The 109,582-nt window shown below is 38.4% G+C and overlaps 2 protein-coding genes and 1 long non-coding RNA gene across 4 annotated transcripts; all 3 read left to right on the top strand.

The window, feature by feature from the left end:
- Positions 1–15,459: 15,459 nt before the first annotated feature.
- LOC128741119 (kinesin-like protein KIF21A) lies at positions 15,460–75,871 on the top strand. Of its 2 annotated transcripts, XM_053836698.1 has the most exons (15): positions 15,460–15,645; positions 57,819–57,957; positions 62,535–62,618; positions 62,766–63,002; positions 63,066–63,531; positions 63,615–63,817; positions 64,052–65,985; positions 67,872–67,998; positions 68,065–68,237; positions 69,690–69,827; positions 70,602–70,746; positions 70,807–70,912; positions 70,985–71,168; positions 71,237–71,878; positions 74,772–75,871. In XM_053836698.1, the coding sequence occupies exons 1-15, from the start codon at positions 15,602–15,604 to the stop codon at positions 74,836–74,838; spliced, it is 4,689 nt and encodes a 1,562-aa protein (XP_053692673.1). In that variant the 5' UTR covers positions 15,460–15,601; the 3' UTR covers positions 74,839–75,871. The 2 variants fall into 2 exon arrangements, with proteins under 2 accessions (XP_053692673.1, XP_053692671.1); XM_053836696.1 differs by having other exon boundaries at positions 67,872–68,237.
- A 7,491-nt stretch (positions 75,872–83,362) lies between these two features.
- LOC128743195 (uncharacterized) lies at positions 83,363–85,572 on the top strand. Its single transcript, XM_053839723.1, has 3 exons — positions 83,363–83,576; positions 83,630–83,924; positions 84,007–85,572. The coding sequence occupies exons 1-3, from the start codon at positions 83,384–83,386 to the stop codon at positions 85,469–85,471; spliced, it is 1,953 nt and encodes a 650-aa protein (XP_053695698.1). The 5' UTR covers positions 83,363–83,383; the 3' UTR covers positions 85,472–85,572.
- A 10,925-nt stretch (positions 85,573–96,497) lies between these two features.
- LOC128744223 (uncharacterized) lies at positions 96,498–96,894 on the top strand. The gene is made up of 2 exons (XR_008412369.1): positions 96,498–96,687; positions 96,767–96,894. It is a non-coding gene; the product is annotated as an uncharacterized LOC128744223 (long non-coding RNA).
- The last annotated feature ends 12,688 nt before the right edge of the window (positions 96,895–109,582 follow it).

The following is a 109,582-nucleotide window of genomic DNA, read 5'->3' as shown; positions in this document are numbered from 1 at the left end:
AGAAGTAATTATCTATGATATTGTAAATGAAGTATAGTTTTATCGTTTGTATTTACGGCACTATGGGGCTACCGCATTGCTAGCAAAAAGAGAGCTCATTTAGCTCCATCCACCATAATATAAATATTTTTATTAGTGCTCGCAAATTTAAATTACATACCTATACCAAAAATTGCGGGGATCTATATTTTTGTGTTTCGCTGAATTATTTTAAAACAGTGTTTAACCCTCTAACGGGCAACACCGTAAAAACGATGCGATCAAGCTAATGACTATTTTATCATGAAAGTACACACGAAAAAACCTCAAGTTCTGATTTTCATGCAAAAATAATTATCTGGAGGAGCGCCAGGTAAGAAAAAGTCCAATTTCTCTTTTTCCTTTTCCATGTCTAACGCTCTGCCCAGATATTTTTTTAATTCAGATATATTACAAAATTAAAATAATGCATGAAATTTACTCATAGAAAAACTTTTTAGGTCAATCATTTTGTTCTAGATGTCCTTTTTCTACAAAAGTAAAAAAGGGAAAATTCGCGCAGTAATTATTTTCGAAATTTTTCGGAATTTTTGTTTTTGAAAGATGATAACTTTTGAATGCATGGTCAGAATGTTATGATATTAGTATCAAAATGTCAAGAAATCTGTACAGAACATATTTTCGATATTGCCAATTAAAAACAAATTTCGTATGCGGCTCTGGAGCTCCAAAAGCGAAGGCTGTCTACAGACGGTCTTACCCGTTAGAGGGTTAAGTCTATTTCATCTTCAGTCCTTGTGGTCACGGATTTTAGTTATCCAGTATCGTTAGTCTTGTTTAGCCATTTAGCGTGTTTCTTCAATCACCTTAAACACCAGCTTATCGTGCGTCTTACTCTACGGCGCGCACCAACCGATTCGGCACCTATCTTGATGTACCTCCTCTTGGGTCTCTACTCCACTGAAGGTAGTTTTGACAGCTTCTGCGTAAGGCCATCTGGCCAAGTTTTCAGCCTACTCTAGTCTGCCACGTTGTTTTGCCCTCACGGCCTCATCGTATCTATATATCTGACAGAGTTAGTAAATTATGCAAGATTTTCACATCTTCATCCGTAATACGCTCTAAAACTCGGAGCACTTGTTAGAGAACAAGTGAAATTGTGAACAATTTCGTTGAAAAACTATATTCAAGCATTATCTGTAACTGCAATAACTAGTTTCGTTTAACTGAACCGTACACCGACTTAAAATTCGCAATCAGACAATCAGTGTCCAGATTATACTTCCGAAAATTTCGAACTTCACGTTTAAATTTAAAAATCAGGGTTTTGTGTGTAGTAATCTGTTTTAAGTGCCACATGTTTCGCAACCCTTGCCTTTTTCATTTGCGTGGCCTAACCTTCGATATGGAGACTAGTTGGCTGGGAGCTCTCGGTGAGGTTATCTAGCTGGCTCTGCATGTCTAGTTGGCGTTGGGCGGACAAGATCAAGGTTATTTAACTGTTCCATCGTTAGAGGATTCCAGAGCAATCCTTGATTTGGTCCACAATAGCGATGATGACATGCAGCCCTGTCACACACCAACGCTAACTTTGCCCGAAAACGCCTATTACTGAGCCTCGATAAGATGGACTTACTCCTCTTCAGTGGAGTTGTTCGGTAGATAAAAGTAGCTTCATTGATAAACAGAAATTCTGTATTTTCTACATAGCGCTATTATGAACGCTAGTGCATCGCCCCAGGGATGGTTCGTTCACTTTGACTCAATTTTGATTCATTTGACAGTACTGTCTCAGTCGAGCAAAATTTGACAAAGTTACATAAAGGACATTTGTGGAACTAGTTATTATCTACAATTTTGCTGTATCTTTTGCGGTTACGGAGCTACAATGCTAGTACCTCATTATTAACTAAGTGAACGTTCATTTAGTTACTAAAGAGATACTAGAATTGTAGCTCCGTAACTACAAAAGATACAGCAAAACGTGATTCAGCCAAATTGTAGATTATAACCAGTTCTAAAAATGCCCCGTACATAACGTCGTCAAATTTTGCTCCGCTGAGACGGTACTATGAAATGAATCAAAATTGAATCAAAGTGATCGGACCATCCCTGCATCGCCCTAAAGAACGCTCGATTAGATTCAATCTAATAAGGGACATCGAAATCTTCCAGAATCAACTATACTAAATGGTTGAAGTGGAGACATGTTAAAACCGCAGACATGGTTCCACAATTTTTATGAGTGACTTTTTGTTATTTGAGGTTCTTTATGTGGAATTGCTTTTTGTTGTATTTTTATTTTTATTTTGCATCTGAAAAAAATCGGGAAATTATAATTGGTTATCTCATATACGTTGCAAGGATGCCGGACTTACTTATGTGTCCATGTCCGCCGGTCCGGCAGAACAAAGCCTCGTCTACGCTGTCCTTGTAAACTCCAGTCGAGTGCTTCTCTGTAAATCTCGTTCGCTTCTTTCCTCAAGGTGTGTCCGATCCACTTCCACCTACGTTTACGAATTTCTGTGGCTATCGGCCGTTGATGACACCGACGATGGAGTTCCTCATTGGATATCCAATTATCAGGCCACAAGGCACGAATGATGTATCGCAGGCACCGGTTAATGAATACCTGCAGTTTTTGCGTTGTCTCCGCTGAGACGCACCACGTTTCGCAGGCATACAACACTACGGATTTAACGTTTGTATGAAAGATTCGGGTTTTCGTACGTAGAGTGATCTGGTTTGAGTGCCAAATGTTTCGCAGACCTGAAAAGGCACCCCTGGCCTTCGTGATCCATGTGGCTATATCAGTCTTGGTACCACCATCGGACGTTGTCTGGCCACCAAGATATTGAAAGGCGTCTACCTGCTCAATTTGTTGTCCCGCTACTGTGAAGTTGGTGAAATTGTCAGTGTTCACTACCATAGACTTAGTTTTCGCTACATTGACTGTGAGACCTGCTGCCTGGGAGCTCTCGGAGAGGTCATCTAACTTGCCCTGCATATCGTTTCGGCGTTGTGCGAGCAAGACAATGTCTCCGGCTCCATCGTTAGAGGATTCCAAGGCAATCCTTGATTTGGTCTACTGTCAATTGCTCCAACTAATATCTCATCCATAACGACGAGAAACAGTCGCGGTGATAGAATGCAGCCCTGTCTCACGCCAGCCGTAAACCTATGGGGTCAGACAAGACGCCGTCGTGCAAAACCTTGCACGAGAACGCCTCGTACTGAGCCTCGATGAGATGGACTAGCTTATCTGGAACTCCTCTACGCCTAAGTGCACCCCAGATGTTTTCGTGGTTGACTCGGTCGAACGTCTTTTCGAAGTCAACGAACACCAGCAGAAGAGAGTCCTGGAATTCGTTGATCTGCTCCAATATAATGCAGAGCGTTGTGATATGGTCTACACATGACCGGCCAGCACGGAATCCAGCTTGCTGCCGCCGGAGAGTAGCGTCGATCTTCTCCTGGATCCGGTTGAGGATTACCTCACAGAGTACTTTGAGAGTAATACAGAGCAACGTGATGCCACACCAGATACCGCATTCAGTTAAGTCTCCTTTCTTAAGGACTTTGACCACTATGCCAAGGATGCCGGACGCAGGGCTGTAAAATCTGTTATCTTCAATAACCAGACAGGAATTAGAAATAGGAGGGCCTGCTTCAAAGAAATACCGATTAATTTATTTTGTTGTTTGCCAAAGAATGGCTAACATTTTTGAGATACCGCCAAGATGAAAACATCGCTGCGAATAGTTCTGTTGACACTGCATGACATTACCAAATTAGTATTATATTGATGGTTAATTTGCTCGAGTGGGAGGAGGAATCCGGATTCCATTCCGATTGTTATGAATTGAACCCAACCATACGATCACCCATGCCAGTGCCGATAGTTGTTCTTCTTCCCATTTGTCCACGGATTTGGTCACATCCGTTCGTGTGTTTATTGATGTTACGTTCTGACTATGTTTGGTCAGTGCATTAATTCACTCGACAGCGCATATCAGTTCTACATGATAGAATATTGATTTAATGAGAAATTAGTGATCATCTTTTAATAATCATTACGATGATTGCTCTGTTACTAATACATAGTAAATCGATCTTCATAGCGCTTTAACAGCGACCTTTGACAGTAACCACAGCTCATTTAACTGGTTGAACTATCAACTATTAACTATTCATTCAATTTACTGATTGAATATTTCAAATTTATACTTCGTGAAAAATAACTTTAATCTGCACGTCTAAAATTTATTTGGATTCATTGCTGTTTTCTGCGCAGATTGAATTGACGAAGAAAGGGCAACTGCTGCAGGGTCGTTCCGATTTTCTCAAAATCATTGATTCACGATTTTTCAAAGCAAATGGATTTGATTGGATCGGTTGGTTTCATCTTTTCTATTCACCGGGAAGTGTAACAACCACGCTATTACACAACAACAATGATGGTGGATAATCTTTACGGCAAGCAGGCGCTATAGTGAAATCGCTTGCTGATGGAGGTAGGTAGAAAAATCAAGGTTGAATTCGCTTGTTCGGAGTAGCAGAGGGGAACGAGTTCGGCCGGATGGCTAACGGCCGCGGTTCGTGGGATTGAGTCCACCCCAGCATTTTTCTCTACTGGCACTGGCCCGGTATGAGTGAATGGAGCGAGAATCTATATTTTTGCCAGCTTGCAGTTAAACTTAAAGCCTTAGCTATTGCCACATAACGGGGAGTGATTCTCGGTCGTACGTACCGTGACCCTTCCTTGCGTTGATGGGTGGTATACGTTCATTCATCCCGGTTTGGACTTTGCAGGTTGAATTCGCGCAACGAAAACGCACGCACACACGTGCGCAGTTTACCATTCGGTATCATCTGGAGGCGACAGTTTGGTATTTATGAGTCTGGTGGTCCAGTGCTGGTTCTTGTTTACTGTTGGGCGGAGTGACATTGAAAATAAAGTCGATTTCTGTTGTCTGACGCTCTAGGCATCATTTATTGATTTTTACAAGCATTCGTTTGATTGGTAGTGTTTCACGCTGCGTATTTGGGTGTAGCTTAGTATAAAAATATGAGTTGAAAAATTAGTATCAAAAGGTTCACAGAATAAATCAAAACTAATTTGAAATGAAGTAGTAATCTATATCTATAAAAATGGATTTCTGTTTGTCTGTCTGTCTGTCCGTATGTTCCTTATAGGATCGAAAACTACTGAGGCTGTAAACCATTCGCGAAATTTTTCACTTTTTAGTTAAAATTTGACAGTTCATTGGTTATTTCTCCTGGAGTGGTTAAAATCAGTTCAGAATGTGAACCATTTCATATTTGACAGATTGATAGTTGTTTTACTAAATGAGAGCATATATAAGGTGAGGATGAAGATATGTTTCTATAACAGCGAATTTATTTATTCAGTCCAGGTTGGAATTAGATGAATTTTTGGTGTTCATTTGCTCCTATTTGATAGATAAAATTTATCTCACTTCATTTCGGGTTGAATAAACAAATTTGTTATATGGGAAACATCCATACATTGGTGAAAAAATTCAAGGAAAAGTCAGTGAAACACATCGAAGCCCTTTCCTCACCCGTGGCATACCTCATTGGCTCTCAGAAGCGAACCATCGGACTGTCGAAACTAACCATGCTCCCGAGCAGGGTTATTTTCGAAAAACCATCGAACTGTCAAATTTTAACCAAAAAGTTAAAAATTTCGCGAATGGTTCACAGCCTGAACCGATCTGCGTGAAAATTTGCATGTTGGGGTTTTTGGGGCCGAGAAAGGTTCTTTTGATGGTATGAGACCCCTCCTCGCACTAAGAGGGGGGGGGGGATTTCTACATAATTCTACATTTCAGTAAAAGTAACAGTGAACTCCAGATAGGTTTCTGGATGTCTTTGCCTTGTCTAAGCTCCCGTTATAGAGACGGAAAAACAACATTAGAACCAACTTTGTTGCAAATTTAATTCAAATTATTACTGAGCATGAATATCCATGGAATGTTTTTTTTCGTTATCGATCAAAAATAAGGTAACAACACTGTTTTTTCACTAATTTAAAAAAACCTTAGCTTGAATATAACGAAGAGAATCTGCTGATTGCTCGGAATATGTACTTGAAGTTTTGAGCTATAATTGCGCTGTTGCCAGACATAGCGCGTTTGCGGAACACCAATTCTCGGTTGACCATAACGCGCAATATAGAGTTTCGCAGAATACCATTTCGCGAAAAACCGTACGCGGGATGTACCATTTCACAGAAAATCTTTTCGTAGAAAGTACCATTTCGCAGGGGTGACCCAACTGAAGGAAAGTAATAGAGGTTTAGATCTAGGAAAATAAATAAACCTAAATAGAGGTGATCTCTACGGGGGGCTGCATTGATGGATGTGCATATGGTTCCATTTGATTAATTAGTTCTCGAGTTATGAGAAAATTTGTATTTCATTTGTATAGGAGCCCCCCCTCCTAAAGCGGGGAGAGGTTTCAACTCACCATAGAAAACATTCTTGTCTCCAAAAACACCCACATGTCAAATTTGGTTTCATTTGCTTGATTAGTTCTCCAGTTATGAGGAAATTTGTATTTCATTTGTGTGGGAGCACCACCTCCTAAAAAGGTAAGGGGTCCTAATTCATCATAGAAAAACTTCATGTCTCCAGAAACACCCACATGCCAAATATGGTTCCATTTGATTAATTAGTTCTCGAGTTATGAGGAAATTTGAATTTCATTTGTATAGGAGCCCCCCTCCTAAAGTGGGAAGGGGTCTCAGTTCACCATAGGAAAAAATCTTGTCTCCAAAAACACCCACATGTCAAATTTTGTTCCATTTGCTTGATTGGTTCTCGAGTTATGAGGAAATTTGTATTTCATTTGTACGGAAGCCCCCCCTCTTAAAAGGGAGAGGGGTCATAAATCCCCTCCTAAAGAGGGGAGGGGTCTCAATTCACCATAGAAAAAAATTTGCCTGCAAACACCCACTTGCTAAATTTGGTTCCATTTGATTAATTAGTTCTGGAGTTATGAGGAAATTTGTATTTCATTTGAATGGGAGCCCTCCTCCTAAAGTGGGGAGGGGTCTCATTTCACCATAGAAAAAATTCTTGTCTCCAAAAACACCCACATGTAAAATTTTGTTCCATTTGCTTGATTAGTTCTCGAGTTATGCAGAAATTTGTGTTTCATTTGTTTGGGAGCCCCCCCTCTTAGTGGGAGGAGGGATCTCTAACCACCATAAGAACCTTCCCTGGCCCCAAAAACCCCTACATGCGAATTTTCACTCCGATCGGTTCAGTAGTTTTCGATTCTTTAAGGAAGATTCGGGCAGACAGACAGAAATCCATTTTTACAGGTATAGATTTGTATGGGAGCCCCCCCTCTTAGTGGGGGAAGGGGTCTTTTGCCATCGAGAGAACCTTCCCTAGCCCCAAAAACCCCTACATGCAAATTTTCGCCCCGATCGGTTCAGTAGTTTTCGATTCTATAAGGAACATACGGACAGACAGACAGAAATCCATTTTTGTAGGTATAGATTTGTAACCAATTAAATTATAAATAAACTGTTAATTATTTAAATCTGTGTTTCTACCAGTAATTTTGTAGCGTCATCATGCATAACTGGCCCATAATACTGGGATGACTGTACATAGATTTTTGTAAACAATAGGCGAATATTAAGACTATCGCTGTGGCTTTTTAATTTAATGCTGTCCAGACATTCCAAAAGATAGGCAATAGAAAATCATTTTTATGGCGAAGGGGTCTGTAACCCTATTACGTATATTTGGATTTGCTCGACAAAATGCTGAACCTGCACATATCGTTTGTAGTCGGAGAACTTTTACCCTTTCAACTTATTCTGTTGTTTTTGCAAAAGATTTTGTTATGTAAACATGAACAGCTGTGAGTTTGAGAACAAAGCGATCGAAAGTAAACATGCGGAAACACGTTCCACCAGCTTTATGTAAACATAACCACCTGGAAGTGTAAAAAGAGGAGTCAAGTAATCATCAGAATGCATCGATTCAAAAACAAGAAACTCAATCATCGATAGCAGAAACTCAATCATTAACGGAAGGAAAACGATAATTTCAGCGGATTTAGCAACCGTCAGTTCTTTTTCATCTACTACTGTTGCTACTGGTGCTGTAGGTTTGGTTTGATAGAAAATTAGCTTGAACTCATTATACGATCGACCCAACTGGTCGTTGTGCGTTTTGGTATTAGATGATAAAGCGGGGTACGCTGCTGAAAAGAAAACAGCTCAAGAAAAAATCTTGTTATTTACCGAAGAAATTTTGACAACTCCAATGCAAGCAACCACCTGTCATTTTTTCTTGTGGTAATAATTGCGCCGGATATTATTCCGTACGGAAAAGTGACGTTTTATTTCACTTGCGTGTAAACCAACGTCATCTGGACGTGAAATAATATTTCTTATGAGGTGCGTACTGCTTAAGAAATCGTAAAAGAAATCGATTTCTTGAGCATTTCTTGTCCTATCTTTTTACCCATTACTTTTCAGCAGCGTACCCCGCTTAAACTGAGTGCCATGGTATGACAATGAGGTATATATAGGTATGGCAATGGCAGTAAAGTGGTGTTAGTGCAATAAAAAAAATTTCATCATAATGTTGATAAAATCTAAAATCAAATCAAATCAAATGTCTTCTTTCACACCTCTATATACCTCATTGATGGTATGGGGAGACTATCATTATTATCATTTTTATAATATACTAGTCGAGTGCCTGATCTTGTCTAAGGCTACACCTCCCTTTTTGTCTCCCAACAACTTCAAAAATAGACACTGATGAAGCCTGCAAGTCATGGGCGAAATACGTATCTGTCACGAATAAATATAAATTTAATTGGAAAGGGTTTCTTTTTTATTTAATTTCAGTATTCTACTGCGCGCTCCAAAAACTTCAGTTGTACATTTGTTTCCGTTCCGGAAGTTTCCATAGAGCAAGAAACAAAGCCATTTTTCTTACTTGAGCCTCCCCCTTGTTAGAGACCTTTTTTCGTTTTGTCATTTACTATATTTGGTGTCCTCTGTGTCCTAAGTTGGATTAAGAACTGTCCAGTCGTTCCGAACTTCTTACGATGCATATAAACATATAATAACTTTTATATAGATAGAGTATAAGTCAACTCTACAACCAACCTCCTTACCCGATATGAGCTGTTGTTTGTATATTTCTCAACAGCAGCTTTTACAATTTTTATCATGTTTTATGCATTTCCGCTTGACCTAAAATTTTAAATTATGTGAATGACTGACTACTATGAATACTATAAAACAGTATTTTATGCAGCCTTCTGAATTGACCACTTCCAAAAAGCCTATTAGAAAATTATCCGATGTATGTAATAATTTCCTTATTTTGCACTCGCAAAAATTGACAAAAATAAATCACAAATGTAATGAAATTCGATTAATTTCAATTAATAGTAATGAGAGTGCCAAAAGTAGTCACTGTTATGGATGTCTGACGACGTAGTAATTGATTTGTAAAGGTAATTCTCAACGATTAATCGGTAACCTAATAATTTTTAGTTTTGGACATCACTAACTCCAGCTATCCCACATAATCTGTTCTGATTTTTTATATTTTAATTGATTATTTATAGTATCTTTAACAGCTTGGGCCATTCGTAACTTTTGCGAGGCCGTTTGAGCCCGTGTCGTCGGCGTGACAGGTGTGAATGCTAAGCACTACATCGGGATTGACTGTTATGATTCCTATGAATTATTTAAAATACTTTCTAAAGTTTAGTACATTCAGTCAGTCTAACAGATGAGCTACGAAACCGCGTTAGAAGAATTACTCGGGCTAGACATGAAAAATAGGGTCTGTTAAAAAGCCTATTTAATCAAGTAATGGTAAATTAAAAACAGAAAGTCAATAATTTGAAAACAAACCTTGCAAAACCCTATGAAGCTATGAAGCTATGACATGTTTACGCGTGGCCATGTAATGTATTCTTCGTTGTTTATTCATATGTTTACTCACACATGTTTGTCCGCAATTTGTTGTCTTCCGAAATGCGCAGCTTCGTATACCTCAGTAGTCGATGACCTAAGCGTCTGCCTAAGGTAATTTGCGGATAAACCAACTTTGAAAAAGTTCACTCTACCGTTGCAGACCAATTATCCTCTCATTCGTTTCGATAACCTATTGCATCCACATTTTGAATTCAGCGAGTGACCGTAGTTATACCTACGCGGAAGCTCTCTACAAACTACGCCGCGGTCATTTTGATTTCTATCGATATGATTAAGTTCGAGCACTGATTTCATGGTTTATTGAGTTCCTGAAGAATTGGGCTCATTTTCCTAGTTCGTGTTGTCAATCGTATCGGGGTTTCGCAACTTTCGTTCCATTATTCAATAACTTTATGGTTTACCTGGCGAAAGTCCGTGCTGAACAGATTGCATAGATGATAACCCAAATTGCTGGAATTATTAATATATATTATGTGATGAATGGAAGCAAATTTTGCTTATCGTCGGTCAACAGTTTCTGCATTCATTCGATCCGGCTGTTTATCTGCTATGCAGCGTGAAATGCAACGTTGAATAATAGGCAATTTTGGTTTTCTCTAAATGCTCAAATATCTATCAGTGTTTCGGTTATTTTCGCAATACATATTTTTCTATCACGCAGTAACAACAAATTCAGCTAAAAAGGAAACAACGAGAAACTGACCAAATGTGCCGTCTGGTAAGAGTATTTTATAGCAAGGTTTTATAGTCGCTCTATTTCAAAACGTTTCAAGTTGTATACATATATCCAAAAACGCAGGACGCAGATCTATTTGTCTCTTAACGAACATTTACGATTAGTTCCCAAATGTCAGTTATTGTCAGAGTAGGATTTGTCTATTTACGCGAAAAATCTCACAGTAATATTTGTTGAGCCAACATTTGTTTACGTTTTCGCCGTCCGATTTGATCATTCGTTGTGGATAACTTTACAAACATTAACCTGTTGTGCAGGGCGTGACCAACGGTCAGCGGTTTGTATCCCGTGGCTTGCAGGAAAGTATAGAGAGTTTGTTTTGACGAATTACGTCAACGCCATTGAAGTCAAACCGTAGATAGTCACGGTAGTTTATACACTGTAGGAGAGTTCGGAGGCAATTTGACCCCGGGCGAACGGCGTATAGGAAAGAGCTTGTTATTGAGTTTGTATTTCCTCGATTTTCCCTAGGCCTATTTTTCAGACTCGTTATCTTTGAAAGGGCCTACGCACTTAAGTATTTGATTTGTGGAGAAGGAAGGATGGAGTATCAATCGTGTGACGAAACGGCGTGGGCCGTCGGCACATGGAGAAAAATAATTTTGTGAACTACTGACAGGTTTGGCTGGCGAACTTGGTTACAAATGCTCATTGGTACCAAGACGAATATTTGCGATAATCAAAAGTTGTTAGAATTTTCGTTTTACTCCAATCGTCCTAACCAGTAGCATGCGGAGAGAACGTTAGGCGCAACTCCTTCTATGATTACCATTGGTGCAATAGGTGTATCGGACAGCTATATAAAAATATCTGCGGTTTCCTGCTGTGATCGGAAACATACAACTTGTTGACTGATCTGCGGGGGTGGGGATAATAAACTTACAAAAATGTTGTTAATTTCGTCGAATGAAACGATATAACTTGAATACCAAGTTCACGCAGATGGATAGCTTGTGCAACAAGATCTTGAATTAGGCGTGAATGAAAATGATTGCGATGAACTATATCATTTTATAATGTGCGGTTATTAGTGTGTACTGAAATGCGATTAGCTAACAATAGGTAATAATTAGAGATTTAATGTTTCACCTTTGTGCTCTATTTCATTCGAACAGTAATTAACCGTCAATTCAGCATAGCATGGTCTGTAAACTTTCAATCATGATTCCATGCAGAATAAAAACTGCTGCATTAGCTAATGACAAATTCACGTAGCCTCTAGTACAATAAGCTATCTAACTATAAAGACATCAAATGAGCATCGGTAAACACGATCAACTGCGTGATTGTACGCGTGGCTAATCTGGCTGACATTAATCACGAGTTTATTGGCCCATTTACAAGCTGTAGGTGCCAGCGCGTGATTGGCGTTTCCAAAACGAAATATCTTCTAATATTTTCCGTTTGCGAGTTTGTAGGTGGGCTGCTGAAGCCTGTCCGGTCGTTGTCGAATAATAGTGCTCTGCGGTCAAATTGGCCATCTTCTACGAAAATTCAACGCACGATCAGTTGTTAATCGATTTGCTATGCTAGCGATGTGCATAGCAATGGCAGCTTTGTGAAAAGGCGCCTATTGTTTCATCATTCATTACTTTGGGACAGCAGAGATATTTGTACGTGTTTTTCTGCATTTATTTTACATTCGAGTGTACTTGACTGCATCGGAATACAGTGTCGCGTTCGCCTTGAAAGGTTTCCATTCGTATGCTGATGTATAAAATTATAGTATTATGTCACATAAAATATTAAATATGCAGGGAATTTCCTCACAAAATAAAAGCCAAACTCAAAAATTAATTTTTTTATTTTTTTATTGTTAAATTGTAGCACCAGGATAAATAAAGTTGTGTGAGAGAATAACAAGGTACCGTAAAACAGAATAGCATTGATCAATTAGGCGAAGGGGGACATTCAGATCTTCAACGCGAAGATCGGCTCAAACAATGCGGACCCTGAGCGCGCCAGGGACTCCATGGCCTAGGAGAGATGAGCGAAAACGGAGAGCTGTTTACAATATTTTGTGATAATAACAACATGGTCATTGGGGGATCGCTCTTTCCCTAGAGACCAGCACATAAGGTCACGTGCATTTCCCACGACGGCCGAGCAGAAAGCCAAATTGATTACATCTGCATCACTCGAAAGTGGAGAAGAAACCTTCTCGATGTACGCAACAAGCGCAATGCCGATATGGCATCCGGCCATAATCTTGCTATCACTGAGATACGCTTCGTCACGACACGACCAGTGACGAAACCCTTGGCAAAGGGCCCATCGGGTTAGTACTTACTTTACCAGCCGAGAGCCGTGCTGGCTCTTACCGTATCAAGAATTCCTCCCAGCGGGTGGAAGGATTAGCAGTGCCCAGCGGGTGAATGGACAGAATTTCGGATGAAACTTGGAGGATGATCAACGAGCAACGAAAGCCGGCATTGAGCGAGCGCGAACTAGAGCGGCTAAGACAGGAAGTCGTCAACGATCCGCCGAACTGAAGATGGCTGTTGAACAAGCTTGTCTTACTAGGACTAACTCCCTAGCCGAATAAGGAGAAATCACTGCCACCGCCAATGGTGATATCCGTTTGTTGGACAATATTTCACCGCCTTGGTGGTGAAGTAGCTAAATGCCCTCGACCTAGCTAACGACATTGTCTTACCCGCACAACGTCGGTTCGATCTGTAGAGCAGGGCAGACGACCTTTCCGAGAGATTTCAGACAGCAGATCTCACAGTCAATGTAGCAAAGACGAAGTCTATGGCAGTGAACACTGACAGTCTCACCATCTTCACATTAGCGGGACAACAGGTTGAGCAGATGGACGCCTTTTAATATTTTATTAGTCAGACAACGACCGATGGTGATGGTGATACCAAAACTGATATAGCCACATGCATTCGGAAGGCCAGGGGTGCCTTTACTGGTAACATCTGGGGTTCAAACTAGATCACTCTACTTACCGCACTCTACTAGCAAATCTGAATTTTCAACACTAACGTTAAATCCGTATTGCTGTACACCTGCGAAACGTCGTGCGTCTCGGTGGAAACAAATGCAGGTATTTATTAATCGGTGCCTGCGATATATCATTCGTGCCTGGTGAACCGAAAATTGGGTAGCTTCCAACAAGGAACTCCATCATCAATGTCATCTACGGCCGGTAGCAACAGAAATTTGAGAACGTAGATGAAACTGGATCGGACACACCTTCAGGAGAGGAGAGCACGAGAAACGAGAAACAACGAAGAAGGGGCAGATCCAGACGCTCATGGCAATACAGCTTAGCCAACGACAACCGGGCTGTTGACGAGAACCTATCCTGGCGACATGTGGAAACCAGACGAGTAACGGTCGGCAGTGAAGATCTTTGACTTCATCCCACTGGCAACGCGCAAAACGCGCAAAAGTTGTCAAGCAACTGTCACCAACATAATGAGACGTTCAGAGAAGGTTTGTCGACAACCAGGAGGCTTGGATCGAGGAGAAATCGAAAGCAGCAAACGACAATAACCACAAAAATAGTTGGCAGCGCTTTCAAGCGGATTCTCAAACTTGAAATAGGCCAAAATACGATACCGGGAGCTATACACGACGATACTGATGCACTTCGATTGCGAGTATTATACGGCCACCGGAAGGAAAAGGGGTTTCAAACATTGTTAAGCCTATGAAATTGTCGAATTGTCGCTAATAAATATCTAGTTTGGTAAGCTATCTGTATATCCAGCTTGAAAAGCAACATTTTATTTGTAACCGGAACCATTAACCAGAAAATTTACGTGGACGAGTGTACTTTCCTGAAGTACCGGTGGTGCCCAAGGGTCCACTCGAGAAATATTGGATCATCGTCCCCGACCCCGAAGAAGACAAAAAACAGTTGGAAGTGAAAAGCAGCAAAAGCATAGCAAAATAGGTTGTTCATATTGTCCCGTGAGGATCGCGGCGTAGTGGTTAGCATTTACACCTCCCGGGTTCAAATCCCAGCCCCACAGAAGTCACGAATGACTCAAGTTGTTAAAGTCACTAAATTTAATTTAGAATACGTATTCTTGAGTGACCAAATTTTGATCGTAGCACGCTTTATTAAACTTATCATCGCCAAAAATTTATCGTATATATATCTAATCACATTCTGTGACGTCAGTTTGATTTCGTATTTATCAATCATTGACTAAGCATAGTCAAATTAACCGCGTAATACCGTTAGTTTGATATGAATCATTCTTGCATACAGGGCCGACCAGCTGCATTTTTTCGTAGATTTGTAAAATCAAATCGCATCATCATTACCCATGAACATACACACCTCTGATAGCAAAGTTCGGCCTTATTGGTTGGTGGTTCGTACATTTTGCGGAATTTGACCTGCTTTTTTTCGTTGGACTTTGCGCATTCAACCGCTGGTATACAGAATAATTGCGGGGCTATTGCCACGATACTATTCACCCTAACATTCTCTTCCAAGATTTGATTCCGTATTTTAGTAGTGGTTAAATATTTTGACTTAATATAGAATAATAAAAAATATATTTGGTTTTTTTTTTCAAAAATAATTAGTGTCTGCGGGTAACTTGTATAAAGTACACTCGGGTGCTTCACAACGAACGTATAACAATTTTGTTGAGCTAATCAGAGAGAAGATACTTTGAGCACTGTTTCTTTATGTTCCCCGCATAAAATTTCCAAATTAACTCATCTTCTTTTTAATATCTTTTCAGGATCTACGTGTTTTCCGAGAAAGGATATCCAGCTCAAAGTTACCATTACCCCCGTACTATTTGCCGCATCCGTTGAAACACGTCGAATGAATAAATATTTGTCTCTAACCACCCGCAATTCTACAGAATAACCACGAAGCAATCACAAATAGAAGTGAAAAGATGTCAGACGACGATAAGGAATCCTCTGTACGAGTTGCAGTCAGGTAATAATCACGACGAATTATTAAATCTTTATATCTGCTGTTTAAATGTGATGACATAGACTGCTCCAGCCGCTGAGGGCTCGGTATATTTATTCTAACTTCAACTATTTCGAAACAGACTGAAATTAGTATTCAAGGTAAACCTCTTCTGTGTCTAATTAAACATTTTTTTTATTATTTTATTAGGGAAGGTAACATTTAATGAGTGAAACCTTACTCTGACAAATTTCTAGCGATTCCCTCACAAATGCATAGCCTTTTCCGGAACACGTACATACCGGTTTGCTGTCCACCGCTCGACGCCAGGTAGCGAGTGAATGACGAAATTTAATTTCTTAGGGGCCCAGCATTCTAGACGTGCTCTCACGTTCATGCATCGTATCTAAGCATGTTGTTTGTTGACATTCACGCGCTGCTAGTTTGGGTCTGTCTGCTTTGGGACAGTAAATAAAAATAGAAGCTTACCGAAGTTAACGTTGAACACATTTTGGTTACGTTCACCCAGCGTTGTTGATATTTTTACTAGATAATTTTTATATGGCTTTGTTCCGGTGCGAAGGATTTTTGTGTCATACGAATAGTGATTTCGATCATTGTCCAAACAATTGAATTTATGACGTTTTTGTAGAAAAGATGAACGGGGATCAGAGCATGTGATGTGATTTTTTCTTTTTCCATATTGGTCAAACTACGCAACTGCTACAGACGAACGCTGAGTTGGGCTAGATGCCCAGCAGTAAAAAGTCAGAACTGTCAATCATGATGCTTGACAAATGTCGCATAACGAAAAACATTCATTCGCCTATAGTGTACAATTGTACAGAAACATCATCGTCATAGATTCGACCTGATGTTGCAGAATGTCTATAAATAAAAGATTTATATTCACGCAAGATGTGAAAGTTATTTGCATTTGATGGTCGTTTACACGAGTTTCTTTTTACACTCGTGTCGTTTTAGATGGTTTTATTTATTAGTCGTGAAACAAAAGTAGACCATATACTAACTAACAAGCGCTCTTTTGTTCAAGGTTACATCAATAGTTTCGCAATATAAGTTGTAGCAGGACACCATTCTATTTAAACGACCAGTTTTGGCATACTTTGTTCTTCGATTATTGTTATAAAATAAATTTCTATTTCTGAGTGAACGGGTGGCAGCATAAAAATTTAGATTACACAATATTTCTGCGTCGTTCTCTCTAGATTAATCAATCAACATCGTGCTTCTGCGACCGTTGCTCTTTTAAAGATGTCCAACCAAGCTTTCGCAGAGCAAATAATAAATATTGTTTTTGAACCCAAAAGGGTAGGGAGTCGAAATTATGCTATATTATTGCAGATGAGGTCTAACATATGCTTCGTATAATGTTTTGATTGTATATAGGATCATTGAAATGTAAACTAAATCTTTTGATAAATCCGAGCATGTTGTTTGCTTTATATATGATGTTATAGTGATCAGCAAAGGTTAATTTTGAGTCAATAACCAATAACGGCTAAGTCGCTAACTTGATTGCGTCTTGCAACTACTTTATGATCTATAGTTATTTATAGCTTTCTTGTGAATGAGATAGAATTGCATTTCTTCACATTGAGTTTCAACCAACTTTTTACACCAGATGTGAAAACAGTTAACAGGTTTCTGCTTGATGTTACCTATAATTATTTTTTTTAAATTATGCGTTTTCTATATGGTCTTTTTATGCGCCACCCATCTGATGTGTGAAAAAGGCTTGAGTTTGTTTTAACCTAAAGCACAGCACCGTGAGGTTGCTTGGTTTTCAACATGTATCCGTTCAGTCAATTTGTGTACCAACTTCTCTATTAGGGGCATTAGGGGCATAATGAGCACCCTAACTTGTTTGCTGATTTAAGCACCCAAAATGACAGAATTTTTAAAGTGTCCTCATTGCAAAACATACATTCACTATCGATAATTAAAGGCATACTGTTAACAAATTGAAAAATAATTGATATGATGGCGAAAATTGCAATTTAAACTTGTGCTTCAAAAACTAAAAATCGGTCAGTGTGTGGGGCAAAATGAGCATCCCCTGGGGCATAATGAGCACCCTTATAAACACATGCTTGAAGGGTGTATATACGAACAACAACCACACACACATACACACACACTCACACACATGCATATACACATACATAAACACATACATACACATATACACCAACACATACACATCCATACATACAAAAACATAAAACGTGTCAAAACGCCGATAAAACTATTGACCGCAAGCCGCTTAAAGGCAATTAAGCCGCGGAGGTTGCCTCTGGAACACACAAGGAATTTTCGGATGACGCTTAATGATGCTGTGTTTTAGTGTTGAAGACATATGCTTTTCCGTTTCCCTCTACCAGCTGGTATACGAGGGTTCTGATTTCACGGGTAGTAATACCGTAGCATCGAATCTCCATATATAAAATATGGACCAACAGCTCTTGTTCTTCAGCGGGAGCGAAAACAGTTTTGAAGGAATCAATTTGGTCCACCTACTTCCCCGAGATTGCCCTTTCGTATGGCCTCACATACCAAGCTAACGTCTGCCGCAGAATGCTGTGGTACTTGGCGACTTATTTTGTGAGTATTCAGTCTCGTCTTAGAGTGGTCAAGGCCACTTGCAAGGCCTTTTTTGACCAATTATGTCTTTCGGATTCTCTTGGCATATTTATACCATCACTGTAAACAAGCATTGACGCGATAAACAAAGAAACTGACAGGTTAGTTAATGTGACATAGTGCTCATTTCACCCCACCTAAGGGTGCCCATTTCGCCCCCAGTCAAGTAGTTAAAGTAAAAATGGGTTTTTACACTAATTATAGTATAAAATCAAAACTTCAATGAAGGTGAAATTTGAGATACAATGTATACATCATGTTGCAGTGTGCACTTGATAGTTTAAGATATTTAAATGATCGTGAAAGCTTATTTGGTAGTGCACCAAAATTATAATTTTTTCAGCGTCTGAGAACCAAGTTGAGTTTTTTAATATAACTCCGTGTTTTAAAAGTAGAGATCACTCATTTTTTGATAAATAGATACTGTAGTACCTACAGCAATGTTTCGCATGCCATATGATGTTACAAAATGCGTACTTTCGTAGAAAAGAGGGGTGCCCATTTCGCCCCGTGTGCTCATTATGCCCCTAATCCCCCTATTTTCTGTTGCATCCGGCTGCATCGGCAATAGTTATTAGACCAAGTGCAAAGTCCAACTGCAAAGAGCAGTGTTTATTACCATATAATTTTTTCTACGAAAGGTTCGGTACAAAGTTACTTCTGTTATATTGCTGAGTGCAATTGCAAATTCAACGCTAAAGATTTATTCAACGATTACAAGAAGGTCGGTAACTCTTGTCATTCATAGCAATGTCAACCTTGATTGACATCAAAAAGGGACGGAGGTAAAATAATTATTTTGTTGATAAATTTCGTTAGCACATGTCTCTGAAATTGTGCAACTCGATGTTATTTCGCAGCGCAAAAAGTTTACCAGTTTAATCTAAATATTGATTGTATTCGACAGAAAACGTAAACAAACAAAACGCATCAATTCGTTTTCAAATTCCGACCGTGAATGGAACTGCTACGTGTGCAGTTAATTTGCACCGACTATCCTCCTTCGTTTTCGCACGGCCTTACCATCACCTCGAGCAATGTTTAGTTGAAATATTTACACTTGAAGTGATTCCGAAGTCAATAGTAGCACTGTTTACAACAGCACCATCTGCTACCTGCACAACTACTACAAAAAGCACTGTATAAAAATACAGAGTGTTGAGTGGAAACGATTTTGATGAATTTACAAGACGTTGTGAATTATTGCTTGATTGAATTTTGGAAAAAGAAATACACAAAGCTTACGGATTTCAAAAAAATACACAAACAACTTCATATTTTGCATTTTTCAATTTACTGCACTTTTTCTATCTCTATTGATATCTTTTGTAGGTAGGACTAACAGATGGTAGTACCACAAGCACACCACAATCCACCCATATTTTTTTGTATGCCAGAAGGGCACTGGGTTCAAAAATGCCGCTGTGACAGTCACGAAGATTGTCTTCTGTAGCTGGTCCCGATTGCTGTACACAGTTTATTGATTGCTCATACCTATTGATGGAGTTGAGCTAGGTTATAACACTGTGCCCCAATTTGGTAGTACATAGTCAATAAAACCAATAACCTCCTTGGGATGGAGTTTCCATACAGAGTATGGAGTTAATAACTAGCTTCCGAAGAACCTGAACCTGGAAGTCGCAAGATCTCCACAGGAGCAGAGAAAGTGCGCTGAACTTTCTAGTTCTAAATTGCAAAAGTGGCCCCCTCAAGAGAAAAAAAATATTTTTTTAAGCTTTTTAAGCACTTTTAAGCTTAAAATTTCACAGCCAGCTGAGAGCTCAGGAAAATTTACGGGGCTGGTAGTATGATCCTTGTCGTCGTCGTCAGCAGCTTAGAGCCGGGGTGGTTCGCATTGTATTAAGCTCCGTTCAACTCGATCTTGGGTTACTCGTCGCTTATTTCCCAGATTTCTCTGAAGCAGCTTTTTTTTTATTTAACCATTTTCTGCCAAGCGATCAAGACATTAACTTGGACCCTAAGAAACAAACAAAGATAGGAAAGAAATCTAATCGACCTGTTATTGCCCAAAGCTTAGATGTTACATACAGTAAAGATTTGTATAACGCGGTGGGTGGTGGTTACGCCCAGCGCGATATCTCAGCTGTCCATTAACCAATAAAGTTGATTTTTGGTAGTTGAGTAGGTTATACCACATGCTAACAATGTACCAAAAATCAACTTTATTGGTTAATGAACAACTGAGATATCGCAATGGGCGTACAGCACCACCCACCGCGTTATGCAAATCTTTACTGTATAACAAAATTCCAGCCGTGTAAACATAACGTGCCTTGCTAATTCAGCGAAGGCAAAATCGCTGTACGCGAGACCGTCAATGACAATATTTTTGGATTCGAATCTAATGTTCTGACCTCTCCGGAACGACAAATCTATGTAAAAATTGCATACCACCCCCTACTCTATGTAAGCCTCTGCGTTTGAATTTTTTCAGCATACCGTTGCGGGACATAGGGATTAAAAAAATGGAATACATCTCTGCGGTTTATTCTTAGTTGATCTAAAACAAAACTTTCTTGCAAGTTTCAGTTTTTTATCTCTGCTGGAAAAAGTGAGGAGCTTAATGGCGGCTTAAAAATAAAAAAAAATGCTTGAGACTTGGTCAAGCCATTTCGCTCGTTGAACCCCTCTATTTTGTTTACCCGCGGAGTTGTTGAATAGAACTGAAAACGGTTCTGCGACGTGTTCAATTCACCGTAGCTAACCGGGTTTTTTATACTGTCAGCTTCGTACGACAGTTTATGCCGCTTGACCGGTGCGTTTTGGGATGTGTAAAAGAATCCTGCTCGATGTCCTGCTTGAATATACCGCTGGATCCGCTGAATTTGTATTGTTGTCCACGGCCTCCAGCGATTCTACATACACGAACTCATCTACCACTTCTGGTTCATCGTCGTCAACAATTCTCGTCCACCATTCATGTATTCGGTCTTCGACGCGTTTATTTTAAGTCCAATCTTTCTAGCCTCCGCTTTCAGTCTAGCGTAAATGGCTTCCACCGTGGCAAAGTTTCTGGCTTTAATATCAAAGTCACCTGTACAGCTAAGAAGTTTGCTATCTTTACTGGAAATTAAACCTTTCGTTTCGATCACCCCCTCAAGAGCGATGTTGAAAAGCAAGCTGGCAGCTTGTCTCGACCCTCGCCGCATCTAAAGAAACTCGATCCCATGGACTCTAACAGCCTCTTCCAGCCGAATTTCGAACATACGGCTCACCTCGCTGCCAACAGGGAGGCAAAATTTTAACATTTGCCTTCTCTTATTTTATTCCGATTTCTTTTGTCAAATGAAGAACACTCAATCAACATAAACAGCTTTAAACTGAAGATAACTCCCCATTTCCTGAATAAACTCCTTAAGGTTTGACTTTGATTTTTTTTATAACCCCTCCCCTCACAGGAAAGATTTCTGACTACGCCCCTGGTATGGTTATTTGTGACAATTCGATAGTTATTCTAGTAAATGAGAGTAGGGAACGGGAGTGTATTTTCAGCAGGTTTCTAAATTCAGCCTATTTGCCTCTTCCTTTGCCAATAAAAATACTTGCCGACATACAATTTTAATATGTTATAACTATTTTCTTAAGACTGTAAGTATTCTACTATTTTTTATTCAAAGAACGTCAAAACCACCTGTTCTTCCATTAGAACTAGAACTAGAACTCCCGTGCCCTATATGTTCTTTACTAATGTTAGTAGAAAACATTAGTAGCCACAACATAATCTTCTTCCTCACTTTGGTATTACCTTTCTTCGAGCGTCAAATAATTATTCATCCTTCAGAGTACGAAGTGGATGGCAATCTGTAATGAATTCAACTATTTGAAGGGAAATAACTACCAAACTGAACTACCATTTTTAATGCAGCAGGCACACATTGTAGAAACATGGTGCCGAAAATCTGAACTTTTAGTAAATCCAAGCAAAACATTTCTCGTTTTATTTTCAAAAAGTAGAAACACCATAGAAGTCAGACGTAGATAGAGTCGGACTGGAATGATCGAAATTAGATGTGAGATTAACTAATATAGGGTGTCGTGTACTGATAGTTAAATTATCAAAACATTTGGGCGCAAACCGGAAGAGTGTGGGTTAGAGTCCGACTCAGTGATTGAACTACGCCATGGGCGTAGCGACGGGGGGGGTTTTGGGGGTTCAAACCCCCCCCAGGAGAAAATTTGTTATACACTTTCAAGCTTGAAATTTCACAGCCAGCTGTTGTTTAAAGCAGAGGAAAATGTACGGGGCTTATTGTACGATCCCCGTCGGCGTCGTGAACTGGGAACTCGATGGTTCGTGCTGTTTTAAGCCCTATTTAATTCGATCTTGGGTTACTCGTCGCCCATTTTTCAGGCATTTCTGAAGTCGCAGTTTTTTACTTAAAAAATAAAAAATGTCGCTATAGACCTGGACGAGCCATCTCGCACGTTGAGTCTCTCTGTGCCGGTGTCGGTGGGGTTGTTGTATAGAACCGTTTTCCTTACGACGTGACTGGTTCACTGTAGTTTACCGACTTTCGCCAAATGTACGTTGGCAATCTTCCCAAGCAGGGAAGGTTGTCCTTGATTCATGTACCTCCGCTGCTTTTCGCTTTCAGCTTGTACTTCGTCAAATGTCATCCGTAAAGGCGCGTAAGTCCTCCGTGAGCATGGCCCATCGGTCTAATAGGGGGTTTGTACGTTGTCAGGTTCCTAAGGTGGCTTATGCCTCTTAATCGCAGCGTTTAGCGAAGCTCAAAGTAGGCCCGTTGCACCTGCTTTGCAGTAGTAGTGCGCTTTACATGAGCAGAGCTAAATTTTTTGACAAGACATGCTTATCTCCTAGTGAAATTTAGTCTGCTAATCCCGGGAAGGTTATCGGTTTCATAAACCATATTATACCTGACTGGGAATGTGCAGGAGCAAATGGCTAGTTGTCTATAAATGGTAATTGGCTTGCATGGCACGTAGGGTAAACAGGTATATACTACAAAAGTTCAAATTAATGGACAAAGTAGTCAAATCCCCTTAAAAAAGGCCCGTTACGCTTGAATATGCCGCTGGATGTCCTTATTTGTGTTGTTGTCCGCGGCTAACAGCTATCCTACATACACGAGCTCATCTACCACTTCTGGTTCGTCGCCGTCAACGATTACCGTCCGCGAAAAAAGCACGTTCGTCATTTGGTCCGCGTTAAATCAGACCAGACCGAATCGCAAAATTTAAAAGAATGAGTTAATGACAGCAAACGATCAAGAATTTTCTAATAATCTAATAATTTTCTATAATTACTCTAATAAGACTACATAAATGTTGCAAACAGCCAGTGTTATGAGATAATTTCGAACAATTAATAGCTACAAACCATTCAGAGCAGTAAATTTTGAACGCGTTTTTCTCGAAATAAGATTTTTTTTACTCGGCTCGGTCTGATTTAACGACGACCAATTATTGAGTTATTATCATTCATGTATTTGGTCTTGATTTAAAGCCCCATCCTGCTAGCCTTCAGTCTAGCATAGATGGCCTTCGTCGTGGCAAAGTTTCTGTCACCGGATTAGCCACCTGGCAAAGTCATCTGCTTAGCCAAGAAGTTTGCTACATTTACTGAGAATCAAACCTCTCTTTTCGAAATTTGATCGTCGGATCACCTTAAGAGCGATGTTGAGAATCATATAGGATAAGTTGTTCTTAAGCACCCTCGCTGCGTCTCACAGTGGGGCAGATTGAGCCGGCGCTCGGACAAAACCTCATAACTTCTTTCATATGCTTTGTAGAGCTTTATTGTCTTCAGCAACATTGTTTGTTATAAAATTTCGCATCTTTTTGTAAATTTTAAATAGTTGTATTTTTATTCCTATAGATGGCGTTGAAGTCTAACTTTTTAAATAATGACTTTTGAAATATTGTGCCTTCACAAAAGTTGTTTATCCTGTAAAGTTACGTAAAGTTACTGAACATACCAAAATTGTAGGACTTACGGGAATCAAGTTATAAATGTTTTAATTACCCAGACACCTTTTTTTCAGTGTGCAGTCAAAATTGGTAGTCGCACGACTTCCTATACAAATTATCACAATCTGTATATCAAGAGTAATTTGGTAATATTAATCTGGTATAGGGTATATCAACCATTTGTGGACCTCTATAAATTATTTATTAATATTAATTTTTTATTTAACTAGTTTGGCCATACGCAGCCAAAGCCTGGCTGAAGGCACAAAAAATAACGAGTAACTGACAGAGTAGCAATCTGTTTATCCTGCAAACACGTATCAACATATTCGACTCATAATAAACAAAATGGACGCTAGTTCAATCGAGTTGAAAGTCTATCCGAACATATTCTACTGCCAATTTGACTTGAAATAGAGCTAATTGGAATAAAGCAGTTAAGTGGTCGCCTTTACAATGTCCTAAATTCCCCTTATCGACTCCAATGTATCTCATAACGATAATAATGTTGTGTCTTACATACACAAGCATGACTATTCAACGTACAGCAGAAATAAACTTCACACTGGCGCGCGCATTTACTAATTTGTAGCCGAAAATGCCGAAAAACATGTATTCGCAAAACTTGAATATCTCCGAACATCGCAACTAGTAGCAGCTAATTTTTTGCTTATTACTAGTTAACACCTTGAATGTTGATTTGAAGGTAGTGTCAGAGCGGAAATCTTTTTCTACACACTATTGAAAATTGACAAAAATAACAAATTTTTTGTTCTAAAACATTTTCTCAGAACAAAACCTACTAGTAAAAAATCTGTCTTAATATCACTTAAACTATTAGTTTATAATCCCTTTAATGTGAACTGTCTTTTAAAAGTATAGAATTTTAAGCAGCATGGTAGCTAGATGCTAAAAGATTAAACGATATTTATTTTTGCATTTTCCAAATTTTTTTTAAACTGTGTTTCACCTTCTTTAATGCCTATTGAAAAAACACTTATTAAAACAATTTATGCATATTTCTTATAGGTTATATGTCTACTATACGTAGAATATTAGGTTTGACAGAATATCTCGAATAAAAATTTTGAGGTTTTGTCCGAGCTTTTTCGGGTTCTGCCCCATAGTGCGTCTCGAAGAGACTCAGTTCTATGAACTTTAACAGCCTCTCCCAGCCGAGATTCAAGCATACAACGTACCTCAATGCCTGCTGGGAAGCCATAACTGTAACTCTGTTATTTAAACTTGATATTTTTTGTTTGATGAGCAAAGCAAAGCCGTGGGATTAAACGTCCTTCTAAGACTTGACCCTTCTTCAGCGACAGACTTCGCAGTCGGCTACTAGAGTACAGGACAGTTACGACGGGGCTAGTGTAAAAATCCTACTGACTTTATCTTGCAGCATCGTCTAGCCGAGATTCGAACATGCGACGACTGGCTTGTTAGACCAGCATCGTACCTCGAAACCAACTAAGCGGCATTTGTCTGAAGAAGAACACTCAATTTCAACCAAAATAGTTTCTAACTGAAAATAATTCTCCATTTCCTGAATAAACTGCTTACGGTTAGGCTATGTCAGATTTGTTCTTGTAAAACCCCCCCCAAGCAACTTTTCTGGCTACGCCCATGAACTACGCAATATATATTTGGCCTCACGTCGAAGTTTCGCAATATCATCCAGTCTACCATCCTTCCTCACCAAACGCTCCTCCATCTTTAATAAAAATTTTTATTAATACCAAAATGTATTTAGATATTCAGTAAATGTTAGCAAACAAATTAACCGCTTAGATGGTTTCGAAGTATGATGCTGGTCTAACAAGTCAGTCGTCGTATGTTCGAATCTCGAATCTATAGAAATGTAGGATTGTTGCACTAAACCTCTAATAGCCGGCTGTGAAATCTGACGATAAAAAGGGTCAAGTCTTAGAAAGACGTTTAACCCTCTAACGGGTAAGACCGTCTGTAGACGGCCTTCGCCTTTGGAGCTCCAGAGCCGCATACGAAATTTGTTTTTATTTGGCAACATGCAAAATGTGTTCAGAACAAATTTCTTGACATTTTGATACTAATATCATAACATTCTGACCATGCATTCAAAAGTTATCATCTTTCAAAAACAAAAATTCCGAAAAATTCCGAAAATAATTAATGCGCGAATATTCCCTTTTTTACTTTTGAAGGAAAAGGACATCTAGAACAAAATGATTGACCTAAAAAATGTTTCTATGAGTAAATTTCATGCATTATTTTAATTTTGTAATATATCTGAATTGAAAAAATATCTGGGCAGAGCGCTAGGCATGAAAAAAGAAAAAGAGAAATTGGACTTTTTCTTGCCTGGCGCTCCTCCAGATAATTATTTTTGCATGAAAATCAGAACTTAAGGTTTTTTTGTGGGTACTTTCATGATAAAATAGTCATTAGCTTGATCGCATCGTTTTTACGGTGTTGCCCGTTAGAGGGTTAAGCCTATGGTTTTTTTTAGCAAATAAATTCTTGGTATGAAAAGCTAGTATCGAATAAATAGAGTTTGTGCTAATGTAAATGCTAATAACCTTATTTTCTAAGCAATGAAGTCGAGATTTTTCAGAAAAATTTTCTTATTTTTAGACATTTGCAACGATGTTTGTAAATTTCCAAAATTCCTTTTGAAATGGAAGCTAATGGCGAAAGCCAAAGGTGGCCCAGCCACGACGACATTCCCCTAATGAAGTAGTGACCAATGAACAGTAACATGAAACATGATTAGCAAACAAAGAAATTTAACGTTTGTCACTACTATTACATCATTTGTCGACCAACATTAGAAAAGGGCGAATAAGCCAAACGTCAAACAGCGAGGCGCAGCATAGGAAAATAAAGTTTCACTCGTTCTGTTTGACATTTGGTTTATACGCCCTTTTATACTGTTGGTCGATCTTTGACGGCGTTTATATTAGTGATATGGTGTTGCCAGGGTGAAACACGAAACTTTTTATTGATAAGAAAAAAAATAATTCTGTTCCCTAGGTTAAAGAAAGATTGAATTCCGCAATTTGGCGACAGTTGCTTATTTGCTTGAAAAATCTAAGCGTCAAAAATGAACGATGTCGCAATCTTTCTTTAAAATAAATAAACAACAGAGATTAGCTGTTTTAAAAAATAAACATTTTGCGAACAAGATAGAGCATTCAAAAGCCTTTTGGAAACAGTCCCCTGATAATTAAAATCTCATATAATCAATTTAACTAGTTGAATCTAATTTGAATGAGGCTCGTTTAATTTAAAAGAAAATTAAATATATGAAATCACCTTTTGATGATGGCATGGCATTCTGATTAACTAATCTCTCTGAAATCACTAATTGCTAAGTGTTAAACATTTTATTTTTATTAAAATATTCACTGTTAGCATATTTTCAATGCCAGTGGCACCAAATTAAACATAGGCGTGATGCGGTCTAAATAAGGTTGTTTCATCGAAGCCGTGGGCCGCAAACGCAATAGTTTTTGCCAATTACTGTTCGTAATAAAATATAAAATATAAGATTTCATGATCATGATTACTTTCTATGACAGCATTCAGTTAGAAAGCATTTTGTTTTATAATATGCATGAGGTGTAGGTATCGTTAATAAAATAAAAAAAAAACGTTTTCAGTCAAAGCGATCTCATAATTTTGAAAATATAAAAACAATGCACCCATCGAGTTGTCAATCGTAACATTTTACTGCACAGCAAAATGGAAAGTTGAATTAAGTTGGCAATTAGTATGATATAATTTCAAATGTTTCCAATTTCTGGCTAGCAGTGGCCGTGGCTAACAATCACCCGCATCGTACCTCCTGCCATCAAATACTGCACAGCGCGAGCGTTTGGAAATAGCACCACGAAAAAAGGCAATTACCGGTATTTCTCATCCAAAAGTGAACAAACTATGCATGTTCAACGGACGGCGCAGTTCGAAAAAGGCAATCACTTTTCATCCTTCCCCGATCGACAACAATCCCCTTCGGAAGGCGTGTTAGCAAAAGCTAGCTGGCCGAAAGCCATTTGCGGCTCAATCGAATCTTACTAATTACGGAACGCCGACCGAAACTTGTACATATATACATCACATCGTCATTATAGACTTAGTAGCATTATCCCGAACGTTAGTTGGTGCTGAGTTTACGTACGGGGTATGAATATTCAATTAGGCATGAAATTTTGTTTGGCATGCCAATAATTCTTACCGCCACGGAAGCGGCTGCAGTACAAATCGCGGCGTACTGAAAAGCGCCAATCGCTTTAGAGAGGTATTAGCTCATCATCGGCGCGAGTACTCGTACATCATCCCATCCTTCTCCGTAGTAGCATTTCCGTCGATGATTCCACGCTTCTGGAAATTTGGATAGTGGAATATGGTAGCACAAAATATATGTTTTCAAATTCAATCAAATTTTACACGTCCCCGTTAATTTTTGTTTCAAATCATCTAGATTTGACGAAATGACAATAAATTCAAAAATATCGAATATGTACCACTATGCGTGCTTGGGTCATGCGTTTATTCATCATATCAATTTAATTGCGGCGAGTTGCGAGTAAACAGTCGAAAGCCGAGGAATTTTAATTCATGCAAATTCGATAAATGAACGAACAACAGCAACTTGAACGAGTGAGGTGATTGCCATGGCGTATCTCTGAGACTGGCTTACATGCGCTTATTTCTTTATTCATTGGTTTTTATCCTATCTTGAACGGTGGCTGTAACTGCATCTAGCAGCTTGACGCTTAGCAATTGGTGCCGCCTTGCAGCTTGAAAATCGTTACTGCAGCTAATTTTATCTCGTTTATTGTACAATAATTTCAATTGCGTGTGTATAAGCTGTGTAATGCGTTATTTGTGGCATGACTGGTATATTTCTATAAAAAGTCGTATCTATAGAAATGTTCGAATTACCAGCACAGTTAAGTGACCATTCAATCAAGGCACGGGAAGTGCAAATGTATTGTTGTTGACAAATGTACTTCGAGTGTGCCTTCTCTTAGTCGACCGAAGGGCATCCGAAGAACATAGCTATAATTGTAGCTATTCATAGTAATAACAATTATTGCGCTACCGGGTATTTTTCACTTGCTGTCTTTACATCCTAATAATGATGGCTAAGACTATTATGCTACTCTAAGACTTAGAAGTTTGGTTCATTTTCTTGAGGACAACTGAATTGATTAATGGGAAGTCTTAAAATTTCTACTTTATAGGTAATAAGGTAATGGGTGGAACGTAGACATGAAATATTGGTGTCCCTTATTATGATAACCATGGATCAAAAATAGGTATCAAAACAGATGGTGGGGTTTATCTTCCCTGAAAAAAATGCTGTTGTTGAAAAGTTTTTTCCTAAGTGAACTACGTATGTATAGTTTACAATACAAATATGACCAACATTTCATGTTTCAGTCTAACTTCTCACTTTTCTTTACTCAATTCCCAATTCTCACTTCTCCCTTCTTATTACACACCCTTCAATATTCACTTTTCACTACTCACTTCTCATTTCTAACTACTCACCTTTCTGCGTTGAGGTGAAAAGCATACTATCTGATCAAGCAATACCGAACCAATTAGACAGGTTTACGTCATCCGTGTCAGTTTCGTATGATTGCAGCTGGTAACGATGCACCTTTATTCTTGTACAGTATGCCTTCGATAATCCGATACTCGACAATCCAACGACTCGTTTATTCGGATCTAATCTGACATCAAAATTATTAAAATCGGTCCAGTGATTGAAAAGCTATGGACTAAAATAATGTCTCTTGGCGTAGATTATGATTTTTAGCACTACCCTAAGTCAGTAGGGTGCACCCGAAAACTCAAATAAAAATTTACGGGTCTAAAATTTTCAGAAAAGCAACCAATAGGGGAGACCAGGTAGACTTGATCCCTTGGGACACTTGATCCATTCATTGTTTCTCAGTAAATACAATGTTGTTTTTATCCAGAAAAAAACAAAGTTGTACATTTCATTCAAGTAACAAAATTGCAAAACAAAAATGTAATAAATTTTTACATTGCAAAGAAAATATAAAATAATAAGATTTGCAACGGAATAAAACTCTATACTTCTTTTTTTAGTGAAGTCCAACTTTTTGGCTACGGAAAACTGCCTTGAAATTTTTGAATTACTTTTCAAACAAAAAATTAGCTAAATATGTTTATTCATTGATGCTGTATACATTTTACAATAAAACTTGTATATATTTTACAAAATTAATTTTCAGTAAAACTTACTACGACAGGTACACTTGATCCACATAATTTCAGTGACACTTGATCCTTTTGTTAGGAAATGAAGAGCTTGGAGGCCGTTATGTCGTAAATAATAAAATGAACCATTCTCCATTTCGTAAACATTCGTTATGTAAAAATCACGAATAGTTTGGAAATCCGGTCAGAACGACCGCAAAAATGTTCAATTTGAATGTAATGACACTTAAGCGATATGTGAGAGAGCGAAAAAATGCTTCTGAAAAGTTCATCTACCAACCGGACTACGGAGGAGCAACCTGTGCATTTTCCAAGGATGAAGAAAGACTGCTCGGACAAAGAATTCATCTGAACAAAACAACTCATCTTCTTTGAAGAATTCTATTAATCAGGTACCAAAATCGATGATTCCGTACAATACAATTATCAAAACACCTGTAAATATAAAACCATTTCCAAAGGCATCACCACGTAAAAATATGCGAAGAGTAAGAAAACGAGGAGATACACATCCTTACAGATGCACCAACGAAATTGAAGCTGGAGGCCGCTCTGATTATTAAACAGGAAAAATATAATGGTTCAAAAATTAAAACCCAACGAAAAAGTTCTCGTCGCAAATTATAAAAGATGTCCAAAGCTATACTTTTACAGATCGATGCACTTAACGATTTCTAAATACTTTTTATACTTTTGAATTAAACTGTTGTACACTAAATAATGACACTATATGAACTAGGCCTATTTTAATAAAACTTTCAAATGAAAGTTGAGCTTTAAAAATATATATTTGCAAATGGATCAATTGTGCCTAGACGGGGGATCAAGTCTCCCGCATATTTTGGATATGTACAATTTTCTGTACTTTCCAAAATATCTCATACCTTTTGTTAAGCGCTACGTATCACTAATTGATAAATTGTAGGTAGTAAGCTGTATTGTAAACTGCCGAAAAATTGAAAACCCAGGTTTTTTTCTAGTAGACTTTTGAGAAATATACATAAAACAAAATGGGGATCAAGTCTCCCTTGTTTCCCCTACACAGAGTTTGAATAAATGTGGAGCACTTGTTATGAAGGAAGTACTAAGTGAGTACACCTGTTCATCAGATTGCGCTGAGGCTTTGGTAGATAAAAAAAGCAAAGCTGTGGGCCTAAAGGTCTTTCTAAGACTTGACCGGCTTATCTTTCTAAGACTTGACCCTGGGGGCTCTGCAGCTGCAAGGTTAGCGAGTCTGCTTTGACAAACTCTGCTTTGATCAGAGCATTGATGTCAAAGTGACTTTAGCATGGGTTTATTCTCAGGCCCCTTATCACCCTTCCCTCATGCTGAATTCTATGTTACCCCGATAAAGGCTATTGCAAGTGCAAAAATGTCCCTCTCTTATAGTTAAATGCACTGGTAGCTTACCAGGTAGCGCCAGGGATGGTTATAATTGGGGGACAGCACTGTTATGTGGAACGAGGTGGGTAAAGTAAAGTAAGCATTGAAGGAAGGGTAAACCCCAATACACACAAGCACGCATAAAAATTTATAAGCTTATCGTTCACTCAATAGTAGCAAAAAACATGTGCGGTGCAGGTTACAGCAAACACCCGGGCAATGTTACAATAGTTCTACAGATTAGTCGCAGTAATGAGTCCACACAACAAAAAAAAAGACTTGACCTTTCTTTATCGACAGACTTCGGGGCCTAGCCGCGAAGTATAGGACAGTATAGGACAGTTACGGGGCTAGTGCAAAAATCCTACTGACTTTTTATTAATTGAGAGTAAAACTTAATTTTTAGCAAAAGTCTCTGATATTACAGGGTTATAATCTTGAATTTCAAATTATTTACCATAAAAAATTGTTCCCGATTTTGTGTGTTTGCCGCTTTTGTCAGCCATAAATTCAACATGGGGCTGACAAAAAGGAGTCATTACTGTATTACTGAATTTAATACGCAGTGAATTTTATCCTAGCTCGATGTGATTCGTCGGCTTATGCGTAACCGAAATTAGAAGTCTCCTTTTATGTCAATCCGCTCAAAATATTTTCTCACACTTGAAGCGTGAGAAGTTTTTGCGTTATATAGTACGGAAACTTGTCTTAATTTGCTCAATATCAATAAACCTCTTTCCATTTCGCTATCCAGTACTACTCTTATAACTTATTCTAGCAAGATGCTTCATCGTTGGTAATGCGATGCAGTTCGAGGGAAGATTGAGGAGGGGCCTGAGAATGAATTCATGCTTAAGTCACTTAACATATCAGCAATAAGGTGGGTGAGATATGATTTCCCAAGTAAGCTTCATTTCTAAATAGTCTTTAGCGAGTTTTCAATTTGTGAGGTGGAGCGTTGTCATGCTGTAGAATCTATTACTTTCGTGTTTTTGCACGTATTGTAGCCTTTTTTCGCGCAGTGCTCGGTTCAAGCGCTTCAGTTGAATTTGATACTGTTTCTCAGTGACGGTTTCGTTCAGATGTCACAACTCATAAAAAATAACACCGACCTGATCCCACCTAATAATATGCCGCATAATCTCCGCAGCGCATCGCATCTTTGTCACGATGCGACAACAAAATGACATCCGTTGTCTTCAACCTAAGCTCCTAGCCTATATCGCATACAATCAAATGGAAATTGGAAATTGTCATATGTCCTGATCAAGCAATGTCTCGAAATTCATCGTCTTCGAAAATTTGAAAACATGGACGGTCATCAACATCGAAATGACCGCCTTTAAAGCAATGAGACGAATCACAGCACGTTATTTCACTTAGGGCTGCATCTTCTTGAACTCGGATTCTCGATGCTTTTGCTGTTTTCTTTAAATGAAAGAATAACATTATAACTTCCCTTAAATGACGCCTAATTGCCATAAACTCAGACGCAAAAAACTATTACGCACAATCGATACGTCACTTTGCTCGAAACAATGTTCATCAAATGTGAAATTCTGCCTGCTTTTTAATCCAAACAATACAACAGGTTTGAGCCACTTGATCGTCTTACTTTTGGGGTTCCACAACACACTGCTCTCTTTTCGAATATTGCTTGATGAACAGGTTTGAAATGACCGTTTGATACGATAATTGCCAAAAACTAGTTCAACCACTAGTTCACAAAAAAAAGCTTCTGCTCAATTCGCCTGCAATTAAAATCTTGTTTTATAGGCCTAAGTGCATTCTCACTGTGCAGATTCTATCTTATTTATATGTTGGCTCAGCTGTTACACAAATCTGTGCGATTATCTCACAGTACCAGTTGTTTGCTTCTTAAAATTAGCCACATCTTGAACAAATAAAAGTTCGACTCTATAACCAGTTTCTCAATCATCTCTTTTCTGGTAATCATCATCAGCGTGAACTCGCTGTTAAAACAAACACTCCACCGCGAACAGCGCAGGTTTTGAACGGTGATATAGATAAGCGTCAATGAAGAAGCCTCACAATAAAATGACTGTTCAGTTCATTGTATACATGCAATACACACCCATACAGCAAAGATAGAACGGTGACAACATAAAATAAGCAGAGGAAACTGAAGAAGTAGATCACCTCTGCTAAAATTTAAGATTAGAAAAATAATCGTTCTGCTTCAAGAGCTACTTGACGAAGCTGTAAAAAAATGATATTTGATAAACTAACATATAAATATAATTGATTTTTTATATTGGTTGCTTTAAATGCTGTTTACTAATTTAGCAGAAAACTAACGTTACGACTTGCGACATTGATTTCATACTTTTTTTTTTTAGTTTGTACTTGTCTCCGACTGTACGCAGTCGAACGTGCTCCTCAACAAATGAGTTTCATAACAAAGTGCTATAAAGTTAGCCTATCCTTGGATTATGTTTATCTCCCAAATAGCAAATATGTTTCTTGAGTTTGAGATCAAATTCTTATCTCAAAAGCGGCTAAATTTTTTATAATGGCATGTTATGCTCGGTATTATTCTTGTCATTCTCTTCAGCTCAGTCCATCGAGAGCGCCACAGTTCGTAAAAATAGATTCAATGTTTGTTAAAGCATGGTAGGAAACACGGATGGACCGACAGTAAACATTCGAAACATTACGCATTTCCCGCCACTCAACTCGAGCTAACGAAAAGTCGAACGGATATTTCGGATACGTTGAATTCTTTTTATCTGGTCTACAAGCACATCTTGTACGAGCACTCTACACGCGAAGGTGACATAACTTCGAGCAAAGGCAACGGGCCAACAAATTGTGTCACGGATCTCATTTGAATGAGCAGTAAATTGCTCTCTTCATTACCTAGAGATGGCACTTCTAATTCATGCTGTTGAAGGTCATTAACACCAGGCTTGTTGCTCATGCGCTTTAAAAAATAACTAAAAATAATCACACAATTGAGTAGGCTTTCGAGATATCGGGGCGGTTGTGGGCAGGTAGTTGGAGAGTAATGAACTATTCCATGTTGAAATCCATCCGATCCGAACACAATGCTCTTCTAGACAACAAGCAATTGTTCGCTCTTTCTGAAAGCGGGCGGCGTCCTAATTTTGAGTACTATTTAGATAAAAATAGGTAATTAATGTCTTTCGAAGATTAATCATGAAAATGTAGAAATAATTTGTATAAGCTCTATGGACGATGTTTGAAGTTTCAACCAGAAATTGAGGAGAATAGTTAAACAGGATAAATAATGCAAAATAGTCGTACATTTGCGCCTAGTGAAACTAATAACAGTGGGAAAACGCAAAAATCTTCGCTTCCTTTGCACCCTTTCGCCGGGCTGCTGATTCGCAACTTACGAGACCCGCAACAAGTCTAAATAAAATGACAGATCTCTCGTGGGAGCTGCAGCGTTTCAGTATTGCATACAGTAGTGCATACTTTCCCTAAAGCAAGCAATCGGACCGGAATGACTATTGACTTTCACCTGTCACGAAACAATGCTGTACGTACGGAATAAGGCTTAATTGGACAATTAGCCACCGTGATTGCGATGTTGTTTCTTTTCTGAGAAACCCAAAATTATCTTGGTTGGTTCACACTTGCGATCATCGATCGTCAAACATTGAATGACAGAACTGTTCAAATAAACGATTCGGTGAGAATTTTGACGCTTACAAGAATGTGCAAACAAATTTATAAGTGTTGAGCAAATTAACATTGTTTCAGTGGAATGATCGCGGAACGTAAATTATGTGCGGTCAACGTTTCAAGGATTAGACACGACGATAGAAGCAAAATGTGTTTCTACTAGTACCACCACTTGATATAATATATTCCGAACCTTGTTCGAAGCTGGCGTTTCCAATATTTGAAAGAGTACAAGTTTTTTTTGTGCAATATTGAATTGAATTTTTGTTTTGCAAACTTTTAATAAAAACATATATGTAGTGTAATTTTCGACGCAGTTTAATTTTTTTTAAATTCACAAGTCTACATTAACAAAATGCACATGATTTTTTTAATGATTCCTGGAAACTTTTATCCATGGAATTTGGAAAAAATAAAAAGAAAAATGTAGTTATATAAATATTACCAGCGACGGTAAAAAATCAAAATCTCAAACTCATTTAGAATCAAAATCAACTGTGAATGTAAACTTGATCCTATGCAGAAAAACTCACGCGTGAGTTTGTCTGTTTTCATAGCAAGAAGCACAAAACTCACATATATTTCTTCCCGCTCGATCACATTCTGCTTTGCTTCAACTGCTATCCGGAGCTATGCACATATACATACAAATTCGATGTTGAACAGCATTGGCATTCTCTCGTGCGATACGTAGCTGTGAGTGAACGTGAGAGAATGAATCTCTAAATAAATCGCAAAGTTAAACTAAAACACACATTTAAATTACAAGTTTATCTAATTCTTATTGGGCTTTTTACTTTCTAGTTAAGAAAATGACGATTCCCGCGAAGGAAAAATGTATATTCCGCCAATATGTTTACCATCTTAATTCATGAATGTGTGCGGCATTTTTCGCTGCTAATGTTTTCTCTGACGGTAGATTCTCTTTCGCTCTATGATTCGTTGGCAGCTGTGGAAGAATGAATGAATGCTCACAGCTGAATTTGGTTCACATCGCATAGCAACAGAGACATCGCGTATAATAGCGAGAGAAATTCATATGTGAGCTTGGCGCTTGTGATCAAGGTTGAAATTTCATGTGCTTGAAACCTCATTGAGTTTTTTGCTTAGTCCATTCTGATAAAAACGGCTTTTTAAATTAAATTAAATATAACTTTGCTTATATGTCAATGCCAGACGGCGGATACGTTCATGTTGATTGTAATTTGTTAAATAAACGTTTAACCGTAGAAAACGTTGATGGCACTGCGGGCGCAGAGGACAATGAATTTGTAACATAGCGAGAATATTAGGACAATAGTACCTACCGGTTAAGATTTTGTGGACCATTTGAGATATCCTTTTGCCGCTGTTCGAGGGATTTTATTCCAATCAACAAGCAGAGGTTAATATGACCAATATGATGGGCATTGTATGGCAAAAAAGCCATGGGTTTATACCGTCTTTAGACATTACCCTCCTTTATCGGCAGACTTTGCAGCCAGCTGTTAGAGTACAGGAAAATTACGGGGCCAGTGCAACGATCCTACTGACTCTAGCAAGCACCGCCTAGCCGAGATTCGAACATGCGACGACTGGCTTGTTAGACCAGCATCGTACCTCGAAGCTAACTGGGCGGTTATGGGCAGATCGAAGCAAACTGGGCGGGCATTGTATGGCACATATGTCGAATGAAATATTTTTGTACACGGTCAATACGTTTCACATAGATGTTATAGTATGGGTACCATACAACACAGGCAAACTCTAGGATTGAGCGTACCAGCGAGCAATAGAGGGCCCGCAAAGTACCGTGATCATCAAACTCCTTACCGATTCTTATGTGCCATGAGGTATATGAGGCTTGGTATATATACCATTGATAAAAACGAAAATAGTAGGGTCCCAAAATACTACCTTGGGGAACCTAGTAATTTTTACTAAATCAGCTAGATCGTGGCGTACCCAATTTCACAGCAATTTTACGATTCCGCAGATATGATTCTAAACATGGTACCATCGCGACAGATACTCCGATTTTGTTAACTTAACACGTAAAGAAAAAAATTACTGCAATGGCTTTTTGTCTCCGGATTACTGAGCGGAGATATCGATTGCAACTCTCTCTCTTAAGCCAGCCAGCCTGAGAAAGCACAATACTGACGAAGTACGCATTTTGCTAAATAAATAACGAATATAGGACTTACAGGCGCTTCTGTATTCATGTTATGTGAAGCGAAAACAAGACGACCTCAAAAGAAATTCGAAACAGTTCTGGTTCTTTGTTAACGAGAAGCGTTCAAGCAAAATGGCTTTCCTTCCAGCATGTTTCTCGATGATTCAACGTGTGACAATATCCAAACTACTTGCAACATGTTTGCTAGACAGCACTCTAATGTGTATAATTCCACCTTAGCCTCATCCTCTTAAATCGATGATGCGATGCGCAACGTCCCTGGAACCATTTTGGATCTTAGTATTTTCCTGTTTTCTCTGATATTGAAACTGGCCTTTCGAAGTTAAAAATGTGGGTCACGATGGAATGGATGTGCTGGAGCGTTGCGTAAATCGTTGCAAAACACTTGTATATGGCACATATGGCACCAGAACAGAAAACGTTTCCGGAGTGTTTTAAAAGATCCTGTGGCATTCAAATTTATAAGAAATAGGATAAACATGGCATAGAAAACTACCCAGGTATCATCTCTTTATATGCCGGGTCGAAACTGTTAGAAATTTTTGTTGTCTGCAAAATAAAACCTTATATCTCCATAGAACAACATGGCTTTTTCCCCAAAGGTTCAACCAACACAGACCTTTCACAGTTCTGTGCATTGTCTGCGTCAGATTGAAAACGCTGCTCAAGTTGATACCATTTACACGGATCATAAAGCTGCTTTTGGCCGTAATGACCACAAAATTTTGCTTCGAAAACTGAATCACCTAGGTGCTTCCGATGACTTTGTCTGCTGGCTTAAGAGTTGGGCAACAAATTGAAAACTTTCAGTAAAGTTAGGCTCTACTGAATCGTACAGTTTTTGCGGTCCATGGGAGTTTCATAGGGAAGTAACTTAGGACCGTTACTATTCATTATATTTGTTTTGTGATACCTTCTGTCTATCGACCTGAATGATCAAAAGGTTAAAGGGTCATAAATAAAAATAAACAAACAAACAAACCTCCTGGCTACCACGTGTTGTATGCGTATGATTTAAAAAATTAGTATTAAAAACTTTAATACTAACATTGAAGTCAAATTCGTCATACACTTGATTAAATTGGTTTGTTCTGTGCGTACTCTGTTCTACAGAAGTGTGGTCTAAAGACTCGCCGAAGCCGAAGATTTCTTGGAGCCATGTTCACATCGATTTGACTCAAAATTTGATCAGCATCTATTTCGCCAATAAGTATTTTTCCAACGAAAACAGCTCTGACAATGTCGCGCCTTTTCGCCAGTATGTTCATACCAAGTAGTGCGCATCGGCTAACGTAAGGCGGCAGGTCGTTTGGGTTGTTCCAAGGCAGAAACCTCAAAGCGTAGTGAATGAATTTCTTTTGATCCTCACATCATGGTATGGACTCCAAACCACGGCTGCTGTTTCAAGCGTTGACCGCACAAGAGAGTAATACAATGCCCTCAGATCACTGCGGATCACTGAATTTATTGGAAATCCGGAAAACGAATCCAAGATCACGATTAGCCTTTGATATGATGTACGAGTAGTGCTCCCTAAATGACAGTTGTGTATCAAGCAAAACTCAGAGGTCCTTGTTGAGTTGAGACTCTTTCGAATACTTGATCGTCAATCTTGTACTGCCAATGTAATGGATGGTTTTTTCGAGTGAAAGAAATTACAGCACGTTCACAGAGCACCAACTTGCAAACAAGTCTACCATCCATTGTAGCTGCCTAAAATCCTCAATGGGCCTCACCCGCAACAAAAATTTGCAGGTCATCTGCCAATAATAGTCGGCATCCGTCGAGTATTATGAAGCAAATGTCATTGATAAATATGGAGAACAGTAACGGTCCTAGATTACTCCCTTGTGGCACAGCAGATGGGTTTCCAAAAGCATCCGATTCGTGAGAGCCAAGTTTTACACGCAGTCGAAGATTGGCGAGATATGACGTTATCCACTTTGCAAAGCCAGTTGGCGCACCCAAGCGATCAATTTTAGCGATTAAAATTTTGTGATTGACTCTGTCAAACGCCGATTTCAAATCCGTGTAGATGGCATCAACTTGTACACCTTCGGTTCTGCTATAGTGTGACGTAAACTGTGGTATGTTTGTAGAAATAGATCTCCTAGAAAAGGAACCGTGCTGATCGGTTGAGATATAAGATTTGATTCCTTGCATCAGTTGGCAACTAACTAGCGTTTCTAGCAGTTTGGATCCAGCACTTAACGAAGTTATGCCACGGTAATTGGCAAAATTTCTCTTTTCTCCTTTTTTGAACACTGGGAACATGAAGGAGCTCTTCCAGCGGTCTGGAAACGTAGATTGGCTTAGTGAAGTATTGCATATGAAACGTAATGGTTCACATAGAGTTCTTGCACACCGCTTCAACACAAGCGTAGGAATTCCGTCTGGCCCTGCTACAGCCAATGATTTAATTCCTCTGATAGCGGCCTCAACATTCATAGTGGTGAGTTGGCCTACACGGAAGTCCAGCACATCAGTGGGCAAGTTATTAACAAACCAGTCGTTGTATGTTCAAATCTCAACTTGGAGAGATTGTTAGAGTTAGGATCGTTGCGCTAGCCTCGCAATTGTCCTGTACTGTAACAGCTGGCTGCGAAAAAAAACATCATGTTTCGAAAACAGAATGTAGCACCTAGGCTTTGTTTTGCTTTAACAACGAAGCAAACTTAATTTATCGACCACTTCTTGAATAACTGGGTACTCACCACCATATTAAACTTTTTTTTCTCACGAATGTATTCTAGCGATTGCAATTGCTACAAAGCATTGGCTTATTTCTGTTTATATGAATCCATGAAATCACCTCATGCTAAATATCTTGGCATTATGAGGCTAATTTGAATAACCAGTCTTTTCACTACGAACTCACCCACTCGACGATTTCTTCCAATGAAATTCTAATCAATTATTTAGTATACTGTTCAAATTATTAGACAGCAGTACTATACCTATTTTCTTTTCCGAGGCGATATAATACCTGTAATCAATAAAAACTCGCATGGGTAAAATTATGTCAATCGTCTACTACGGGGCGTGTACGTGAGACACGAACATGTTTTAATTTGTTATGTTTAGGAAAAGGTCGTTTACACTAAAAAGTTTTTTCCAGCTCCACTGAAATGAAAATTATTTTTGTTTATTAGATATTGTTCACAAAAAATCAACCGATGGAAAGCATTCGGTGCCAAGCAGTAAACCTGCGTCACTGGGAGGAGTAACCCGTTGTTGGCTGTTTGATAAATGTACATAGGAACTAACCGACAGAAATAGCCGCCCTTAAATGGATCCGAAACTGTGCCATATGGTCCCGTTCACAGTAATGTCTGTTATATAAACACACCCACGATCGAACACCGTGTTTTTTTTCTTCCATGGCGGCCAACGCAGACGCTCTGTACGGCGCACTTGAACTGGTTTCCCAAGTCAAACTATCATCAACCTGCTCCCCGAATGTCAAGGTCACCGCAATTTCCATGAGCAAACATGGGAAGCACAAGGTGTGTGTGCGGCGAAGACATGGTAATTGTCTGCATAAATACATATAATCGTATTGCGAAGTGCAGATAACGTTCTGCGTATGACTAGCAGAAAAAAAGAAGATTCTTCAGCAGCTGTTTATTGCTTGTTGCATCTTTGCCGTGTTCTACGCCTAGCGTTACCGCTAAAGCGTTGAAACTGACGCGACCTGTTGTTGGAATGCTGGCGTTGCCTTATTCAGCTGCACGCGGACTACAGCCTTTGTGTGCAGTCATAAGTCGAGAACAAGTTTTTTTTGCAGCCAAGAAGCAGAGCAGCACAGTTAAATGCAAACCGACAAACGGGATTCATTATGCTTTCATAGGAGAAACGCTGGAGGCTACATTGGGGTTATAATTGCAACGTGCGTCATAATATGCGAAACAGCTTTAAATAGGCTTTTCTCGCGGGTATTATCTTATAGGATAGGATACATTTGCATAATTTCTAAAGCGGGTTTGATGCCTTGCACACTGCACAGTAACTAGCGTGGAAAAACTCATGAAAACTAGACTCAATTATTCTAATTATTCATCTTTGAGCGAGAAAAGTAAGGTGTTGATGTTCGCCAACGATGAATAATCGAATGTTTTCTTTTTTGCTCAAATTATTGAAGTTTTGTAATTGAAAATTAGCTCATTTATTACGCATGGCGCCGCTGAATCTGAACAGTTTCTCCTATATGGGGCGCCTAGCTCAATTGACGATCCCCTGTCTAATTTGCAATTCATTTGCTCGCTCTCTTTCCCAGCCGCCTCCAGTTAAATTAGATTATGCGTTGCATGGCGGCTACACTGGAACATCTCCCCGCTATCATAACAGCCATAGAGATGACTATCTTTACTCCTACTTACGAAAAAGTACAATGATGATGTACCGCCGTTCCGGTGACCAGTTTCCCGCATTTATTAGTGACCCAGGGCAGTGGGTTTCCAAAAACTATCTGCCCCACTGGACCGCTCAAAACAACTCAGGGAGGTTTGCAGATCGGAGGATAGCCGAATCGGAACCATTAACCTACTGGTTCAGATTCGGGTTCCCGTGGACTGCAAAACACAGCAGAGACTTTCACTAAGGCCTTTTAAATATGTATAAATTGTCGGTGGAAATAATACCAAATCGACAATTTCGCTTCTGGAATTGAATTCATAATCGGAACGAAAATTAAGTTTTTAAAATATATGTGAATGTTGAAGCACAAGCACGTGCATGAATATCATCGTTCGAACGGCCAAATTTTTACTACCATCTGGTGATTTTGACAGTTAACAGAAAATTATTTTAAATGAGTCACACTTCAGTCTAGTCAACAGTGGGTATTGTATCTTAAGATTTCGTCTCGCCAAATTGGTAAAACACACAAATTTATGGTCTTGAACAGGAACTGGTTAGTGGTCTGACAAGGTCAGGTTGTCGCTGTCAGGAAGGATGCAAAAACCTATTACGATGCTATTTTAGCAATGAGGTTTAATTGCCGGAATCGTATTTGATATTGATGTTTTAAGAGCATCTGCTCTTCCATGTACGGTCAAAGGAGTGCAACTAATTAGTTTAACTCAACACAATCAGCACGTCGTTATTTCCATTTTGTACTTCAGTACATTTCTGTTTATGCAAGTTGAACGACAGTGAGTTTATCGCGTAAAAATAAAAATGTACGTAATGAAACATTAAAAGTGATGTGAATTAAAGGGACGATGCCCTAAGAGTTATTTTCCCTCATTAATTAAAATTGTTAAGCCTTTCTAATATAAATGTTTCTATAAATAATTTCTACGTTCCTGATATGGTGTTCACCTGAGACGGGCGTTGCTGTGTTGTGAAAAAGCCACACGCTACCTCTTAGATGCCAAAGCAAATCCAGTACCCAGTGAGAGTAAAGAAGAAGAAACTTTAAATATAACTTCTGATGGAAGAAATATATGTTTACATGAAGGGCGCAAAATTGAACGGTCTTTGTCAAATTTTCCAGTTCATTTAATTTTTCGTTCTAGACGGTAACATTTACTCCTCCCATAAGAAACTAAAAATAGCTTGAATTGCTTATAGTCTTGAAAAGAAAAATGTGTAAATATGCCCTTGTTTGAAGTACAACCCTCTCTAAAATCAATCTTCGAAGCTATATTTTTTTTTATTTAATTACGTCATATTAACACAAAACTTCCAATGTAACTGGTGATGAAACATCAAGTTGAATCGAGCTATCTTTTATTTTTAATTTAGACGGATGATAAAAAGATGCGTATTAAAATTATGCTCCGCTACTTGTTTCACAACATTTTGAGGACACTACTCCAATAAAAATTTGACCTTCTGACCGCAAACCTTTCACAGGACTATTTTTGCACCTCTTTTTACAGACAGAGTTAAGTACTTCTCAACAGTTGCGTGACCCATCGTTGCAAACCAGTTGTAATAGAAAGGCTTGTAATCCAAGCCTGGTAATTATGCCGCGTGCAGTACATCTTTCCAGCTGAGTGCTTTCAACCTGTCGCAACTCGCAAATGGCTCAGAGCTGTACATTCAAATCCATTTTCACTTATTTACTTGTAGCATCTCAGGGAAGCAACGACTGAGAAAAAATATTGTAAGTAACACTTGTAGAGCTCAATATCAACTGCAGTATTACTGAATTAGATGATGCTGTAAATTTAGTAAGATGAGTGCTCATTTACGTAGCAACGAAGCGACTATAAGGTCGCGCACTGAATACAAGAGCTGAATGGGGATCTTTCAAACTTATCGTGAAAACCTGGCTTGGCATGATCTTTTTGTTTGCTCTTTTGACTAAGCAAAGTCTTGGGTTTTATACCATCTTTAGACATTACCCTTCTTTATCGACAGACTTCACAGCTGGTTGTTAGAGTACAGGAAAATTACGGAGCCAGCGCAACGATCCTACTGACTCTATCTAGCAAGCACCGCCTAGCCGGGATTCGAAGCTCTTTTGAGTACAGCACTTCAATCGAACAGAGTACGAAAATGTGAAGTATGGGGCAATCGTAGAATTAATTATTATCTACAATTTTGCATATAGATTTACATATACAATATAGAAAGTACAGTTTTATCGATTGCGCTAACGGGGTTGTAGCGTCATAGCACCTTAAATGCAAAAGATAAAACCATACTTTCTTCAGCAATATTGTAGACAACAGTTAACTCTACTATTGCCCTATATATCATTTTTTCGTTTCGTTCGTGTTTGGTTAAGGTGCTGTAGAGCTGCCGGAACTTGACGTAAGTCTCATCATCCATGATGAGACAATGAGGCTTCGTCAGCATTTGGGTGTACTGTTTCCGGGCCCGTGACTTTCCCACCGTATTTTCCCGTTTGTCGCGATTTAGAGCATTCTGCATTTTGTACGTATTCATATGCAGTCCCTCCCGGTCCTTGGCTCTCTGAACGAAAGACTTGGACAGATTTACCTTTTTTAATCACATCCCAAACACAAACAAAATGAGTTTTATTACTCTTATGGTGGTCTTCAAGACCAATTTTGGTTTTAAATGCCATCATAGAAGTGCAATAAAACCAAAATTGTTACCTGGGATCCCTGACCAAAGCATTGAGATTCCCCTTAATTCCTTGTGATGGCCCTTGACTTCTTGGTCCTGCTTCCACTCTATACGCCTCTTTGGAGTGGAAGGGACGATTTATCTCTTGGATATTTTGAAATTCCGTTTCTTTATCATTTGCGCTCAAATTCTCATCTCATGCACTTTTGTTTCTAATCGGTCTGACTTGTTGCGTCGCTCTCCTGCATACGTCCATCACACTTCCACGACACGTTTGTGATCCTGGTCACTAATAGAACATCCATTCTGACCGCATTTCTCCTTCTGTTCGACGCTTAGAGTTTCGAAGTAACGTTTAATCACACGACTCACCGTTGACTGCATTCATTCCGAGTTCGAGTTGTTTTCCGATGTCCCGATGAGAGAGTTGATATGCTTACGCAAAATCAATTCGCGTTGTTGCTTTTTGGGTGACGTCATTTTTCCAATTTACGAAAAACTGACAGCGATATAAATACAGTGTAAACAATACACTCTAAACTACTTCTAGCCAAATTTTCAAGAGAAAATACCCAATAGGTAATTTTCTACAGCGTTTTTTCCGTGATGGAATTTGATGTAGAACATCCTTTAGTGCCTGCAATTCGTGGTACATACGCCTTTGTAATTCTCCACAATACGCCGTTAAATCTCCTTACTAGTATTATTGTCGGCGGTGACCAGAGATCTCAAATATACGAACTCATCGACCACTTCCAGTTCATCGCCGTCAACAGTCACACTCTGTGGGAGGCAAACGTTGTTTGCGCTAGAGTCTCTTCCTTCCATATTGATTTGTAACCCAATCCTCCTAGCCTTCGGTTTTAGTATGGCGTAGATTGCCTCCGCCGTCCGTAGTAACTATGTCGAGGTCGTCTGCGAAAGTTAGGAAATGGCTACTCTTGCTGAGGATCGTTCCTCTTGTTTTGATGCCTGCCGGATCTCATCTTCAATAGCGATATTGAATAACATACAGGACAGTCCATCCCCTCGTCGCAACCCTCTGCGCGATTCGACAGGACTCGGGGTGCCTCCGAAACGTGCACGTAGCACATTACTCGCTCCAGAGTAGCTTTGATCAACCTTGTCAGTTTGTCTGGAAAACCGTTCTCGTGCATTATTTGCCATAGCTGTTCGCGTTCAACTGTATCGTATGCTGCCCTGAAGTCCACGAAAAAAAGATGCGTGGGCACGTTGTACTCTTGACATTTCTCGAGGATTTGTCGGAGGGTAAAAATTTGATCTGTAGTAGCACGGGCCCCCATAAAGCTGCCCTGATACTACTCTACGAATTCTCTTGTTATTATAATCTGGGAGAGCACCTTGTAGGCGGTGTTGACCAGCGTAATTCCATGGTAATTACAGTATTCTAGCCGATCGCCCTTTTTGTAGATGAAACAAACCACTCCTATCCACTCCTCCGAGAGTTTCTGCTCCTCCCAAATCCTTGGAATTATCCAGTGAAATGCTGTTGCTAAATAAGGTACTGGAGGGTATTTTCGGCCTGTTTCTAAATTCAACCTATTTTCCTTTTCTCTCGCTAGTAAAAATACATACAACTTTACTATGTTACAACTATTTTCTCAAGACTGTAAGTAATCTACTGTTTTTATTAAAAGAACGTCAAAATCACCTGATCTTCAACTAGAACTAGGCCATTGGCCGAAAAAATATATGCAGTCGCTTGATGGGCCAAAAATACCTTCCCGTGCCTTAGCGATGAAACGTGTGGAAACGTTTCTGGAATCTGCGTTTTACGGAACACTGTTCTATCATAGGAAATCGTCAATAAAAGGCATCTACTCTACATTTTTGCTCCTCTGTTTTTCGTTTAGTTCTTAGCTACTTAGCTAAAGTATCTCCTACTTTTTTCCATTTCACGCTCTATATTCAAAAAACTAATAATCTTTTTTTTTGGAAAACTATCCCCAGGTAATATTTTTCATAGATTACTGTGAAAATTTCCTTATAATTTTATTGAAATTTTTTTTACGATATTTGGTTCTTGGTATATGAGTTTAAACTGGTCTTTTTCGTAGAAATGAATTCTTTTCGGTCATAACTCAGGAACGAAAAAAACTTATGATGAGAGTTCACAAACATAAAAATATTTTTAAAATATTCATAGACATTGTTTCTTCAATTTTTCTTTTGAGTTTTCTACGTCTGTGAAAAAATTTCTGAAAGAGTATTTTTCTGTAAAATTTGCCCACATTTTTAAGGAAAGGATTGTTCTATGCAGTTTGATTGATTCAATGGTTATGAATTTGTCGATTAGCGATAGTGAAATTAACTATTAGTTTAAATCACTGGCTTTCAAGCCGTCGATTCCGTTGGGTTGTTCGACAGAATTCACTCTTTCTGTAGTAACAACATAGACCAGTCGAGCAAAGTTACGCTCAACTCGACTAATAATTCAATTGAATGTATGAACTGAATCTCTTGTTTGATGAGTGCGTGCAAGCTTGCGTCTTATCGTGTGAGTTTTTTTGTTGTTAATCAGTGAATATTGCAAAGTATAGACAAAAAATATTGCATTACAATTAAAACAAAAAGTGAACTAATCTACTTTCCGGCAATTTGCGATTTCACAACCAAATTCACTTTCATCGTGGCGCAGCGATCGCAGCGATCGCAGCAATGTATGAATTAATTAAACGCTAATTGGCAACAGGCAACACGAACAAACACAAATTGGAAAAACCGAACCCCGGTAGCACTGAAAGGCAACAGTCAACCGGCCACAAGTGTGTATTAGCCATGGCAAATACTTTCCTTTCTTTCCTCCTTTCATCTGATCGCTTGGAAAAGCGCGTAAAGCCCCGTGTGGTGTGGATATCATGTTACGCGCGTTTGTGACTGTGGGGACTGTGATTTTTTTGTGCAACTTTGTATAGGAGGAACCACAAACCTAAACCTCACACGCAATGTAATGTAGTATACTGCAGGTCTTTACCGGCGCATTCATCGAGTGCACACTTCAAATTAGTTTATTAGCATGTAGCTATTAGCCTGTGTACCTTCTTACCAGGGTTTCTACTTTGTAATAATGCCTTCCCTTGGTACATACTTCGTTGTGGTTATTGATAAGTTTGTTAATGGGTGAATGGTCGTTAACGACGATCAACTAACAGTAACTATATTAATTTTGTTTGATACCTCTACGAAGTTATTATTGAATTTTAGAAATAGAAATTTTGAGTTTTCGAAAAAGGTTGACAGTTATTCCCCTACGTTTTGGTTGACTCGTCGGTTTCGCGAAACATTGCTGTTATCATTATCTGGTTTGAATTCAACTCGAATCTGATAACCGGAACATATTCGTTCTCATGCCTTACAAACGTTTATCAGTTCGAAAAAGTACAGTGTAGATTTCCGATTACTAATTATTGTAACAGGAATTACGCTCCATTACCAACGTTTTTAATTACTGGTTTCCAACCAGCTCAGTAATCAATTCTAGCGGATAATAATCCTAGCGCGTTCCTAAACAGATTTAAAACAATCGTAGCGAAAATTATAGGCATTAAACATAGCAAAAGCAAACAGAATACTATCAAACATACATCGCAAGCCTAGCAAAGCAAAACTGGGCGTCCTTGACCAATTATACTGCACGTGACGACAGCCCGTCGTACGGTGTGGCGCTGTAAAAGATAAAATGTTGCTTCTTTGCTTTCGTTTTTTATTACAGTTGAAACGTGAGTGGGCTTGCTAGTGCCACAGTACGGGATGATCCCGGTTTAATACGGCGCCCTCATCTGGCCGTATACGTGCAAAAGCAGTACCATGACAATCAATCGAATATTTTATTGTATTGGGCATGCGGTCGTTTTAAGTAGAATTCTAAACATGGTTGTCAACACCGGCTCCTGGCGCACTATGGGTTGTTGTTTTCAAAATTTGGATATATCAAGCATCATTGGTAATGTGGAAAAATAAAGGTTTTAAATATGGTATTCCCGTTTTTTAGCAGAATGTCAAAAAGAAATGTTTAAAATAAAAATTTAAAACAAAAAAAACTTACTTTTTAACAACAAAAAAAGAAAATTTTCCAAGGAAACTTTAGACACATTCCTTTACAACATGGAATAATGATGAGACAGTTAGAGCGACATTTCTACGGAAATCCGAGTGTTATTTATTATCCGAAGCTAGAACGGAGGATGCAATCTATTCTGTTCGTCCAAATGGTATTATATTTTTTCATGCTTTGTTCGACAGCATTTATTATATTGAAATATATTATATTTACATTTTTCATTCATACTCGGTTTCCGAAATAGAATTATTATTTTTATTGTACTATAATAGTTGATTGGGAATTTTATAGAACTTCTTATCAATGAAACATTTACCTAACAATAGTAATATTCCGAGACATATAAACTTGCGAATTAAAAACATAGCATTTGAAAAAAGCCGATTTTTTTTAGATTAGATTGTTTCTAATTTTTGAAAATACCCAATATGTCATTTAAATGAATGCAACGTGTTGGTCTGCTTTTTTAATCTCGGTATGTTTTTTAAAAGTGCGTGTGCTATGTAAAAATTTAATCAAAACTACGATTTGGAAAACGCGTAACTTGTCTATTGCGGATTTTCCGCCATTATTCATCTCCACTCAAGTTTTGTGTTAATAATTCAGCACGAAATTAAAAAGCTTAGCAGTAAATCAAGAATTGTTCAAAAAGTAAAACCGTACCTATCAATATTACCCACAGTGATGTCTTTGCTGGAAGCCTTCGTCAATAAATTGAATTACTTGTGCCCCTTGAATATGTAGTATGTAAGCCCAACAGCACCCAATAAACGTGGGTTGCACCGTCTTGCGACAAGCAATTCCTGACGTCTAAAATCGTTACCGAATAGCTGCAGCTCATAAATTATAGAAATTCGTTCGCTCTGTCTGCTCTGTCGACTTGCGCGTGGGATGAATAAACGGCTCAAGGAAAATCAATGGACGTGGTTTACACTTCGGTAAAGTATCCAGCGTCATTCACAACTTTTTGCATTCCAGTCGGGACCATGCGAATATTCTTTCTGCACTGTTGAAATAAAAGACTGCCAAAAAATGGTACATGATTGAGTTCCCAAGACGGTGGTGTACGACTGAAAAAAATTTCAATTTCAAATTAGCATTGTAAGAAGCACCCAACTAGCAGTTATTGCAGTATTTAAGAAAATAGAAATTACCTAGGGAACGATTTCTAAGTGTAGCAAATGGTTCAATCGAAATGCAATTGATTTTGTATTGGCAAATAAAATTGGCATAACAGCAATGCATCTCTACCAGCATCGATTACATGTAATTATCTGAAAAGAGAAAATTGATATTGTCGTGCTGGCATAATCAAAGACCTGACCCGCATTGAATTCGCATCCGCTAGTTAGACGATATTTAGTAGAAACGAACGCCGCGCGCCGGGTACAATCGATTCGATATTTTTCCTCCCAAGCAGTCGGCGCAAAAATGACAGCTACCAATCATGTCAATTGTTTGTGCTCTAGGTCCAAAGGAAATTTAATTCGAATGCGGCATGTACTTTATTTAGAGAGAAGCGAACAATTCAATTGTCGGCAATTGCGGAGAATAGACGAAATCGATTCGAATTTTGCTGCACCTAGTGGAAATAAATAATATTAGACCGGAAAGAACTTTGGCCGTTGAGGTTGTTTCTATGTCACGATTGATAAAATATGTAATATACAATAAAATGATTAAAACGTTAGCTGCGCATCGTAGGGAATTTTTAAGGGGTTACATTTGAGAACGATCCCATACAAATTATCCTACAGACTTGGCAGCCGTACGATGATGCCATTAAAGTGTTTTTTAATAGCGAGAAAAACGCTTGTGAAACGTGATACTCAAGTAACTACGTGTGATGGGGACGAACGAAGATATTTTTCAGAATCAGTACTGTGGCTCGAGTGTTATTTAGGAACGACATTAGTTAGACTGCATGTGCTGCGAAGTCTCTACAATTACGGGTGTGAGCAGATTTATATTTGTCTAACATTCATTATGTGAACTCAACTACCGTACCGTAATGAAATCCTGCAGAGGAACTATACTGGGAAAGCTTTTTATGCGAGTAATATACGTCGCGTAAAAGTCGCATATATATCATAATCGGCGTAAACTTGCATGAAATAGGGATCCTTCCATCACCTTCTAAATTTTATGTTGCATTCTTTGGCTTTTAAATAGTGAGCTTTTTTAAATTGGGATAAGGAAGGTAACAAAATATCAAGACAAAACTGACATAATCATCCAACCAAGATTTATATGAGAGAAAATGTGAAAATTTAAATGCAATACCTAATGTAAATGAGGTTAAGAACATAGCATTTGAGCAGTAACTTGACAAACAGACGTTGCAATACTGACCCATGTTAAAAAAATGCAATGAAAATTTAAAATGATAACGAAATTGGTAAAAAAAAGTAAGATGAAATTAGCTGCGCAGTGTTAGAGAAAATTAAGTTACAATATACACAATATACGTTAGGGTATGGCAGCGGATAATATTTCGACGTTTGACAGACAATATTTCGAACGGCATTATTGTTTGTTTTGCTGATGTATCTGTATCCAGATATTTATGTTGTAACAGAGTGACGAACGTGAAGACAAATCCCGGAAAAATACTCTTAGTATCGTGTTAATATTGTGCATTTGATGATGTCTGTGCATTATTCTATGGAAATTAAACTGTCATTGAAAGATGACATCGTTGTTTTTTCTCAATTGTTTGGGGTGTTTCATTTGCCAAGCAACACAATTTTAGTTGTACACTTATTTATAACCAAAATTAATCAGACAAATATTTGCCAAAACAATTTTGTAACAACTGTGTTAGTAAGGGCGCTGCCTTACTATGACTGTGACGCTTAATCCGTGACCAATGCCACGACGGCGCTCCTCTATCAAATAATAGCTTTCGAAAGTAGCCGCTCATTCCGGTTCAGACGCAGTTTTGCGTACGACCGGGGCTGGTACCCGATTTTCCCTAAAATTATTTATACTCTGTCTTATTCTCATCAACTCATATTCTTTTGAAAAATATCATTACCCAGTTTCTCGATCTTACTTCTTACTTCCAGCAGGATAGAGCCGCTATAAAGAATTTCTTTCCACTGTATTCGGTCCTAGGCTTACTTACTTACTTACTTATGTGTCCATGTCCGCCGGTCCGGCAGAACAAACGGATGAAATCAGAGATCTCCACTGCCGACGGTTACCCGACATGGCTTTTATCTGTCGCCAGGATAGATTCTCGTCTACAGCCCGGAGGTCGTTGGCTAAGCTGCGTCGCCACGAGCCTCTGGGCCTGCCTCTTCTACGCTGTCCTTGTGGATTCCAGTCGAGTGTTTCTCTGTAGACCTCGTACGCTCCTTTCCTCAAGGTGTGTCCGATCCACTTACGTTCACGAATTTCCGTGGCTATCGGCCATTGATGACACCGATGATGGAGCTTCTCATTGGATATCCAGTTGTCAGGCCACCAGGTACCATGAATTATATATCGCAGGCACTGGTTAATGAATATCTGCAGTTTTTGCGTTGTCTCCGCTGAGACGCACCACGTTTCGTAGTCATACAGCAGTACGGATTTAACGTTTGAATTAAAGATTCGGGTTTTCGTACGTAGAGTGAAGAACTTGTGCGTTGCGGAATAGTTGTTAATCTCTGCTCTCCTGGCGTTTTTTCCTCCACAGAATCATGGTCAACTCATTCCGTGTTCGTCTATACAATGCTTCCTCGTGTCAATGATTTGATAGTTTTTCTTTTTTTCCTCCCCGTTGCTTTTTGACATTCCTCGTCAAACCAATCATTTCGTGCAGTCGAAGTTTCTTCAGCTAGCACCGCTGCTGCGGCTTCATTGACAGCCAAGCGTATCCTGCTTCATTCGTCTTCGAAGTCGAAGCACCTAGCTCCATAGTGGAAGGTAAAGCGTCATTCAGTAAACTTGTGTAGTCCTCGGCAACTCGCAGGTTGCTTAATTGCCGAATGTTTAACCGAGGAGAGTGGCTTTGTTGCGAAGTATAAACCGTCGGTAGTTTTGAGCGCACATGTACATGTAAGGCTTGTTCGTGACAAAATTTGGACACCCCTGAACACACACAGCTTTGGAAATACATTAACAATGAGTGAAATATTTTGCAGAGTGGTAGACGTATGTCTGTTCTTTCTGAAAATATAACACTTGTTTATATTAGAAGCGCTCAGCGTAAAATGGCGTCCAAGGAAGAGCAGGTGCGAAAAGCAATTGTGTGCGGTCGCAATGAAAATCCGGATCTCTCGTTAAGAAAACTTGCCAAAAAGCTTGGATTTCCTCCAAGTACTGTTCACATTGTTTTAAAATCGTGCAATACTCGCTTGACAACAGCTAGGAACAAGCGAAGTGGAACAAAAACGGATCTGAGGAACCATCACAAGGATGCGAAGGTAAAACAAATATTACGAAGGAGACCAGATCTTTCTGCACGTACCTGCTCGTAAAATAAAAATATCGCCAACATTCGTACACACTTCTAAGCAACGACGAGGCATGAAGTCTTTCAAGGTGAGGACTGTGCCAAATCGTAATGATAAGCAAAACACGACGGCCAAGATACGCGCTCGTAAGCTTTATCGCGAATATTTAACCACAGAGAACAGACATTCATCTTGGCCTCGCAACGTGTGTAAAAGCTCAGCCACCATTTTGAATGTATGTGGTAATGCCTCCGCTACGTGGCGCTCACATCACTAATAGAAAGAGCTTTGGTTGTTAATATGTGTCAATACACATCAAAGCTATCGTCATATTTTCACCAAAGCATTTAACTTGTATTTAACAGTTGCTACAGCAACTAACGTATTGTTTACCCAAACTATCGAACTTGAAATAAAGGTAAACATTTAGCAACAATAGTAACTATTGTAGAATTCCTGTTTAATTTTTCGGAGAAACTGTGTTTCTGTATCGGTCACCAGCTATTGGCAATTTTGGCAAACAGGCTGAGAATAAGCCGCGATTTTATCAGCCACCACCTTCGAGAGCAATGAATCGCAGCTAAACCGGCGCACCGGCGGATATCGTTGATGTGGTGCAGGTCTTCCGGTGTTTGAAGATGAAAATTTCACTGTTAGTACCACCGCGACGGGGTCATGCTGCGTGTAACGACGCAATGTTGAAAAACTCACAATACAGCCAAAATAACTATAAATATTGAAAATATTGAATTGCGCTTTTCAATTCGCTTTTTTCAATGTTTAGCAGTATTCAACAAATAACATAAACAAAATCGATCCGTTGCTACAACCGTTGCTATAGGTTGCTACAGTAACTAACATTAGAGTTGCCAGTATTTCGAATATGTAGATTATGACAAGAATATATAATAAATTTGGCAATGCGGATATTGGGCAACTGGCGCACACTAAGAGAGATTTCGCTAGTGTCTTGCTTAAAAGCTTACACACCATTTGCGAAATATTTTATATGAACATAATTGTCTGTTCTGTGTGATTTAACGAAGTTTCCATGCGTTATAATGGACGATGAAACGTATGTCCTAGAAGACTTTAAACAGCTTCCTGGTATGTATTTTTACACTGCCATGAAACGGAATGGCGTTGCAGAGCATTTTAGGACAAAGAAGTAGGCCAAGTTCCTAAAGTTCCTAAAGGATATTTAGTATGGGAGGCCATATGCAGCTGTGGACGAGCAAGCAAAAGTTGAATCACTACGGGAACGGTTAACAAGGAAATATACCGTGAAGAATGCACGCAGAAACGATTGTTACCGTTCCTACACAGCCATGATGTACCCTCGCTGTTTTGCCTGATTTGGCCTCCTGTCACTGCGCCAAAGATGTTTTGGAATGGTATGATGCTAATGGAGTCCATATTGTACCGAAGGAGGCGAATCCACCTAACTGTCCAGAGTTACGCCCCATCGAGCGGTATTGGGTTTTGGTGAAGAGAGAGCTGTCCCAGCACAAACAACAAGCAACAACTACAGATAAGTTTCGAAAATCTTAGAAAAACGCTGTTAAATTGGTTGCCAACAAGTTTGCACTGACCCTCATGGCAAAGGTAAACTCCAAAGTTCGCCAATTTTTCCTGCAGACCAAATAATTAATGTTAATTTGTTTGATAATTTTTAACGATATCACATAAATTATATAAAATTGTTTCACGGATTAAACTTCTAGCAAATTTGTTTTATTGCAAAATTGAGGTGTCCAGATTTTGTCGCGAACAAGCCTTACTGAGAAAACTATTCATATAGGTATAATTTTTATGTGTATTTCTGGGCGGATTGTGTTTATATGTGGCACATGACAATCATACGGAATTTCATATGGAAATTTACCATTAGTAATGTGCAGAATATTTTGAGTGTAGGTAATGATTCGAGTTGATATCTGCACTTCGTAGGGAGCATATGTTGGTGATGTTTGGAAAAAACCTGTCATCGATGAGAATATGGTCGATTTGGCTCAATGTTCGTTGATCAGAAGATCTTGAGTTGGCTTTGTGGATATCTTTGCGCTGAAAGAAAGTGCGTCTGATCCTCAGGCCTCGGGAAGTAGCAAAGTTGATACGTTGCTAGCCATATTGTTCGTGTCGCTGTGCAGGTTATAGAGCTCGATCTCCGGTCTATACATCGCTCCTCTACCAAGCTGGGCGTTCATATCCCCGATGACGATCTTGATGTCCCTTGGTGAACTGCTGTCGTACGTTACCTCCAGCTGCGCATAGAACGCTTCCTTCTCGTCGTCGGTTCTAGCTTCGTGTGGACAGTGCACGTAATGGTGTAGTTGAAGAAACAGCCTTTTATCCTTAACATACACATCTTCTTGTTGATAGCCTTCCAGTCCAGCACACGATCCTGCATTCTGCCCATCACTATAAAACCCGATCCCAGCTCATTGGTCGCTTCACTGCTCTGATAAATACCTTCTCACCTTTGCAACAGATCTCCTGCAGTGCAACCATGGCAAACTTTCGGTGTTCTAACTGATCGAGCAGCACCCTTTCGTCATCTGTAAAATTCAGTGATCTTCAGCTCCAGGTACCAAGCATCCATTCCACGTACTTATTTTGTCGCCTTTCTGCATGCTGAATGTTTCGAGTCGAATTTTCAAGATTTTTCGTAGTTTGTTTGGTACGATTAGATTGCCTTACACGATACCATGTCTCGTTTCTCGAACTCGATCAGACGTTTTATTTAAAAGTTATAAGTAATCATATTAAAACAACGTGACATGATTTTCTCTGGAACCGCTTAACCGATTTCAATATCTTTAGTAAGAAAAGTAATAAGTAAGACAAACCAGAAACATTCATTTCCTTGTCAGAAATATCTAAGTTTTGAAAATCTTTTTTTTGCCGTTTTGGCAATCATGTAAGTTATTTTGTAGAATAAAATTTGGTTAAATTATTGTGTATTGAATATCTTTATCGACAAACTTCGCACCCGGCTATCAGAGTAGCTGACAAATACGGGGTTAGTGTCACGATCCTACTAACTGACATCACCGGCCAGCCGAAATTCGAACATATGACGACTAGTTTGTTAGACCAGCGTCGTACCTCGAAGCTAAATGGGAGGTACTTGTGGGGTATACCAACAATTTATAGCCTTAAATCTACAATTTGGTAACAAGAATTTCTATAAACCGTACATAAACCAACCTGCAGCTGAATTAATTACTGCAAAAATAATATTAGCATTCATACCTACCACTCAAATATTAAAGTGCAGTTAACAAAGAGATAGGAGGCGATACGATATTGTTCAACGGAAAGCGAAAATAAAAACAGCAAAATGAATAAATCTTAGGCGTAGCGTCGGTTGAATAATTATTAACGTCTAGTCTCAGCCCGTATATGGGAAACAATGCAAACTTGCCTAAAGCTGTAACACTTTCGATGATATTTGAATCTGATTAAAACTCGTCTATATTTTGGAAACTTTTCACTAATGCTAGTTTGAGAGTCACAGAGAATGCATTTGTTTCGTAATTATTCACGGATGAATAATTGACTTTTTTTTACTTAAATAATGACATATTTAGGTTGGTTTCTTCGTGCCAACTATCAAAATAAAATTCTCCGAAACCTAAATGCGTTTAGAAGTATTCAACGGTGAAGCTATTACTACGTCATCGGGGTAGGGGTGCGCCGAAGTGGCGTCAACCTAAGCGACCAGTTCGGCACCCTTCGTTATCTTCCAGTTTGGCACAGTAGTAACTTTCCTGTAGCGAGTCACATCGATTTACTGCCAAATGTGATGATGGATTGAAGTGAGCTCCGAATTCAGCAGCCCTGACGCTGTTCACATAAACCGTAACAACCTACGGCTTACCAATTACTGTTTATATCAATGAAATTGAAAAAGGTACGGCGGTTAAATTAATTCAAATTTGCCCGTTTCATTACATGTAAACAGGTATGTACTCATTAAACCAATAGGGTAATTTGCCTCTTTCACGAGCAAAAAACAAGAAAAGTGATTTAATCTGAACGTTTGGCCAATCACGCCATCAAAAACCGAATGTTTTCCGTTCCTTTTACAATTCCATTGAATTTTTATGTGCACTTTGGGGAAACTTTAAGATAATGGTTAGATAGGTAATGTCAATTGTTCAATTAAATGCACTTTGTGCCAATTGTTATTACTTATTGGCTTTCAAAAAAGCATGCTGCGATAAAAGAGACGGTTAGGTTCACCGGAGTTCCGTAGCCGCAAGGTTACAATATCCATATAGGAAAAAATATACAAATGAAAAAAGTACCTAAAATAGTTGTAGTGACAGGTACCTAACTAGTTGTTTTTTTATTGGGACAGTAAATGTGGTTATGAAAATTGCACCTGCATTTGCACTCACATCGCGCGTGCAGTTTTTGTCAATGGGAATGGGAAAACGTCAAATCTTAATTAATGATGCAATCGTGGCCACCAAATATTATCTCAGCCTATTTTCAACTGCTCGATGATCTCACGCTTTTATGTTATTTTTTGTTTCAGAATTCGCCCACAAATACCACGCGAGCTGATAGATATGTGCCGGGTGTGCACACAGGTCACACCCGGTGAACCTCAGGTATATCTCGGTTCAGACAAGGCATTCACATTCGACTATGTCTTCGACACAACTGCGACACAGGTAAACATCGTTTTCTTACATAAATATATTTGTATTATAAATTTTATTAACCATTTATTTGATTTGATTTTTTATAAAATGAATTGGGAAAAAACATCCAGTTATCCAAATCCACCTTGATGTATTCAAATCTTCACTGTGTCTGCGTTTTCGACCCCAGCTTCTCCACCGGTGAGCGTGGATCCGCCGGATTTACTCTTTTCACCGCCACTAGAACCGCTAGCTTTACTATCACGTTTCTCTTCATCCAATGCGCTGCCCTGCACGGATGGTATGGCCATACTTGCTCTTGGAACGTCCTTTTCATGCTGAAACATCAGTAGATAATCTTCACCGACAAACTTGGAAATAGGCATGTTCGTATCAATTTGACCATCCTGCTCCTGGTTCATTAAATATTTTATGAAAGGGCACGGGCTATTTTCTGTCCCAACAAAGTATTCTTTTCCTTCATTCAGCGTGTACCGATGGGCCATTTTTTGTTCCAGTTTGAGATTACTGATCTTAGTTTTGATTTCTCGTAATGCTTGTTTCACTGGCTGCAGTCGATCTTGATGAAGCATTAATGCTCTAGCTACTGGATCTTTGGGGTATAAATCCGACAGAGGTATTTGGTGCAAAACAGGCTCATCATCAGTTTGGGTTTCAATTTCGTTGAGCTGTGCTTTCGGAGCCTTCTTGTAGCGCAAGGTCGTTTTTACCAATTTCCGTTCGTTTCCAACGTTGATAGGAATATTGAAAGTCGACACCATCGTTTGCAGATTGGGATCCTCATAGCGGGGCTGATGATGCAGTTCATCCCGTGGATGGATTTTCGGTATAATCGGCAGACTCATTTGGGCTGCCTGTGGAGCAGGAAGTATTGAGGACGATACTGCCTGCGGTGAAGACGGAACAATTTTGCGAAGTTTGACAAGCGCTTGCAGTGGAATTTTGATTTCGTTGATATCGCGATCAATTTCGAATACGGACCGTTTCAGGTCAACCTGGCAGTTTCGATCCGTGCCGACAATTTTAGCGAACGCTTTCAGTTGAATTTCGATGGTGGCCATGTTTTTCTTCGAATCTAATAGTAATGTTTCAGTATTGAAAAATGTGTCACAATGCTACAATCAAGGCTTACTGTATGGTTTTCAAGAATGTCTGGGCGCTGGATGACGAGCTTTGGAAAGCTTTCAAAATTATCAAGACAAGTTAGGTATATTACCAAGCATGTAAAAATATAAAACTTACTTTGCTTCCTCGTCCTCTTCTGTTGGGTACTCTTACCTCTTCGTCCAGTATTTTGAACAATTGTGGTATTATTTCTTTTACTGTACACTTCATGCTTACCTATCATTTATTGAGGAAGTGAAAGGATGGTAGCTAGAGTGAGAGAGGTGCCAATCAGAGATGACTTGGTTTATGAACCTTATTACCCTGATCGGTGACGCAAATCTATTTGTGCTCCACAAATGCAGTTTACAGAGCAAGAGTTCCGAGGTTAAATATCATCTTATACGAAACCGAGATTCCGAAGATGATATTTACTCCGACAATGTCCTGTCACAAGACCGGTAAGCGTGCTGAGATCAATTGTGGGCCATTTTAGCTTTAGCTGTTAATTTCCGTTTGAATATCATCTAATGATTAATCAAATAGTTAATGCTACTTATAAGTAACAATTTTATCAACCAATTAGCATAATATTCACGCATTAATCGACAGAAAAAGCTCAAATGACCCATAATTGTGTGTGACCCATGTACTCGACGTTATAGATTTTTTAGATTGTTTGAGCGATTGTACGGCCATCCAATTGGCCATGCCTGTTCGGCTCTCCCGCCTGTCGACGCTCTACGAGTCGGCGTGTTGAGGATAGACGAGGAACAGGACTGAAATTCTGCTAGCACATCATTCAGTCACTAAGTCGCGGACAAGATACAACACTTATAACTCTTACAAAACAAGTCACAAAATGTCAAAAATAAAACAAATTACTTTCAACTTACGCGTCGACCGGTTTCAGGTATCATATGCCTATATTTATTTGTTCACATCATTCAGATCCTCCTTAGATGTTCCTCCCCTATTTTCTTCTCCACCTCCTTCGTTTCTTTGTTTTTCGGTAGAGAGAGGATGCTCGGTAAGAAATGGTCCACTGCATCAGTGACCGGCCCAGTTCAGCAAGGGCAAATTACTGTGGAGGGCGCCCTGGTACTCCACAGGCTCCGTTACGGCAGAGTATTTATAGAACCCTCTCCACCATTCATCCCTCTGCATGGGTCGCGTCACACCTTGGATTAGGGGTTTATCCATTCAACTCATTACGTAATAGCCATGGATAACAGCTATTAAAACCATCCTCCTTTTAGGGGCTTTGGACCCTCTGCTATGGTTCTCAGTAGTCGTAGCTCTACAGAAATCCGTCATTTGCAGGCTGAGTCACCTTGCTTACTTTTACGTTTTTATTTTGGCCAATACCAAGACTCACAAGATTCATAATGGCCAAATTATAACAAACCGTTAAATAAGTACTTTCATCACAAGACCAGTGGCGAGTTTTTTTTAAATAAATGTTGTGCCTATCTACTGAAGATTACATTTTGTTGGCACAGATCTCATAGGTTCAAAGAATATGCCATCAGACGTCTGTTCTGTAGCAGTACAGAAAATATGTACGATCAATATATTTCTCTTAAAGCAAAAATAGAACCTTGCAGGAATTGAATGTTAAAAACGAAAATTTTGATGGCTTAATATTGAAGCATTTTATCCAAACGCTTTCAGGCATGTGTGTAACCAAAGTGATTGTAAAAATCATTTTCAGTAGTCGCTCGCAAGTTATTCCAGAAACTATGCAAAATTTCTACGTCACCGTGGTGCACCATGCTCCAGTTTGCAGTGACAATAGCAGGTTTTGATATGTTCCAGTCATGTCGCTTGAGCCATAGTTCTGATATCATATGAATATTAAACCTGGAACACGTACATTAAGAGTTGTCTTATCGTTTTCGCACATGCTTTTGTCGAATGAATCATGGTGCAATGTACACATGTTGCACGAGCAATGCGATTTCTACTGTTCACTGTGCACTACTTAGTGTGATTGTATTCACAAAGTTATGATATATACTAGCTTGTCATACACACATATCTTACGGTAGAATCGTAGGTGCCAATCCTCATCACGTTTCGCGTGTTATCATTCATTGTTTGTGGTGGGATTAAATGGTTTGGTGTAACTCTTTGAAGTCATTGCCGGTAGCTTTATTGTTGGAAAGTTCAGAGTGTAGGGTTCAACATTTCAGATGCTACTTGCTTTGTTTTTCTCAGTAAAAAAAGTCGTATAAATTACGTTCCAAGATTTAGCCTTTTATCGAAGACCCATTACTAAGAAGATTGGCATCTCTGTTATTTTTCCATATAAACGTCATGTGTCATCGTCAGCGACGCTGCTTTTAGCGAAGGTGGTAAATTTGGCACCTTGGCCGGCAGAGCGAGCTACCATCAGTGTCTGCCGAATATTGGCAGAGCTGCCAGTCTTCTTGTTACTTGTCTTGTTAGGGGTCTTCGCTTTTATTTAAGAACACTCATTGACCTACTATGTGCCTTCGAGGTACAAGTCTGGTCTAACATAGTCAGTCAGTCGTCGTGTGCTCAAATGTTGGATCTTATAGTCAATTGGATCGTAGCACTAGCCCCGCATTTGTCCTGTGCCCTAACAGATGACTGCAGTTCAGGTTTCGGAAACGAAACGTGGCACCTATGCTTTGCTTTGAACATTGTATTAGCTCTTGGGTTTCATCATGGGTGGAACTAAATTGACACCAATTTTTGAAGTCAGTTGCTTCAAAGCTTTCTATAATAAACTCAGCAACAACAACAAGTTAATTGCTTAGAAATGCATGAGATATAAAAATCTGATTTTGTCTTAAAATTTTCTTGGCCACACATTTTTATATTGTTTATTCTTTTAAAAGTTACATGATGACATTTTCATTTGTTTTTCCTTTCCGGTATGTTTCCAAAGTACAGAAGGGCAGAAACCGTACAGTCATTTTATTATAATCAGTAAAGCGCGAAATTTATGCTTCACTAGGCTAGTTTGGTTTTGTAGCACGTTCCTGGTTGTTTGGTCTACGATTGATATGCTTATTTTGCATGCCACATACAATCGACTCGATAGCAATTTTCTTCATCCGTTCAGTTGCGACTGACAAAAATGAATACAAAATGTTATAATACTGAAAAGGAGTTCCAAAAATAAAATGTTTAGATATCAATGTCATGAATCTGAGACCATTCGCTACAAGTTACGATACAGTAGAAACAAACAACATGGTATTTGACATCATTTTTGGGTTTTCAGTGAAATTCATATTACATTCACTTGAAAACAGAGGTTATGTGAAATGTAAAATATTCGATTCAATTGGAGAACGGGCCCATATCAGTATCTTATAGGATTGTATTTCATTACTTCTCGAATGCCGCCCAAACAAAGCTTGCGCCTCGATATGGCGGAAGCCGCAGCTTGATTAGCATATCGGATTAATTAGTGTTTTTCTTGTGTTTCTATTTTTTTTGTCATCTAGGTTTCCTTGTACGCGAGCTGTGTCGAAAAGCTGGTTGAAGGAGCACTGAAAGGCTACAATGCAACGGTGCTAGCGTACGGCCAGGTACGTACAATGTACATACGACCAGTGCGGATATGTGTACGAAATGATTAATTTACTTTTCACTTGACTTTGTCCGTCCCACACCGATCGCTGCAAAATGGGAGCTCTCAATATCTTATTTTCCTTATTTTTTGTACATTCATTCAGACCGGCTCGGGCAAAACTTATACAATGGGAACTGGTTTCGAACGAGACATCCCGGAATTTCAGGAAGGAATTATACCTCGTGCGGTGCGGCATCTTTTTGAGGGCATTACTCAGTTACAGGCGACACCCTATGACGATGATGGGGTATATCTTGGATCACTGCAGTTTAGTGTTGCGGCGCAATTTATGGAGTTGTATAACGAGGAAATTATTGATCTCCTTGACCCCTACAGTAAAGTATGGAAAAAACAAACTATAACACAATAAAGGCATATCTAATGCAAGTAATTACATTGACAGGGTCGAATATTCAAGATTCACGAGGATGCCAGCGGGGGTATTAGTGTTGCCGGTGCCACCATCAAGCCTCTATCTGGACCTCAAGATGCACTGCGCTGTTTGATGCAAGGTGCCTTAGCACGCACAACAGCATCCACTCAAATGAACGAACAATCATCCCGGAGTCACGCTCTCTTCACAATCCTAATTCGGCGTCAGCGGGTGATGAGTGCCGAAGAATGTGGCAATCCAGAAGGGGATTTGGAAACCCTGACATCGAAATTTCATTTCGTCGATTTGGCCGGCTCAGAGCGGCTGAAGCGAACTGGTGCGACGGGTGAACGGGCTCGGGAGGGAATCTCAATCAACTGTGGCCTATTAGCTTTGGGTAATGTAATTTCAGCACTTGGCGATAAAACGAAGAAAGTTTCACATGTGCCCTATCGTGACTCAAAGCTAACCCGATTACTGCAAGATTCGCTCGGTGGTACGTATTTACATCTTTCACTGCAATCTCAACATGTTTTAATGAACTCATTGATGACGGCCCGTTTTCTCCACCTCCTGTAGGAAATAGCCAGACTATCATGATCGCTTGTGTGTCACCGAGCGATCGTGATTTCATGGAAACGCTGAACACGTTGAAATATGCCAACCGAGCGCGCAACATCAAAAACAAAGTACAAATCAATCAAGACCAGAGCTCGCGAACGATCTCACAGTTGAGGCGTGAAATTGCCGCTTTACAGCTGGAACTACTCGAATACAAACAGGTTGGTGTTTTTGTCGTATTAGTGTACACTTAAATGGTTTTGCGGTTTTTCTTTGGTTTTCGCGTTTTGTACTGCGATACTGGGACATGTTGAGCATCTGTTCGACATCGAGCCGACTCATTGCGGTTGGGGCCCTAATTGTTCAATGAATACACGGAAAATATTGTTTTGTAAAATTTTGCACGATATCTTTAAATTATATATTACAGCACATTATTTTTTCTTTGTGCACAGGGTAAACGAAATGTCGATTCTGAAGGTAATGCAGCCATTTCGGATACGTTTCTGGAGAATGCGATGTTGTTGCAGGATAACAAACGCTTGCAACAGCGGTTGAAGGCGATGCAGGAAACTATCAATGCGCTAACGGACAAGAACGCCACACTGCAAGCACAACAAGCTCTTTTCGGTTGGTCTTCGGGCAGTACTGGCGGCAGTGGAAGTGGTGAACAGGAGGGCAATATAGGCACCGAGTCCAGCATGCAACAACTAGTGGCTGGGTATATCAGCGAAATCGAGAAGCTGAAGGCAAAACTAATAGAATCGGAGCAGATGTTCCAACAATTGAAGAAAGCGAATGTCAGTCCATCCAAGCTTGGACTAAAAGGCAATTACTCGTTTATCGAAGACTCGACGGAAACAGTTATTAATATGGCAAAACGTGAGTTGGAGAAAGAACGAGAATTATTAATGTCGCGATCCCTACCGGGTCTGGAAAATGACAGTAGTAACCAAAGTTTGGTGGACGGATCGGATAGCGATTCTGATACAGAGTCGGACGACAAGACTGGTGAATTGCAAGCTGAGATGAACGATATTAATTCTGACATTGAGATCAAAACTAAGTTGATTGAACAGTTAGAATTGTCCCGACAGCGAATGCAAGTTATGCGGCAGCAGTATGAAGAGAAACTTAATGTTTTAAATGCAAAGATTATCAACACACAAAAGGAGCGTGATCAGGTGCTGGCTAATATGAGTGGAACCGGAACAAGCGGAAGTACAGTACAAACCGACCGAATTCGCAAGGTGAAGGAAGAATATGAGCGGAAATTGTCTGACATGCAGAAGGAACTGAAAAAGCTTCAAATGGCCCAAAGAGAGCACCTAAGACAGCAACGCGAGCTACAAGCGCAAGATACTCAACTGAAAACTCTTCGTGGGGAACTGGGTGAGCTTAAGCAGATAAAAATTCGGCTTATGAAAAAAATTCAAGAGGAGAACAACAAACACAAAGAAATGGAGAGCAGGAAGACTCGTGAAATTGCCCAGCTTAGGAAAGAAAGTAGAAAGCAGGTGAATATAATCAAATCTCTCCAGGCTCAGGGAATCGCCAAAGATCAAGTTTTGAAACGAAAAACGGAGGAAGTTTCAAACCTTCGGAAAACACAACGAGGTATGTTAAGCATGAAGGCCGCTGGGAGATGTCCACCCAAGAAATCAGTTTTAACTCAGAATACCAAGAATTTAAAAACCAAGTGGGATGCACTACAACGTACTATCACGCGGGCGGCCAGAAGCCGACAGGTAGTACTGGAATTAGAAAGAGAACTAGAGCGCTTATTACAAGAGCGAGATGGATTAAGTCGCGACTTAGCAAATGTGCGTTCCCGACAAGGTTTGGGAGATGTCGCCGATCTTATATCCGAGGAAGACACAATCATGGCCAATATGAATTACATTCAGGAAAATATCACCCAGATTCAACATTCCATCATGGAATTAGAGGAAGGCAAAGAATCTGCAACGGAGCAAATACATCTACAGAACATTTTGGAAAACATTCACTCTGTTGACGAGGCCAAATTTATTCTAGAGAAACTTTGTGGTGCTACTATTGCTCAGGTATGCGAATCAGCTCTAACGCAGACAAGGTTGAAAGAGCGCGAAGCCTTGTTGAATGAAGTTCAGCAGGATAGCAGCATACAGCAGCAGCTTTTGCAACATATTCTCGAGAGGACACCGGCCGCGACGCTATCCGATACGAGCTTTAGTTCGGGCCAATCCAATAATTCTACTGCCGTGATGAGCTCTATGCTGCAAGCAGTTGCACTATCCAACGGACTGTCGCAAGCCAGCGACAACCGAGCGGAAATGTCCAGGGAAAGTAACACATATGTGATCAATTCGGTCACAAGAAGCCCGTCCCCAAGCAGCAGTACAGAACTGTAAGTAACTAATAGTCTTTTTTATGTGCCACGTTTTTTGGCCTTTAATCTAATAGTAACTACCTGATTATTCGACAAAAAAAAACTAATGTTCAGATAACACTGATTTCTTGTTGTCCGGTTTGGAGTTTAAGAATCAGAGCCAGTTCTTGATTTCAATAAATGGCCTGGAGTACAAATGTCAATCCCACTTCTTCAGATTTTTGGCTATTTTTCGGTGTCTGGCATTGTGCAATATTACATTCAAAAAAATCGGCACGTCAAGTTTAGGTGAAAACATATGAATTCTCATCCATCGCACTTTTCATCTAACGTTCACGTGAATTATTGGTAGCTTGTACTTATACTAACCGGTTTACGTGCGATCGCGGTAAATTTCTTCAACTTTCCCATTAACTAGCACGAGAATTTCATGTAAGTTGCTGTACAGAAGTTTCCATGATTTTTAACGGGGATGCGACGTGTCAATTTTTTCGAGTGTAGGGTTGTAAGTCCAGTTCGGAGAAATTATTTATCATCTAAATCATTTACCATTGGCGTAGGACTACGTTAGGCAGGTTTGTGCGCGAAAAGCGTAAAAAATTTCACCCAGCTTGGGTTAAAAGCAGGCTTTATTTTCAGTAGATGCTCATTTGACTGCAGCGCCTCAACGGAAAAGAATTCGAAAAAGTAGTGTAAAAGGCAATTGTAGAGCTAATTATTATCTACATTTATGTCGAAGAAAGTATAGTTCTATCTTTTGTATTTACGGCGCTATGAGGCTGCTACCCCGTTGGTAGCAAAAAGAGCGCTCATTTGGCTACCAACGCGGTAGCAGGTTATTAGAGTACAGGACAATTACGAGGTTAGTGAACGATCCTACTGACTCTAGTAGCACCGGCCAGATGAGATTCTAACATACGACTGGCTTGTTAGACCAGCATCGTATCTCGAAGCTAACTAGGCGTGTTTTTATGACGATTTTTTTTAATATCCTGCTTTACCATAATATGTAGTCCTACGTCAAAACCATTGTATTGGTTAAACATAATGTACTTATACTAAATTTTAATTATGATTGTTTGATAGAATTTTAATTATGCTTTATTGGTCCTTATCGATCATAACGAATCCAGGCCTAGAATTGAGTAAAACTTTGATATCAAGATAGAAGCGTAAATCTTTCACACTATTGTAAAGAACGTACCGCTCGAGCCACACATGCCGATAGATCTGAGTCTCCAGAGTTAGAATTGAGCAACATTTTGAAACTTTTGATTTTTGTTTCTAACACAAAGTTTTATTGTAAATATGCTAGCACCTTTTGTTTATCTAATGTACCACAGGAATTTTCGAATTATTTCGTTCTACATTTGTACTGCAAACTTTACTCTTTATTTTAATGTGGGCTTACACATTTATTAGTTGCAGTGGTCATTTCAGTTAAATATTAAATAACTGGGCAGTATATATTTGATATATGTTAGTAAACAGGAACTAATAAGTCCCTGATGCAGAATGTTTTCATTTCGTTTAAAAATGTCAAGAAACTAATCTAATCAAGTTTCATTTTTAACCTCTAGCCGAAGTAATAAACTCCAAGTCAGTAAAAGAATCCGCAAGAAGAATTACCTGTATGAAGCCATCATTTCTACTAATGATTGACTGTTGTTTATAATTTTACGTTGTCATTATCAATCAAATTTTATTCACTTAGTTCAAAATTATTGTTTTATTCTGAAACCGGTTTTGTTAATTATTTACTTTAGTTAAAAGAAATTTTCTTTTCTTTTCCCAAACTCATCCAATTCCTTTTCGTTCCGTTCATGAAATCCTTCGATCCGTACCATTTGCTCTAACGTAATCTCCGATTGCCCCTTACTGTAACCTCCTGAACCAATTTACAGCGATAACGATAACATTGTCACCTACAGAAACTCCTTCAAGCTAAGACGAAGGCCCACCGCTGGTCAAGAGCCGCTGCCGTACGGGGACGACACCGGTTCTCCGTCCGCTGGCAGTAAGCTTGAAAGGGTGGGTATTTGTATTTATCTTGAGGATTCGGCAGATGACGATGACACGATAAAACGCTCTCCGCAGGACGAGCATGGCAGTGGTATGTCTCGTTCGTACACAACCGCAACCGAAGGATCACATATTCCGGTGGCCGTGACCAACAATAGCGGCAGTGGCAACAATGCTACTGGTACAAGCGTTGCAGGACGCAGTTTTATTCCGCTCTCGCGTGTTCCTAGTGCCCCTGGCTCGTTAAAGTAAGTATTTGCCGGTTATGGCCTGACATGCTGCTTATATTAATGTGTTGAAAGTGTGTTCATAAATAATCTATATTCTATTATTTTGCTGTCGTTGATAATTTTCCGAAACAGGACAGTTGTCGAAACGCATAACACTGCATGGGAAGCTTTCAGCCAGTCACTCGGTTGTTCGCAAAGATTTGTGCTCCGCAGTGGTGCGCTGTTGAAAGACCCCTAAGATCACGCTTCCTCTATCTTCTATTAAATCCTTGTCGCCTGTTTACACGTGCAGAAAAATACTGCTTCTCCTGCTGGATATGGTCAACCAATTAAGCCGTTTGCTGCCGATTCAGCCTTTCCTCGAGTTTAAGAATATAGTGGAGTCCGCAGTGGTCAACATCGTGGAACCGCTAATGCCCGCGGCGCTGCCGAATACCGGAGAGGACAGGCTGCTTCGCTGAGTAATTTCAATCGGTTTGTGTTGCTCAATTTTTGGCCGGTGTTTGCACTAGCCTTGTGATGGAGAGACTGTTACTAATCGCTCGAAATAGAATAGATTATTCAAAAGAGAAAGTCAAACTATCGATTAGATTGTGTATGTTTTAAATGTTAGGCATATACCAATGGCACTCAGGGACGACACAGTGCATCGTTTCAAAATTTAATAAACTACTAACTCTAGCTATCGCTAAGTACTAGAGAAGCGAAACAAGGTAGTTTCAGCTTAAATTACGACTTCTCAGAAAACGTCTTAAATATTCTAAAATTCCCAGAAAGAACCTTCAATGTTTTACAAAACAGTAGCCGTCTGGTGTCGACACCTTCGAAAGTTTTCACGTAATTGTGCATGTAATAGGTAAAATGTGGTAAATGTGGTTTTAAGAATACGTGCCTGAAAAATTCTACGAATATATTTAAGTACCAGCACAATTTTTTTCATTGAAGCTTAGACTTGCTCAGAAATTTCTGCTTTTCTAGTTTGCATTTTTAGACGATAAATTGATCTAAAACTTAGTGTCTGGTTTATGCTTTTGAAGGCTATGTGTTTGCAAAATAGTAGTGCTGTCGTTAATTACTGTCGACAGATTAATAATTTTGTAGGCTTGCAAAGCATAAAGATTTACTCTGCTAGCATGCTGCTTGTCCTTATGACTTATATAGTATATATGTGCATGACAGTCTACGTTTAAATTCAATGTTTTCTTTTATTCCTATTTTACAGAAAACTTTCCGTACGAATGAATTCGACTGCATTTCTTTAGTTCGTAGCATTGTGTGATAACGTTTGAAAATCTGTTGTTGTTTTCTAGAGTATGCAAAATAAAATCTGAACTACTAAATATACAATTATTTATGAACACATTCAACCATTAATATCTTGACAATTATTCACTCTTAATAATCACTTCTCATACTGACATAAAACACACACACATAATACATATCGTACATTTCATACTCCATACACAGAGGGCTACAACCAGTGCCAAGTATATCTCGTCAGAACAGCACTGCATCTCCGCTGCTGGCACGGAAATCATTCGACCCTGCTCCACCATCACCTCGAATCTCTAGGCGGACATTCCCGAGCAAAGCTTCACCTGGAATGTGAGTATGAACTTCTCAGGTCTAATTAAACTAGCCACTATCATGGACATTGGTCATAGAAACATCATATTTTGGCTGTACTTATTTGTTTAGATCTAAATTATTTATTCAAAACTTTTGAACAATCATAGTTTTATGGATAAAAAGGACGCAGTGTTGTATATACATCTGCTTGTAATTCTGCCTGTACATATTTACAGCGGAGTGATAGACGAGCATCTGTTCAAAAACTCAGCAGTTTTCCTGGGACGTCGATATCCGTAGTTAACAATCAGCTGTGATTTTTAAGACGATAATACAAATAATAATTAATACACAGTTTAATCAGCAATCTTCATAGAATATTCCTTAAATGTTTGTCTAATATCAGTAACAATTGTTGCAATTGAAATAAAATGTTTTATCGAATACGTTATTAAGCTACGTTCACTTTCACCATTCATACGATTTTCACGTAAGATTGTGATGTTAATTTTTTTAGTTATAACATAACAAGGTTATTCTGTTGTTATGCAAGCAATTATATGTTTTCTTCGTTCGTCTGTTTTCATCTGAGTTTGAATTAATGTCTCTACTATTTTGCATTCCATAAATGCTGCAACCAATGCGCCATAATTGTTGTTTGCTGCAACTAACATCACAACACTACATCTCTACACTTCGCCATTTACCTACAAAACACCCAAATGCTGACTCGCTTGCTTGATAAACGGCTAACCTGCAAAACTACTTGTGTGTTGTGACCCGCTGCAAAATATTATGTGCATACGACAGTGAGGATGCTAATGACGTACCAACTTCACCGCCGGTTTATCGTCGGGGAACGTCTCGTGAAGAAACTGGCGATGTATTTTCACGACTTGGAGCTGGTACACAGGATCCATCACCTGGTGGCAACATCAAGGAGTATGCTGGAAAAGTAATGTGGAAGCAACTAGTTCTGTAGTCGCTTTGCTAATTTATTACCTTTGTTTTCCAGCTAAGAGCCGGCGCTCCACTAATATGCACTCATGTTGTTGAAGGCCACAGTAATTCAGTATTGTCTATCAAGGTGTCTGATCAGACACTATTCACAGCTGCAGCAGGTACGTGTCCCATCATACGTTTCTTTTCTTGAAATTGAACGTTTAGTTATTTAATTAATAATATTTATACAGATCGAACCGTCAAAGTTTGGGACTTAAGAAGTGATTCATCACCCACCTGCCTGACGGGTCATCTTGGACCTGTTGCGTCAGTCGAATGTGATCGTACCAACAACATGCTGTTTTCAGCATCAGGAGCCTTCATTAAAGTGTGGGACCTTCGGTATAGCAATATTAAGCCAATTGTAACGTTATGGTACGTTTCAATTTACGCTATTAACAAAATTCATCCATTTGTAACACCCATCATTTATTTGCTAACAGTTCCTCTGGATCGATTCTTCCCGCAAATGCGTCGTTGTCTGACCTAACGCCGGGTGAATGTTCTATCACAGCCCTCAAGTTGGGTGCCTCAGGCAAACTATACACGGCTGCATCAGATAAAGTTCGCATGTGGGACCTGCGGACGTTTTCCTGCCTCGGTCGACTGTCTGGCGGTCATCAGGCGGCCGTTATGTGTCTCACCGCATGGGAAGGTCCCAATAACACTGATCTGGTGGCAACCGGCTCCAAGGACCACTATGTCAAAGTTTTTGAAGTTAATTCAATCGGAGGAAATGTTCCGCCATTACTTAATCTTGAACCACCCCATTATGATGGAGTGCAAGCACTTGCCGTTGCGAAAGATGCAACCGGTGTCGATGCCGAGTTATTTTCTGGGAGCAGAGATTCCGGCATTAAAAGGTGGGATCTGCGCAACGGAGAACTCAAACAATCGCTCAACAACGCCCACAAAGGGTGGGTCTCAGGAATGGCCATCTACGGGGACATTTTGCTGTCTAGTTGTCGTGGTGGCGTTATTCGTCTATGGAATGTTAAAAATTGTGATAGTTTAGCCGAGATGAAGACGGATCAATCAATTAACGATATTGTCACCAGCGACAATCGGGTATTCACAGCATCCAAGTAAGTAAAATGTTGAGTTGATTTTAATTTGCGTCTTCCGAAGTTTTTTTTTTACAAGTCTAATCATAGATAGAGAATCATTTACGATTTCTAGGTTTATATTTTTCTCATTTGGTTTCGATCGTTCAATTCACTCATTCGGCAGAGCACCATACAGAACATGTGCCAATTTGTGTTCAATTGTTCGTTTCTTTTTCTTCTACTTCCATTTTTCCATGTTTTCATACTATAGTACCGGTGAAGTTCGGATTTGGAAACTAGCTAGTTTCTTTTTGGAATCATTGGGCGCTGGTTCTAGCGGTAGTTTCACGGGTAGCGGTCTCAGGCAGAAATGATGATACTAACTTCTACCAAAACAGCAAACCTAACTACTAATTACTAAGCCACATCTTGTAACTTTTGTGAAACTATCAACATGCTTGTGCTGCTTTTATTCCTGACAGTGATAAAAAGCAGTTTGTAAACACTAGTTGCACCTAACAATGTAATGTATTTGTGGGATACTTACTAAACTCAACAATGTAATGCTGCTAATTAGGCTGCTACCATGCGTTTCTAAATGATATTTTCTGTGATTTTCTATTGTATTGCTATTTACTTGCGTATTTATTTACAATAACATGTTTATTTTATCGTAACTTAAAAGCACATTTTCTCAGTTTTTAAAAAGCTAGTCTAGTTTGCATACTTTTGTACATGTAAGTAAATAGAAAGAATAATTTTGAAGGATTAGGCAGCAATGAATAAGCTGACAGGATGGATTGCTAGATGAGTCGTGGTGACAGCTTTCATATTTGATGCATGCGATTGACTTGAAATGTTTATACTCACATTTTTATATAATGGGTTTTACATATCGAAATACTTGTGCTAAGTTTTTTCAATATATTAAATAGTGTTTCGCAATGAACATAATAAATCATTGTATCTTAAAGTTTCTCAAACAAATTTTTCAATCAGCAGTAGTGTGTGCATCAATAGCTCTAATTTATGCTCAAACCGCTTATTTCAAGCCTTTTCAAGAAGTTACAATGAATAACTCATGAAAATTAACATAAAAAAACACATTGAAAAAATGGTCATTATATTGCGTACTTTTTTCATACCCGGGGCAAGATGACCCTGGGTAAAAATAATAAAAAGGCATTAAAACGACACATTTTTTCACATTTGGATTGCCTTTACTTAACTTTAACAAGCTTAATGCTATAATAAAATATTTCTACAGAATTATTCATAATTTCATGATGTAAATCGGTTTCCGAAGTGTTAGAGGACCCAGCAAATTCATTGAGGGACATCCTTCGGATTTTTAATCAACTCGAATAGGCTTTACGCTACCAGAAAATGTTGAGACATAATCACTCATTGCATGAACGATTGCCGAGAAAAATCTAGTAATCCATCCTATCAGTTACACATAAATTAGCTAAGCCAGTTCTACAATATTGACTGAAATTAAACAGGTAAAAACAAAGCTGATTAACGAAAAGGGTTTGAACAATGTATAGAAGGTTTTCTCTTCTATACCTGATTAATTGATGTTGCTAAACTATACAGGGTAGAGTATAATAATAACGATAACAGACTAAGCTTGGCAAACAGCAGAAAAGTTTGCATTAGGAACACAATAAATCATTGTATGTTCACAGAGGAGCATGAAAGTTTAATTTCTGTAGAAAATTCGGGTTTTAATTGGCAGTAGCTTGTTTCATTTTCTCATACATCATATATTTTATTAGTAATTTTTTAGTTTAATAGTTTAGTCTGTTTTAACGAAAAAAATAAAAAATGCTCCATTCATCTATGCTAATGCAACAAATATTACAAATTATTGAATGTTTATTTTAGACACCGAAAAAGATCACAAATAATAATCTAAATAGGTCTAAAATTGTAATAGTTGTAATTGATTGGAACAGTTTTCTAATTTTCTCGTAAATTCAGAAAATCTTCTATGATGTTCAAGAGTAATTTATAATTAATGTATTTATTTTTCGTTTTTTTTTTATTTCAAATTTTCAATAAGGTTATGGGCAAAATTAACGATATGGATAATGTTTTTGGTTTGGGTGCTAGAGTTAACAGTATTCTTTTTCTGCCCACTGAATCACGTCGGCGGTCGAAGTTTCTGTTTACCTAGATGCTGATGGAATACATTATATACTTAGTGAAGGGTTCCGTAAGTTGAAAGGATGTTTTGGATTGCTATTTGTCTTAAACATACGCTTGTTGATAAAATCATAACCTTGATTCAGAATCCATCGTCGCTAAAATGAGTATTTTACATGTGTTCCATTGCGTTTCTTTTGTCAGAGATGCTCCGTCAATTAATGCCATGGTAATATCTTTCAAGTGATACTCCTTACATTTTCATTCAGCTGCCTATAACAAACATTATCGCTGATACATTTTTTCATTCATCATGCGTTTCATCCGGATGCAAAAACTTCTAGACAAGCCGAAATGTTTTCTAAAATCACAGATTGGCAGGACGAACATTTACCTGATATTGATAATAACGATCCTTGTAATCAATGCAGATAAATGGCTCACTGAACTAAAGTTGTCAATAAGCTTATATAAAAAATAAGCTGATTGGGATACATCGATTCGTACTGAGCCTTTAAATCATAATAATTAGCTCATCGTATGCCAAACTGCCGAATTAAACTTTTTTTAATTAACGATCTTCTCATTATTTTTTAAATTTTGTTTTATAAAAATTACGTCATACTGCAATCGTTTTAATGTGTCGCTTTTGTCTTTTTTTCTTTAATTGCATTGTTCCAATCTTCTTCGCACCGTTTTTGTTTTTCTTTTGGCCGCAAACACTTAATATTCGCACACTGTTCCCCACAATTACCTTACGGTCTGTGGCCACAAACCATAGTGATGGTAAGGTACGGCTATGGCGTGTTTCTTCCGCCATCCGGAGGCTCAGTGCCGAGAATAGATGACGCCAGAGTACGGAAGCGATGCTGGATCGAATGTACTACAACTACAGCAACAGTATGCGGAACATTCATTCACTATCGTCTTCCGTGGGTCCAAGTTCAGGACCCGGATACGTTACAGCCGAACAACCCGTGGCAGAGGGTAGTAGGCGACCATTGATTACTGCACCAGCTATCCCAGTTGGGATTGGGAATTTGTCGTCCCAATCTTTTACTTCACCATCATCATCGACATCTGCATCGATGCGCAACAGTAGACTGTACCGGAGCCTAAATCATAATTACCTTGGTGTACTGAGTAGGGTAAACAACAAAAGGTAGTAGTGAAAGCGCAAAATATTCCATCTGGAAATGCCTTTGATTTTATATGCACAAGCAAGACTCGAATTCTCTAAAATCGCCAATTAGATAGACTTATTAGCTACTAGGACATATATCGTTTCACAGTGTGCAGGGTTTTTATCGACTTCAAGAAAGAGTCGATTTCCAGTGACTTTACGCAAGAGAATATCGATTAATAATAGCTTTAATATACTCGATTTTTCCCTGTAATGGGATAGAAAGAATCGGATTCCCACACCACCTAATTGGAAGACAAATCTTGCCTTGAACCTAATAGTAATATAATACGTAACGACATCATGTTTGTACATGACTTAGCGTTTCCGTTAAGATTAGTAATATAGCAACAAATTCATAATGTGGGACCCAATTCCCACATGTAACGATGAAAGACAATTATTTCAGTATTCTGCGTATTCAGTCCTGCTACCTATAAATGCATCTCTTCTTATACAGTATATATCCAGTCTTCGAAATCGAACAGCAGTTAAGGCATGAGTTAAAAAGGCCCAAATTCGATTGGTTGTGATGTAGTTCATAAGGGTGATATAGAGATATGTTCTTATTTTAATTAATAAGCAGTTATCATTTTGATTTGTTTTCTATATTTTGTTTCATTCTTATGTTTTTGAGTTAAGCTGCTGCCCTTATATTTGTGCATATTTGTTTAATAGAATAATACTGCTAGCAAGTATTCCACTACAGCTCAATGTATTAGGTTGATGTTTATTACAATTATAACGTTTTTTAACTGGATACCTAACTTTTAGGCATATCTTGATTGAAAAATAATTCAAACTGTAATCTTTACTAGAGTAAACAATATTAGGAGTTGCGAAACTTTGAAACTAAAATTGGTTTTAACAAACATCTAAATACCTAGCATTTGCGAAAGCAAGAATATAATATTTATTTACCAGCAGAGGCACTGGTATCAATTACTAAACCTGTAACGTTCGGCACCAATAAAATGTCTATTGTCCAACGTATATCAAGCACATGCGGTATTTCGTTCAATTAATCTAGAAATTGTGTATTTTCCTTTTAATCCGAAATTCCTATTCTGTGGTGCTGCTGGAAACCTAACTAAAAAAAGTAGGATAGCGAAAGATATAGTCTCCACTTTCTCTAGCTCAATAATAAACCCTGAATTAATTTATTTTTTTAATAGTACTTTTTACAATGTTTACGGTAGAAGAAAGTAATGAAACAACAGAGATGATAGTATCTCAGGGGAGACAAGGCTTGGAGGAGAAAGAGTGGGAAATTGGGTAAGGGAGGTGTAAGATTCATGGCTGCGAGTGGTCCAAACTGCTTCGATCACGTGTGGCAGTGGTACAGACAGATCCCACATCGACCAATGCATAAGCGGAGAAGAAGTAGAATCAAGCTCACAAATTGTCCAGTTTGGTCCAAAGTTTTCCGATTCAGATTGCAGAGGTCGAAATAATACACACCGTAGTAGTCGAAACAACGTTTATTTCTCGCGCAACATATGAGCCATTCCGAATTATAGTGGTCTATTGACCATTCGGCAAATTTTACAAGAGATGTAATTGTCTAAAAAACTATAAAAAATTCTATTCAATTATTTTCTCCAAACCAAGTATTCTAATGGACAGGGTATAAAGGGATTCAACATGGGAATACATAAAAATCTCAACATTTGTTGAAATATGCGATTTATTCATACCAATGAACCTAGACCACTATATGATTTCATACACATATATTTTATCTGTAAACCTCAAAATGTTCCGCCACATAGTGGTCTATATCCAAGGGATTTGTCTATAACTGTTACAAATCCCCCATAAAATGGGTATAGGTGAAATAATATGATGATTGAATATGAAATATCGTATTCTGATGGTTCTGATGCCATTTTGCAACCAAAGATGACGACTTCTGGGTTTCGGAAAATGACCGCACATGACTGGAAATAATTTAGACATTTATTAACATTAATCCATCTGACAACAGCGTTTACATGATTAATGCATCTATCTTCTATCTATCTATCTATCTATATAAGAGCCTTGTCTGTAGCCAAAACGAGTGGCGCAATATATTTTCGTGGTAACAATCGCCCACATTAAGCAGACTCAAACCAATCATACCAGATTGCATTCAAGACGGGTAAAAGTATCGTGGTTGCACCTCATTGAGTTACATAGCGTTAGCGTTACGTAGCGTACCTTCGAATTGCTCTCAATTAGACGCGTGGCGACGCACGCGGGCTACAGATAGTACTTAAATAAATGTACATATCAACTAGATTACGTTTAAATTTTGCAAGCGGTATCTAAACCAATTAACAGAACAATTAAAATCAAAGTGACTATATACGCGTTTTAATATACAACACATAGCTGTAATTGGCTCATTTTGTCCGTAATCGGTTCTTCTGAAATCCGGTCGAAGAAATTCAGCGCTGCGAAGGGCACGTGGAGCAGCGTTTATGTTAATTTGAGCGAGAATATTTGGAGAGTCCAATTCGCCCAACAAAACTTTCCTGACGAAGAGTATCCTGTCGTCTCAATGGGTACCGTAAAAATTACCTTTGAACTGCTTCTAGTCTGAAAGACCAAATTCCAGTATAAGGGCTTCAAACTACAGCTGCGTACTCTAAGATAGACCGTACGATAGAATAATACAAAGCACGTAAACAGTACGGATCTTTGAACTTTTCAGACACTTGAAATATAAAGCAGAAATTGTGATTGGTCTTGGATGTAATATAGGAGTATTGCTCTCGAAAGTTGAGGTTCGAGTCGGGTATTTAGCACTCCTAGATCTTTAACAGCATGTACCCTTTCTAAGCGCTCATTGCCGATGTAATATCTCCAAGTAATGCGTCCTTTTTTACGGTTAAAGGAAATAACCGAGCACTCGCACTTGCACACGCTAATAGAAAGTTCGTTCTTTCGACACCACAAAGATATCGATGAGCTTTTGCAACTTTTGGCAATCTTCAAATAATTTGACCAGTACGTAAATTTTCAGGTCATCAGCGTAAAGCAATCTACAATCTCTTGGAATCACAGTGCACACGTCGTTGAAAAATAGGGAAAACAGTAGGGACCCAAGATTGCTTCCTTATGGGACGCCAGATTGATAACAAAATTCACTGGAGGATGCGTCGCCAAATTAGGCTGGTTAAAGTCCCCAAAAAGCAAATGATGATCGTGACTTTCCAAGGGTTCGAAAATGTTGTGTACGCATTCAATATATCTATCAGTGCAGTTAGGATCGACAGCATATTCAGGCGGCAAATAAACTACTTCCATACATACATTAGCAGTAACAGTAAAGATACGCACCCACAAATACTCTAGATCGTCACCAATAAATACAGCTACGCACTTTGAGCCCAGCTGATTTGGTACTGCAATGAGAACTCTTCCACCTCTTTTTTCCCTACGATACACGGGGTACCGATAGCCGAAGAGCTGTGTTGAAAGAATTCGCTCATTCAACCATGTCTCGATAAGAACAATCACATCGTATTGAGCATCTAGCACAGCCAAAAAGAAGTTATCAACCTTGGTACGAAGCCCTCTAGTGTTTTGATGATAGATACGAAAATCACAAGCAGGAACATCCATATTTGCAGGTCTGCAATCGTCCCAATGATTTTCTCCTAAGTTCATCGGATGCGGATTGGTGTCGTCAATTCCAAAATTCCAAGAATATCTGTGTCCCATAATATTCCCAAAATCCGCGACAATATAGTCATTATGTTCCAAACCGAAATTTCAACATTAAAAAAGCAAGTTGGAAACCTACTTTTTTGAAATTGCTATTGTTTGCAGAATACATTTATGCATAAATCTCATTTTCGATAAAAATAGTCAATAGACCACTATAATTCGAAACGGATCATATGAAATGGTCTATGTGCAAATGAGAGATTCTCTTCGTGTCTCCTCGCTTTTGTTTACCATGACGACATAGAAGTATTTCAATGCAATTTTTCTTAACCAATAGTTAGCTAATAACGCCAGCAACCGTTTCATGCAAAATTGATTCAATCAACATTTGCATCGCCGTGATAAACAAAAAAGGTTGAGAGGAGACGCAAAGAGAGTCTCATTTTCACATAAGCCCTTTTCACCTGTTGCGCTAGATGACAACACCCCATCAGCCATACATACGTTTGCCATACGGACGGTTGCCATACGTACGATTGCCACACAGACGAATGCCATAATGAATATTTGCCATAATGGACGGGAGCCATAATGTACGTTTTCCATAATAAATATTTTTGGTATGGAGGCCCAGAACTACACTTCGACCAGTTCGAAGCTTAAAGGACCAGCGCGACCAAGTCGCAAGAGGCCTAATTCAGTTAGATTAAAAACGCGGCGTTGCCCTGAATCACCTAGGCACAGGAATGGAAAAAAATCGCTTCTAGCGATCAAGATCAGAGAGCCGACCAGATTTATATTCATTGACATCACTTCTTCTAAGCGACAAACACTTTGTCGCGATCCGTACAGATTATGATAAACCTCATGTGAGATCATGTTCATTGCATGATAGCGTTGAGAAATATAACAGATACAGCCGTTGCCTGCGGCCGGCTCGCCCTGAATCACCTAGGAACAGGAATGGAAAAAAATCGCTTCTATCGATCAAGATCAGAGAGCCGATCAGATTCATATTCATTGACATCACTTCTTCTAAGCGACAAACACTTTGTCGCGATCCGTACAGATTATGATAAACCTCATGTGAGATCATGTTTATTGCATGATAGCGTTGAGATATATAACAGATACAGACGATTGGTTGTGAACATCGTATGAATCACAATACAAACAACATGTGACCTTTTTTCTCGCAGCTAGGTAAGATGTAACACTGTGATCGACTGCTGAGACTGTTTAGAGAACAAAATCTTGTGATCAACGCTAAAGATTCACTGTTTGTCATGATCTGTACGGATCGTGATCTGTGCGTGTGGCGATAACTCACAGGTTTTATCAAAATCACTGATCTTCCATCCCTGCCTAGGAAACGTTGAATATATGGATTATGGCAAACGTACATTATGACTTCCGTTGATTATGGAAAACATACATTATGGCATCCGTCTGTATGGCTCCCGTCCATTATGGCATTCGTCTATATGGCATTCGTACACGGAGAATAAAAATGTAGTTTCAACCATATTTACGGTTGTTTTACGCACAAACAAAAATTTCGTTTTGTTTCAAACTGAAATGTATGATTGAAATGGAAATATTTATTGTTATATCAATGTAAACTTCAAATTTGAAAATACTTTACTTTTAATTCAAAACTGTTATTTTCTTGATTCAAACAGAATCTCGTTTTGAAACAACAATATTTTCAGGTTATAAATATTTTATTGAGGCTTATAGCAACAATCATTTTGTTTGACGCAAACTGGAGCTTTTTCGCTCCGTGTACGTATAGAAACCGTCTGTATGGCTATCGCATTTATGGCTGACGTCCGGTCACCGCTCTAGATTTATGAGGTGTTGAAATATTCCAAGTAACAATTTCAGGCTGATCAAACGCTTTTTTAGCTGATTTTATTCAACCTGTGGGTGAACTGTGGTTTAGGTTTAGATATAAAAACCTTTTTTTGACTATTAAACATATAAATCTGGTGATTTTCTCAAGCTTCAGGCTTGTTTATAGCTGCTTTCGAAGTTGCGATGAAGCTTAATAGACGCTTTTGCGCGCTTTCAAATAGTCAATTTACGCAATGCTGCCAGCCGAATTGCGAAAATGATATTACATAATGTGTGCTGTGAGCCGAATGAAAACTTGGTAGTAGTTTGTAAAGCCAGTTTAACATCCTTAAGCAGCCTTCAAGTACAGCACTCGTTCGCTAATTGCACGAATGAGGCGATGCGATTAGCGAATTTCGTTTTTTAATTGCACGATAGTTGCCAACATTTATTGTAAAACGTGATGGTAAAGAACTCTTCACATGCATTCACACGTACGCTAAATTTTGGGAAGAACATCTGAATTTTTACAAACGAACTAAAAGCTTAATGAATATGTGTTCAATTAGTCAAAGTTTAGCCAAATTTGCATGAATTTGTTTGTAATGTATCTATGTAAAGCCTGGTATCGACCTGAAAAGAAATGGGCAAAAAGATAGGCCAAGAAATGCTAAAGAAAAGATTTTCCGTTTGCGATTTCTATACCGGTATGGACCTCACAAGAAATATTGTTTCATTTTCAGATGGCGCAGTTTTACATGCAAGTGAATTGAAACGTCACTTTTCCGTACGGAATAATATCCGGCGCAATTTTTACCACAAGAAAAAATGACAGATAATTGCTTGCCTTGCAGTTGTCAAAATTTCTTCGGTAAATAGTAAGATTTTTTCTTGAGCTGTTTTCTTTTCAGCTGGATACTAGGCTTAATGCAGAGATAGAGAGTTTGCATTCGGCAACGCTGCATTTTTGTTTATAGCAACCACCTGGCAAACCACGTGTAGCTTGACAGATAACTGTTTTTTAGTTGCACGATCGTGCAACTAGCGAACGTGCAATTAAAAGACGGTGCAGTTAGAGGACGTGCAATTAGCGCACGAGTGCTGTAGTTTGAAAGCTGTGAGCCTAATGAAAGCTTCTACTCTACACTTTAACACTAAGCAGCCGTAAAACGGCTTGATGTTTATGGCTGTTTAGAATCGGATTGTTTTGCAGAAAAATCCTCTATTTAGCCTGTTTATCAGCTTTTGAGAGAGAGCTGGTTTGAAGAACTTAAAGTAGTTTAAACATCGCTCAAGTACCATTTAAGTGCTTATTTTATGCCAGTTTGATTGACTTAAATCAACCCGTAAACAGCAATTGTTCTTGCTATTCAGCTACCGTTGTTACTTGGGAACGTTTAATGCAGACAGAGAGAGAGAGAGAGAGAGAGAGAGAGAGAGAGAGAGAGAGAGAGAGAGAGAGAGAGAGAGAGAGAGAGAGAGAGAGAGAGAGAGAGAGAGAGAGAGAAAGAGCCGAGTGCACCAAATTGTCCATGTGTTCGTCCAGTATTGAAATACTGGGGTATAAAGCGAAAGCTGAAGATGAAGAGAACAGTCACCAGCGACATTGGTCAGATGAGCAGTTCGAGGTGCCGGCTGGCCGGGGCCGTGACTGAAGAGGGTGTGCACTGGCTAACGAGGGGTGTCAGCAGTTGGTTTTTTCATGCAATGTAACATTATTTCCTATGTTTTATGCTTAGAAACAGTTTCGATTAAAAAATTAATCAATGCGGCACACTTTCCGGGATGCTTAGTAATCCGGGACAACTCATTTAAATCCGGGACAGTTCCGCATAATCGGGGACGTCTGGTCAGCCACCTATACCAACGCCATCTCTTATCCCAATTAGTTTAGTTGGCTTTTTGATAAAATAACAGTTAATTTATTTGTTTTATTTTAGGGTTTTCAGGTGTGATGATAAGGAATTCTATTTTTATAATATTTTTTAGGAAAACTCACATGATATAAATTTTTGAGATACGATGGTGTGATGATAAGGAATAGAATTTTGACAATGCCGTGTGGACGCATGGTTTACTATTTTTACTGCAAAGAAACGGATATTTCTGACGTAGGCAACATAAAAACAAATAGCACTTTGGTGAAACCCGTGAAACATCGATACAATAGACCGTATGAATAAAAGAGTACGGATTTTACTACGTTGCGGAAATTTGACAGAAAACCCATGGAAAACTGTCAATTTGCTGCAACGTAGTGAAATCCGTATGCATTGTGTTTGGGGCTTTAGAGCAAATGCTCCCATACGATTTAAACGGGGAAAGCAAAGCAAACTGTTTGACACATACGACCTAATATTTTTGTTTGCCGGAATGTTTGCCGTACTCACACACTTGATGACACATAGGTATTTGCTTGGGTATTTGTTTTACTCTTGGTTTTCCCACAAACTAATTTGTAGCGGTTTTACTGTTCAAAAGTTTTATCAACAAAATCGTATTCCTGGCAAGACTGGTAAAACAAACTCGAACGTATTAACATTTGCCACAAGGGCCAACCATTTGAAGAAACGTCAAAGTCGAACATTGAAAAACAAACGGTCGTGGTCGATGCAAAACCGGTACGCGGAAATAACGAGCGATAGAGGTTTAAGTTGGTTGTGTTGTGATTCGTTGTTAAATTTGAATCGGAAAGCAGTGCTTTAGAATATCTTAAAATGTTCGAAATAATATCTTGTGCAAAAGATACCAAATTGCACACGTTTCCGGCCTTCGAATTATTGTGCTCTAGCGCTCATGTGAATAGCAATGGAAGTGACTGCCAGTTTTTTCCGGGTAGTAAGCTATTGCTTCGATCTAACAAAAGCTGGGGTGTGGAATTGTTGCGGATCAAAACTGTGAACGGCAAATGTATGTATTTTACTATTCTTTTGGGTAACAAGTAACTAGAATTACACTTGTAGCTACCGTTGCAAATGTTAGAAAAACCACCGTTGATAACCTATACTGTGCTGCTTGTCCAAGAACAGACCGGGAGGATATTGCGCTGGGTTTGACATCCGGTTCGATTCGTTTCATGAACTACAAAAAGTCATCCATAACCAAACGGCTAGACAGCGAGCGTATCGCAAATGGAGTAACCTTTTTGGATTTCAGTGCTACTGATGATTTCCTTGCGGCGGTTTATGAAAACGGAGCTGTTAATATCTATGGGATTAAAACTAATAGTCGTCTGTCCACAATGAACTTTGATAAACAGTAAGTATTCGATACTAAAACTCATATATATTTCAAAGCCGTGTTATCGTAATATTCTAATTAATTATTTTACTTTTTCCAGGACAACAAAAGCCCGCTTCCACCCAACCAAGCGATTTTTACTTTCGGTTGCTTCCTACAATGGTGCTGTTGTGTTATATGACACGCAAACCAAGAAAATCGTTTTCAATCAGACGGAAGCGCATTCTGCGCCCTGTCGGGATATAGCAATGACCGCCAGCAACCCTGATGCTTTGTTTAGCGTTGGTTATGATAATATCATCAATATCTTTGATACTCGTAAGAAAGCTGTCGCATCGCAAATCTCCTCAAACTATCCATTCGAATCGTTGGCACTATCGGATTGTGGAGGGTACTTTTGCGCAGGAAACCTAAAAGGTTGCATTTACGGCTATGATATGCGCAATTTGTCAACGCCGCTCAAGACTAGTGCAGTGCACGACAGTATTGTAACAAGTATAGCTTTTGTGCCCAAAACGTTAGAGAAAGAAAACAGTCACGTAAGTTTTGAGCCATCGGTGTCGTCTTCTAAATCAATGGAGAATACTATAAAATCTGCTATAATACCGACGGGGGTAAACAACACATCATCTAGTTCCATAATATCTAGTGGAGGAAAACCAGAACATGACAGTTTCATGGGTGAAATAGATCAGTTTCTACAGCGTCGCGATTCAATGGATTATGTTTCAAGGCTGAGTTCTTCCTCTAGACTTAGTACCGAATCTCGCGCTAGTCTCAATATGGGTGGAAACAATATGATGGGTTTTCTTGATGATATTTCCGACAGCAATATGGATGTTGACCAGACGGATACTGTTCTCAGCAATGCCAATCAGGATGAAGGCTATGTCAACGTAAATCGTCTAATAAAACGAACTTCCATCAAAAAGCAATGCTCGGTAGATCGATCTCAACGAACAGCAGCTAATTTGGAAAACATCCGGGAAGAGTCTGATATAGATAGCAGTCGTGCTTTAATGGAGATACCTTCTGAATTAAATGCTAAAAGACAAACTCAAAAGCACACAGAAGACTCTCCGAAACGGCTATCGCATCGTCATAGCATTAGTTTAGAGAATAAAGAAAACCGTCGCATAACATTAGAAGCCACCTCAACTCCAATCGCTGCAGACTCTATCATTGCAAATGAAATACCGAAAAATTTAGCTTCGACCGATACTTCGATGCCTGCTAATATCCAAGCCGCCTTTCAGGAATTGAAATTGGAAATTTCTAGTCTTCGACAAGAGCTTCGCGAAGAAATGAAGGAACACTTTTTCCAAAATCGAGTTGATCGAAAGTACACGGCCCAAGCTACACGCAGTCATACTTGGATGGGTACGTTTAACCTGTGGCAGGAGACTCAGAAAAAGTTGGACAAAATCGATGAGGTCACACAAACCGGATTTGGTTTGTTACTAACGAATGATGAGTTTACCCAACGCTTTATGGCACTACAGCGGGAGAATGAATTGCTCAAAAGGCGGCTAGCAGAATTAGAACAACCAAGTGCAAACCCATAAGTGGAGAATTTTAAGTGGCGCTCAAAATATTTGAACTGTTGTGTGATAAGTGGATGTTTACTGTTAGTGACTAAGTTTTTCCATTTCTAGGGTTATGCTGATACCGAGCACAAATTATTTTTATTTTTGCGGTAGCTTTCACATGTACAAATTATGGAGTAATATATGTTTTGAAAACAATAAACAGATTCATTTAATGTTTTTTTACGCTTGATAGCTGAGTAAGTAACTGATATTAAACTGATATGAAAATATTAAGTAACTGATATTTGAATAGCATTTCGATACATTTTATACATTTTTATCTACATTTTGAAGAAAAAATATTTGGCTTAATCTTCGTTATTAACCGTGCGGTTAATCAAAACATATTTAAGAAATAATCTTCGTTAGAAATTGTTAACTGAAATGGCTAACGTGAAATATTAAAAAAAATTAATTGTTATGGGAGGATTTTTTATCCATTTTTGCCGACTATCTGTAGCCAGGGATGGCATGCTCAATTGTGATTCGATTTTACTAATTCCAACCAATTATGTATGAGCCACTCTTGTATGTATGGGGACTACCACCTATCGCAGCAGAACAACTGTCCATAGCAATGTGCTTATCTGACAAGGGGAATTGTATACAAACATAACCATTGGTCACGTTCACCAGGTCCTGTATGAAGGGCCAAAAGGGAATCGGTTGGCAACCAACATCGCTTGCACGTACCAGGGGTGTTTAACGGGAAATTAGCAATCATTGACTTTTCGGCGGAGAGCCCAATTTCGGAAGCAGTTTTTGGGCCCAAAAGCGGGGTTCTGTTTGTAAAAATGTAAATACTGCATTCTTCTTGCCAATCTGAACACAGCGAATATATTTTTATAAACAGAACTTTTGTTTCAAACAAAAAAACTTTTGAAATTGGCAGAATCGATGACTGCTAATTTCACCTTAAGAATCTCCCTCCAGAAATTAGATCGCATGAGTCCATCGTTATGTAAGCCCTCCCAATGCAGAATGACCCCAATAGGTGGGGAGAAGGGCCCGCTCATCATCCACAATATGTTGTTAGCCGAGCCAAGGTTAACCTGAGGAAGTTGACCACTTCACTCTCCCTAAGCACACTGCTTCAAACAAATACCCTGTTGGACCCTCCCATTCATTGATGTTATTGTTTTCGTGTACTTTAAAAATTTGATTTGGTTAAGTGCTCTTTGCCATAATGGCGGTCGTGTTCGTAATATTTGAACAGCATTTTTGACATTTCCTTAATACATCGCACGTTTTCTCTCCGTACATTCCTTTAGTTTACCGCGAACGCGCGGAAAGAAAACGTGCAATGTATTAGGGAAATGTCAAAAATGCTATTCAAATATTACGAACACGTCCGCCATTATGGCTCGTAAAAAGCTGGATTGTCAATTACCAACGCCCTTACCGCCTTATATCACCATAACTATAAGAGATAAAATAATGCTTAATTCAGCAATATTGTAAATTATAAAACTAACCTTAATTGTTCGATACACAACTTTTGAAAATTATGCTTGGCTAAGAGATTACAATCAAAAGAGCAAAACCGAATCAAGCTGTGCGTGCCATCCATCCATGTCTCTAGCCGAGTGCAATGAGGGGACGTGTGAAAATTTTATTGATTACCTACCGTCGCTTCGCCAGCGGAACAAAAAAACTAGTCGTTTATGTCCCCTTAATAATAGTGACTTTCAGTGGTAACAGCTTGAAGAGTTAAAGTTACAAAGAAGATTGGTATGCTGACATCCCCCACTTGCTCAACTCATCGTTTGTAATAAGGTAAAACAAAATAGGTTCCTTACCCTACTGTTTGATAATAAGAGCAATTGATACATTCCGCCATTACGTTACAACGTTCTGACTCTTCTTTGAACAGTATTTGTGTTTTAGCTTAAACAACTTTGAGGAACCCCCAAATATTGTTACATATTTGGAAAGAGCATAAAATTACCCACTAAAAGTGAGTAAAATGACAGCATTTAGATAAAAATTGACTTGAAAAGCAAATGTGTTGCGTGACGTTACAACGCGCCAGAAATTCGTCTTTTCGTTCAAGAAATTCGTTCTTCTGTTAAAAAAATGTAAATTCCGCTCTCTTTCAAATTTCATCTCAATACTTTCTTCTATGATTTGATAAGAGATAAATACTGAATAACTTGCCATATTCAGAATACCGATAATTAATGAAGTTAATTTTTTTAAACTGCTTTTACTTTTCGTGACGTTATAACGATCCGCTTTTCACAGAGAGGGTCGTAGCTCCGTTGTAACGTCACAAAAATTCTGTTCAGTTGATATTCGTTAATTTTCCATGTTGCTCATTTTTGTACCATGGGGAATAACCAAAAAACTCTTTGTAAGGTTCAAACACGCGTCATTAATTTCTGTGGTTTCAAAAGCAGCTTTTATATCCAAAACACAAAACACACGAACATTTATCCACAGTTCACGAAAATTTATCTCCAACAGTTTTGCTCTATAATTTCTTTCATGTAAGCGATAGAAATCAACAAAGTTTTTTGTCTACAAATTTTCTATAGGATCAATTTACTTGAAATAGAGAGAATATTTTCGGTATCTACGTTTCCTAATGTCCAAAAGTTTTTCCCTTTACTTTATAGTATAAAGTGCTTTTTAAATGAAGAAACTTTTCTGAATCAACTATTAGGCTACGTGTTTTAAAGATCCGGTGCTATTACTTATGTCTTAGTTCTTTTGAACTCGTCCGGCTGTGCGTCGTGATGTTACAACGCGAGATTCAATTAGTTGCATCTAAGGTTCTACTTAACTTATCTTCATTCTTTAGTCACCGTTTAGGAGGTATTTTTGAACACAAAGAGAATTAACCTATTGGAGTAAAAACTGCCGCTGTATCGCTACCTGCTGCGATGGTGATAAAAACGAAAACAAATGTTAGATGCGGTATATTTCTCAAAAAAAAATTAGTAAATTTAATTTTTAACTAGTTTTCGATTGAAAACTTTACTAAATTTTCAACAGGTTTTGTAAGAAATTTGCTGTTTTGCAAGGTATTTTTAAAATATTTTTGAACTAGTGAATTGAAATAGCATAAATCTGAAGAATACTTTAAAAGTTGCTGTGGCTACTTAACTAGTCGAACACAGCAGTGACCCTTAATCGGTTTTTGGATAATAAGTTCACTTCTTCATTGTTTCACTACATTAAGAAAATTAAAAAAGTGTACTTTTTCCGGTTCTTTAAGCAAACTGTCAACTTTCACACCGTTCGGCCATACACTCGAGTCTTTTTTTACACGGTCTGTTTTTTTCGATTACTCGAAAACGGTGCAGCTAAGAAACTATTTACAATCTACGTGAGGAATGTCGAGCTACTCCCAAATGTATTGAGAAATAAATGAATGGTCTCTAAGTTAACCCGTTCTTAATACTCAAAAAACTAAACCGCGTAAAAAAAGTACTTGAGTGTAGTTCAGGAATTTGATCTCCTGATTTTATGTTTCAGCTAATTGACTTCCAGCCAACTGTTAGTGACAATTGCGGTGCTAATCTCTGCCAGTCGAAATTCGAGCATACGACAACTGGCTTGTTAGACCAGTATGGTTCCTCGAGGCTGGCTGGGAGGGTATAAATGTAAGTTTCAAATAAAGAAATGAAAGGTTTGTGTGATGTTCTTTAAGTGTTTATGTAGACACCAAGCAGAAACTTATACAATTGTAGTCAATTTATAAGACAAGTTTTTTTCAAAATATCTTCTGCGGTATGGTACATCGTTGTATAAGTCGCCGGTAATTCCATACATCCAGTGGTCATATTATTCAACCTCTGTAAAAAATACGAAAAGTTATTGATTTAAAAAATGATTAGCTAAATTTAATCGTGCTCTGCCGAACCAAAGTAATATCTTAAAATGAAAATATTTGAAAAATGTGTTGAAAAACTCACGCAATGGTCATGACTCCTTTGGCGATAGTTCCGAGAGCGCCTGCGTTGTTCTTTACAAAACCAACAACCTTTTTGAGGAATCCATTGGCCACTTCAGGATCAACGTCGCTGATTGAATTCTGCAGTTCCAGCAGTTGGGCTGTTAGATCATCGGTGGCGTAGGCGACGGCCATAAGCATAGCAAGAACGAGGATAAATTTCATTTTGGTGCTTGTACTGCAGAGAACTGAAGTTCGTAAGTGGTAATTCTCTTTCAGAATCAATGCAGTTATATAGCGTTTTTCTCCACGCGCCCGGTGAGAATGGCAACAGGGTGCGACGTATTAGACAATTGGTTCATGTTTATTCTTTCTAAAAAACACGTTTTTTATTCTTGGCACACATGATGCAAGGTGCATACTCAGTATGACGTATTTAATTTTGTTAATGATAAATCCAAATACCTAGAAAACTTCCATAGGAAGCAGATTGCGCCGGAGTCTAATTTCCACGTTCTGACAATAACTTGAGGGGACAAAACCATGGAATTTGTTTAAAACATCAATATATATTTTTCTAATTTCCATTCTATGGACTTTTCTGGTTATTTTGATTCTAATTTTATTAGAATTCAACCAGGCCAAGTGGATGAAAACAAATCATACAGCTATGTATTCTATGTCCTACTCGCAGAATAGATCCCAATTAATCGCAATTGGAACAAAACACAGTCTAAAAATAAAATGAAGACAAAAGATGGACGAAAACATAAAATTTTGTTTTTTTTTCTCGTGTTGTGTTTTGTCTACTAAACTTAAAGTTATTAGGTCAAATGTCTATCCCAGAACAAAAAAATTGTTCCAATACAGTATCTATATCTGGGTTTCGAGATTGGGTCCAACGGTTCCTAAAATTTTTCGAGATTTTAAGCAAAAGCATCTGTTTATGGGTTTATGACCGAAACCAATATTAAAAAAAAATACTACGTCATTAATTTTCCAAAAAATTTAAAGTGATACATTTTTTAAAGAAGTATTTTATTTATGAAAAATATCAGGAGGGCGCTCTTCACAAAATTTCCACGGTGGTGGAAAACTCCAATGAAAAGCCTGTGATTTCTAAGGCTTTTCTTTGGAGTTTTCCTCCACCGTTCGCATTAAAACACGCATTTGGTTGTTAAAATGCAATCTGTTCAATCCAAAATCCGAATAATCGTCAGCATTTCCTTGTTTTAATAGTGCACATGTGTTATGAAAATTTAGGTTTTTTGAAACAATTGTGCAAACACAACGTGCTATAAAAGTTGGGTCAGTTGAGAAAGTTACATCAGTTTCTGCCGGAGGTTTCCGAAGCAAGTACTACAATCAATCAAAATGAAATTCGTACTCGTTCTTGCGATGTTGTTGGCCGTAGCCTTTGCTCTACCATCACCCAACGATGACTTTCAAGCGCAATTAAATGCTATTGGAGAGGCTATCGAGAATAACCCGGAACTGGCCAATGGATGGTTGGGTGACGCATGGAACTGGGTTAAGAACAACAAGGATGCACTCGGACAGATCGCTGGCGGTATTTTGAACCTGTGAGTAATAATGAAGTTAAGGGGCTGAACTGATTGTAATGATTTTCACTATGATTTTTTGTCACAACAGCGGTTAATCAACATTACACCATCATTGAGTATTGGAGGAAATACCATGTATGCTCAAATGGAATCGGTACCAGACTGAATATAAAAAAATCTGCAATATAGAATAAATCTATGTTATTAATACTGTTGCATTTGATTAACTTTATGTATTTCATTATGAGAAAGAAAATGTCGCACAAATTATTTCAATAATTGGTAGGGTAATAAATATGTTTTGGACATGTATATATTTCCGCCACTTGTCTATAAAAACGTTCTTATCACTTAAAAGCTAAATCAATACAAAAGACTTAATTTTTGATTAGTATTGGCGTTGGCATTATTGGATTTCAATTGGTTATTGGACAAATAACGTCAAATTTGTTTTCGTTTCCGGTATTGATCTTCAATTGCTTCAACTATAATTGTCAATTCAAGGAAAATTACCTATTGGGTATTTTCTCTTGAAAATTTGGGTAGAAGTAGTATTGTTTACACTGCATTTTTAACGTGGTCAGTTTTTCGAAAACGCCATTTTTTCCAATCCGAAAAGCAACGTCGCGAATTTATTTTGCGCAAGCATCTGGAAAATTCTTAAATCTCTCATCATGGATGATGAAACTAACGTCAAGGCGGACTACTGTACTTCACCGCCCAGCACAAGTTTGATGTTCCGGAAGAAGTAAGGGTGCAGAAACTTTCAGAGTTTGCCAAAAAATACATGATTTGGCAAGTGATCTGCATCAGAGTGCGCCGTTCGTGATTACCGGGACTGTAAACGGGCAGATCTACTTCAAGGAGTGTCTACAGAAGCGTCTGCTTCCTCTGTTGAAGCAACACGAGGGCCCTTCGATTTTCTGGCCGGGTCTTGCCTCGTGCCACTATTCAAATAATGTCCTGGAGTGGTACGAAGTCAACGGGACTACTTTCGTACCCAAAGGTATGAACCCCCCCCCGCATCGCACCGAAACTAAGACCCAATGAAAACTATTGGCCTTTTATGAAGCAGGCACTACGGAAGCATCCTAAGGAGGTCTAATCTGAGGAAAACATGAAGAAAAAGTGGGTTTCCGTACAGAAGAAGCTGCAGCGAGATATTACACACAACTTTTTGAGTGGAATTAAACGTAAGGTGGGAGCATACGGTTCTAGTATTGAAGTTGAATGAAATAAATATGCCAAAAGCTTACTAATGGGTTATATTTTATTGTCTGAAAGTTTGAAAAGGATCGGTCAATTAGGTAATTTTCTACAGTGTTTCTTCCATGATACAATTTGATGTGGGACACCCTTTACTTGTCTAGAGGTTATGAGTGGGCTTTGCAGCCGCAAGATAATTGAATCTGCTCTGACAAACGAGTGGTCGTGGGTTCGAATGTTAGCATACCCGAGCAGGAGCGAAGAGCAAAATAATATCAAAATGTGTTATTGGAAATCGTATAACTCATATTAAAATTTGGTCTTGGTTTGGCTGACATAGTTGGTAAAATAACAAAAAATAATATCAAAATTTTGCTCCTGTAAGGCCAAAAGAATAACTACTTGTGTTATTTGAATAACAAGGCAATAACATGACTGTATTCAGAGTATAGAATGACATATTTTAGTATTATTAAGATATTGAATAACAAATGCAGTAGCATATGAGATATTAAAAAATCATTTTATAAAATATTTATAATCTAAAATGCCTTTAATCAATACAAAAAAAAATTATGAAATATATCGAATATCATTTTAAGGTCAAAATAAGATATGATAACAAAATCAGTTATTAAACTCATCTTACAACCACTGCCTAAAATATCTACTCAATAACAAAATGTGTTATCAATGTATCACCATTTCTATTCAATAACAAAATATAGCATTATAACACAATTTGATATTGTTTTTATATTATTTTGCTCTTCGCTCCTGGTCGGGTATACATACACAACTCTGTATATCAAGATAACAGATAATAGACGTAAACTGCTGAACATTAACGCCTTGATTAAAAGAAGAGAAGCTTTTAGTGTTAATTTCGCAGCCAAACTTTTGAAGGGGAAAATCGATACTCCAGAAATTCTGTCCCTGCTGAACATTAATATCGCACCTAGAAATCTTCGATCCCAAGATTTTTTCCGACCTGCCATTTTCACCATGTTATGTATGGTAACAATGAACCGATCCAGATCATGTGCCGCACTTTTAACTGTGTGTACCATCTCTTCAATTTCACGCTTTCATGTGACCAATTCAAACTAAGAATTTATAACTGTACAATGATACTTTAGGTTAAGTTTTGAAACTGTAACTATGTATTATTATGCTTTTGATTATGTTGTTTTATTATTATTTTCATATAATTACTCTAAATGTAAGAAAAAATATTTGAAATTGCCAAAAATATGGTGTAAAAAGCCCCCTTAATAATGCCAAATAGGCTTTTCTCATTCACTTTAATAAAACCACGAGTCAGTTAAGGGTAAACGAGTAAATAAACAAATAATGTAAATTTACAACACTTCCACAACACTTGACACTCTCAGTAGAGATTAGAACCAGCGACGACTGGATTGTTAGACAAGTGTCGTACGTGTACCTCGAAGCCAACTAGCCAGAGGTTAGCCAATATACCTATCTTAATTAACCAAATCTTCTTCCTGGCAGAACGAACACTGGGTTTAGTCATCAATCTATATCTTTCGAATGAACAAATGATATGAAATATTTTAAGATCGCTTTAAGAAATTACGTGTTTAAAATATGTATCTCAAGTATCCGAAATATATTCAGCTGGACCTTATAATAATTTGTTTGTTGACTTCAAAGCTATCATATGATACCATCGACCAAAAAGAGCTATGGAAAACCGTGAACGAGAACGGCTCCCCAAGAAGGTGAACAAACTGATTCAATTTACGATGGATGATACACAGTACTGTGTTCGGATTCCTGATGGATTGCCAAGTTCATTCGAATCGCCTAGGGGGCTTCGTCTAGGCGATGGACTCTCATGCGAGCTGTGAAACCGAGCTTTAATCCGGTAGTAACAAGACGACCAGGGAAGCAGCGTGTAAGATGGATAGACCAGGTGGAGCGAGATCTGGTGGTAAGTACACAGTGTCCAAGGAATTGGAGACATGTGGCCCACAACCAAGAGAATTAAAGACTCTGTGTTCTGTAGGTTATGTCCTTAGACGGCAAGCCAATCAAGTAGATAAGTAAATAGTTGGATAAAGGGAATGCGTAACAATATAATCAAAGGCTTTAAGAATTTTGTAAAAGGGATAACACTTAGAATTGTATACATTTGTAGTCAGTTTATTGGACAAAGCTTTCAAACCATCTACAACTGTATGTTATTTCCTTGAATAAACCGCAATTAATCCGCATTAAACCGCAATCTTCCGGTAGTTGCGTTCTTAACCCCTGTAAAAAAAAATATATATTTTAAAACGTTATTGAGTGGATGGAATGTATTGCTGAATGTATTCTATATTTCAAAGTTGTGAGATTTGTAGTTAATAGTAAAATATGCATATAAATGTATTAAACTTACGCAATTGCAATGACTCCCTTGGCAATACTTCCGATGGCACCTGCGTTGTTAGCTACCCAACCGACAGCCTTGCTCAACCATCCATGTGCCTGTTCAGGGTCGATGTCAATGGCATTCTGCAGTTCCAGCAGTTGGGCTGTCAGATCATCGCTGGCGTAAGCGACGGCCATAAGCATAGCGAGGACCAGGATGAATTTCATTTTGAATGATTTGTGCTTGTACTACAGAGAACTGAAGTTTGCAATTGATGAATTTTTCAAATGGATTGCCATTATATAGCAATTTTGATCGAATAACAGTGATACACATGTACAGAACTTACGTATGATTATATTTACTTTTTCGAAAAAAAAAGTGTAAATCAGTTCCACATTTTCATTTGAAATTATTTGCACATGTGTTACTGATTCAAAAAATGGAAATTACGCAAAACGAGTTGATATTGCGTAATTGATGTTATTACCTGTTGGAAATAATCCAAAAGAGAACTTGAATTGTATGTGAATTAGTTGTGAAGAAAATCATCATTTTTGTATCCGCGGAATCTTGATATTTATCACCTATCTGGTATATAAACTTTACTAGGAGAATTAAACGTACAGCCTGGGAAAAGCTATATTTTTTCCATCAATCATATAGATTTGGGTTTAGAATTAAATAAATTTATTCCACCGTTGAATAATCATCAATGAAGAATAAAAATTTTACCAAGTCATTTTTTTGTTGTTTCAAAAAAGTAAGACTCCAAAAATGTTTTGCAAAAAAATTAGTAGTCAAACTTTTTATAATTGACCCTGGTAATAGTAGCTAATTTTAAAATAGGTCCTGAGTAATATCCAGTAAACTAACGACGGTTCGTGGTTTTTCGTACAAAAACATTTTTATCGTCGTTAATTTTCCCGGCATAATTAAAAACTAAAAGAGCAATTCAATCAGTTTTGTATAAATGCTAACAGCATATCGAAAAGAGAGAATTTTCAAGCACGTTTACAAAACGTGTTGCTTTTAGGACATCAACGTGGTCAAAGGAACTTGTCCGGCCAGATGACCTGTGGACTAATCGTCCAGATTTGTTTGGATGCTCTGGAGACTTTTCGTTGCTTAGCCAGGCAAACAAACATAGTTCAAATTCTTTTAGATAATTTCCGTTCTTGCGCCTCGCAAAATCAACTCTCATTTTGAGTAAAATTTTATATCTTCGAAGAGCAAAACTTCCAACTTGGAGGCTTCAAGGTCTTTCCCGAAAACTGCATTTCTATCAGACCATTTGCAGTCATATGCCACACATTTCTATTCTCGTTATTCAGAGATTTGTGTAAAAACCTGTTGATACCCTTGCCGTTGGCAGACATGGGATGATAGTCAACCGGCTTTCTGTTTAGTGCTGATGTTTTGATTGAAATGATTATTTGAAAAAAATGTCTCTTAAACTAATTACATAAAATAAAACTGAACAAAATTATCTCAAAAAACATGTCACGGTGCCTTCCAACGAACACCGGAATAACTACGGGATCAAGTGATGTATGGCTTTGATCCTTAGGAATCACAAAGTTAGAAAAGGGTTTGGAGAAGGTTTCCAAATTTGGTAGAAATTTCAATGAAGTTGTGATCATTTTAGTGGACTTTATGGTGTCAAAAATGATGTAGATCTTAAAATTGTTAAAGGTCAGTGAGCCCTTTTGAGGTAGCGGTGATATACAGCCTGGTTAATAACACATCTATGTTTCAAGAAGTAACAGAAAATATGCGTGGAAAAATCAACACATCTATAACAAGAAGGCAGAACATTTTGGCGTTTTAGAAACAACTGTGCAAACACAACGTGCTATAAAAGTTGTGCAAACCGACCGATCTTCATCAGTTTCCATTGGAAGTTTCAAAGGAAAGTTCTACAGGCAATCAAAATGAAATTCGTAATCGTTCTCGCGATGCTGTTGGCCGTAGCCTTTGCTCTACCAGCACCCAACGATGATTTCCAAGCGCAATTAAATGCCATTGGAGAGGCTATCGAGAATAACCCGGAACTTGCCAATGGATGGTTGGGTGATGCATGGAACTGGGTTAAGAACAACAAGGATGCACTCGGCCAAATTGCTGGCGGTATCCTGAGCATGTAAGTATCGAGTAATTGACAGCAAAACGTCTGAGGTTGAAATAAATGAAATAATTTTCTATTGTTTTTGTCATAATAGCGGTTAAATGGAACTGACACATTTGCTACTTGGACGAGATGATATCCACACGTCGAATGGAATTGGAACGTTGAATGAATGAGTATCATCCAGCGAATGTAATACATCTAGCAATTTCTTTTCCTAAATATGGTGTTATAGCTTTTGTGTATGAGAAAGAAAAACCCATTCGTATTTATTTTCCTTTTTTAATGTTTGCAATTAACTGGTTTTCAACGGTCTTTATTTTGTGTCTAATCACCAAAAAAAAAGCAAAGTAAAGCTAGTTTTAAACGTCTTTCTAAGACTTGACCCTTCTTTATCGACAGACTTCACAGCCAGCTATTAGAGTACAGGATATTTACGGGGCTAGTGCAACAATCCTACTTACTATATCTAGCAGCATCTAATTACCAAATAATAGTATTTGGTGCAAATAAGTTATTTTGTTTTAACATTTACGTCGCCGACATCAAAAATAAGGGACCCCATCTACTTGCAATTACATTTTCGGCCCTGTATTCATACAATTTTATTGGCTTTTTATGAAACCAGTCCTAAAAGAACTATATTAGATTAGTCTTCAATAAAAAAAAATAGTGACACAATTTGGTTCCATTTTCGCGCAGATATTTCGGATGGCAATGGAATTATTTTCCACGTCATACAAAGCAGCGTAACTGACTGGCTGCACATTCTGAAACATCCGGGGACTGTAGAACCGAGCTCTGAACTAATCATTTTCAATTTTTTCTATAGAAACATTACAAAACTGTAAAATTTATAACTGAGGTTCATGAAGAAGACAAACATATACCACGTCTAGAACTCGTTCGTCATTGGAAGTTTAGCTGCGTATCATTACACTGTCACATTACACGAGAAAATAGAACCCAAGTAAGATCTAGACCAACGTTGACCTTCAAGGAGGTCAGCGATTTAATTAATTTTTCGACGGAGGGGGCGGTAGAAGAAAGTATTGAAACAATAGGGATTATAGTATCAAAACAGAGGGATAAGACGTGAAAGGGAAAGAGCGGAAAATTAAATAAGGGAAGGTCATTGATGCAACGCTTAATTAATTATGTGTACCGTTCGTCTTTCCGTCTGTATCTCAGCGGATGCGTAAAGGGAAATGAGCGGAAAATTGGGCTAGATGGGGGTCATTCAAACAACCCATATTAATAGACCAACCTCGTGTTTTTTAGTCTTGACCTTGAAATGCGGTCAAGCATTTATTAATATTTATTGAAACGGTGGTTCTACAATTGATGAAGGGACGGTAGGGAAAAGTTATGAAATTTTTTTGGAATGGAAGGGAAAAAACGGAAAGGTGAGGGGGGGGGGTTATTGGTAGCTACGCTTAACAAGTAGTCGCACGCTATGTCCGAAGTTACTCATTATTTAACTTACATGCACCTCAGATTTCTCTTCACAGGATGTTAGTATTGGTCAAAAAAATTAATTTAACGAAGGTCTTAAAATATTCTACCTTGGGTTTTTGACAAAATTCAATTTTCAAGGTTATCTAGGGGTCATCCCATCACAAGTGATCATATCCGTTGTAATCCACCACGTCCGATTTAAACCAAATTTGGCATAATTGCTCATTCCAACCCCACATTCAATTTTCCAAAGTTTTGTACGGATTGATCAATCCCACTAGCAATGACGTTGCTCCATTTTTCTCAGATTTTCGAAAAAACTCATTTTTCACTGCATGTCACTGCAAGGGGGATTGATCAATCCGTACAAAACTTTGGGAAATTGAATGCGGGGTCGGAATGAGCAATTATACCAAATTTGGTTGAAATCGGAGGTGGTCGATTACAACGGATATGATCACTTGTGATGGGATGACCCCTAGATAACCTTTAAAATTGAATTTTGTCAAAAATCCAAGATAGAATATTTTAAGACCTTCATTAAATTAATTGTTGTGACTAATACTAACATCATGTGAAGAGAAATCTGAGGTGCATGAAAGTTAAATAATAACTACTTTTGGACGTAGCGTGAGTCGTTGTTAATCCTACCTTTTGTTCAATAAATGGGTGCATGGGCCGAACGAAGCTATAATCTGAAATTATAACCGCATTCAAAACCATAACACCCGCCAGGGGAGTTGCTTGGTTTCATCTTGAAAATTGCTTTGAATTTCAACGATCCTTATTGTTTGAAGGCCTTATATTGCTCACTATGCGCGCTCGCTACTCGAATACGCTAGTTTAGTGTGGTGCCCTCAAAAGCTTGTATCAAAAGCAAAGCCGTGGGTATAAACTAGAAATACTCAGAGGTGAGAGATACGCGGAAGCAGCCATCTTGGGAGCCTATCGAGCAGCGAGAATTGTCAAAAGGGAGCCAATCGAACACGCATACTGTTTGCTTAAATGTTTGAATGACAAGTATTGAAATAGTTATGAAATCTACTTAAACTATTGTCGCGCACCTTGAATATTATACTCGGACACAATGCGTATAAAACTTTTCAATGCATTTTACACTGATTAAGTTGAAAGATATATCGCTCTATTGTGCAAAATTGATGTAAACAAAACAGAAGCGGATCATGTTGAAAACAATCAAGTCACACTGCTACAGCATTTTGCTCCGCAACAAGCGCTGGCAGTTTTTGTACACTGATGCCAAATCGTTGGCTTTAGTTTCCGCGTATCTCTTACTGTGAGTATTTCTAGTATAAACTTCCCTTAGAACTTGACCCTTCTCTATCGACAGACTTCGCAGCCGGTTATTAAAGTACCGGAAAATTACAGGGCTAAAATTGCAGAGATCCTATTAACTCTGTAGCGGCACCACCCAGTCGAGATTCCAACATACGACGTCTGGGTTGTTAGATCAGCATCGTACCCAGGAGCTAACTGAGCGGGCTTGCGTCAAACTTGCGAGTTGAACGTGTACAATAAAGTTTATCTGGTTTGCACCACAAGATCTATTTTAGTGTGTTCCTGTAAACTTGCCCCCGAATCCCGACCGCTGCCTCCTTCTTGACATTAGCGACGCAGAGAGATCGAGCAAGTAACTTTTGTAGCAAAAGTGATAAATAGTGAAATCGACTGCTCGCGAATCCTGTCGCAGCTGAAGTTCCGTTCTGTGCAACGCACTCTCTGATCTATTGTTTGCTTCAGCTCAGCTTCCACCGCACAACGTTCGGATTCAAGGAACCGTTGGCCACCAGCATGCGTACCTTTATGTACAGTGGAGGATTTATTCAGCATTGGCGTGCCGTCTAATAAATTTCTGCGAAAGTTATTATTATGCAGATTTTATAATTTTATAAAGTGACATGCGAAACTTTCATTAAGACATTTAGTAAGACAAAATAATAAACAAATAAACAAATGTATTCTATAAAATATTTGCAAGAAAAGCACAAATAAAGCTTGAAAAAAGGACCGTCATGATGAATTAAATTTAAAACCCACTTCACTGACGGCAGATAAATTTAATGAAAAAGACGAAATTTACCTTCTGTACATATGACTGTTATACGTCATACATATATATTCTGTAGACACGGCAACAAAAGATTATGGGGACTTGACAAAAAGAGTAACACCAAGAATTGCACAAATTTATATTCTTTTATTGGACAAAATTTTCAAAACATCTAAAGCTGTTTGCTATTTTCTTCAACAAATCGCCATTACATCTGCTTCTTTGGTAGTTTAACCCCTGTGAAATAAATTTCAATTGTAAAGTATTAAACGGATGGAAATAATAACTTAATGAATTTTAATAATGTGTCTGGGCTTTTTAAGAGAATAGTAAAATGCGTTATTGATAAGGCAAACTTACGCAATTGCAATGACTCCCTTGGCAATACTTCCGATGGCACCTGCATTGTTGCTTACCCAACCAATAGCCTTGCTCAACCAACCATGCGCCTGCTCCGGGTCGATGTCAATGGAATTCTGGAGTTCCAGCAGTTGGGCTGTAAGATCATCGCTGGCGTAAGCGACGGCCATAAGCATGGCGAGGACCAAGATGAATTTCATTTTGAATAATTTGTGCTTGTACTACAGAGGACTGAAGTTTGCAATTGATGGATTTTAGAAATGATTTTCCATTATATAGCAATTTTGACCACGCTTTTTCTAGAAATATTTACACACGAATGGAGCTTACATACGTATGTTCATGTTTACTTTTTTGAAAAAAAATACACCATTTGTACATTTTCATTAGTGAACTATTTGCACATGTGGTTCAGATTGCTGAAAGTGCTGCGATTTTAATATTGCGCAGCTGACGTTATTACTGGAATTTAATCCAATGAAAATTTGATATTGCCTGTTTCTTTGGTAACAAAACGCGCTGCTCACTTTTTTGAAAGCTTGAAATCGTCGCAGAAAGAATCTGCTTGGCTATATGTAAGTTATAAGTGTAAATTATGTTTGTCTAACACGTAAGCTATTGATTTACTTGACAAAATAAACGATGTTTGCCTCCGCGACGGTTATAATTCATCGCGTACGAAAGGGTGGGAAATTGACAATACCAAGCAATTTATTATTATATATTATTTTGTTTTTAGCCCCGGAAATTTAACATTTACCAATTGTTATTAGCACTGGTTAACATTGCAGATCAACAAACAAAAAGAAAAAATCGGGATTGCTATTTTTCTAAAAATAGGAAACCTAACTGAAATGTTCTAAGTTTGCAGTAAATCATCTTATCTAAAAATTCGCAGCTCATTAAGTAATCGGCGAGGAATCTAAATTTCTCAATGATTTTGTAGGTATTCTTTTTTTTTATTTCTGAATAAAAGAATTCTAGAAGTTTTCGGAAGTTCTAAATGAATGTACCTTGCATTTTTCTTCAGAATTATCATGTTAATAGTATTAATCAAAATTTCACTATGGGAGTGTTGTTGGTCGTGTGAAATCACCGGAAAATTAGGACTGATTTAAAAACCGACATTTTCCCCGATTTTGGTTCTTCAGGTGTGTTTTTCTTGAGTAAATATAGATCAAAATTATCCAATATAGTTTTGCCATGAAATATTGTTTGTTTTAAGGGGTTCTATACAGTTGGTAGGCTTTAAAAAGTCTATTTTTCTGGAATTTTTCTAGAGAAGATCCCTTAACTGGTTAAAGTGGAAATTTGTATACTTGTTACAATAGCTTTCGACTGTATTTTAACATATTTCATTGGTTTTAATAAAGTTATTGAAATAGCTGACTATACCAGTTTCCTAGAACGCTTCAAACACGCGTCATTGATTTCTGGGATTTCAAAAGCAGAAGAAATGTTCACGAAAATTTGTTATTGTGTTCTGACAGACGCAAAGAACATCATGATTAATTTTCGTGAACATATCTTTTGTTTTGAGCATGAAAACTGCTTTTGAAATTCCAGAAATTAATGACGCGTGTTTGAACCTTAAAATAAGCCGTCGTACGGGGAGTACGATATCTATGGGCTGAATCATCAGAAATCGAAAAACCAAAAAGGAATCGGTAACATAATAGGCATATTATCTTGTAATTGATCGAAGCTATTAGCGAAATATTCAGTTTGGACAAAAAAATTTCTTATCATATACGAAAAAATTGATTATTGGTTTAAATTTTACTCTGAAATAAAAGTGAACGTGAGTTTGTAAGTTTGGATGTTCCGCCATAGCTCCAGAACGCCTTGACCGTTCTCCACTAAACTTGGCATACATGTTTCTTGACATAAAAAATCAGCACTGAGGGATTGACAAAAGAGGGACCGCTCCCTGTCAAAGGGGGGAAGTCCAAATACAAATAGTAGAGATGGTTGCTTTTTTCGTGCATATAGACCGATTGCAGTTGCGCAAGTGGTCGGGAGACAAAACGGCAGAAGAGTTATGGGAGGGTTTAGAGAGGGGGTCCCCAAGCAGAGATTTATAAAAAAAACCTGTCTCTCTTCCGTTATAGGGTTTTCAAAGTGCAAACAGATATATAATTGGGTACGTGACAGAATGGGGAGCGGACTGGGAGGGAGCCACCAGGGGAGAGGGGAGTCAGTATGAACATATATTTCGCCTTAAATCTGGAATGTCTAGATGATTCTTCATTAAACTTAGCTCACAAGTTCAAGAATCATCGCAGCGGGTGGACAAAAGTGGGGCGATTTCTTACATAGGGGAGGAAGGTTCAAATGAGTAAAGCGGTACGTTTCTCTTGCATTTGGATCGATAGCAGCTTTCCTAGTGGCTGGGTCACAAGAGCGGATTTCTAAGAGGGGGGATAGGGTGGCAATTGGCAAGGGTTGCCTAGCCAGGCAAACAAACATAAGTCAAATTCTTTTCGATAATTTCCGTTCTTGCGCCTCGCAAAATCGACTCTCATTTCGAGTAAAATTTTATGTCTTCGAAGGGCAAAACTTCCAACTTGGAGGCTTCAAGGTCTTTCCCGAAAACTGCCTTTCTATCAGACCATTTGCAGTCATATGCCACACATTTCTATTCTCGTTAGCCAGAGATTTGTGTAAAAACCTGTTGATAATCTTGCCGGTGGCAGACATGGGATGATAGTCAATCGGCTTTCTGTTTAGTGCTGATGTTTTGATTGAAATGATTATTTGAAAAAATATCTCTTAAACTAATTACAAAATTGAACAAAATTATCTCAAAAAAATATGTCACGGTGCCTTCCAACGAACACCGGAATAATTACGGAAGTGATGTATGTCTTTGATCCTTAGGAAACATAAAGTTAGAGAATGGTTTGGAGAATGTGCCCAAATTTGGTAGAAATTTCAATAAAGTTGTGATCATTTTAGTGGACTTTATGGTGTCAAAAATGATGTAGAGCTTAAAATGGTTAAAGTTCGGTGAACCCTTATGAGGTAGTGTTGACCTAAAGCCTGGTTAATAACACATCTATGTTTCAAGACGTAACAGAAAATATGCGTAGAAAAGAAGGCAGAAAATTTTAGCGTTTCAGAAACAGCTGTACAAACACAACGTGCTATAAAAGTTGTGCAAACCGACCGATCTTCATCAGTTTCCATTGGAAGTTTCAAAGGAAAGTTCTACAGGCAATCAAAATGAAATTCGTACTCGTTCTTGCGATGCTGTTGGCCGTAGCCTTTGCTCTACCAGCACCCAACGATGACTTCCAAGCGCAATTAAATGCCATTGGAGAGGCTATCGAGAATAACCCGGAACTTGCCAATGGATGGTTGGGTGATGCATGGAACTGGGTTAAGAACAACAAGGATGCACTCGGCCAAATTGCTGGCGGTATCCTGAGCATGTAAGTATCGAGTAATTGACAGCAAAACGTCTGAGGTTGAAATAAATGAAATAATTTTCTATTGTTTTTGTCATAATAGCGGTTAAATGGAACTGACACATTTGTTGCTTGGACGAGATGATATACACACGTCGAATGGAATTGGAACGTTGAATGAATGAGTATCATCCAGCGAATGTAATACATCTAGCAATTTCTTTCCCTAAATATGGTGTTATAACTTTTGTGCATGAGAAAGAAAAATCCATTCGTATTTTTTTCCTTTTTTAATGTTTGCAATTATCTGGTTTTCAACGGTCTTTATTTTGTATCTAATCATCAAAAAAAAAGCAAAATAAAGCAAGGCTTAAACGTCTTTCTAAGACTTGACCCTTCTTTATCGACAGACTTCACAGCCAGCTATTAGGGCACAGGATCTTTACGGGGCTAGTGCAACAATCCTACTAACTCTATCTAGCAGCATCTAATTACCAAATAATAGTATTTGGTGCAAATAAGTTATTTTGTCTTAACATTTACGTCGCCGACATAAAAAATAAGGGACCCCATCTACTCGCAATTACATTTTCGGCCCTGTATTCATAAAATTTTATTGGCTTTTTATGAAACCAGTCTTAAAAGAACTATATTAGATTAGTCTTTAATGAAAAAATATAGTGACACAATTTGGTTCCATTTTCGCGGAGATATTCCGGATGGCCATGGAATTATTTTCCACGTCATACGTAGCAGTGTAACTGACTGGCTACATACTCCGTGGACTGTAGAACCGTGCTCTGAACTAATTATTTTCAATTTTTTCTATAGAAACATTACGAAATTGTAAAATTTATAACTGAGGTTCAGGAGAAGTTCGTCATTGGAAGTTTAGCTGTGTACCATTACACTGCCACATTACTCGAGAAAATAGAACCCAAGTAAGATCTAGACAAACGTTGACCTTCAAGGGGTTCAGCGATTTAATTAATTTTTCGACGTAAGGGACGGTAGAAGAAAATAATGAAACAAAAGAGATTATAGTATTAAAACAGAGTTGGATAAGACGTGAAACGGAAAGAGTGGAAAACTAAATAAGGGAATTGCTTTGAATTTCAACGATCCTTATTGTTCGAAGGCCTTATATATAGGCTCAACAGCTTGTAGCAAAAGCAAAGCCATGGGTATAAACGTTCCTCAGAACTTGACCCTTCTCTATCGACAGACTTCGCAGCCGGTTATTTAAATACAGGAAAACTACGAGGCTAGTGCAGAGATCCTCTGTATTTAACTGTATGATTAACTCTGTAGCGGCACCACCCAGTCGAGATTCCAACATACGACGACTGGCTTGTTAGGTCAGCATCGTACCCCGGAGCTAACTGAGCGGGCTTGCATCAATATTGCGAATTGAACGTGTACAATAAAGTTTATCTGGTTTGCACCACGAGATCTATCTTAGTGTGTTCCGGTAAACTTGCCCCCGAGTCCCAAACACTGCATCCTTCTTGGCATTGACACTCTTGAACGACGCAGAAAGATCGAGCAAGTAACGTTTGTAGCATAAGTGATAAAGAGTGAAATCGACTGCCCGCGAATCCTGTCGCAGCTGAACTTCCGTTCCGTGCAACGCGCCCTTCGATCTATTGTTTGCTTCAGCTCAGCTTTCACCGCACAACGTTCGGATTCAACGAACTGTTGATGTTGGCCTCCAGCGTTCGTACCTTTCGTACAGTGGAGGATTTATTCGGCATTGGCGTGTCGTCTAATGAATTTCTGCGAAAGTTATTTTTGTGCAGATTTTATAGTTTTAGAAAGTTACATGCGAAATTTTCATTAACGCATTTAGTAAGACAAAATAATAAACAAATAAACATAGGTAATCCAATTCATTCTACAAAATATTAGAAAGAAAAGCACAAATAAAGCTTGAAAAATGACCGGCATGATGAATTAAAATCCACTTCACTGACAGATAAATTTAATGAAAAAGGCGAAATCTACCTTCTGTACATATGACTGTTATACGTCATGCATATATATTCCCAAGACACGGCAGCAAAAGGTTATGGGGACTTGACAAAAAGAGTAACACCAAGAATTGCACAAATTTATATTCTTTTATTGGACAAAATTTTCAAAACATCTAAAGCTGTTTGCTATTTTCTTCAACAAATCGCCATTACATCTGCTTCTTTGGTAGTTTAACCCCTGTGAAATAAATTTCAATTATAAAGTATTAAACGGATGGAAATAATAACTATAATAAATTTTAATGTTGTGTGTGAGCTTTTTAAGAAAATTGTAAAATGCGTTATTGATAAGGCAAACTTACGCAATTGAAATGACTCCCTTGGCAATACTTCCGATGGCACCTGCGTTGTTAGCTACCCAACCGACAGCCTTGCTCAACCAACCATGCGCCTGCTCCGGGTCGATGTCAATGGAATTCTGGAGTTCCAGCAGTTGGGCTGTAAGATCATCGCTGGCGTAAGCGACGGCCATAAGCATGGCGAGGACCAAGATGAATTTCATTTTGAATAATTTGTGCTTGTACTACAGAGGACTGAAGTTTGCAATTGATGGATTTTAGAAATGATTTTCCATTATATAGCAATTTTGACCAAGCTTTCATGTTTACTTTTTCGAAAAAAAAAAATTACACCGGTTGTACATTTTCATTAGTGAACTATTTACACATGTGGTTCAGATTGCTGAAATTGCTGCGAATTTAATATTGCGCAGCTGACGTTATTACTGGAATTTAATCCAATGAAAATTTGATAGCAAGCAAATTTGAAGTTTAATGGAAAAAAAAATATTATTTAGTTTTTAGCTACGGAAATTTAACATTTACCAATTGTTAATAGCACTGGTTAACGTGGCAGATCAACAAAAGAAAAGAAAAAATCGGGATTGCTATTTTTCTAAAAATAGAAAACCTAACTGAAATGTTTTAAGTTTGTGGTAAATCATCTTATCTAAAAATTGACAGCTCTTTAAGTAGTCAGTAGTTTTCTTCCGTTATAGGGTTTTCAAAGTGCAAACAGATATCTAATTGGGTACGTGACAGAAGGTAGAGCGGACTGGGAGGGAGCCAACAGAGGAGAGTGGGGAGTCAGTATAAACGTATATTTCGCCATAAATCTGGAATGTCTAGATGATTCTTCATCAAACTTGACTCACATGTTCTTTGACATTAAAGAATCAGCACAGCGGGTGGACAAAAGTGGGGCGATTTCTTACAAAGGAGAGGAAGGTTCAAATGGGTAAATGGGTACATTTCTCTTGCATTTGGACCGATAGCAGTTTTCCAAGTGGCTGGATCACAAGAGAGGATTTCTGAAAGGAGGGATAGGGTGGCAATTAACAAGGGGAAGGTTCAAAAGCGTAAAAAAGGCTTTGTCTCGCTTTATAAGAATTACCGGAATGAAGATAGATTTGCAAGTGGCTGGGATACAACAGAGAGTAGCTGACAAGGGTAGTAGACACATTCAAATGAAGAAAAAGGGTTTTGTTTCTTGCATTATGAGAATTTTCGCTACAATAACGGATGTACAGAGGATTGATAAAGAGGCCCCAAATAAGTTCGACCAATCAGCTCATACATAGGTGCATAAAATTAGAGAATCATTCACGAAATTCGCTAAGCAGTTGAGTGTATTTCGGATTTTAATTTAGCAGTGTAAATTTCTCACAAATGAATCATTTTTTTACATTTTGATAAAAAATGAAAGAAAAAAAAAACTCGTCACAATCTCGAAAGAATTGTCGAATTTTTTTTTTTGGAAAGATATCCCATTAGGTGGGCTTTGTTTATGGCAATCTTATGCCACCGAATTTTCATTTGAGTAGTGTTTTTGGTCACATTACCCTTCGCCTTCAGTTTCCTCCTCATGATAGCCTAATATTTTTGAATTGGCTTGAACTGGGGATCATGGGCTAACTAAGTGGTTTAAAGTTCGAAACTCGCCTACGAAGAGCGCTGTATTGTGCACAAAACTGCAAAAATGTTTGTTTCATCATCAATCAGGCTTTAGAATCGTTAGTTGTTGTTTTTTGCTAAATTTTATAAAGAAGTTATCTGAGGAAAAAATCTTTGGCAAATTACAAGATATATTGTATGTAATTCAAAACTATTTGAGGGAACACCTTCTATAGTCGTGCAGAACCCCAAAAAATTGATCCTTTTAGTTGTGCGTTTTAGAAATTTGCACATTTCAAAAATGCGTATACCTAGTTTATTTTTCCAAGGTTAAGAAACTCACTTTTTCTAGAATACTTAAACCATACGTAATACAAAACAGAAGTTTTGGATTTGCTGTTATTGAAGGTAGCAGTTTCCGTTTCTGTGAAGATGCCAGGCGTAATAGTCTGTCGTAACAATATGGCTGAGCTAACATCTGTTCAATCACAGACATTCGGGCAAATAGTTTGGACGGCCTTGATTAGAGAAATTTTGTTTTGCATCTGTATCCTGTTAGAATGCGAAATCAAGTGAATATACCTAATAGAAAAAAATTGGACATTACCGAAACAGTTATACAAACACGACGGGCTATAAAAGTTTAATGCGGTAACAGAGTTTCATTAGTTCCTGTTTGACATTTCTAAGGAAAATACCACAGTCAATCAAAATGAAATTCGTGATCGTTCTCGCTATGCTGTTGGCCGTAGCCTTTGCTCTACCAGCACCCAATGATGACCTTGAGGCGCATTTGAATGCTATTGGAGAGGCTATCGAGAATAACCCGGAACTTGCCAATGGATGGTTGGGTGACGCATGGAACTGGGTTAAGAACAACAAGGATGCACTTGGACAGATTGCTGGCGGTATTTTGAGCATGTAAGTATCGATAAATCGACAACGGAAAGTTCAAATTACATTTTTTCATCCTTGTCTTTTAACAGCGGTTAGAAAAAAAATTGATAGCACCGAATAGTTACTTTTCAAAGCTGATGATAAATGGTTAACAATGTGGTTAGGTTAATTATAATACCATTAAGTGAGATGTAACTACAACAAATGTCATGAAAGAATAAAAAACACATTTTAGCAAACTTTAATTTTCTTGCATCTAGCTGAAGGAAAATCCTGGTTTAAGTTCTTTTTCCCCTAATACAATCGTCCTGTCCATATACGCTATACTCGTACTAGAACTAGAAGAGATCACTACCAGGTCAACACTGAATGTAACACAATCTTGCTGTTATGTAACACAGAAGCAACATTGTAATGTAACAAAGTTATCAAAATTTGACGTAACATTTAAATAAAAAAATGGTAGCATTGTTACGTTAAAAGGTTACCTGTAGGTTATGTAACAATAACAATAATGTAACAATGTGTAATGTAACAATAATGTAACAGTTTGTAATGTAACAAACTTAATGTTCTTGTAACATAACCTACAGGTAACATTTTAACGTAACAATGCTACCATTTTTTCATTTAAATGTTACGTCAAGTTTTGATAAAAGTTGTAACGTTACACATTTAATGTTATTCTTACATAACCTACAGGTAACATTTTAACGTAACAATGCTATCATTTTTTTATTTAAATGTTACGTCAAATTTTGATAACCTTGTAACATTACAATGTTACTT

This window comes from Sabethes cyaneus, chromosome 3, assembly GCF_943734655.1.
Source record: "Sabethes cyaneus chromosome 3, idSabCyanKW18_F2, whole genome shotgun sequence".
Lineage (NCBI taxonomy): Eukaryota > Metazoa > Arthropoda > Insecta > Diptera > Culicidae > Sabethes > Sabethes cyaneus.
The sequence above is the reverse complement of the archived record's forward strand: the minus strand, read 5'-3'. Positions and strand labels throughout refer to the sequence as shown.

Coding starts and splice junctions, on each gene's coding strand:
- LOC128741119 (XM_053836696.1), top strand. CDS start 15,602: ATGTCAGACGACGATAAGGAATCCTCTGTACGAGTTGCAGTCAG. Junction 57,958..62,534: donor TCGACACAACTGCGACACAG/GTAAACATCGTT, acceptor TTTGTCATCTAG/GTTTCCTTGTACGCGAGCTG. Junction 68,238..69,689: donor AGTGCCCCTGGCTCGTTAAA/GTAAGTATTTGC, acceptor CTCCATACACAG/AGGGCTACAACCAGTGCCAA.
- LOC128743195 (XM_053839723.1), top strand. CDS start 83,384: ATGTTCGAAATAATATCTTGTGCAAAAGATACCAAATTGCACACGTTT. Junction 83,577..83,629: donor CAAAACTGTGAACGGCAAAT/GTATGTATTTTA, acceptor TTACACTTGTAG/CTACCGTTGCAAATGTTAGA. Junction 83,925..84,006: donor ACAATGAACTTTGATAAACA/GTAAGTATTCGA, acceptor TACTTTTTCCAG/GACAACAAAAGCCCGCTTCC.